Source organism: Neofelis nebulosa, chromosome 6 (genome assembly GCF_028018385.1).
Source record: "Neofelis nebulosa isolate mNeoNeb1 chromosome 6, mNeoNeb1.pri, whole genome shotgun sequence".
Classification (NCBI taxonomy): Eukaryota; Metazoa; Chordata; class Mammalia; order Carnivora; family Felidae; genus Neofelis; species Neofelis nebulosa.
The window spans coordinates 142,316,813-142,438,708 of record NC_080787.1 but is presented as its reverse complement, the minus strand read 5'-3'; the positions used below and the strand labels follow the sequence as shown (position 1 = coordinate 142,438,708).

At 36.7% G+C, this 121,896-nt stretch overlaps 1 protein-coding gene across 1 annotated transcript; it reads right to left on the bottom strand.

Moving 5' to 3' along the window:
- Window positions 1-7,948: 7,948 nt before the first annotated feature.
- Window positions 7,949-64,268, bottom strand: OPRM1 (opioid receptor mu 1). Its single transcript, XM_058735740.1, has 4 exons — window positions 63,537-64,268; window positions 23,899-24,251; window positions 22,647-23,167; window positions 7,949-9,845 (listed from the first exon to the last, which is right to left on the bottom strand). The coding sequence occupies exons 1-4, from the start codon at window positions 63,827-63,829 to the stop codon at window positions 9,807-9,809; spliced, it is 1,206 nt and encodes a 401-aa protein (XP_058591723.1). The 5' UTR covers window positions 63,830-64,268; the 3' UTR covers window positions 7,949-9,806.
- Between the last annotated feature and the right edge of the window lie 57,628 nt (window positions 64,269-121,896).

Below are 121,896 nucleotides of genomic sequence, written 5' to 3'. Positions count from 1 at the left end.
CCATGTTGTTCAAGGTCAACTGTATTCATTTGCCTCTATTTTCCTGGCAAGGGCACACAGGTGAAATACAGACACCTAGGTAAATATTTTTGATTTATTGTGCTGCGGGCAGATTTGGGGAAGGTCTTAAACACAGGAAGCATGTTGTGCCCACCGTAAAATCTATGGACTTTGTACTATTTTTCTAATGCTGTGGTTATCATTTCATTTACTTGGGTAGAAAATCCGTAAAACATGAACTATTCTAGACCCTCTTTTTACGCTACTGGTTGGCATTTCTATAATCAGCTCTTTGGATATGTGCTGCATAGAAGCTGAATCCATATGTAGAGCAGCAGATCTGTTTCTTTCCTTTTGTCCCCAACATGTTCAAGGAAAATGATCAATTCAGCTTTTTTGTCAGACCTCTGAATGGGAGCTGTGAGAACAAAATCAATGCATAGACAGTTGATTACTTCTGGTAGGTTTGACTTCGAACTATAGAAAAAGGAAGCAACATTTCTGCTGCCATTTTTATTGCTGGGGGAAAAAGTAGTTTGTGGGCAGCATGTGAGAGAATCTGTACAAAAATATTTGTACCAAATCAACCACAGAGAATCTCATTTAACAAAACATATTTTTAAACAATATTTTGATTTTTCCCATGGAAACATGGGTATCTTTTTAAACTGTTTTTAGTTACTTGAATTTCAAATATAATTAAAAGCCTGCAGCACAGCTCCTCTCCTTCACTAATGGAAATTATCTTAATTATCTTTGGAAAACAAAAATGTGTCATTAGTGTTACAAAAAATTGAATGACAAGTGACAGAGCACCCAATGCTTAGATTCACACCTTTTAAAAGCTTGGCTGTTACATCTGATTAAACAGATTTTCCAATTTCTTTTTTTTTTAAAGCTCCACTTGCAATTTTTTTTTTCATTTAACAGAACAAAATAAAAGCAACAAGATCACTTGTTTTAAGTTTTCAGAATTATTATTAATTAAATGAAAAATTCGGAAAATGTATGGCCAAGAGAAGGATGTGTTAGTGGAAACTGGCACTTCTTTTTTAAAATTCTCATTAAATTAATAGGAATTTATATTCTTATATTCACAGAGCAGCAATTTTTATGGTGGGAGTATTAAATTATAAGTTGTAGCACTGAATTTTATGGAATCAGAATTTATGATCATTCAGACTTTATAGTGAAATTAATGGTTTGGGTGGAGATAAAAGCATAATTTGAAGTTCAAATGAAGATTTTAAGTAGAGAATGTATAGTTGAAAGCATTTTCTAAATTTCATTTTATTTCCCGAGTATAAATGTAAAAGAGCTTGCAATTAATTTATTGATGCTGGACTTCCAAATAAGGAGCTAAGTTCTTAGTAAATTTTATTTCGTTGATCGCTTTTTATTTTGATTACAATTTCCATACAATTTCCAAGGCTCCATTTTGTTAAGTGTGTGTGTGTCCATGATAATTATGTTCAAAAATGCCACATAATGTAAAGACTTTAATCGGTAACAGAAAGTTCAACCAAACCAGACATTTCAAGAATCACAGAGTCCTCTGATCTTCAAGAGGCTGCAAAGATATTCCTGACAGCTCGGGAAGTCACCTGTTCATCCAGCCAAGAACTAAATAAATATGCTTGAGAAAATGTATAGAAACTTTTTTCAAATGAATATAGATGTTCTTAGGAAACAAAATACATATCAAAAATATTATTGATGTTTTACTTTTCTCATTATGAATTTTCTCACACAGTGGGCACTTAACACTCAAATTGCTTTTGTATGTGGGAGTCTCCAGCATTATAAAGTGCTGACAAGAGCTTCTTAGACTTCAAAATATTACAAAATACAGCTAGAGGTCAAAACTATGCTCTTTTAACACAACAGAGTAAAAAAAAATGACTAGTTTATGATCCAATCTAAGATTAATTTCCTACTTTTTACAAAGATATCTGTGCACTATGCAAAACCAGAGCCAGAGGAAACACTTCTTGCTTTTAAATTTATGCCAGAAACAGTGTGGCTGTTACCTGGCAGTTAGCATTTAGTGGATTTCCCCTTTCCTCTCGTTCAATTCTGCATGAAGTATAGGGTGGCTTTTTCCCCATGGTGTCTTTAACTGCTCACCGTCCAGCTGTCTCTAAGTGGGAAACTAGCCTATTAGAGAACAACCAGCATGATCACTTCAATGGTCGTCTTCAGGATCAATAAGAAAACAACCAAACCGATCTCCCAATTTCCTACCAGAAGCTTCAGCATTGTTATAAGAAAATGATACTTTAAAAGAGATACTCATATTTTTATGTGCATATCCATGCTTATGGGCCAAGCTACATCCTGGTGCAAGTAACTTCAGTAACCTATTCCTGCTTTTGGATTTCACTGGAATTGTATCGTAGTGAACATTACTTAAAATAAAGGGATCACCAGTCATTATTAGGAATTGTATTATACAATTTGATTTATGAATTTCATTATGATGAGATTTAGTTCAAGGGTGCCTGGGTGGCTCAGTTGGTTAAATGTTAGACTCTTGATTTTGACTCAGGTCATGATATAATGGTTTGTGGGTTCGAGTCCTGCGTTGAGCTCTGTGCTCACAGTGCGAAGCCTGCTTGGGATTCTCTCTCACTTTTTCGCTGAACCTTCCCTGCTCTCTTTCAAAATAAATAAATATTAAAAAATGATTTAGTTCATTCTTAGAAAAGGAAGAATTTCATAATAAAAATGAAAAAGAAATCGTGTAATCAACATCCCTAATAAATGGATGAAATTTATCAAAACAAACAAAAATCACGCAGCAGTTGTTGATGTAAACATAAATTTTTCTTGTTGTTTCCTCCGCCCACTCCCCCCTCACTTAATCCATGTAGAAGTTATGCGACTGATTGACAGGCAGCAAGGGGATCCTAAGAGCTATTTGCCAGGTTCTACTATTTGCAATATTGAGTTTGTAAATCTCGAAAATGACCTGATGCTATTTGAACCTAATTTATATAGATGTAGTGGCTTGCATGGAAAGTGCCTAGCTGGGTAGGAGGCCTATTGTTTTTCTCTATCCTCTTGAGAAATAAGGGCCATGGATTTCATAAGGCAAATGAGTTTTGAGCTAATACAGCAATGATCAGTAGCAGTTTCCTACTGAGTAAGAACACTGGGTGAGCCTGGGGGCAGATGGGAACAAATTGTCTCACAGCCAAAGAGTAACAGGAAGGCCTTGTTATTTTTCTGTTTTTTGAATGGACTCCTGCAGAGGCAAGAGCAAGGAATAGGAATCAGGTTTACCACTTGCAGAGATGCAGGAAAACAATCAGCTGATAGGTTTCTTGTGCTAGTCAGGATATTAAGGGTTGAGTTCTGACTGACTCTAAAGTCAAAATGATATAGAGAAGGGGGACGTTATTGGATGAAATGGGAAATGTAGGTGGCCCACCATGATGTCAAACCATGAGCAAATGTATGTCTCGATTTTCTACTTTCTTCTGGCAATGATGGCCTCCCACCCTGGTCATTACAAAGGGAAATCCATTGAGCAGAGAAAATTGAAGAGCATGCATGTGTGTGATGACAAATATCCCAGGGAGAAGTAAAAAATTTTGAACAGCCACAAAAAATAAGCCAACAACAACAGCCCTCCCCAAATCAACCAGCTAAGCAAGCAACTAATAAACAAAAAAACCCTCAAAAAGCTGGCAAATAAGGAATAGGCAGTCTGAAACATCTGACTGATGTTTTATCCTAATTTACTTTATAAATGGGAAATCTCTTTTGGAAGTCTCTGGTAGTCAGACTCCTTAGGCAATAATATCCACTAATTTTAAAACATGATGTCTTGACCATGGCAAGAAAAAAAGTCATGTGTACAACTCTGTCAGGAAAACTGTAGAAATTAATACCACATCTTAATGTTATGCCATATAATGGAAACTTCATGCAAATTGCATTGTATTATTCTGGGAAAGTAAAAACCATGTCACTCAAAAACCAATGGAATCCACAGGTTAGCGTCTGATTAGAGATCTTTTGAGGGGATAATATAGACTATATGCCTGTAACTGGTCCTTTCTAACTCTGGGAATATCTGTGGAAGCCAAATCTACGTAGGCATTTGCAGACCCAAAGAAGCACCAATGGATCTCTAGGCTTCGTTGTTTTGATGCCCTAGCAGTGGGGGCAGTGACATTATGCCAGAACCAGATATGGGATGTGAAAATATCTCTGTGTCCCAGAAGCCCTTCTCTGAGGGAACCATAGAAAGGGGAGCCAATGAGACATATAAATGTTGCAAATATCATGTAGTGTTGGGACATTACTTCCCTTCTCAAAATGGGGGAAAATAATTTGCTGTTTTTCTCAGTGATTCATCTGCTGTGTCCTCCACGATGGATAGTAAAATCACAGTCATCGGGTCACACAAATGTGATCTCTCCCTTTTCTCCGGGGCTCAGTAATTGCAACTATTTTTGCTGTGTCTATATTAATGAAGCTCACCTATGCTTGTTCAGGGTATATGACCATGTTCAGTTTTATCCAGGCTCTCAGGAACATAGTGTCTTCTCTATTCCTTCCCTTTCTCTTCTCAAATCTTCCTCTGTTTGTACCCCTTTTTCTCTCATTTCCACTTGGCATTCTATAACCCTCTGTATTCAGTAGAGACTTTCTAACTTTAGTGGGTAATACTAATTAAATAAAACATTGATGTATTGGAAGCAAAACAATAGAAATATCTCTTAAGAGACTTAAATGTATATATTATAGCCTGTTCTCAAGATTTAGGTTCTTTAAGAAATCAAATAGCAAAATAAGAAGGAAGTTGTAGATAATGTTTAAACTACCTATTAAATGATAAATAATATTCTTATTAAATAATTCACCTATTAAATAACAAATAGGTAATCCACCTATTCCTGGAGGATTTTTGTTGCTAAACATTCCTATTACAAGGCATGTGACAATACAAAGATGTATTTTCCTCACTGTCTCCAGAAAGACCTCTATGTTCTTTCTCTGAAACCACAAATGAACAAATATACATTTATTCTTTTCAGGCAGTGCATACATCACTAAGAATGTGACACTATTAGTTGGAACTTAGGCAATAAGCCTTTTCTTGTTCTAGTTACACTGGTTTAGATTTCATACACATAATTGTAGGGGGAGAAGAAAACAATGTTTGACTCAGGAGATAGCTCCGAATGACAACAAATCATTGAGATGTGTGTGCAGTTATTGAGGTGTACAGAGGCAAATTCAGTTACTGCAAAAATTATGAGCATCTCCCCTTATGACATATATTTAAGACTACCATTCTTTCAAAATCAAAACCTAAGATACTCCGTCTGAAAAATAGAAACGTATCTATGCTTACATTGAGACATTTGGGGCTGTTAAAATTAATATTGGGCAATTTTCAGACTACAGAGGGCTGTTTTGTGTTCTTTCCGCAAGTGTATAGGGGTTTTATTGAAACACAGAGCTGTAAAACTTGCTTGTTTTATGTAGGTTCTGTTTCTGGTCTGATATATCCTAAAGAACCACCACAGCTTTGAGTAGATTACTACCTGCTCTGCAAAATGTTAGCACGATTTTTAAAGACAGTCTCTTAGTATAAAGGGTAGTAGTGCCAACCAGGTCCTCTGGGTGGTAGTGAAGTATGATGCCAAATAAGTCTGATGGGACAATGATAAAAATGAAGACACTCTCTCCTTCCCTGCTTACCCCTTATTGGTTCTACTTGATTCTTAACTAATTTCCCCCAAATAAATAATAAACATTTTGCACTGTCTTAGGGCTGGTAGTACACTCCAGGAACATCTTTTTCTATTGCATGGAGTTTTATTTTGTCTTCAAGCAGAAGGGGTACTTTTCTAGATGTGAATGGATCAGAGACTTTAAGTTTCTGGAGCTTGAGAGAGAAAGAAAGAGCTCATACCTTGTACCACATGAAATCACAGGGCTGTTTTTTCTAGGTGTGGGTTCTGTGACCTCGGGACTCAGAACTCTAAGCGTTAGTTTTCGAGTCAGTTGGTCACGAAATGCAAACCTGAACCTCATTCAAAGAGCAGATGAAGCAGTAGATGTCCCAATTTCCTCTGTAAATTTGTAAAGTTTAAGTGCAATTCCAAGTGCAGATTTCAATGGAATTCTCACTTCATACAAGGTTACAGACAACGCAAGCGAATTGAAAAAGTATAGTATTAAATTTGCATTAAATATGTAATGGGAAGAACCCCACCCCCAAACTAATCTTTCTCTGAATATGTGCCCAGGGTCTAGAATCATCTTTTCACATATTTGAATCAAGACACACTTTCAAAGATTTATATATTTAATTTTTTCTGAGTTTTAAAAATCCCTTTAAATGTACATGCAGCTAGTCAATGTTCTTTGAAAAGTACCTTGTTACAGGATGCATTTTCAGCCCACCCTCAACCCATTTTCTGTAATCCTAAAATCTCAGTGTCAATGTTCGTTATGTTTGTAACTTAAGTGTCTCGGACACAAAAATATTGTGTAAATTAAATTGAACTTACGTTCTGACTCCTTTAAAAAATGCCATGGCATTACATGGCAAGAGCTTGAATATTTATTTGCCACACACCACAGTGCACTAAACTTTTGCCATTTGGTTTTGCTTACTTTTGAACAGCTAGTAATGTACATACTTCCTTGTGGTTTTAGTTTGATCTCGGGGTTACCAATGACTAGGTTGAAATTCTTTCTAATTACATTTAACTGGCTCTTGACTGGATGTCACAAAGCAGACCCTTTAATTGACTCGTCACTCTTAGGCTCTAATGTCCTAATGGCAGTAGTCTTAAATATAACCTGGATACCATATTCTGTCACTGTGATCCTGAAGCATCTCACACGAGGGAAAATACAGTGGTTGGGACAAGGCACTGATGAAAGTTCATGTTTCTTTCCATCCCTTCCCTTCAGCCAAGCAGTATGGCTTGTGAGAAAAAGAATTTTGTTGAGAATCTCGGCAAAAATCTTGATGCTTTTACAATGGCAGTGAGGATTTCTGAAGACACCCATTTCCTATGGGTGGATATTTCTATGAAAAGGGTAGTGTTTGTGGCTGTATATGCACAGCCACAGCAGGGGCATGTGTGGCTCCTAGAGAGGGTGAGAATCTAAGGCTACTATGTCTTATCCTTAGTTCACATCTACGGTCTCCTTTACTGGAATGCCAAGCCAGAAGAAATCCTATCCATAAGGACAGGAAGGTAAAATGAGAAGGAAGAACAAAGCAGAACATTGCATTTTCTTTATATTCGGATTTCATAAGGAACTTAAGCTCATCAGACTGAGTCAGGGCTGGCACTTCCTTATTTGTCATGGAAAAGCAAGGTAGTTCTAGCAAATTTCTGATAAAAAATTGTTTTGAATGAAAACTACTGAAAAAACACACCTATTTGTTACTTACCTTAGAATGTCTTAACTAAAGCTGGTCCTTAGGCAGAAATGATTGTTGAGAAACATCCTATGGGCAGAAAGCAGTAATACTTCATCTCTTGAGAGAACCTCTGTTATTACAGCCCATTAAAGGGAAGAATTTTCCTCCCTAGTGACTTACATACAGATACTTTATTCTCCCTTATTGTGTTTTATTTGAATTATCCTTTTACTTGTGAAATATCTAATAGTGTATATATGCATCTGTGTATTTATACACAAATGCATTTATTTAACATTCTAAAAATTTTTTTTTTTTTTTTTTTTTAAATTTTTTTTTCAACGTTTTTTATTTATTTTTGGGACAGAGAGAGACAGAGCATGAACGGGGGAGGGGCAGAGAGAGAGAGGGAGACACAGAATCGGAAACAGGCTCCAGGCTCCGAGCCATCACCCCAGAGCCTGACGCGGGGCTCGAACTCACAGACGCGAGATCGTGACCTGGCTGAAGTCGGCCGCTTAACCGACTGCGCCACCCAGGCGCCCCAACATTCTAAAAATTTTTCAGGCTCCAGTTTTAATTACTCTGACCAGAAAAAAAATAAAAAATAATGCATATCCATTCTGGGACATGATACTTGAGAAATAGGTTTTTAGAGGCCAATATAAGACTTCAATATTCAAGATAAAATATTATCTTGGCTTTTGTTTTTTTCTCATCCAATGGATATATGTATTGGGTCCACATTAACTACAGCCAACTAGATCCGAGACAGTAAATTTAGTTATCTTGATCCAAGACAGCTGTCTTCCTGAAACATTGCCTCTGGATGTCCGGTGCGTATTTGTGCCTTATTGTATTGAGGGACAGACACAGATTTTAACATTGAATCTACTGGCAGCCTGTAGAGTCAGAAATATTCTGATAAGGGAAGCTGGCACCCTGTTTTTTGTGATGTTTTCATAGATAACTTCAGTGTGCTTGATTCATCTAATTAATAGAGACAAAAGTTCAGAGTGGAGGGCTTTTTGGCATGAGGCATCTAACTTGACTGTCTACATAGATAAAATAAAACAGGTGATTGCCTAATCTCTACTGTATGTTACAACAAAGAAAACCATAGAGTAGAATTGTCTTAGAGAAATTGATTATAAGACTGAAATTTTACAAAGAAAATCTTGACATAATTTAACAAAGATCAGAAAGACCAACATACTGGTGGTGACATCATATAAACACAATCTTCAGGAAAATATTCTTGGGTCATTGTTAATACTTCATGTCCAAGGAACTACACAGGAGTGAAAAGATTAGCCATGTTTATCTACGGTCATTTGAGTCTTTCTGTTTTGAGATTAAGCTTATTGGATCCATATTTTTCCAAAGGCTTAAAGTGTTCTGAAAATCAACCAAAAAAACCTGTCATTTTATCACATTGATTCAAAAGGCATAAGTATTCTGAGCAGAGTTAAAAAAAAAAAAAGAGAGAAAATAATATGCAAAGGGAGCATGCAGTATGGAGAAACTACAGAGAAATGAAAAGTAAGTACATTTTAATGCTTGACTTCCTGCACAGATGCAATGATGAGCTCACTGATCCACTGTTACCTTTTATGAATACTTAGATAGAAGAAGGAAACTGCACAGCTGAAACTAGGGAGTAAACCACTGAAAGCCTTAGAATGGACAATCGCCCACTAAGACTCTCAGGAAGTACTTTCAGTGTGCAAGAATCAACCTTTCTGCAGCTGACACATTTCTGGCTTTCAGATTACCTTTCATGTTAATTTCTTCTCTTGCAATTATGTGGAGATAGGTAAGGGATGTTATTCTTTTAAAGAATACAAAACCAAGACTTGAAGGTGGACATGATGTCTTAACCAGAAGATAATTTTAAGGTTAATATTAAAGGTAAAAAGTAGAAGAAAGTATTCCTTACAGAAGACTAGAAAGTCTTGGACTTTCCACACAAGGTCCTTTGATCAGAGGTAGCATTTACTTTTCATGTCGCTATGGTGAATTTAACAATTGATGGGCGTTTTCTTTGATGAGGCCATCAATGTTTGCTTGCAAACAAAATATTACACACAAAGGAGTCACCTTCTAGGATGACCTCAGTTCACATACCACGGTGTGTTTCTGTCCTATTGGGCATCTTCCTCGGATTATGTACACAAACCGGACTCTTCAGTGCGGTATAGTTCTCTCTTTCCCAGCACTTCACTTAGTTTAGATGTCCCTCTCCTGTGCAGAGTGGAGTGGCCACAGAGGATCAAGTTTTGATGACTCAGAAGCAGGCACTTTCCTAGGAAACTAGAGCCTCCCACATGTTCCTGCAACGACATACTTCCACAGAGATGGTGCCTTTTAAGCTCAGTGAGGGTCTGAATGGCATGAGACCCAGTTAGGGCAATGGAGCAGTTTCTGCTTCCAAATTTTCCAGCTGAAAGAAGAAAAAAGAGCAAAGACAATGAGCATTTCAAATTGCGTAGCAGTGCACATTTATGGGACGTCTCCTGTATGTGGGCATTTATGGGGCAGCAGCTCTGTATGTCAGAGCTGCACTGAGGGTCCTCAGTATACTTTCACCGGGGACCCTCAGAGCTTTTCTTAATTGTCAAGACATTACTTAATCTCTTGGGTCATCACAAATAATCTCTTGGATCATTATGAATATGGCTAATGAATAAGGCTAATGAATAAGAATTATACACTAGCCTTCAAAGAGATATTATTGATGGCTTCTTGGAAAAAATACATTTTAATCCAAACCCCCTTATCTCCTTCTGTTCTTGACCCTCTTCCTCCTTCTTTAGCCTCAAATTATTCACAACCTGACAAAATTTTCAAAAGAAAAACAGTGTCTCTCTTTGCGATACTTTTTCTATTCTTTATTTCTAAAGAAAGAAATCTTTATTTTTCACCCAATTCTCAAAATTAATGGATTTTTTTCTGAAGCAACTGACTTGAAATACAGGAATTTTTCCACCCCCCACCTCCACGGTAAAGCTGGCATACATATTGAGCAATACCAGGAAATATGTTCACACACGTAAAAATGTGGCTTGAGATTTTCAAATAAGGGGGGAGAATTGTGGAAGAGAAATAAATTTTGTAATTAACAAGTACTTATTGATGTTATTGTTACTATAGTTTTTGGTGAGAAGAAAAGAAGGTGTTTATATAGTAAGTGTAACTTACTGTAAGTATAACTTACCATAAACACTTTATTTTGGTAAATTTCAAACTTCAGGAAAAATGCAAGAATAAGAAAGGTACAAAGAACAGTTGTGTACACTTTACCCGGATTCACCTGCTATTAACTTTTTATCCCATTTGTTCATTATTTGCTTTCTATTCTTTTCTTCCCTCTCCTTCTACACACACACACACACACACACACACACACACACACTATCTTATTGAACTCTTTGATACTAACTTGACTTTTTATCACTAAATATTTCAACTTGTTTCCTAAGAATAAGGAATAGAAAGATCATGATCACCATTTGGAAAGGCAGTCTGCCAGGCGCTCTGGGTTTCCTGCACATCCTTGTTGACTGCCCAACTGCAAAGCTTACCTATTCTCTGACCTGGAACAGTTTCTGCAGATGGTCACACAGGCAAGTAGGTAGGCCAAGGTGACCACAGCGCTGATTGTCCTGTGAAGTGCTTTTTCCTAGGGAGGTCTGTTTATTGCTTGCCCCAAAAGGGGCTGAGACTTTAGCTCTGGGTTCCTTAACTGTGACCCATCGTGTGTGCAGATGGTTCCATCCCACTGCCCTGTGGGGTGGGGGCAGAGGAGGCACAGCTATTGTGAAGCGTCTGCTGTTTGCTGTGCTGTGAGTACTAAACCGTCTGACATTTGGCATGACTCTTTTGGCATCTAAAGAGTTGTGGCAAGACAACCTGTTTGCTTGCTCAGTCACCTTTCTTTGGAGTCTGGTTACTTCTTCCCAAAGGGGTACAGCGAACACTGATATTGTTTCCTCTGGTCCATTGAATCACATTGTCTATTTTGGTACCCATGGAACAGTGCCAAACCTGCTTGCTTGCTGAGATATCTCCTTTGGAAACTTGTAAGTCCCTGCCATTTTCTAAGACGGGGCTTCTTTCCTGACATAACCACAGTACTGTTACAGATTTCAGGATATTTGACATTTGACAGTGATACACTATTTTAATCTACCATCAGTTTTCCAATTTTGTCAACAGCTTTTTGAACTGTTATTTATTTATTTATTTATTTATTTACGTATGTATGTATGTATGTATGTATGTTTTCAGGAAGTCAACTAGCAAATCCCCTTGGGTTATTTTTTTAGCCTATTTTGAACAATAAAGTTTTGAAAAACTTTTAGATTCAAACTGAAGCTTACTTGAGGCACTTTTAATCTCTATTCATACAATGGCTGGAGTTTGTTTACTACCCCTGAAGGGAATTTAAGAAATTGTTATTTGTTTGTTTGTTTGTTTGTTTATTACTGATTTAATCAGCAACAAGGCAGTTCTTGAATCTCAAGGCTTAGAAAAGTCTTTCTTTGGTTGTACTGCAATGCCTTTCCCCATAGCTTCCACCTGTTGGCTTTAATTAGTGGAGTTGTGGTGAATAAATCTAATTCTCTCTTCATGTCCCTTCAAGTATATAAAGAGAACTACCTTGTCCTCTTAGAGTCTTCTATTTCTCAGGGAATCATGTGCAGTTACTTCAACCATTTGTCATATTGAGGAATTTTAACTTCTTTCACCTTTTTGGTTGTCCATCTCTGAACACATTATAATTTGCTTATTTCATTCCTAAAAAATGTGGTGTAGTAGAGAGAAGCTAACATTTCTTAGGCTCTGGACACTAGACTTCTGTTGATGTGATTATCTATAATTGCAATAGTTCAAATGGCCTCTATCATATTGTTGGTCCATGAAATAGGATCTGTAACTTTTTTTTTTCATATCTGCTATGACTCACATTCTGTGTGTCTGTAGTTGGATTTTCAGACTAAACTTTTTCTCTAGTAGATACTATAGTTGTAGGTTTTGCTTACTCTTCTAGTACATTGGTTCTTTATCCTATCATCTAAGACTGGGACTGCTAAGATGGGAATCCATTCAAATTCATAAACCTAACTCATTATACCGTTATATCCAGATCATAATTCAACATACTATAACATTACAAAAGCTAGCAAGAATTTGTCAAATCTCTTGTTAAAAACACCGTTGATGCTGTGCTTACCTGATTTCCTTGTCCTCTAAGAAAACAAGATTCCTTTTACCATAACTAATTCCTAGAGGTATTATCTTACCTCCTAGAGGTTATTGTTTCCTTTCTAAGTATTCTCAAAATATATATTAATAATATGATCTAGGTCCTAAAAATAATTAGTACAGAGCTCAATATTCAGTGTGCTTTTTAGTTGCTACAAAATAACCATTAAAACAGTGACTCTATTTCTTTCCACTAGTTTTCCAGGACTAATTCCCATTCTTCTTTGCTTCTGAGGTTATGATTTGGGTTTCACTGTGTTTCATTTACAAGTTCTCTTACTGGGTCACAACATCCAAGAGACTTGACCTCATTCTGAGCCTCCCAGGATCCTTGAACACTATCCTCACCTTTACTGACCTTTAATCCTTTCTTAATAATGTTTCAGGCTGAAAAATCTTTTCTCTGAGAGAGAAGCTTCAAATAAAAGAAAGATTGAAGAATTGTCCTTTCCTCTTGTCTTCCATTAATATTGAGTCTTAGTCTTTGCAACTGGTTAGCAGTGCAGAAGGAAGCTTTCTTTTGAGAAATCGGTGTGCTGTTTCACAGAACACCTGGGGTCTAGCTCCTAGTTTGGGCCCTCCTCTAAAGACATCACAACGAATTTCTTGATCAGTTACACACGGCTGTCAGTTTACAGCAGTGGTTCTCAATTCATTTCCGCCCCCTGCCCCATCCCAGGGGACATTTGGCAATGTCTGGCGACATTTTGGCTGTCATAACAGGGTAGGTGGGTGATACTGGCATCTAGTGGATAGAGGCCAGGGATGCTGCTGAACATTGAAGTGCACATTCCGCCACAACAAAGAATTAGCTGGCCCAAAATGTCACCAGTGCCAATGCTGAGAAGACTTAGCTAAGATCAACCTTATGATTCCTTTTGGCACCATTATTTAATTCCTTTTAAATTTTCTTTATAAAAGCTGTAATTTAGTTTCTTGGGGAAAAGAGAAGGAAGGAGATGATAAGTGTAAAGCTTCACTGAGTGGCTTGGAATAATAGTAATGCTAGCCAGTTGCCTGGCAGAGTGCATGGACTATGATCCAACACGTTCAAGTCAAAACTAAGTGCTAGCTATTACAAATACCACTATTCTCACAGAAGTAGCAGTTGAAACTGGAGAGTTCCAGAGGTTACTCAGAAGCATTCAGCTGATGGGTGGCAGAATCTGGATAAATCAATGAGCCACCTAAACTGTTGGATTTTATATTGTATCTGCTATCCTTATCTAATTATAAAGTGCTTCCTTACCTGTTGAAATGTTTAATTAAATTTGTATATACTTGAGTATATACAATACATAATAACCTGACTTTGTTTTAGTCATAAAAGTTTTCTTAAACTCTACTTGAAAGCCAGGTATTTGACAAGATTCTCACTATCATCTTTCATATTTGGAAAAAAAAAAGCATATAGTCAAAAAAGTATATTTCTGGCCTACACTTTCCCCGTTTGTAGAATAAGGAAGTTTGGACTGGACAATCGATCTTTAGTTTTTTGTTTTTTGTTTTCAGTTCCCATCACTTAAGAACTGTGAATATTTTGCATATGCTTGATAAATCCAATTGCATGAATGGGATTTAGATGTTGATCTTTACTTATAGTGTAGTCATTTGAGAGTCTCCTTGTCCCTCTGAATTTCTGAAATAGCCAGAAAACTTTTCAATAACACGTATGCTTGCCATATTGCAAGCTTCGGTCTGCAGCATTGCAAGGTTCTAAGAGTGACAGGTTCCTCTTCCATTTCCAAAGTGTAGCTGAAGAAAATCAATTTTTAAGTTGATGTTTTGAATTTGAATGAACCCCTATATAATTATATTTGGGGATTTTTGAATATAAAGACATTTTAGCTAACATGATGAAGAAGAAAGAACAGAAAGAGTGAACTATTCTTGCTGGGTTGGTAAATTATAGGATGGGTTAAATACGTGATTGTATTGTCAAATATATAATGACCACATTCCCTTCCACATCCACTATTCACTGCATTTTCTTGTTAAGGTTTTTTTTTTTTAAAATAATTTGGTTTTTCTTAAGTAAAATATTCTTATTTCTTAATGTCATTTTCTTTAGCCTTTACTTTTTTGCTTTTCTATCAAATGTCTTAGAGGTAAATATTTCACCACAATAAGAAAAAATTACTCATTTCCAATGTTTTAAGGGACTTAGGCATACCATTTGGGATTCTGGATCATCTCTATCTCTATTGACCTTTATGAAGATTTGATAATGTGGGTAGAAAAAAAGGGGAAAATTAGGTAGGGCTTAATAGATTTTCTAGATTTCTGGTATCCTTAGGATTTCTGGTGTCTGTGTGGAAAACAGAATAGTGGGAAGAATGTGGCTGATATACTCTTTTTCTCCTTCCCTCCCTCTCCTCTTCCTCCCCTCCCTTTCTCCCTCCTTTCCTTTCTTTCTACCTTCTTACTTTATAAATTCTGTGCATTATAGACAAATGACATGAATTATTTTTCTCCATATTCATTCTTGGACTGACAGAGCCATTATTCTAAATCACAATGAAACTTGCAGCTTATATTTATATTCATTCAATATTTGATAATTATATGTAGCTAATTTATCTGGCTAATTATTTGCATGTGTTCCTAATGAGTTCAGGTATTATGGAAAGAAAAAGTTCATTTCCTTTGATTCACAAGTAGTAAAGCAACAAACATTAAATTAAATGTAAAATAGACTCACACCCAGGTATGGTTAGTAAAGTAATATTTATGGGTATTCGTTCCTTCAGGATACATCACTGGTAATGCAGAAGATCAAACTCATATGGGGTCTTGAGAGTTGGCATTATAATCTTTTGCATATGTTGATCATGAAAACCATTCATGTTTTGAAAAAGTACTATTACAATGATTTAGCACTCAACATGAATCTTGTTTGTAGACTCCCCTTACCCTCACCATGTGTGTGTGTGTGTGTGTGTGTGTGTGTGTGTGTATGTATGTGCTTTTATTGCAGTATAGTGTTCTAATATTTCCTTTTGTCATGAAAGTTTCTACTCATGTCAAAACCAGAAACTCCATTATATAAGAAAGAAATTCCTTAGTGTAAAAGGAGAAGGGCAACAAAATTTGTGCTCTAGGTTCTTGACTTCCATGAAAATAATAATTAGAAAGGAAAAATTAAGACATGTTTTATTTTAGAAACTTATACTTCTCATAGTGTCATTCCCCAAATCCTTTTGCTATGTGAAAAACTAGCAATTTGCAAAGATTTATTGCAGCCTATCAAAAAATAGGTTGAATGACATTCAAAAATTAATGACTGGTTTGTGGTAGGTCCTTTATATTCAGGTGGTCAGTTTGTTTGGGATGAGGAAAAAATGCAAAAGCAAAATAATAATATGTCACTGCATTTCAAGTTCATATAGGTAGAATAATAAATGTGTTGTAGAAAGTTAAGAGAGCAAAATGTCCACCCTTCATATTTAGCTCCCAAGATATAAATACAGATAGAGAATAAAGACTGACATGTTCCAAAGCACTCAATCTCCATGTGAGGACTTTTCCATGATAAGTGATTATGAAATATCAACTCACCACTTAAGGTTAGCCAAATAATAACATCTCATTTAAAGTTAGTTTTTTTTAAAGCTAAATATGTTGCTTTATTTTATCAGTTAGTTACATCAATTGAAACAACAAGCACAGAAGAATGCTGCAGTAATTATATTAGTTAATCTAATCTTTAAAACGTAAAATGTAAAACGAGTACCCTCCCTGAAAGATGAGGGTATTCATTCAGGAAGACCACTAGCCAATTCATGATCCCTGTATGGCTCTGATATACAGAACAATCTTCTGGTTCAGTCCTCTTATGTGTGAGTTGAGAAAACTGAGTTTTTATAAGATGAAGGGGGCTTGCCCCATCACACGTTGGACAGACATAGCATGCCAACTCAAACTTTCACCTGACCCACTGTCCTGGTCTCCTCTGGCATCATCACCCACCAAGCTGCCTTGTCTAGTAGGATAAATATGATTTGTGAAAACACTAAATGAACCTCTCTGACATGAATGAAAAATTTTAACTTATGGAAAAGCAAATACTATCATATGGTGAGAATCAACATGGACTTAATGATGGCAAGAGTTCAGTTCAAATAATTTGAACTCATATAATGATAACCAAAATTCTCGTCATTGAATTTCTAATTCCCCATGATATTCATTAATCTATTTTGATGTTTATCTTTATGCACAGACACACAGATATCCTATGAATACATCTAAACAAGCCTACATAAAGACCTTTGTGCGTTTGAATTGTTAGTATGGAAATGCTAAAATTTAATTCTAAAAGTCACCATTGAGAAGAGTGTCAACCACACTGGAGGAGAAGTAGGACACATAGATAAAGATCAGATTCAGCTGGACTCATTCCTCAGTCACTACTTTTGTAACTATGACTTTGGGCAAGTTAATTCTGTAGACATTGGTTTCCTCAACTGTAGAGATAATAATCCATACCTCATATGACTAAGTGAGATATACTGGACACAAACTGGTCAGTAAGTTTTATTTCTAATAGCCTTAGAGCCAAATATTTTCTGCGAATAAACATATTTTCAATTAAACAATATTTTCTCCTCCCAGATTATGGCCAAGTTATAGAAGCATATGAAATTCTTCTGCTATTTATTAAAGATAATATTCACTTTAAATCTAAATAGACTCTAGTACTACAGATGCTTAACAAGGCACAACAAGATCATGCACATGAACACAAGCGCGCACACACACACACACACACACACACTTGTAACTGGAACGGTTTTCTTCTTAAACCCTAGAATTGAAAGAACAACCATTTTGGTTTAGCAAAATATGCATTAATGAGGTCAAGCTCTGTAGTTTTGTAGCTATTCACATTTGGGGCTTTTGTGATGGAATTGAAATGCTTTTTCTTCTCCAATGATCTTTCCACAGATGTTTTATTAAAAAAATCAAGATCTGGTATTTGAGAGTGACACAGTTGGTTTAAAAAATAGTCTTCTGCTTTTAGTTTACCTGGGGATAATAGAGCTTTGTAGTAAATACAAATGCAAAACATCTCTTAATTTCTTAACTTGCTACTTTGATTAAAACGTTAAGAAAATGCTTAAAAAATGGTAACCAGAGGGCTTAGGGCTCAACTTGTCATATTACTGAGAAGAAGCTGTCAGGAGGTACTGTAATGTTAGCTTTATCACTGTTACATTACTATGTCCTATGAGACTCACTGATAGATACATTAGAAAGTTAAGGATTTGTCCAACTATAGCTACGTTATCTTGCTTTAGCAAGATGCATTTAGTGAAAAAATTCTTACCCATCAGATTGACTGAAATGGTAGCTGGGTTAGACAAAACGGTAACCTTGGTAGTATTTGGATAAAGTTACAGTTTAAATCAGTTTTCAGTTTCATGTTGTATTCTAAAGGCAGATTCTTGGACCCCACCTTGGTCTTGAGGCAGTGAACCAGAATTTCTTAGAGAAGTTCCTCAGAACTTATACTCACAGTAAGGTTTGAGAGCCTCTGGGTGAGACCACGTAATATTTGAGTACAATGTGGCGTTGTGTAAGAAAGCAGAGGAAAGCTTTGGATTAATATTAGAGGCCCCGATATTTGTCTGGGTTCTGCCTCTTACTGGTGGTTTGATCTCTGATAATCACTTAGCCTCCCTGAGCATTTATTTTTTTTTATATTTACCCATCAGGGTTGTTATATGAAGCCAATATGATAGTGCACGCGAAAGCACTTTTTAATTTGTTTGCTGTGATACAAATGTAAGACAGCATTATTATTGTAGCTGTGGTTAATACAAGCTCCTTAAATAACAGTCCAGCTTGTCTAATAGAGTTGCTTCTTTTCCTGTATAATGTTAAATAGTAAAGGACGTAGTCTAGGTGTCAAAACAGAAAATGCATTATAGAATGCAGTCGGGATGGAAATCAAGCAGTGTAGGCAAGCCAGCATCTCAGGTCCAAGGTGACCTGGATTGATCTGAGCAAATGGGGGAAGTGTTCTGAAGCAAGGTGGAGTCCAGTAGCAATGGCAGGGTGGTACATGCGCAGAGAAATTAAATTGCACTGAGAGCAGATGGAAAGTGAATGTCTATGCCTGACTCTCCCTAATAAAAATCCAGAAGCTATAAAGACAACGAGCTGAACATAAATCAGGCATGGAATCCTGCAGCTGGAGTGGGAGGCTGAACCCTGGAATGGACAAAAGGACATGAGACATCTTTTCTTTTCTTGTTTATTTATTTTTTTATGCTTCTCCAGGGCCAAGTCCTCTTTAGGGCATGAAATCCTGTTCTTGGCTTCCTCATCAATAGCACTTGTTAGAAATACAATTAGAAGACAAGTACGAGTGTGACGATTTTTTTTTGAAAAGTAGAACTTTTGGTCAGAGGACTAGAGAGTAGAAAATGAAGAATGCTGCTGTGAATAGCTTCCAGTTACTGAAGGGAGAGCTGGGAATAACGTCAGAGTGTTATATAAGCATTGACGTTGTCAATCGGTTGTGTAAGAAAGGGGTCATCCTTACTACCCTCTGTATCTCCTGAAATATCATGAGGCCTCTGATCATCATTCATTCCACAGATATTTTTGGAGTACTTTTTAATGTGTCAGACACTGTTTTAGGTAGATGCTGGAGGAACTAGAAGGAGGAAGGCAGACGTGTTCCGTGCTCTCAGGAAGCTATGCCTACCCAATGCAGCACGTGTCTACGATAGAGATAGTTGGCAAAAAGGGCCACGATGATTTCCCTGCCTATATCCACATCCCTTTGCAATGTAACTTCAGCTCCTACCATCAAGAGGTGAGGTCTGTTTGGCCACCCCTTGAACCTAGAACCTGTGATTGCCATGAGAACAGCAAGGAAGATGAGGACCCATGTACAGTCTGCAATTGTTGCAGGGGTCATCCCAGACTAGCTAGCTGACAGCAGTTCTGACACCTGCTGCTGTCCCTAGTGTGAGCCCAGCTGAGACCGGAAGAACTGTCTGGAAGCCCAGCCCAGGTCCAACCGCTGATCTATGGAAGTGCAAACTAAATAAATGGTTGCTCAAGGGTGCTGTGTTCCGGAATGATTTGTTATGTAGCAAAAGCTGACTGAGCAGCCCTTCACTATGTAACCATGATTCAAACTTTATTTGGGGCACAGAATTTTCTCAGATGGTTTATCAAATTACCTTGATAATTGGCAACTCTTCGCTTTGCGCTGTATGGACATGGTCTCAGTGTACAGTTGTCAGAATACAGACACCCTGGGAAGGTTTGATATCGGATCTCTGATCTGCAGGATATGAAGTTGACTAATGTGCTTGAAACATGACATAGATAGTATATTTCTTGGAGAAAATACACATACATCTACAAGTACCAACTCCAGACAAGCAGTTAAAAAAGCTCATGCAAATCCAATTAGCTTTGTTTCCCAACATAGTGGCTCATGGTTTAAGAACAGAAAAAGACAAACAAACAAACAACCCCACCCCCCAACCTGTCCTTCAGATTCTGAATTTGTATGACTAATCAACTATGCAGTATAGATATAACCATAAAGTCTCTGGTTTTCCTTCAAATGGTTTTATTATTTTGATATATTATTGCAACTATCACCAAAGGCTTATGTACTGTTCCAGATGTCTGCGCGTAACTGCCTTGATTCTAATGATGACACATCAGTGGAGATTAGTGAAGAGATCTTTGATTTGTCTTAATTTCCAAATATGTCAGAGTGTCTTTTCCTCTTTTCCTGGCAGCCGCTCTTCTCTGTCCAGCCCTCCCAGCTGGGCATTTTGGGAAAGCAGCCAATTCCAGGGCTAATGTGTTTCTGCTGTTATCTGACACTGATGCTGCTTCATAGAGGCAGCGATGAAGATAAGCCCTAATTGGATGTATTTTTAAAGCAAACCTTTTAGTTACTTAGAACAGAGCTTCCTCAATTAGCTTCCTTTCTCCTCTCTCTGGCTGTGCAGGAACCACACTAATGTGGAAATGCTGGATATGGATGGAAGTCAAGGGCAGGGTCTGGGCAACTAAAGGACAATCATGGTGAACTCAGGAGAAGTGCTTCACCAGACAGGCTAGGAGCTGAGCTGTTTCCAGGACAGCAGGTGAGGGAAGAGCGCTGAGAGGATCAGATGGGACTGGAGGCCTCATCAGTGGCCTGGGTCACACTACCCACAGCCACACCCCAGAGTGTCTGCAAGGGAGAGAAGGTAGGGCAGGCCCTGACTGAGAAAGACTCAGCACTTACAATGGGCTCCATCACTGTGCTCCCGTGCAAGTACTTTGTTCCAATGCAAAATATGTTAACCTGGGTTTAGGACTGAGGGTTTTAAATTGCTTTCCACAACATATTATCCTCAGGTCAGAGAAAATCTATTTAAATCCCTACCCTTTTTTAAATTACTCACAAGCTTTTGCTAGCTCCTGAGAGGGACCTAGAAGAAGCAGGTGTAGAGGTCTTGATGTGGAAAAAATATAGAGAAAGGAAGCAGAATAGAAACACATTTCTTTCTGGCTTTTATTTCTGAAATGAAATTGGAGGTGACACTTAGTAAGTTAGTAATTTCCCGTTGGCTGGAAGAGGAGCTGCCATCATACCCTCTAGGGGGCCCAATGGCCCCTGCTCCTTTTGGCGTTATTCAGTATCAGCGATGTGAGGATCAGCGCCCCCTAACGCAGACCCTCTGCACCACGTTACCTTGGGTCTGTGGTCAACTGGAAGGGCTGAACCTGGGCGGGGCGGGGTTGCGGGGGGAGCGGGGGGGGGTAAGAGGAGACAGAGTGGGGCTCAGGGAAGAGAAAACGGAGAGGAAGCCGCTGCTCTGTGCTGTACAGCTCTCCCTTCTCCCTCGCCAGTTCGACTTCCTTGTCATTTTTATGGAGTCATCTGTTCAGACAGTCCTGCCCCCAGACCTTAACAAGTTTTAAGGTTCTGACTGAAGGATTTACTTCACAAAATGTTAGAATTTGAGTTCTGTGTTATAAAATTACAGAGGCTGCGATTTTTGGATGCTGGCACTATCATTTGAAAATTTACTTATCTCAATTAATGTTAATAGTTAGGCGGTATGTTTGAATTACCTTACAGGTCAGATTCCAAATTTTGCACATCAGTGGCTTATCAAGGTCATAGTAAGTTAGAGACAAATTTTTCTCTTTTCTTTTTTTTTTTGGTTCTCATGTGATTATAATAGTGTGTATAAATCTTGACTCTTCTGTGCAGCCCCGCATCTGTACTCTGTGCCTAGGAATACATCTTCCAAAAAATAGTCACTCCTCACCATATTAACCCTGACTGGTATAAGGGCAGTTATAAAACTAAGTTAGTTCTAGTAATTAAGTAGTATGATTGCTGTGTCCTCTAGAGTTCAGGTATAAAAATGGACAAACTAATGGCTGAACAGGTTAGGGCTGGCTTTTTTTTTTTTTTTTCCTTCTCTTTTCTCCTTTGCTGTGACCCTGATTTGCTGGGAACATCTGACACTCATCACCACGGTCAGCAAGTGATAACCCTTCCCATTTAACCACAGAGCCAGAGCAAGACTGGCTTTTGAGAAGTGACAGAGATATTGGAGTGATGTGCATGAAACATAGAACACTGGGGGAAATGAGAAGAATTTCAGAACAGGATCACTTCCACCATGTGCTAACGTCATAAATTTTGCATAGAAATAACAGCTGTGAGGATAGTGATTTTTAGTGGCTTTATGGATTTCTGGTAGGCATATCTCTGTATCTAAATAAATACATACCGGCACCTAGAGTTGTTTATATAATGAAGTACCCCTCTGTCTCAATGACCATAATTTACTCCTCTCCTCCCTCATTCCTCACGGGAGGAACCTCTATCCCTTAGTTACCAATCCACTTCTAATGGATTAAAACTGGATTGGTACAAACTCTGTAATTTTTATGTCACCTCCAGTAGGTATACCCAATTCCAGAAGCTGCATACCTGATGGTTAGTCCTATCCACTGTATTGGCCGTGGAGGGGTGGTCTCTAGTGTTCTGACGAATTCGAGTGGAGTTTTGTTGCTCAATGGTGGAGGAAGTTGGGATACAGAACTCTCTGAAGCATCGTTTGAAGTTTTCATCCAGAAATGCGTACAGGACTGGGTTCAGGCAGCTGTTTGTGTAACCTAGAGCAATGCAGAAGTGCCAGGAAACGGTCTGGAATGTAGTTTCTGGGATTGTAATCAAGGCTTTAATGATGACGTAAATGTGAATGGGAGTCCAGCAGACAATGAACACAGCCACAACCACCAGCACCATCCTGGTGATTCTTCGCAGGTTCCTGTCCTTTTCTTTGGAGCCAGAGAGCATACGGACACTCTTGAGGCGTAAGATCATCAGTCCATAACATACTGTAATGATGAGGACTGGCATGATGAAGGCAAAGATGAAAACACAGATTTTCAGCAGGTTTTCCCAGTACCAGGTTGGGTGAGAGAAGGTGAGTGTACAGTCTATGGAACCTAGGAAACAATGGTTATAAGGGAGAATTAGCAGCAATGTCTAATTGCAGCCTTGACCAGAGCTAACTTAAAGCCATGAAGAGAAGCCAATAAGGGAAGATTTAAAGCAATTGAGGGAGAAACTCAGCTCTCTGTTGATTTTTAGGGAGAGTTTATTTTTAGTTTTTTTTTTCCCACTACACATCTCATTTTTTGTCCATTTTGATTGCTTTAATTCAGTCAACAGTTGCAGACCTTTCACTGTGAGCTAGATCCTCTATGGGTCTACGTTGCCATAAAAATATAATCACTGTCCAAAGTCTATAGGAGTTTCCAGCTAATGGATATTTTCATTCCAGCTTTTGATGGGTGGTTGATTCATCATTTTAGAAAGATAAATTTGTCATGGAGACAGCCACTCAAAGTTTTAAAACAAGCTTCCACTTAGTGTTTTTTTTTTGGGGGGTTTAAGTTCTAATTACTCTTGGTAGAGCTATCTTCTTGTTTTCCCATCATTTTGATGAAGTAAATGTAGAGAAATCAGGAAGCAATAGGTTATATTCTCTTTAAAATGCTTAGGGGGCTTACAATTTAGGGAAAACTTCCTTTAACAAAAACTTTAAAGGCATTCTGCTAGAAAAAAATCATTAAAATGACAATTTGACTAAGATGTTAGACCATTCCCTACTGGACACATGACTTCACCAGCATGTCTGTCTATAAACCCTTCATCCCGCAGGCCTGCAACTTACCATGCCTGTACTTCGTTGTTGCCATGAACATCACAGGCAAACCAATGGCTGAAGAGAGGATCCAGTTGCACACATTGACAATTTTGGCATTGCGGGGTGTACGGAAGTCCAGGGCCTTGACGGGATGGCAGACTGCGATGTAGCGATCGACGCTCATGGTGCAGAGGGTAAAGATGCTTGTGAACATATTATAGTAATCGATGGAGATCACAATCTTGCAGAGGATGGTTCCAAACGGCCATGTTCCCATTAGGTAATTGACACTCTGGAAGGGCAGGGTGCTGGTTGCTAAGGCATCTGCTAGAGCAAGGTTGAAAATATAGATGTTGGTGGCAGTCTTCATTTTGGTGTATCTAGGAGATGAAGGAGGAACAGTGGCAGAGTCAGAAAACGATCAACATGAAATACAGATGAGCTTCCAGTAATAAAATACATCACAAGGATTAGTGGAAAGCATTTGAGATGAGATATGCGAGCTCTCTTTCTAATACTAATACTATTTATAACTATGTGCCTATGAGCTAAATACATAGTTTCTTTGCCTATCAGTTTTATAATCTGTAAAATGGTTATAATAGCTGCATGCTGATTTATTAGCTTTTTTTTAACGTGTGCCAGGCACTGTGATAGATGTAATAGACACAGGGAGGTCTCAGTCACGTATCCAAGTATATTGATACTCATGAAATGGATATAAAATGAATAATAATTCATTTTAACTCTATGAGAAAAATTTCAGTATATATAGTTAAAATTATGGAAAAATTTAATCATGCAGGAATGTGTATGTATATATGTCAGTGTATTAGTGCAAGTGTGTTTATACGTATGTATGTCCATATGTCCATACACACACACACACACACACACACACACACACACACACAAGACCATTATGGTGGCACAAAAAAGAAACAAAGGGAATAGAAGGGTTAAGGTAAGGGAAGAAGGAAGACATCCTGGAATTGTAAGTGTGCAAGTATAATCTTACAGTTGGTAAGAGTAGGTCATTCTAGATAGGTAGAACACCTAAACAAAGGCATGACATGTGAGTTTTAGCACTGCCAAAGGATAAAATCCTACCAGAGAATGAATGGCAATACATTTGATAGGTTGGGCATATAGAGGCCAGTTCATGGAGGGATTTTTGTGCCATGGTGGGGAGGTAGGATTTTATCCAATCCATGATGAGAAAGGTAAAGCTGTTTGTTTTTATTTTTTAATAGCTTTATTGAGGCATCATTGACATACAATAAATAGCATATAATTAAAGTGTACAATTTGATAAGTTTTGACATATGTACACACTTGTGAAACAGTCATCTTAATCAAGATCAGGAATTGGTGAACTACAGCCTACAGACTGGGTCTGGCTGCTGCCTGTTTTGCTGGAACACACTCCCATTCATTTAATTACTTGTTATCTATAGCTGTTTTGATAATGCAATGGCAGAGTTGAGTAGTTGTGACAGAGACCATATGGCCTGCAAAGTCTAAAATATTTACTATCTTGCCTTTTACAGCAAAAAATGCCAACTCTTGATCAAGATAATAAACCTGTAAATCACCCTCAGAAGTTTCCTTGTGCAGCTCTTAATCTTTCCATCTTAGTTTCCTCCCTTGAACACCAGCCCTAGGCAATCATTGATCTTGATCTGCTTTCCGTTATTCTAGATTAGTTTTCATTTTCTAGAATTTTATGTAAATAGAATCATTCAGTAGGTACCCTTTTTTTGTTTAGCTTCTTCTGCTCTGCACTATTATTTTGAGATGCATCCACATTTTGTTGCATGGATCAATAATGCATTCTTTTTTTATTACTGAGTATGGTTATTATTATTAGTATTGAGTATGGACGTGGATATTATAGTATGGCTATGCCAAACTTGTTTATCATTCATCTATTAGTGGGAATTGAGTTGCATCTCGTTTTTGGATACTGAGAATTAGCTGTTATGAACATTAGGACTTTGTATGGACATAGGTTTTTCTTTCCCTTTGTAAGTACTCTAGGAGTTTTATATGTCTTCAAGGTCACAGAAATTAGAAGAGATAAGTAGCTATATTGACAGCACTAATAAATTATATCTGATGGTAGAAGGATATCCTGCAAATGTATTGTCAAATTGCCAGATGTATTTGACATTCCACATCTATTTACCTTAACCTTAGGAACAGTACCTCAGTTTCACTCGGGGAAACTGCTCCTTTTCCACTCTTAGTCTGTGTGCTTTGCAATTTGCTCTATTACTAGTTCAGGGCACCATGATGTAAAGTGATCGGGGCCATGGTGAATGTTCAGATATAGTCTCATGTTTCAGCCAGAGCCAATAAGATTTTGGGGGGACTTCTGGAGAAATAATACAATATTTTAAAATAATTAAACCTGAGAGAATGTAGGGTGTGTAGTTGTTGGAAGAACCTACTTGAAAGTGGATCCAACACAGAGGATGTGAATTTGGGAGAGTAAGACAGGAACCTATACCTGAAGCCTTGTACTTTTTGTTTACTTGGTGCAATACATTCTCTTTGAACTTCAGCCTGTGTACATTTTTCAGTCACATGATTAAGAAGCTAACTCAGACCAAGATGATTGTTGGTTGGAGGCTAGAGTATTATGGACTCATTTCTTAGGGCCTTAATTCAGTGTTCAGGAAAGGTTTTTTTTTTTTGGTTTTCAATAAGCACCAGGAAGCTGTAGTTATAATGGAGGATTTCATGAACCTCTTATGGTCAACAGGACTGAATTGTTTCTTTGAGCTCTAAAATTCTGATTCTCGATCTTGTCTGTTATAATCGCAGATGTTGCATTAATGCAGGAGAGTCAAACTTGGGGCCTTTTGAGTTGCTTTAGAAGTTTTATTCCTTTAAAAGATTTCAAAAGGAAAAGGTAGAGAAAGCCATTTAACTTGAAGAAGTAAACCAATTTGATTTTAGTGAGGACTCTAAATGTGGCAAACATAAAAAAGGTAATTTAGACAAGCTCCTCCAAACTCCAACAGCAAACAAATAAAATCAAAACTACAACTTAGGATTTCAGAATAAGTCACTTAGATGCTCAAGAGGTTTAAAGATTTTTTGATACTTATAAGGGGCACCTGAGTGACACAGTTGGTTAAGCGTCCAATTCTTGGTTTCAGCTCAGGTCATGATCTCATGGTCACATGGGTTCGAGACCCGTGTTGGGGTCTGAGCTGAGGGTGTGGAGCCTGCTGGGGATTCTCACTCTCCCCCCGCCTCCCCCCTCACGCTGTCTCTGTCCTTCTCAAATAAAAAATTTTAAAAAATTAAAAAAAATTTTTTGATGTTTATAAAAAGAAATTTCTCCCACAAAGCAGACAAAACCCTTGCTAGCTCCATCACTGATTCCAGACGTGCACGATACAAAGGCACACGCTGCTGCATTAGTCACTTCCCACCCAGCCGACCTTCCATTTCACATCTTATCTTTAAGAGTGTATCATGTTGAATAATCAGGTTCTTTACTGTCAGTTTTATGACTCAACATACCTCTAACCTTTCCTTCAGGCTCATCATAGCACTAGGTACTTATTAATGTGTGTTTATTTCAGTTAAAAAGATGTTCCTCCCCCAGAAAGAGATGTTTGTGTAACAAAATTAGGTTAGGGTCCTACATCACAAAAGAAAAAGTGGATGTCTACAAAAGCTGTTTCAAATGGCATTTTACAGGAACAATGCTGTTTGAATTTTCTCAATTTATCCAGAGTCTTCCTCTAAAGATAGCCAGTGTTCTTACCCCAGTTACTCACACTTTGAGTCACAGCAAATATAAATGAGGGTTTTGCAATTTCCTAAACATATGTAAGAGAATTATACAAGACCAAAGGTTTCAGAATTCCAGTTTGCCTCCAATGTATCTCTAAAGGCTTTACTCTAAAGGGACAGTCTGATCAGAAAAGGGGTCCTTCAGTCCAGCAAACACGAGCTGATCATTCTGTTCTGCTCTGATGCAGTGGTATGAATGTTGCCCCAGAAAAGTTACACGAACAATCAGAGTCACCCCACGAATTATAGGAGTATACAAACCAGAGTTTGCAAAACTACCAAAGAGGTGAGCTGAAGGAAGGACCATCTCTGCTGCTTGGTTCACCTGAGTGGATCTGAGTAGAGCTCCTGGATATTAACACGCAAGCCTCTTTCCATCCTTTGTACCTGTTCCTTCTTACTGTGCCATAAACGAGTTTGGTGACAAAATGGGCAACGACTGGAGGGATACATGGCATGTCCTTGGAGTGTCTCACCTGGATTATAGGGCCTTTGTGACCTTGACCAGCCTTACTCTGCCCACTGAACTGGGGCTTTTTCTCTAGGCAGAGGCTCAAGCTTTTTTTTTTTTTTTTTTTTTAGAATTATCCCACTAAATCTTTCCTGGTATGTATTTCTTTAAAACTGTTCTAGGTGATTGAGTAGCTTATTAAAATCCAAATGTATTACCATGCAATTATTATTTTTTTAAGAAACTGTATTCTCAGGACCTTCAATGTTTGACCCATATTTAGATGCTATGTTGGGGAAGAGGCATTATGAAGCCCATTTCATTGGCAGCTCAAATATTCTCCCATATTTCGTACACACTTTTTGTTTGTCAATGCCCTTCCTTTCTTTGTGGTTATAAAATAATATTTACTCGTCTTCAGACCCATTCTTGATGTCATTTTTGCAACTATTACTACTTGCCAAAACACCATTGATTGTGACCAACAGGTGTTAAATGAAGCCACGCTGAATAAATTGCTTGTATATAATCAATGGGTTTTGCAAACCTTTTGTTATTCTTTTATTTAGAGTTAATTCTTGAATCATGATGGCCTTGTCTCTAGCCAGAAAAAGAATGACCAAGGAAGCTTGAAAAGAGGAAGAACATATTTTAGAATCCAGTTTGTCAGCTAACATGTCACCCTTCATATTGCTCTACTACCTTTTCTCGGGGTTCACAACAGAGCCTTCACCTCTTTTTGGGCCAATTTGCTGCTCTTTCATGTTTTTACCAAATGGAGTTTTTCTCACTCTTTTTCCCGTTTGCTAATACCAGTGAAGTAGAAAGATCTCTAACCCAGTAAAGACTCAATGAGCCCTTTCTAGCACTGTGCTTGGAAAGATACTTCTCTAGCATCTGCCATGACTTTTCTGTCTACCTCACATAAAGAAATTCATGCTTTTGGAGCACCTGGGTGGCTTAGTCGGTTAAGCCTCTGCCTTGTGGTTTTGGCTCAGGTCGTGGTCTCACCACTTTGTGGGTTTGAGCCATGCTGGCAGCATGGAGCCTACTGGGATTCTCTCTCTCTCTCCCTATCTCTCTGCCCCTCCCCTACTCATGCTGTGTCTGTGTCTCTCAAAATGAATAAATAATAATTTAAAAAAAGAAATTAACACTTTTAGGGGCACCTGGGTGCTCTGTCGGTTAAGCCTCTGACTTCGGCTCAGGTCATGTTCTCCAGTTTGTGAATTTGAGCCCTGCATAGGGCTCTGTGCTGACAGCTCAGAGCCTGGAGCCTGCTTTGGATTCTGTGTCTCCCTCTCTCTGCTACTCCCCTGCTCACACTCTGTGTCTCTCTCAAAAATAAACATTAAAAAATTAAAAAAAAAGAAATTCACACTTTTAATAGAGAAAATGAATTATTACGTACATGAACAAAAATGGTCATATGACTACCTACTTAAAATTCTCATTTATTGTCCATTTCATTCTTATATTTCTGGCAAGCGTGTGTGTGTGTGTGTGTGTGTGTGTGTGTGAGAGAGAGACAGAGAGGCAGGAAGGGAGAGAGAGAGAGAGATGTAAAACAAGAACCAAAACCAAAGCCAGTGATAATACTCTCATTAGGTATTAACATAGAAAGAAACTGTATACTCATTTGTTATTTTCTGTTATATTCTCCACTAGGTTAGGGAAAGAGGGAACAGGGGGTTTCCTCACTTTGTTATAGAATGTTTTAAAATATTTCACTTATATTTATTTCAAAGTGGTTTTGTGTGGTCAATGACCAAATTTCCAATAAGCTTATACTAGAAAAAGGAGAGAGTAGTAACCTCAGACCTCTGAGTCCTGTGGACAAGAACGTGAGTATTGCCTGCCAGTCTGACTCACAAGACAAGACAGAGAGAGGCTTACAGGAAATAAACACAGAGGCACCTCCTTCCAGAGGTTAATTGGCTCTTTCCGTCTCCTTGTCACCAGAATGTGAGGACAATCAGAATCTTTTTGGCTGAGTGTTGTTCTCTCTTTATCCACACCCCCCTTCGTTTTTTGTTCTCTCTTTTTATTCTTACTTTATTCCTCCTCCATCTCCCATTAATGACAATTCATGAGAAAAATATCTTTCACACACAGAGAGGGAAAAATCTGCTCTCTTGAAGTAGATTGAGTTGATGAATCTTTTAAATAGAAAATGTGAAATGAATAAGTGATTATATATTCTTTTTGCATTTGTGGCTTGGAAAAATCAAGTAAAATCTGCATTTCCTATTAATAATTGCGTAGAATCCTAATGACATTAAAATCGCATACCTTTCTATTTTATCACTTTACTGATGGTCTCATCACTTCATTCTCTTTCGGTTTCCTCTTTGCCTATTTTCATCTTTATTTCTCTTATTTTATTGTATGCATTTTGTAAGGCTTTTCAAATTCTCCTTTCAGAAATGGAACTGAGGTGGACGATGGAGTGAGAACATGGCCTCTGATTAGAGGAAAAAAAAATGAGAGGCTTCCATTCTGGCTAAGAGACTTTGGTTAATCATTTTTTTGGATTATGCCTTTTGGAAGGGCTTACTTACTGCTTTATTTCATTCCTGAAAATTTTACTTCAGGACATGGATAACATTTATTTCATCCAAAGCTTATATGAAAAAAATATATTTTGCCTACTTAATACCTATATTCTGTGATAAATAATATTTATGTATCATAGAAAAATTTTACTATGCTAAATCTTCTGATGTGTTTAACCACCATTGCTGGTTGAAATATTCTTGTCTATAACTTTATATTTTTGTTTACAAGAAAATCTCATCTCTATAGACTAACGGACTTCAAATATACCATGAGAATATCTACCTCAGAGCTAAAGCCTTTTGGTTCATAGAAACAATGTTTCACTTTTATTTTAGAGACCTGGTTTTGAGAACTTAGAAATATATTAGATTTCAAATTTGGAAGTTCTAAGAGAAAAAGAAATTTCTTCTATTTTAGAATCTGACAGTTTTGTACACAAAAAATAATCGAGTTGTACATTATCACTAACTTCAAATAATAATATATCCCTAGGCATTTATTTAATAATGAAGGAACAAAAAAAGGATACAACTTCAAAATATGATAAAACAATTCTACCACCATCAATATTAGAAAATTGCTTTCTGAAGAAGCTCAAGCATATGCTAAAGATTATATATTTTTAGGAGGCATTGTCTGCCTATGAAATTATTACCTATTGTACTTAATGAAAGAATGAATATAAGGCTTCCTTTACACTTTTGGTGTTGATGTGCATACAATCATTCAATATAAGTAAAATATGAAAGATAACACCAATGGAAAAGATAAAAGAAAAAAAAATAGAGAAAATTATCCATTTAGCACAGAACTCAGCACAAAATGGGGACCGGTAAATGCCTGTTGAATGGAATTAAATATGGAAAGAAGGGCTTGGGTTATTTTATTTATTGTAGTAAAATAAGCCAAACGTTTTTTGGGAACCAGAAGGTTTTAAAGTAAAAATGAAGAGGGAATATTCTTTTTTCCTTGTCAAATCACTGTCATATTAAAGAGAACTTTGGTCAAAAAGTCATGTAATGATAAGTAGGAACTGAGAGGGGCTTTCAAAACCACGCTGTCCGATCACCTTGTTTTATGATAAGAGACCCTGAAACAGAGAGATGTACAAATTTTGAGATTTTTTTCCCCTCCATTTCTTTAGGCTCCACCTAAAATTATAATGTGCTTTCTGTACTGTGATGTGGGTCATGTACGTTTCTGGGAGTGCATTGCTGATAACATTGCAAAGTAGTTTGCCCCAGCAATATTTGACTCACTATCTAGCTAAAATATGGTAGGTATGCAAAGCTTCTTAATCTTCCTCTCAAAAATGGCCATGCTGGGAACCTCTTGGAAATCTTGAGACATTTTCTCATTATATTGAATGTTGTAGCAGAATCATATTTTTATTTTTTTTTTTATTTTTTGTTTTAAAAAATTTTTTTTCAACGTTTTTTATTTATTTTTGGGACAGAGAGAGACAGAGCATGAACAGGGGAGGTGCAGAGAGAGGGAGACACAGAATCGGAAACAGGCTCCAGGCTCCGAGCCATCAGCCCAGAGCCCGACACGGGGCTCGAACTCACGGACCGCGAGATCGTGACCTGGCTGAAGTCGGACGCTTAACCGACTGCGCCACCCAGGCGCCCCGAGAATCATATTTTTAAAAGAAGAGCTGAGTTCATGTCTTTTGCTTTACTTTCTCATAATCCTAGCTGATCCACAACCTCTCTCTCACGTTCTATGACTGCCTTTGCAGCTCTCTTTTGGACATCTCCACCTGCTATTGGCTTCTCAAATGCAATATATCCCCCAAAGTATTTATTCTTTCTTACCCCTAACCACCACTACCACCACCATCACCACAATCAACAACAGCAAAATAATTAGTAACATCATTTAAAAAGATGTAACAAACGGTGAATTGAGATAATTGGGAAGAAGGATCAATAAGACTTAATTACTAAGGTATATAATATATAAAGCTTAAGAAGAAAGTCCGTATAGGGAAGAAAAAAGGGCCCAGGTTAAAGTCCTGATAAAGATGGCAGGTAATGAATAGCCACAGTTTAAAAATTTTTTTTAACATTTTCATTTATTTTTGAGACAGAGACAAAGCATGAGCAGGGGAGGGGCAGAGAGAGGGGAGACACAGAATCTGAAGCAGGCTCCAGGCTCTGAGCTGTCAGCACAGAGCCCGATACGGGGCTCGAACTCATGGACTGTGAGATCATGACCTGAGCTGAAGTTGGACGCTTAACCAACTGAGCCACCCAGGTGCTCTTGAATAGCCACAGTTTAAAGAAGAAACCCAGAGCTGGGGTTAAGGAAACCAAGAAAATAAAGAGTGTCATGAAGTCTGTAGTGGTCAAAGTCATGGAATGCTGCAGAGATTAAGTAAGATGAGGACAGGGATATGTTTATGGGCTTTAGCAAAATACACATTATTAACGGTCTTGACCAGTGCCGTGGAGTGGTGGGGTTGGGAGATATTTAGTTAAGAGTTAAAAAGCAAGGGGGAGCAAGGGGGAAGGAGGGTATAGAATGCTTTTGAGATGTTGTGTTATGCAGAACAGAGGGAATGTGAGTCAAGAAAGGGTTTTTTAATTTTTATTTAAAAAATTTGTTTTAAACATTTATTTATTATTGAGAGAGTGTGGGCAGGGAAGGGGCAGAAAGAGAGGGAGACACAGAATCTGAAGCAAGTTCCAGGCTCTGGACTGTCAACACAGAGCCTGATGTGGGGCTCAAACTCATGAACTGTGAGATCATGACCTGAGCTGAAGTCAGACACTTAACCGACTGATCCACCCAGGTGCCCCAAGAAAGGTTTTTTTTTAAAAACCCTGATCTGGTATATATTAGTGAGCGTGTATGCGCCGATAGAAACACTAGCACTGGGTATCTGATGAATCAGAGGAAATAGAGGGCACTGGTGGCAGCAATGTCCTTGAGAAACTGAAAGGAGATGGGATTCATAGCACACATGGTCTCTTCTTGATTATTACTAGCAGCAAGACTAAAAGTAGGGGGACAGATACAGAAAAGGTCTGCAGACTCATTGAAGACCTTTTTTGCTTGCTTATATTTTTTCCAGTGAAATCCTTCTCTTGACCTCATTTTTCATTTCCTGGTGTCCATTTCTGTTTTTTGTTTCAGCAAAGCTGTTGGAAAAAAGACAATCCATGTTCACTGCCTTCAATTCTACCGTGTAGGCACACAATAAATATTTGTTAAATGAGTGAACGAAGTAAAAGTGTGGGCATCAATGAATGAAGGTGATGGAGCAAGGAAGGTGGGGGATCCGCCAGGGAGGAGAGCAGGAGAGCAAATTCAGCAAAGAAACATTTGGTTGGCGGTGTTGGGTGCTCACTTGAGATTTGTAGTTTTCAAAACAAGTGGTTAGAATGATGGATGGGGATGGTCAGTTTTGAGGAAGCACCAGATTCAGGGTCTAGAGAGTGAGGAGGTATTATTAGTCTGAAAGGAGTAGGGGGTCCTTAAAGGGGAAATTTCAGAGTTCTTGATGGAGAATAGCTCTAGGGTGTGACTAGGGAAACTGAGGCTAAAATCGAGCTACAGTGAATTATCACCAGTGAGTCCAATTCAAACGCTGTCCTTCATGATGGAACAGGCACTTTATCTTTCCCTTTTTGCAGATGAGCAAACTAAGGCTCAGTGATAAGCAGGCTAACGCAAGGTTGTAAAACCAGTGAGGGACAGAACTGGGATGACCCCATGTCTGTTTACTACTCTGTGTTCCTTCCCCCTTAACAAACAAAAAGTCCCTCAGAGTCAGAGTTTGAGTCTTGGTACTCTTCGCTCCAGCCCACACAGTAGGCAATCAAAAATGCTTATTTTATTTGGTTACTTAAAAAAATACACTTAATCTTTGTCAAAGAAATCCCTGAACATAATTTCATCCTGGTGATGAAAGATGCCAATTTCTCTTAAATTTCATAAATTGCTTAGTGCAATAACAAGAATGTAGCAGTGTTAATAAATGCTACTCTTCTCATGTATGAGCTGTTTGGAAGGATATCGGCCAAAATGCTATCTCCAGGAAGTTGGGTTCCAATTTATTTTTTATTTTCTTCTTTGTACTTCCCTGTATTATTTATTTTTACATTAAGATGCATCATTGTTTTCTTTAATTTAAAAATACATTCTGGGGTGCCCGGATGGCTCAGTTGGTTGAGCATTCAACTCTTGATTTCAGCTCAGGTCATGATACTAAGGTGTGGGATCGAGCCCCACATCAGGCTCTGTGCTGAGCATGGAGCCTGCTTAGGATTCTCTCTCTCTTTCTCTGCCCCTCTCCGGCTCACACTCTCTCTCTAAAAATAATGATAATTAAAAAATAATAATAATACATTCTAAAAAACATTTTTAAACTATTGAAGGGAAATTTCAGAGACAATTTTTAATAGTGTCTGAAATAGAGTAAAAGAGGCCTTTGTGAAAAACATGCATGTGTGTGTGCGTGCACACACACACACACACACACACACCATAAGGGAAGTTAAAAGTTGGCATTCCTGTTCATGTCATATCCAGCTACTTCACATTCTAAATATTAAAGAGGTTGATTTCCTCATAGGGAGGTCACTGGTGGTCCAGGACTACAAATAGGTGGGTTAGTGTATTTCATTCTGGGGTTAGAATTAGGAAGCTGTTAATACTACATATCTAAGGCATACCTACCAGCAAAGTACTTATCCTAATCATGCTGATGTATTTTCTCCATTCACGGAATCATGACATCTTCTCTCTCGGTTGGCTCAAACATTCTCATGGAAAGTAGGCATGGCATTTAATGGGTCCCTTTAAACATCCACATGGCCTATCAAGAACTCCTCTCTAATTTTCACAGATTTATATCAGGCTATTCATTGATTTATTGCTCAAAATTATGTTAGTTAAAAAATAATTTCTGAAAGTTGGTCTAGAGTTTGGGGGATGAGAGTGGAATGCTGTGCTTGTTCTCAAATCTGGAAATGAAACATTGTATAATATTTACTCTCAACAAGTATTTGAGTAGTCAATAAAGGGAATTCTCATGCTATTAATGAATTTGAGAGTACATTTCAACCTTGCTCATGCTCGTGCATGAAATCTTAGTGCTGTGTAACATATGTGGTGATTATGCTAGAATTAGCTGTGTTGTTTCTTGGTCTGCAAGCTTCTGGAGTCCAGAGACCATGCTCCTTGTCTACCCTACTGTCTGCTCGCCCAAGCAACGTGATGAATTCTCCTGACCCAAATGCCCACATCTATATATCTCTTTAAATATGACATTCCTGTTCATTTCGTATTCTTAAGGGATTCTCATCATCCCCAACAGAAACAAATCATATCTTCTCCTCCTATGTGCTCTTACCACGCTGTATTGATCCCCATTTTTATCCTTCCCCTATTGCCAGAGGAGAGCAGGGGGTGGTGCCTAATGGTAGTGAGGCTGAGGAATCTGAGGGAAAAAGCCCCAGGGAGCTTTCAGGGAGTTAGCCAAGTTGCTGACAGCCAGGCTGTGGTATTTTTTTGTGGAACATAGCTCTATAGAATATCAACATAGGAGAACTCTTCATGGCTGTGATGCAACAAGACAAAAACAATCCACTCTACGCCTGAACAGAGATAAAATCCAAATCACCCACAGCCATAAAAATGCTAACCATTTCCCTCTCCTGGTTAACATTAAGTGATGGCTGCCTCTTATTCAGTGATGACTCTAGCCCTACTTTGTGAATTCTGTGTCCTAGATAAAAAATCACTGATGCTCACGCATCAAATTACTCTTGCTTTGAGATAGCACCCTATGCAAATAGACCTCTGCTTCCTTGAAGCCTATCCTAAATCACCAGACACTAAAATTCCTGTGGTGTTCTCATTGCAGCGAGCTTAATAAGTTTAATTGTCTTTGGCTCCAGGTGTATTCCCTGTGGCTATCAGCTGGTGAGCATTGATAGCAGAGTGTACTTGGCTCAGGAGATTGTACCAGCACCAGCGGGCCAACAGCAATCAGCAATTGGAAGGAGCATTAGGAATTTTCCAGTGATGTCCACAGATGGGCACAGGCCACTTAGAGGGCATTGCAGCCACAACAGCTGCCTGCACCACTGGAATCGTGGCAAATGTATTCACTCATTGTCTGCCTGTAGCAGATGCTACTGGGGGGGTTCACCTTTTTTCAGGGCTGTTCCCTTCTTTCAGAGCCCACGACCATGCATTGAGCCATTGACTGGATCCTCACCAGGCCCTTGGTAACTCATTCACCTATAATGCATTCCATTCCTTCAAGTAGTGTTCCTTAGGTCTAGGAGTCACTGAAGCAAAAAAACCTTCTTGTTCGATTACAGCCCTATGTTTTATATTTATAGTGTTCCTTTACAATATCTTCTAGAGATATTTTAGATTTTAAAATCCAGTATTTCCTTAATTAAAATGTTAAGTGTTGGGAGATTAAGTAACCAAAAATCTTACCTTTTAAGGTAGGAACATTCCTGGCAATTCTCAAGTCATAGAAACTGTTTACTTTGAGGAGCAAGGCCAGTCCTGTTAAAGTGTTATGAACCCACAGAGCAGTGAATAACCAAAACTACCTTGATTTTTTTAATTTCCTCCCAATTTACCTTCGTGATCAAGATAAGAGTAAAACAGTCCTGCATAGCCTAGTAGGAAGATATGGTTTAGAATTAGGATACACAGGTCTGAGTACTGTGTCTTGTGATCTTGGCCAAGTGGTTGAATTTCAATTTTTACAATTGTAAAGAGGTGATTACATTACCTCTAAAAATTACTATGAGAACACATTAAATGATGATGGTAATGGGTGCTATTTTAAATTATTTTAACCCTAGCCAATATTTATTGAATCTTTTATGTTGGGTATTGCTATATAGTAGTCCCCCTTATCTTCAAGAGATACATCCCCAAGGATGCCTGAAACCATAGATGGTACCAAACCCTGTGTATACTGATTTTTCTTATACATACATGCCTATGATAAAGTTTAGTTTCTAAATTAGGCACAATAAGAGATTAATAGTAACTAATAATAAAATAGAGCAATTATAACAATATACTTTAATAAAAGTTATGTGAGTGTGGTCTCCATAAACATCAATATTTTCTATTGTACTATGCTCTCCCTCCTTCTTATGATGATATGAGATGATAAAATGCCCCTGTGATAAGGCGACGTGAGATGAATGATGATAGACATTGCGATGTAGCATTAGCCTATTGACCTTCTGATGTTATTTTCACAAGAAGGGTCGTTTTCAGTTAAGGGACTGGTAACCAAAACTCTGTAAAGTGCAACTGCAGATGAGGGGGCACTACCAGGAGCAGTTTACTTGGATTTTCTAACTCAATCTTTGTAACAGGCTTATGGATGGCATATCCATTTTCTTTGGTAGATCATTGAAAAGAGCTTCATGGAGATTAAATAACCCACTGAAGAATGACAGTGACAGAAGCAGGATGTAAATCCGTATCTGTTACAGTTTATATTCTTCACTATTACGTGGCACTGCTATAACACACACCATGCAATACAAGCTATCTATATAATAAATACTTTATATTATAAAGTGCAATAAGGTTGCTGCATACATTTGTGTAAACTGATGCTCACAAAAATCCTACTGATAGCTGAAACAACTATGGTTATTGTCCCCATTTTATTAAATTTATTTATTTTTTTATTTGAGAGAGAGACCGAGAGCAAGTGGGGGAGAGGGGCAGAGGGAGAGAGAGAGAATCCTCAGAAGACTCCATATTCAGTGTGAAGCCTGAATTGGGGCTCAATCCCATGACCCTGGGATCATGACCTGAGCTAAAATCAAGAGTCAGATGCTCAACTCACTGAGCCACCTAGGAGCCCCTGTCCCTGTTTCAGAGAGAACTTTGAAAAGGTTTGGAGCAGTGTCAAAGACAGACACGCTTAGCACTATACATTTGAGATACCTGGGTGTTTTGTTGCTATGCAAGCAAAATGCCTATATAATTTAGATGTTTTGTGTGTGGTTTTGTGTGTGTATCCTATGGAAATAAACATTACCAGTGTTTAACAATAGTCTAGCATGTTGGAAAGAATCATTTATCATGTAGGGAGTTGAAATAGGAATGTTCTCATTGCTCCTGAGTGGGGTTTTTTTTTTTAGGCTTCATGCCCAGTGTGGAACCCAAATTGGGGCTTGAACTCATGACCCTGAGATCAAGATCTGAACTGAGATCAAGAGTCGGCTGCTTACCTGACAAAGCACCCAGGTGCCCCACTCCTGAGTTTTGCAATTGAGAGATTTAATTAAGATACACGAAGACCTAATTTCAAATTCCGTTTGTCAAAACTGTTGATGAGCATTCCCTACCTATCTCTTTTAATGTGTCATAGAACCTGCTAATATCTAAATATTTTGGCATTCAATTAATTCCAGTGACAGTAGCTGTCCAAAATCTTTCAAGACCAATTGAAGGAGAAATAAAGGTAATACAATTAGTTCCTCTCAATCTTCACTTATGTAAAGTAGTGTATTTATGATGACTGTTTTCCATCCAAGCATTATAAATTTTTTATAACTTAGTGATCATACTGACCTGGGATTTTTCTAAGAAAAAGAAGGCAGTTTATTGAGATTTTTTTTTTTTCTAAGTATTTTCATGCAGAGAGATTTTTTGGAAGGTATTTCTTTCCCCTGTGGGGAATTCAATAGCACTTGTTAGTAGGAAAAAAAAAAAAAGATTCATGAATAAACCAGTAATTTGGCAAAGCAAAAAAGTCCCATTAGTCTTTAAAATTTGAAATTTTCGTCTTATGGTGTGAAAAGAGTTGTTAAGTCGACATGGAGTTGTCTTCCAACTTGGAATAGACTTATTTGGCACTATCAACATTTTTAGTCACAAATTAATGTATGTAACTGTATTTTTAATGGGAGAACTTCAAACATGTCTCAACTTATATTTTAGTGAAAAAGCCATCTGATGAATATTTTATTGCTTTTCAAGATCATCTATTACATTAAAAATTTTTCCTCTTTTATTTTCATATTATTGTGTTTTTCTTCATTATACCATTGCATATCCATTGTAAAAAATCTGGAGAATATATGAAAAGTAAAATACAAAACTTCATAAGCTTAACATGTAGAGACAAACTCTGATAATATTTTGTTGTATTTAATACTCTAACTTTGTGATCAAAGTTAAACACTTCACATTTCTTATATCTTAAGAGAAGAGTTACATGAGACTTTATATTATGAAAAAGAACATCTGAAGAATTATAAGCATGTCTTTAATTGTCATAGAATATATTTATATTTTCTTTTTTAAAAGACATTTTAATTTTTTTGTATATGTATTTTTTATTTTAAATTTTATTTAAATTCCAGTTAGTTAACATATAGAATAATATTATTTTTAGTAGTAGAATTTTGTGATTCATCACTTATATACAACACTCAAGCCTGATCATAACAAGTGCGCTCCTTAATCCCCATCACCCATTTAACCTATCCCCCACCCATTTCCCCTCCAGCAATCCTTGGTTTGTTCTCTATAGCTAAGACTCTGCTTTATGTTTTACCTCTCTTTTTCTCCCCCTATGTTCGTCTGTTTTGTTTCTTAAATTCCACATATAAGTTAAATCATATGATATTTGTCTTTCTCTGACTGACTGATTTCACTTAACATAATACACTCTAGCTCCATCCACATTGTTGCAAATGGCAGGATTTCATTCTTGTTGGTGGCTGAGTCATATTCCACTGTAAATATACATCTTCTTTATCCATTCTTCAGTTGATGGACATTTGGGTTCCTTCCATAATTTGGCTATTGTTGATAGTGCTCCTGTAAACATTGGGGTGCAAGTGCCCCTTGGAATCTGTGTTTTTGTATCCTTTGGATAAATACCTAGTAGTGCAATTGTTGGGTCTTAGGGTAGTTTTACTCTGTAACTTTTTGAGGAACCTCCATACTGTTTTCCAGAGCGGCTGCCCCAGTTTGCATTCGCACCAACAGTGTCAGGGTATTCCCCTTTCTCCCCATCCTACCCAACATCTGTTTCCTGATATGTTGATTTTAGTCACTCTGACAGGTGTGAGGTGATATCTCATTGTAGTTTTGATTCATATTTCTCTGATGATGAGTGATGTTGAGCATCTTTTTATGTGTCTGTTAGCCATCTGCATGTCTTCTTTGGAAAAATGGGTCTTAACTGGGTTGTTTGTTTTTTTTTGGGGGGTGTTGAGCTTGATAAGTTCTTTATAGATTTTAGATACTAACCCTTTATCTTATATGTCATTTGCAAATATCTTTTTCCATTCCAAAGGTTGCCTTTTAGTGTTGTTGATTGTTTCCTTTGCTGTGCAGAAGCTTTTTATCTTGATGAAGTCCCAATAGTTTATTTCTGCTTTTGTTTCCCTTGTCTCTGGAGACATATCTAGTAAGAAGTTTCTGTGACTGATGTCAAAGAGGTTGCTGCCTGCTTTCTCATCTAGGATTTTGATGGTTTCCTGTATTACATTTAGGTCTTTCATCCATTTTGAATTTACTTTTGTGTATGGTATAAGAAATTGGTCCAGTTTTCATTCTTTTGTATGTTGTTGTCCAGTTTTCCCAACACTATTTGTTGAAGAGACTGTTTTTTTCCATTGAATATTCTTTCCTGCTTTGTCAAAGATCAGTTGACCATATAGTCCCATATGTTTCATAAGTGGCTCCATAAGCCATTTGAGAAGCAAAAACAAGTGTCACAGGTAAGAGTCATGAGTGACAAGGGAAGGTTTCTGTTTACTTTATTTAGGCTCTCTGGAGTAACACTGACATACCTTGCTACTTTCATCGGCAGTAATTCCAGCTAACTTGCCTTCCATCTGGTGTTTTGCTCACCAGGGAGATAAGGGCATGGTATAAGATGTTTTTCTTTGAATTTAATTAGGTGAATTTTTAGCAAAATCCTGAATAAAAGCTTATCTTTTCTTCCAGATGGGTTCTTCTCAGATTCTTCTAGAGTTAATTCTCCCAGATTCAATGTTTCTCATTCATTATTACCTCCTTCTAGCCCATATCCCATTTGGATTCCTTGGGACAGTGAGTTGGCAGAAGGAAAAAGCAGATTCCATGGACTCAGGTTCTTTTCTTGAATGTGGAAAATAACCTTAGAAAATATCTTTGCTCCCAAATTAAACAATGGCAATGATATTTATAAGAATTTTACTTTTAGGAATTCTAAGTTTATACCAACCATTAACTCTCATAGGAGCAATGATACAAAAGTTATATTTTCACAAACCAGAATCAGGACATTTAAACACAGAGGGCTGAAATGAATCTAGCATTAATATACAGTATAATCAAATAAGTGGACTGAAACATTTCAGCAATGTCCTATGTCCTGTGAATGTTTCTTACTCTTTTGGTTTCAAGATAAAAGAGTGGAAAAAAAAAGTATACAGTCACATCCTCAAGGAGCTTACCTTCTCCAAATTGGAAACTTCCTTTTTCCAAAAATGTAGAAAGGGATTGCTGATGTAAATGGAAATCTGAAAATGGCATGGTGCTTGGCTAGATAATAGATCCAAAACCAAGCTTGACCTATAACTGTCGGCACTGAGTCTGGCATACAAACCTTCCCCTGATCAGTGTGTTGTAGTCATCAGATATGAAGTATTAGCATCCACTTGTCAGCAGATCAAGTTATGCTATTGGGGATCTATCCCCTATATGACTGCACTTTTAGATGACGGCTGAGCTTTTGTAATTAACAGTTTCACAAATAATTGATGGATCCTATTAATCAGAACCAATCAGTCTACCTTTCAGCTGAAAGACAGAGACCTAGATCCAGTTAGTTCAAAGACATAAGTTCAGTTCAAAATGTCACAGTCCAATTTAAGGAAAAACTCTAGATTTAGACCTATAAGGAGACAAGTGTTCTGTTTAATTCATTTTCATTTCAGTGGGAGTATAGCCAATCAATAAAGGAAAAGTCATGAACAGATTTTCAATTAGAGAATATTCTTAGAAGTATGCTGTAGAAGAGAAGATAGAAGCCTTGCAAACTGGCTTGAAAATCTTGCCTTGATGCAATTACACATAACAGTTTTGAAAGTTAAGTTTCAGGGTTACATAGATCTTGATTCAAATCTTAGCTCTCTAATTTTTAGTTGGACAAATTGGGCTTATTACTTAAATTTTCTGAGTTCTATTTTTCTCTTCTGTAAAACTTGGAATATAACTAGTACCTTCCTCAGATGGTTTGTGTAATGATGAAATGTAAAAAAAAAAACCCGGTTTATTTAAGGATTTTTACACGGAGTCTAACACGTATTAACTTTCAACAAATGTTAGCTAAAATGATGGCTATGCTTCTCATGGGCTTCAGATTTAATGAGGCTGAGACTATTCTCCAAAAGACCCTGGTAAATGTTAATATTTATAAAAGTGTTACTTTTGTTTTGCTTATACTAATAATATTTGTAACATTTTTTCAAGTGTGCTAAAGATGCATCCAGACCAATGATTGTTCTAAAAAACACAACTATTTTCTTTGACCAATTATCTCTCCACAAAATGTTTTGGTTTGTTAAGTTCCATAACATCATCTATTTTATTTAGAATGCCGACTGCTATATTATATTTTACATCAGTTTAACTTCAAACAACTGTGTGAACAAAACATCTCAGCCACACCAAAGCATGGTTTCTGTCACTGTACTAGACTTAATTTTTTTGATAGTGCAGAAGACCTATAACTTTATATAAAATGTATTTTAAAAGGCAATTAAAGCAAGTCTGTGTAGATGGGCATGCTACTTCATTTGTTCATGTACTATTATTTTGAGTTTCTAAATTCTTGAGAAAATAATACTCTTGTGGAAATGATCGTTGGTGTGGTTTATGTGTTTTAATATACGCTTTGTGGCATTGACTCATGGAACAATGTCTTTTGTGGAAATGTGACATATTTATTTGTATGCAGGAAACATCTCTTATGTTCAGAGAAATAATCTTTTCAAAAGATGGTATCAGTTTTTCCTTTGATATTTATATCCTAAATTCCACACAAAGGATAGTAATTTTAAAGAATACGAGTTTCCTGTCTGACTTCCAGCTTGAGTTTTCTGTCGCCTGTGTGTGTGCATGTTACAAAGTGTTCAGAAGAAGATGGCCATGGTTACAGTATAGTGACACTAATGAATCTCTTAGCAATGATTCTTGAGATTTTTCTTCCCCTATATCCCATCCATTCAGGACTCTACTATTCTGCTGCAATATCCTTATTTTTTGTAAAATGTTTATAATAACTGCTTTGAGAAAGTTGTAAATTATGGTTGATAAGATTCTCTTTCATTGTTTTATTAAATTAACCAGGGCTCTGTCCACTCACTTTTCTGTATCTTGTCTCTGAAACATAAATAATACCTTTAAAAAATTTGGAAAGTGAATAAACACAAAGGAGTTATCCCATTGCTGGGCTTGGTGATAGAGAAAGAAAAACTATACTGATTGATTGTTAAAAAGCTTGGGAATAGTGTTTGCCTGATAGTGTGGTTAAAGATCATAGGTTAGTTGTTATGGTCCTATCCTAGGCATTTATCAACTGGCTAAATCTTTTGATTTTCTTCTCCACCAGACGGCACATTTGGGGACAGGGAACACTGTATCAGTTTTCTCACTGGTATATCTATAACCCCCAAGGGGAGTGTTTTGTACATGGTGAGTGGCCAATAAGCATAGCAAATAAATGCTCAGGGCCTCCGTTTCATCCTCTTCAATATTAGTCGAGTTAACAAATTTTTCCCTGTCTATGATCACAAAAATTTTTTTTTTTTTAAATTTTTTTTTTCCAACGTTTTTTTTTATTTATTTTTGGGACAGAGAGAGACAGACAGAGCATGAACGGGGGAGGTGCAGAGAGAGGGAGACACAGAATCGGAAACAGGCTCCAGGCTCCGAGCCATCAGCCCTGAGCCCGACGCGGGGCTCGAACTCACGGAGTGCGAGATCGTGACCTGGCTGAGGTCGGACGCTCAACCGACTGCGCCACCCAGGCGCCCCCACAAAAATTTTTTGAAACTCAAATTACTCAATGTAACGAAAAATTTAAAGTCCTTTAAAATTGTAAGGTATAATCTTTATTATTTAGATATGTGTATCGTTTATTTTGCAATGAAGTTAAATAAGCTTTTTTGTTGTTGTTGTTGCTGTTCTCAGAAGAACAGACTGCAGGATCTCAATTTACACTGTCTGATTTTAATAGGACCTCTTATTTCTTTGGCCTTGGATCACCAGCAGCATCAGAAGCACACTCATCCTTAATTTCATTCAACTCATGTGGTTGCCTTTTCATAGCCAATGGGGGCTGAATAAGTATGAAATGACAATGTCTGTAATAATTTCCCCTGTTCTTCTTGGCAGGCACAATCATTTTCTGATGTTCAGGTCATACTGCTGGCAGAATTTTTCAATTAACATTTAATACTCCCCCAGAAAATGCTCAACCTCTCGTTGGCACTGAACTCACTGTTTCAGTGGAAAAATGTTCAGAAACAAAGAAGACCTTCCCTTTCATTGATCTTGTTTTCCACAGCTTTTGTACTTAGAATGATCTTCATTCTGGAAGACACTAAGCCCCATGGATGTTATTTCCTACCCTGTGGTTGCTTATTTATACCATTTACTATCCTTAGGACGTTTATGGGCATTGCTTTGCAAGTTCTAAAAAAAAATCCATCATGAAGGTGTTAGAAAAGATAGACACACAGACTCACTGTATCATCATTAAGGCATCCATTATGAAGAGCTCCACCTTTGTGACCAATTTTACTGTCTTTAGTGAGTGACACAGACTCATAAAAGAAGCTAGGAGTCTTCTCAGAGATGGAATCTAAATGACTAAATTTCCAAAGCTAGTGTTTGAGAACACCAGTATTATAAGTTAATAAACAATGCTGCTGGCTAAAAAGAGTTTCATCACGTGCAGTCAGCATTTAGACTTAAATTTTGCTTCAGATGCCCTGACTGTAACCTCAACTTAAATGTGAAACATTTAAGTAACAAAATAGCTATTTCCCTTCTCCCCCATAATTGGTTTGCATCTTTTTTACCCACTGAATTTATTCAGTGGACAGTATGAAAGACTTATCAATAAGGAACCAAGTAAGTTGCACTTCTCTGTCTTTAGAGTTCTCTTCACATCATCTTGGTAGTCAGCAAGATGATTTTGGAATGATCCAGTAGGGAAGGAACTGATTGGAACCAAGAGAATGACAACAGTGACACCCATGCAGTGCCTTGCCTTGCCTCTGCAGAAATTGTGATTCTAAAGAGATAAACTGCATTTCAAAATATTATATTGGGTAATATATCTGACCTGTGAGAAAGCAAAGCACTGGGTGAGTGCTGAGACACTACATGCTAATGGTGTGAGCCTAATGGGTGGGAAGATGAATTCTCAGTAGGAGGGGAACAAATAACAAAACTCCTTACTTTTATATAGCACTTTTAATGTTCATCGTACACTTCCATATATCTTATCTAATTTGGACCTAAAATCCATGTGAGATTGAATATGGTTATTATCTCTCTAGTAAAGTCTTACTAGTACGATTTAGGGAGGATGGGTGACAATGTTAACTAGCAAGGGGCAGAGATTCAAACATGAGTCTTCTTAGGACTCTACCCGCTCCACCATGCCTATTAGGAAGAGAGCCAATTGGTCAATTTTAGGGAAATTTTGAAAACACCCTGAGCTTTAGCTTTTCTGAGAGGTGGTTTGATTTACTACTTTTACTATAAACAACTTAAAGTTCAGAGAAGCAAGGCATATGAACAGACCTCGTAAACCTCCTGGACAGATAAGACTCCATTTCCTCTTCCATGAAGTGAATAGGTTGAACCAGATCTGTGCCTCTAAATCTTGGCTGCACATTAAGAGGCCTTCTTGCCTACGTCTAAAAACTAACCCCAGAGATTCTGATTTAATCAACCATAGCCTTAGGTGGAGCTAGGCTTTTATTTTTGTTTTAAGGCTTCCCGGGTGATTCTGATATGCAATGAAGATAGAGCACCACTGGAATAGATGATCTGGGAGGCCTTCTTCTATGTGTCTAAGCATATTTCAAGGACTTATGCAATAGTTATGATGTTCCATGAGTTAATAAGTTAATTGGAAAAAATAATGATTTATTTTAACCTGTCTGGATTCCTTGATAAAATATAGATCTCATTCTCATTTAAGAGATTCTGGGAACCTTAGAATTTTTGGCTGGACTATATAGAGTCCAGTTAAATCTCTCCTCAACTTTGCTCTCCTTGCAAACTTAGACCCAGCAGCTATCTGGCTAATCTAAAGAATTCCTGTACATGCCAGAAAGTTTTATCTGAGCACAACTATTCAAAGATTCAGTCATTTGGAGACAGATGGGAACCAAATTAAAGACGTGGAGTTAGGCAGAAAAGAGACTTCAGAGAGTCCTTAGAAAAACCATTGAGTAAAACCATGGACAAGAAACCAAGGGGTTACAAACACCACAGAATGCTTTGGCATAACTAGTGCTCCTTTTTATCGAGCTAGCCAGCTCCTTTTTCAAAGGAAACTTGGAGAACTGCCGAAAACAATTTTTTTTTAAAAATGAGCAAGTTACATAAATCAGAAAGAAAAGAAAAAAAAATCCAACCAGTGAGCTTTTGTGCCTGAAAGGGCATAATGAGAGGTTGAGTGAAATGAAGCTGCCAGTCACCATCTGGGTGCATATGGGGGTGGGTGCAGAGTGGCTGGTGTGCAGACATAGGTGTCTTTGAGGACAGATTTTGTATTTGCTAAGAAGTTAATACAAATTTGCAGATGACAGTTTCAATTTTTCCTAAAAGCTTCAAATAGTTGAAGATGAAAATACTGTGAGAGAGCCTAAAAAATCGCACTGATTTAAGATAACCACAAAGCATGTCCAATTGAGGGAAATTTTTCAGCATGCTATTTTCTAAGCACTTGCTCCCTAATCACTGGCTAAGGATGGTAATGAATATTGCTGATTTTCTGGGGGGATGAGGGTTAAAGGTAGTGGTATAGGAGGATCCTGAACTCACCTCCTCCCACAAACACAACAAACCCACAGCTATATGTGGAACATTTCCTTCTGAAAAGGAACTGAAAGCTAGCTGAATGGTGTTTACACAAAAAAGGATAAAAAGGCTACATCAATATGGGTAGAAGAGGCAGAGACATGGCCTTGCAAGAAACCCCACCCCAGGTGTAATGACCATAGTCAGGAGGGTTCTTATAATACAGAACTTGTCCCTTGATGAGTGAGGGTTTTCTTGTCACATATCAGGCACCCCACCCCTTGGGAACTGCATCAGACAAATGAGCCACCAAAGAGTTAGAGTTTGGCCTTAAAAACAAACAGGACTGGGGGCGACAAGGTGGCTCAGTTGGTCAAGCGTCAGACTCTTGACTTCAGCTCAGGTCATGATCTCATGGTTTTTGAGTTTAAGCCCCATGCCTGCTTGGGATTCTCTCTCTGTCCCCTCTCTTTGCCCCTCCCCTACTTGTGTGCACTCCCCCCCTCTCAAAATAAATAAATAAACTTTAAAAAACATAAACAGGGCTTACTTCCAGGAGAACAATAGGGCTATGAGGAACAGAAATCCACTCAAAAGGTTCAGCATAGACCCACTACAAGGGGACCCATAAAAAGAGCAACAATTTGAAAGGCTAATCCATATCAGGGGACTCATTATGTTAACCTTAAAGCATCTGCCAGAAAGGCAAGAACCTGTTGAGACTCACTCTGCAGGTGGAGGTGCTGGCAGGTGCCATATTTGCATTCACCTTCTGCCTTATTGGTGCTGGGGCTGGTGGGTACCATTTTTTGCACCCATCTTCTGGCCTGTTAGTTCTAGTGGGAGCCTCACTTCCTCACACTGCAGCTATTGTCGCTGAGTGTCTTGCCCCTCATGCACCATAGCTAGACATACAAGTACCTCACATTGCATCTCAGCTGGGGGTTGTCCTGTCCCAGTCCTGGTATGTCACAACCACAGCCAGCCTCGCCACAGATGATAGACATGTGTAGCCCACACAAGGCAGGCCTCTTGAGTGCCTGGCTCTGTTGGGCAGTGGGAATTGTGTTTCTGAGCCTTATGAGTCTGAGGTAGTCAGAGAGACAGTTCTTAGCAGCCTACCATCCCTAGGTACTGAACAAACAGCTGACTAAAACATGTCCCCAGTCTTCATGAGACAAATGCCTATTTTCTTGTCCTGGAGCTTCAGCCTGAGGGTCAGGCTTCAGGTTTGCCACATATCCAGATGCTACAGCAGTGCTCCCAGGGAGTGTGGGCATGGAGATACCATATTAGAGCCCTCCCTTGACCTTGCTACAGCTCCCTGATGCATCCAAGAAATGAGATTTTATATATATGACTAATGCATTTTTTTGCCAGTGTTGCTGAGGGGATACCTCCAAATTTCCTGGTCTAGAAATCAGCAGGGTTTATGATTGCAGACCCATCTATATACATAAGATTATCTCTATCTCTATCCCTATCTATCTATCTATCTATCTACCTATCTATCATCTATCTATCTATCTATTTATCTATCATCTTAAAAGCTGGTGCCAGAGGATCTGGCTTACAATTAGCCTAAAACCAGGCCCTGTCTGAGATCCAAACCTTTGGAACTCTGACAGGTCTTGGCATACTCTCAACAACTAGGACCCATCAAAAACCAATCATGCTACTTAGACAATCAAAGAAGTCTGAGAAACAACCAAAATCCAGGGCAAGGTTGAATGATAAGGTTCATGTCCTACACAAGGCCACTCTTTCAAGACTTGAAGAGAGAGTTGTTTCATCTAATAAGGAGAAAAAGAGAGCTGCCCAAAATGAGAACACAAAAGAATGTATTCCAAATGAAAGAACAAGACAAAACCAGCTGAAAATGGATCAGCAACCTGGAATATAGGGCAGCGGAAATTACCCAATCAGAGGAACAAAAGAAATAAGAATTAAACAAAATGAAGATAGTTTAAAGGACCCTTGGGACAATATCAAAAGAAAAAGCATCTACATATAGAGGCCCCAGATGTAGAAGGGAGAGAAAGAGGTAGAAAAGTTATTTAAATAAATAATGGCTGAAAAGTTCCCTGGTGAACTTCCCTGAACTTCCCTGGTGAAGGAAAGAGACATCTAGGCTCAGGAAGCAAACAGAGTTACAAATAGGATGAACCCAAAGAGATTACACTAAGACACATTATAATTAAAATGTCAAAAGTTAAATATAAAGAGAAAAATTTTAAAAGCAACAAGAGAAAACAACTTGCTACATACAAAGGAAATTGATAAGACTATCAGTTAATTTTTCAGTAGAAACTTTGCAGGCCAGAAGGGAGTAGCATGATATAGTCAAAGTGCTGACAGGGAAAAAAACCTTCCAAATGAGAATATTCTACCCAGCAAGGTTATTATTCAGACTGAAAAGGAGATAATGTTTTCCAAACAAACAAATACTAAAGGAGTTTGTCAACACTAAACTGACTTACAAGAAATATTAAAGGGATTTTTTTAGCTGAAGAGAAAATGCATTAATTAGTAACAGGAAAACATATGGGAGTAAAAATCTCACTAATAAATGCAAATATATAGTAAACAGTAGATTAACCGCTTACAAGGTTAATATGAAAGTTAATAGACAAAAGTAGTAAAATTAACTATAAGTATCATAATTAGTTAAGGGATAGGCAAAAGAAAAGATGCAAAATATGGTATCAAAAACAGAACACATGGGGGCTGGAGTAAAAATATAGAACTTTTAGAACATGTTCAAACTTAAGATGCTATTAACTTGATATAGACTGTTAAATATATAATGAAACTAGAAATCAATCACAGGAAGAAAATTAGAAAAATCAAATGTGTGGATATTAGATGACATGATATTGAAATCAATGAGTAAAAAAAAAATCAAAGGAGAAATAAAAAAAATACCTGGAGACAAATTAAAATGGAAATACAACAGTCCAAAATCTACGGGATGAAGCAAAAGCAATTTTAAAAGGGAGTTTACAGTAGTACAGTCCTATTTCAGGGAACAAGGAAAGCCCAAATAAACAATTTAACTCTGCATCCAGAGAAGCTAGAAAAAAAAAAAAAAGAATAAACAAACCCCAAAGGTAGTGTAAAGAAAGGAAACAGCAAAGATAACATGGAAATAATTGAAATAGAGACTAAAAAAACAATAGAAAAAATTAATAAAAGTAAGAGCTGAAAAGATAAACAAAATTCACAAACCTTTGGCTAGACTCACTAAGAGAAAGATAAATAGACATACAGACAGATAGATATAGAATCAGAAGTGAAAAAGAGAAGTTAGAGCTCATATCACAGAAATAAAAAAGATCATAATAGACTACTCTGAACAATTTTAGTCAACAAACTGGACAACCTAGAAGAAATAGATAAATCCATAAAGACATTCAACCTAACAAAACTGACTCATGATGAAATAGAAGACCTGAGAAGAATGATTACTAGCAAGGAGATAAAATCGTTGATCAAAAAGCTCCCAACAAAAAAAGCCCAGGATCAAAAGTCTTTCCTGGTGAATTCTACCCAACATTCAAAGAATAATTAATACCTGTCCTTCTCAAAATTTTCCAAAAAATTGAAAAGAAGGGAATGTTTCCAAATTTATTTTATAAGGCCAGCATTACCCTGATACGAAAATCAGATAAAGACACCACAGAAAAATAAAATTATAGGCCAATATTCCCGATGAACATATGCAAAAATCCCCAACAAAATATTAGCAAGCCAAATTCAACAATACTTTAAAAGGATGATGCACCATGATCAAGTGGGATTTATTTTAGGAATGCAAGGATGGTACAATATCTGCAAATAATCAACGTGACACATACATCACATTAACAAAATGAAGGATAATATCATGTGATCATTTCAATAAATACATATAAAACATTTAACAAAATCCAACACGCATTTATGATAAAAAATCTCAATAAAGTGGGTATAGAGGGAATGTGCCTCAATGTAATAAAGGCCACATATGACAGGCCCAAAGCTAACATAGTACTCAACAATGAAAAACTGAAAATTTTTCTCAGGAATAAAGATTAGAAAAGGATGCCCATTCTTGCCATTTTATTCAACATAGTATTGGAAGTCATAGCCATAGCAATTAGGAAAAAAGAAAAGAAAAGGAAATAGAAATATAAAAATCCAAATTATAAAGAAAGAATAAAACTGTCACTATTTGCAGACATGATACTATATATATGCATGATCCTAAAAACTCCACCAAAAAACTGTTAGAATTAACAAATAAATTCAATAAAGTTGCATGATACAAAATAAATATCCAGAAAAATTTGCTGCACTTCTATACATTAATATCAAACTATCAGAAAGAGAAATTAAGAAAATAATTTCATATATAATTGCATCAAAACAATGAAATACTTAGGAATAAATTTAACTAAGGAGATAAAAAATATCTCTGAAAACTATAAGATGTTGATGAAAGAAATCAAAGGGGACACAAATAAATGGAAAAGTATCTCATACTATGGGTTGGAAGAACCCAACCCATTTTAATATTGTTAAAATGTCAATATTACCAAAAACTGTCTATAGATTCAATGCAACCCCTATCAAGATCCCAATGGAATTTTTACAGAAGTAGAAAAAACACTTCTAATTTGTAGGAAACCAAAAAAGATCCTGAATGGCCAAAGAAATCTTGACAAGGAAGAACAAAACAGGAGACATCACATATCCTGATTGCAAGCTATATTATAAAACTATTGTCATCAAAACAGTATGGTACTGGCATAATAACAGGCAAATAGACCAAAGGAACAGAATTAAGAGCCCAGAAACAGACCCAAACATATACGGTTAACTAATATTTGACAATGGAGTCAAGAATACTCAATGGTGAAAAGACAGTCTCTTCCATATGTGGTGCTGGGATAATCAGATATTCACATGTAAAAGAATGAAACTGGACCCATATCTTACACCACTCTCAAAAATTAACTCAAAATAGACTAAAGACTTATATGTAAGACCTGAAACCATGAAACTCCTATAAGAAAACATAGGAACAAGTTTCCTTGACATGGGTCTTGGTAATGATTTTTTATAGATGACAACCCAAACACAGGCAACAAAATAAAAAATAAACAAATAGCACTATATCAAACTGAAAAGCTTCTAGACACACAAAATAAATCATTTACAAAGTGAAAAGATGATCCATGGAATGGGAAAAATATTTGCAAGCCATATATCTGATAAGGGGTTAAGATCCAAAATATATAAAGAATTCATATAACTCAGTAACAAAAAACCCAATTAAAAAATGGGCAAAGGACCTGAATAGACATTTATCCAAAGAAGATATACAAAAGGCCAATGTGTACATGGAAAAATGTTCAACATCTTTAGGCATTTGGGAAATGTAAATTGAAACCACAGTGAGATATCACTTCATGAATGTCAGTATGACAAGAAATAACAAATACTGGCATGGATATGGAGAAAAAGGGACTCTTGTGCATCATGCATGTTCTTAAATTTGTGTGCCAATATAGGTATCTAGTGATATACTGATTCATATGGGAACCCGTTTTGTCTTCAAGCTATTCCCTTTGATTATGATAAATGATGATTAAAAATACAAAACGTGACTTCATGACATGAAATTGTAATCATATTTAATATAGAACATACTTTCTGATTTTTTTCTTCAGCTCTGTTTTTAAAATATTTTCTGGGAAAACATTTGTATATGCAGTCGATCCTCATTATTAATGGATTCTGTATTTGCAAACAACCTTGCTTGTTAAATTTTATTTTAACCCTAAACTCTATACTGATGTGTTTTTATGGTCATTTGCAGTTATGTACAGAGTGACAGAAACTTTGAGTTGCTTTGATGGGCAAGTTTTCAGCGGAGGTCAAACAAAGCAACACTCTGCCTTCCCATTTCAACTCTCAGACTACAAATGTCTCCTTTCTGTGACACATTTATAGCATTTTTGTGTTGTCGGTAATCTTACTATTTAAAATTGACCTCAAACAGAGTGCTGAAGTGCTGTCTGGTGTTCCTAAGTATAAGATGGCAGTGATGTGTCTAATATCTTAGATGAGTTTCATGCAGACATTGGTTACAATGCTGTTGACTGTGCATTCAATGTTAATGAATCGACAATAAAGATTAAATGGATGCCTTTATACAGAACCACAAATAACAGAAAGTTATGTTTTGATTAATTGATGCAAATGTGACTGTGGCTCACAGGAACATAACCCTAAATCTTCCCTAGAAGCAAAGCTTCAGTCTTGTCTAATTTATTAGTCACAATGACTTCATAAAACATAACTATCATGAATATTGAGAACTGATTGTATTAACTTTTTAGTAATTTCACTCTTTAAAATCTTTCTGTATTTCAATCATAAGAGCACAATCAATTTCCAATTTAATGTTTTTGGACTTACACATATATGCACATATAGATATATGTGTGTGTATGTGAATTTATGATTTTCTGATATTAATCCAGTGATACAGATCGGTTTTCATGATTCAAGTTATAAAAGCTAAATACCCATGAATAAAGCAGTGAATTGAGAGAATTGTCTGAATCAGAATTTACATCTGAATACTTTGAGGTGAATCTGAAATGCTGAAAACTTTGAATTACAAAATATTTCAAAGATGCATGCTTCTGTTGTTCAACTTTGAGATGTTTTCATTTCTTAACTGTCACAGAGAGAAAGTTGTATATCAAGTCTTCAAGGATTATCAAGTGACATTTTGTAAAAGCATGAGAAAGTGTCCAGACTTTTCACAATCAGAGCCTTTATCATGGGTTACAGTGCAGGGAACTTGGTCGTAGAAGTACTTTGGGGAGGCTGCAAAGAGAAATGGCTTTAAGTTGAGACTTGAAGAATAAGGATTTTATTAGAAAAAGTAGATGACAGGGGAAAATAAAAATTTATAGAAGAAATTAGTATGTAGCATATTTGGAGACTGAATGTATCATGTTGGTTTAATATATTTAAACCTTAAATTACAAAGAATAATTTTTACTAAGTGTGAATGATTACATTTGAATCTCTTTAGGACACCTACTTATATGCAACTAATAAGATAACACATGCTTGAATTTAAAAAACATACTCGACAATATTCTTGCCTGGGCAGAAACTTATATCCAGAACAGAATGATCTCTCTCTCATTTGAACCCATCCAGGGTTCCCTCATGTGTAACAGTCCTATCTGCCCTACTTTAGAATGCAACATCCTGAATATAATTAATTTCTGAAAGCAAATATTAAAATAATCTTTACATGAATTAAAAAGAATGAGAGAGAGGGAGGGAGGGGGAAGGAGGAGAGGGGGAGTTAGAGAGGGAGGAGAGGAGAAGAGGAGTGGAGGGGGAGAGAACAGGAGAGGAAAGAGAAGTGTCAGGGTTTAAGCTGAATCTGAGAAGTCTGAGTCCAGGCCATATACTGTGTGTGACCTTTGAGGCTCAACCGTAGGCAACTACAAAGGCTCTACCTGGTAGACTTCATGGGGAGAAGCTGTCCTCCCCACAAGAGACTTGGTATATAATCTGGAGGAATTTGTGTTCAAGGACTCATGCCCCTCTTCCACCTCAACAGCAATGCTCTAAGATGTATATGCATCACTAGTCCAACTGCCTCCATTTGGAGCCTTCTTATTGAGTAGGCCTTGACAAAGCTATTTCCAGGTGTCTCTGCTGAGACCTCCTTATCAGGAGTCCTTGAAGAAACTCTTCTCTCTGACTCAATGCTTTCCCGCTCCTAGCTCTTCTTGTGACCTGGTGCCTTAAAGTGGGGAAAAACAGAACCCCGGGGAGCGGACACTTTTATCTTGTTTTGTGTCTTGCTTATACTCTCACAGTAAGTGAATGAAGCCTTGACTGTTGCCTTCAGTCTGGCTCATTATATTAATTGACTACCACCAAACTGGCATCTCAGCAATTTCTCTCTCTGACAGAATCCATTTGAGCTTATCTAAAATGCAAGAGGGTGAGATGGAATTGAAAACAACATTATTTAATTTGGTAAATCATTACTCTTTTTTCTCTAGATAGTATAGCTGCAAAATTATGGAGAAGTAGTCCTTGAAGTTGCCATAGGAATTCTTAGTACTAGAAGGGACTTCAAGAGTTTTTCAGTTCAATTCTTACATTTTACAGATGAGGAGAATGAGGCACAGAACAGTTTGAAATTGAGCCACAAGTGGCACTTGGGGTCCTGAGCCAAAGCAAAAAAACATTTTTTTCTATGTGACCTTTATATTCTACAATGTATATCTTGAATTCAAAGACCCTTAGCCTGAAGAATTTGTGGGGAAATAAAATGGCCTGAAGCAAGAATGGATGCCTAGGGAAAGGAGATGCGAAGACAAACTCATTACATGATGTTTATTGTATACGACATTTCTTGTATCTGCTGTTTCAGCTCATTTTGAGGACACTGAAATTTTCTTGAATTTAGTTATCATGAGAACTTTTATGGTTATTATATAACTTGGAACCAGTGGAGAAGGGGGTGGTAGTTTTTGTCCTCAGATAATTTATTAGAAGGCACAGGAGGCTTTATTTATTTCTTTTACATATCTGAGAGCATATTGCTACCATCACCCTGAACTCAAGAAGGAATCCGAACACTACACATGACTGTTACCTCCTTCCTGTCCATCAAGGGAAAATCTACTAAAGCCTTTCCTGAATCCTGAAACAGGAAAACTAATAAAAGGAAAAGCTTCGCTCATGAATTCTCTTGATTGTTCTAATATGGGATACTGGTTAGAATTTTTTTTAAGAACTTTTAATTATTCAGGAAAACCTATATTTAATGAATTGGCAAAGGTCTATTTATTAATTGGATTTTACTGTGCCAACACATTGTAACCAATCATAAAAACAACAGGAATGATGAGCTTTACAGAGTGAGACAGAAATTGGTGTGAAGGTAAATCATTTTGGAAAGCGTTTGCAGGGAATAGAAGGGGGAGTAGAAGGTAAAAAGGAAAGAAGGAAAAGCATGTTCTTGAAATGGTCACAATGAAGACCAGAGTTTCTAATGTGCCTTGTGGTCTGCTCCTCAGAACTGTGTACCTAAGGGTAGAGGGAAGCAGAGGGGACCATTTGTCCACAGCTTCCCATTTCCCCGGTCAAGGTGTCTTTCGTGGGTGGCAACTTCCTCACACATTCTCACCTGTGAATACCAGACTGATTTCTGTGGAGGGTGGTAGAGTCAGAGAAGTTCCAGGGATGAAAACAAGGGCTATAGCTGCAGCTAGGGTAGAAAGTTACCAAGGTATATCCGGGCAAAACTAACTGCCATACTAATCACTGAAGTCAAAGGTGAACAGCAGGATGAGAGGTGAGGTACAACAAAGGTCTGAAACGATATGAAAATCACTATTTTAAAATATTACCTGAGAGAGCTCTGGAAATTCCATGAAAGTGCTCTAAGGACACCAGTGGAGGGTAGGATGGGGCTAGCAGTTGAACAGTGCTCTGTGGCCCCAGCATGTGATTCATCCTGAATAGCTCCTTTGATTTCCTTTATATATTGGCTTATGGGTTTGTTTTTTTAGATAGAGTTCACTTATTTTGAGACAGAGAGAGATCACAGTGCATAGGAGCAAGGGAGGGGCAGAGAGAGAGGGAGAGATTGATCCCTCTGCAAGCTCTGTGTTCTCATCACGGAGCCCAATACAGGGCTTGATCCCATGAACTATGAGATCATGACCTGAGCTGAATGCCCATGGAAGAGTCAATTGCCCAAGCTACTGAGCCACCCAGGCACTCCAATATATTGACTTAGGAGTTCTTGAAGTAAGTGTCTACATCTAAACACAAGGTTGGAGACTATAGTCATAAATCATTGTTTTAGTTAATTAATATGCATTAATCTTTATGAAGATTAAAAATATGAAATTCACATATTTTAAAAACTTCACACAACATTTAGCCTTAGTATTTATCGTTAATATATTTTAAGATGTCACACTGTTTTACATTATTTATCAAAACCAGTTTATCTGCTCCTGCTAACCAGAATAATTTTATTTCAATTAATACCTAAAGTGGAATTCTAGAAGAAATAACATTTTAAACTTTTATGTGTAAAGAGTTCTCTAAGACATTCAAAATCCAAAAGTAAGGATTGTTAGCGTTTAGCATGAATGACATTTTGAAGTAGTCAGAAACCAATTATTTTTATTTCCTCCTTAGAAGTAGAGAAATTATACCTAGGTTTTATTCACAAGATTTACTTATTGTAGCAGTTGCCAGAAGTTTTCCCCCAAATACTGCATGTAAGTATTAATGAAAATATTTGTTCAGGAAAACACTTGTGAAGAAATCTTCACAATAATTCTTAACACAGATTTAGAGATAAGTTAACAGTATTAAGGAGAGTTAATTCTTCAACATCTCGTTTCTATGATCTGCTGGAACTAGAACAACTCTGGGAAAATAGTGAAATTATGTCTATTCACATTAATATAAAATATAAACATTTAATATATAAAGTTCAAAGAACATGTTTCAAAGATTATACTTTATGGAAGCACAGCAAAAATAAAAGTTTAAAATATGCCTATGAATAATAACCACCAAATTTACAATAATAATAGTCTCTGGGGAGTCAGTATAATAGGAGAAATGAGGCCGCTTCTTTTTTTTTTTCTTTTTTCTTTATTTTTGGGACAGAGAGAGACAGAGCATGAACGGGGGAGGGGCAGAGAGAGAGGGAGACACAGAATCGGAAACAGGCTCCAGGCTCCGAGCCGTCAGCCCAGAGCCCGACGCGGGGCTCGAACTCAGGGACCGCGAGATCGTGACCTGGCTGAAGTCGGACGCTTAACCGACTGCGCCACCCAGGCGCCCCGGCCGTTTCTTATATATATGTAGCATATGTATAATATAATTTACATATTATATGTTATTATGTATATATAATTGTTATATATTATGGATTACTTATAATATATAATGCTTATTTTTGAGACAGAGGGAGACAGAGCGCGAGTGGGGGAGGGGCAGAGAGAGAGAGAGAGATCGACAGAATCTGAAACAGGCCTGTCAGCACAGAGCCTGATGTGAGGCTTGAACCCACGAACCATGAGATCATGACCTGAGCCTAAGTCGGATGCTTAACCGACTGAGCCACCCAGGCACCCCAACTTATAATATATAAAACATACAATCATGTATTGTATATTATATAAAGTATATAATATATATCATTATGTGTAATATATAATATATATTACTAGTATATATAATTATTATAATTATACATATAATTTTTGAAGGTGAAGAATCTTATTACTCTCTATACATTCCTTTGTGCTGGAAACATTTAATAAAATATGAGATAGCTCATTCTTTCAAGAAAGAAAGGAGAGAAAGAAAAGAAACTCAGTGATAACTCTATGTAGATGACAGAAACACAACCTACCACAGAGGAAATGAAAAGCAACTTAGTGTTTTTAGGACACACTGAAGAACAGTGTTATGGTAGAATTAGCACCTATATGTGAAGTAAAGTTGACACTGTAAGAAATACTACGAGGAGCTCTGTATTGCAAGTAAAAGGAATACAATTAAATTCTTATATTTTCATGTAAACCATTATGTTAAGGACAGATTTTTATTTAGTAGGATTTTTTTTCCTTTAAATCCATCCTCAAAAAAAATCATCCTCTAACTAGGATATTTTACAGTTTTAAAAAAGAAAGCAAGCTTTGTTAGTATTTGAGCTTTCTAAATAAACAATTATCTTTTTTTATTTTATTAAAATTACTAGTGACCATATTCAGGGACTTATGCATTAAAATTAACTCATATGTATATACGTATTTGTGTGTGTGTGTGTGTGTGTGTTAGATAAAATATATATATATTAGATATATAAAATATATATCTTATATATATATTAGATAAAACATTGTTATTCCTTATTTTTTCAGCTAATTATATCTGAAGTGAGGAAAAAAGCTTATACTTCTGTTCTAATCAGTCATGCCTGTTCATTTTGTAGTTTAAATCTGAATCAAATATTTAGTATATAAAACAAGTATAAGCTCATAGGACTTGTTTTAAAGTCAGAAATACTTTTTAGTGAAAGAAAAATGACAATAACATCTTGCATATATATACATTCTCTGCTCTGGTAACTGGTCATATTGAGAATTTATCTAGTCAAATTAAGAAGTAATCTGAAAAATGGAGGCAATATCATTCATTTGGCACTCTTCATTGGAACTTTATTGGTCAGGATGATTTACACAACTCATAGAGATCTAACAGTTTCCAACCCTCTACTTTTTCTTTTTTCTTTCTTTCTTCTTTCTTTCTTTCTTTCTTTCTTTCTTTCTTTCTTTCTTTCTTTCTTTCTTTCTTTCTTTCTTTCTTTCTTTCCTTCCTTCCTTCCTTCCTTCCTTCCTTCCTTCCTTCCTTCCTTCCTTCCTTCCTTCTGTTCTTTCTTTCTTTTTGTTCTTTCTTTCTTTCTGTTCTTTCTTTTCTTTCTTTCTTTCTTTCTTTCTTTCTTTCTTTCTTTCTTTCTTTCTTTCTTAACAGTGTCTGCATAGACAATGTTCACGACTACAGGGAGAAATCTTTTTGGAAAAAAAACTTACAAAAATAAATCCATGTGGGACAATATCAACTTTTATATTTATGATTAATTCTATGCTTTGGATAAGTGCTCTCAAAAAATGAAAAATTCCTGGTGGCTATAACTCTGTGTACTATTCTGGTTGATTTTTTAAAAAAAATATTCTTGACAATAATACATTTTGTAATATTTTATCACCACAGTTTTTAGAATTTGTGTGGTAAATTTAATAATATTATCTTGCAAGTAATTTTTTTCTTTAAAACCAAAAAAAGTTTTTGTGTGATGAATAGCTATAACATTTCTATCATTTGACATCTGGATTTTAAATCTTTAGATCATACGATGGTGATGGTATCTCTTTTCCTCCCTCATGTTTTTCAGAACAGCACTGTGTAAGAATCCTACTTAAGTTATACTATTTAATAATGTTGTTGATGAAGGTATGATGATGATGGAGTTGGGACAGAACAGAGCAGTATTAATCATGGTATCTGCGTTAGCAGTTATCTTTGTTGTTGTTTTGGTTGCCATAGTCACCTGAGCCTCATGATTCACTTGGTGTATTAAAACATACTAATAAATATTACCTTAATCTGGTTAGGAAACTGCAACTTGACCATTAATTGTACTTGACCTTTCAAAAGTATTTGTTGAACTTTAAATAATAGCAGGACGTGAGCATTTTACCTCAATACTCTAATGGGGGTAGCATTTTACTCACCTTTTTAACAGGGGCAATAATATCTCTGAACTATCACTTTTGTAGTAAAAACACCACAGCCTGGAGACAGTCCAATTAAATATTCTAAGCTAAATAAACATATTTTCTTCAACCCCAGATGCTTTCTTCATCACTTCATCAGTCACTAAACTGTCTATTTTTCTGTTTTGCAGTCATATTCCCAGAGGGTTACCTGACTGTGGAATTAAACACCCAACTTGCCACAGGTGGGTGTTGGGGATGAGTTTTCAAATCACACTGCATTTTGTTAGAACAGAGAAGTAAAGCATAATATCATGTTCTCACTAAGATGCAATGTCACTATCTGTCTCCAAGCCATCAAGAGGTCAGATGCCTTTAAAACAAACTCACCTAACCAGCAATCTCTTAAACACTGAAATAATACCAGCCTTCTTATTTCACAGCCAAATTGCTGCTTTACTGGCTCTCTCTTTATAGAAAAGTGTAAACTAGAGGGGAGAAAAATAAGGAAAAATTCAGACAGCAGGGTTTCTAGACACTTTAGTAATTTCTCTTCATTGTGTCCATGATTCCAGACATAAATTTGGGGTACTTTATTATTTCCGCATTATTACGGCTAACTAAATCTATTCTGTCAGTCTTTTAGTTGAATTAACTCAAATCATAATTTGCCACTCTAATAAAAAGAAAATTATATTGGCTAATATAGATATTATATTGAACTAACAGTATTATAGAACTAATGAACTATCTGTCCTTGAAGAAATCACTGATATTTTCTGTGCCTCAGTTTACTCATCTAGCATAGGTAATCTCTAGGGTCCCTTCCAGTCTTATCAGCTTGTGATTCTATGAATTTTCTTAGGACAAATGAGAATCATATTCTCTCTTTATAAAGCAGTCCTTTAATTATGCTTTATTTATTTATTTTTATTATCATAACTGCAAATTAGACTTGGTTTTTTATCTTTGAATCTTTGTATTGGATTATTACAAGGTAAATGTTTTCAAAAATAAATTCTTCCATTGATTTCCTTCCTGCATTTTCCCTTCTGTTGTTAGCCTTCTTCTCAATAGATGGTGCTCTTTTCTCAGAGACACTACTTATCTTATACCTCAGCAAAAGATTAGAGAAATTAGTTTTATTCTTTAACAATCATTAATTAAAGAGATCAGGCATATAAGAAAGAATCGATTACAAGCAACTTGCAGCACCTTGATCATGAAAGTATAACAGGGAACATGATTGTTTAATGATTGAGGAGCTCCATTAAGCCCTGCAATACTTGCTGAATAGATGGAGTGAATATTGTAACTAAATATGAAAATACCATGTTCACTACATACAAATAACCCCTAGTAGGAAGAAAACCCCATTTTAAGGTGTTAAAATATTTATTTACTTTAACAAAAATGAATATATCATATTCCATATTAGCATGTAGGATTTGAATATACACACCAGCACTAATGCAATCTACATTAATCTCAATTAATATTGAAAACTCGTACACTCTTTGCCAAACAAACCTGGAGCATATGAGTAAACAGAATATGGCCCACAAATTCTTTTGAAATAATTTCACTGAGTAAAGACACTTTTTTCCCCATGAGCAACCACTGTAACTTCTTTATATTATAGTTTATAATCCAGAATTATGTCGCTTTTGGTCACTTTTAACTGGGTCTCATTATCAGAGGATTTGAAAAACAGTCATACCCTGCATTTCTCCTGAACCGCACTCTATTCCCAATTCGGTTTGTGACTCCCATAGCAGATCTACAGCTGCCAACTGCAAAGTGGTCTAGGCAACCCAACTGTCATATTTATTACAACAAAACAACATTATTTACTGTGGAGAGACACAAGAAAAACTTTCTCACTGAGTGTCGCCTCAGGATGGCCACAAGGGAAGTGAGACAAATGTGACAAGGAAAGAGGAGGGCAGGGGGTGCAGCAAAGTACATGGAAACCAGCAGGGGTAGGAGAGTTGCCAAGGTTCTTCTCTGAAAAGAACTCAAAAGGAGATCGGCCCCCAAATTAGGAAATCTTACTAGAATTCCTCTTTCATTATTCACAAATTACTGTGTCCACAGTTCCTGTGGAAGGGACTGAGGGTTCCTGTGTCCAAGAGCCCCCTTGGCTCAGTGTAAGTGAGCTCTAAGACAGAGCTTATTATTATTATTATTTTTTCCCCGGAGCTTTACAGCTTCTACCAAAGCAACTTCTCTGTTTCTGAAATTTTTGATTCTTTAACAGTGGAGAGAAAAACAGAAAAGTAGATTTTTGCACTCACAACAACCACTCTATCCACTGTCGCTCCCATAATACCCCCCTGTTTACCTCTCTTCTCTCATCCTCCCGCCAAACACTACCCAGGGGTCAGGTGTCCCTTTATGCCCCTATTAGCTGCTGAAATCTCTGCTGGGAGCCCTGGCGCCTTCCTTACCTGATAATCACATACATGACCAGGAAGTTTCCGAAGAGACCCACGACGCACACGATGGAGTAGAGGGCCATGATGGTGATGGCTGTGATCATGGAAGGACTGCCGGTCGAAAGGCACGAGCTGTCGCTCCCGCCCAGCTCCGTGCGGTTAGGACCGCATGGGTCGGACAGGTTCCCATCTAGGTGGGAGAAGTTGACCCAGGAACCCGGGCTAGGTGCTGGGGAGCAACTTGAAGAGTGCAAATAGGGATCAGTGCAATTGCTGGCGTTCGTGGGGACGGTGCTGCTGTCCATGGTGCTGACGCCTGGCTGGGACCTCGTTGTGAGGTAACAGCGAGCACCCAGACTTTTCCAGGTTCCACGCGTCTCAGCTGCTTCCTCTCGCCGCCGCTACCACAGTTCCTGCTATTTCTTACAGAGACCAATCCTGGTGCAGCCAGAGAGGAGCTTCAGGCAGAAGGGGAGAGCTGGGCATCTGACATTATCCACTGTTTGTAGCCCCCTTTCGCCTTAGTAGTAGAGACACATCCTCAACCCAACACCACTGTAGGGAGGGGAGGGAGGGCTGTGCGGGATCCAGAGGCTGGAGGGGAGGGAGAAGAGAGAAGGGGGGTGGATTTTGCGCAAAGCGATCTAACGAGTTGGTCTGTCTCCCCATTCGGCACTCGTCCCTGCAAACACATCTAAGGAGGAGCAGAATGGGGAAGGGAGTTGGAGGGAAGGGTTGGGGGGAGAGAGAGTTAGTTCTTGGCAGCAGTAAAGCATAAGAAAGGGGGCTGACATCACTCTATTTTCCTAGCGCCGTTTTCTCTGTATAATACAATACGACAGGAAACACATTGGCCTGGTGCAACCTGAGTAATCCTTACCCCCCAACCCTTTTCCAGCCCTCTAGTCTGATGAAATCTTTTGGCATAGGGCACACAAATTCCTCGTCTTTAGTCTCCTTGTCTCAGTCCTGCGTGTCTACACATAGCGAAGGTGTTTTTACATCACTGAACGAGAATTTTCAACCCTACAAACCTGTCTGAAACAAATGTCCTTTTTCTGAAAAAGAAGTGAGAAACAAACTTTTGTGTAGGAAACATTCCATTCAGTCCATATTCCTTTAATTTCTGCTAGAGCAGAAGCTTTAGTTGCAACTGATTTTTATCCTGGTGGGGAAAAGGCACAAGAACTGGTTACAGCAATGAGGGGATTGTGGCATTCAGGAAAGTCAACGAAAGATAAAGGTGATCCTCCACACTTAAATCTCACAGATCTGTTTAGAATTATTTATTACCTCTTTTATTGCTAGGCACATGAACATGTGCTTTTCAGTAGAAGCGTGTCAACATCAAGCATTCGCATTATTTCAGTCTGTTTCCTCCTATAGAGATTCCTAGATGAATTTCATAGATATCTGGAACTGGTTGATATCCACACAAAGTTGAAGAATATTGATACACTTAAAAATTTGATACCTCACTTCCAAGACCCCAAATATTTTTATTTTAGAAATAAAATTTAAATCAACCAGGGGTAAGATGTTTTTGTTGTTGTTGTTTGTTTCTTTGTTTTTTGGTAAGTTAATACTAATTCTGAAGTAATTCTCATATCTGTACATGTGTGTATTTGTGTATGTATATGTCTTTTAACAATAAGCATTCGGATTAGGTATCCCCAGTTGGCTGTAAAAAGCAACCTTCTTGGGGAACAGAGAGAGGAGTAGGTTAAGGTGCTTGGAAAGAACATTTAATTCCAATTTTTTTTTTATCATTTTCTTGAAAACAGATAACTCATTAGTAAACTCCACTAACCATAAGTTACTTGGCCAATGTTCAATATTATTTTTATCCTTTTATACTGAAGAGTGTAATTTCAGCAATAAAAGTTTACAGAGATTTCCCAAAGACTAATAAAAATGCCTTACCACATATTCTTGTATGAACTTGTATATCAATTCACTCACAATGAACTGAAATCTCTCTGGCATTATTTAGTCTCTTGAGGACACATAGAAGCAGTCTAAGCTTTACTTGATGTGAAAGACAAATAGGCACAATGGAATAAGCCCTGGCCTTTGACTCAAATCATTTTGTGAATTTTAGATTTATAGCTTTTAATTGTGTGAATCTGAATATGTTACTTTCTCACACTGAGTGACAGTTTTTTTATCAGTAAAAAAAATGTTAATAATACCTCATAGGTCTGTTAGCAGGATTAAATGAGATATATAATACAATAGTAGTTAATAAATAACTTATTATTCCACTTCATATATTTGACAAAAATTAAGTAGTCTCTTCTACAATTTAAATATTACTTTCTTTTGGCTGTTCCTTATAAAATGTAGTTTTGGTTTTTTTCTGTAACCTTGCCTTTTTTCTAGTCACATTATAGTTTGTATGTCCTTATTTCCTTTTTCCTTCCTTCCTCCCTTTCACTCTTTCTTTCTTTCTTTCTTTCTTTCTTTCTTTCTTTCTTTCTTTCTTTCTTTCTTTCTTTCTTTCTTCCCTTCCCTTCCCTTCCCTTCCCTTCCCTTCCCTTCCCTTCCCTTCCCTTCCCTTCCCTTCCCTTCCCTTCCCTTTTTTCCCTCCCCCCCCCCCCCCCCCCGTTCTTAAGGTACAGCTCCAGAGCTAAAAACAGTGCCTTAAGTTTGGCTTGACCAATAAAAACTTAGCAATATTACAAACTTTTCTTTCTACCAATATAGTTATTGGAAGGCCCCATTGACTTTTTTTTTTTTTGAAGTCACATTACTTTCTTGACTTTCCTTATGTCCTTATGTTTAGTATTGATGACATTCCCTAAACATGAGCCAAATGAGTTCAATAGATATTTATTAAAGGTCTACTTTGGGTCAAGTTCTGCAGTTTTAAAAGTTAGATACAATTGGAGCTTACTTCTTATGCCTTATAAGTCATGTTTCTCCTGTCCTATAAATTTATAGTTGTTTAGAGGGATCTGAGCACAACACAATAGATTTTTAATTTTAAAACGACATCTTGTTAGATCTAGTTCATGATTCAAATCTAAGAAAATCTTTTGGAATATGATTTTGTCATCTTTTGTATGCCTACTTCCTACTTTATATATTTTATTTACTCTCTCAGCTTTATACACTGTGCAAGAAGATTCCTGAGGGTAGGCCCGTTCACTACATGGTATTTAATACATAGTGGACTTTTTCCTCTGCATGTATTAAATGTATAATATATTTCCATCTATAATATGCTAATTTAATTGAGACATAATTAGTATATGTTTTTTTTGTTGTTGTTATTTTTATTGAGAGAGCAAGTGAGCAGGAGAGAGGGGCAGAGAGAAAGAGAGAGAGAGAGAGAGAGAGAGAGAGAGAGAGAGAGAGTCCCAAGCAGTCTCTATGCTCAGCGCAGAGCCTGATGCAGGGCTCAATCCCATGACCTGAGCCTAAATCAAGAGTCGTGGCTCAACTGACTGAGCCACCTAGGTGCCCAGCATATGTTTCATAAATGTTATGGATGGAATGTTTGTGTCCCCCCCCCCCAAATTCATATGTTAAAATCCTAACACTCAGTGTGGTGGTATTATGACGTAGGGTCTTTGAGAGGCAATTAGGTAATGAGGGTTGAGCCTTTAAGAATTAGATTGTTGGAGTGCCTGAATGGCTCAATGGGTTAAGTATCAGATTCTCATGGTTCATGGGATTGAGTCCTGTGTCGGGTTCATGCTCACAGCTTGGAGCCTGCTTGGCATTCTCTCCCTCTCTCTCTGCCTCTTGCCTGGTCTCTCTCTCTCAAAACAAACAAATAAACATTAAAAAAATAAAAGGAATGGGATTATTGCCCTTATAAAAGAAACTCCAGAGAACTCTCTAGCTCTTTTTTCACCATATGAGGATACAATGAGAAAAGATCAGTTTGACAATCTGCAACCTGGAAGAAGACCCTTACCAGAATCTGACCATGCTGTCACCCTGATCTTGGGCTTTCAGCTTCCAGAACTGTGAGAAATAAATTTCTTTTGCCTGTAAGCCACTTAGTTTCTGGATTTTATTATAGCAGCCCAAACTGAGTAAGACAATACTTCATCTAAAATAATCTGGGTGATTTTTAAATGGCACAGCTTGAAAACAAAACACCTTTATGAGTATAATAATAACATTTATTTTTTTAGAGTCAGTATATTCTGTTAACTAACCAGGACTCAGTGTATAGACGTATGGACTAACCATGTGACTTTTCTCTTAGAATTACTGTCACAGAGTACAAATTCCCACTGTCTTTCTCTAGAAACATTATTTGTTTTTCATTCTATGGAGTAGGAATTTGAACTCTGGGCTTCAACTATATATTTTTAACTGAAATCTGATGTTTTCCTTTTCTGCTACTCTTTCTCAAGTTTCATTGAGAAAATTATCATTTCTGTTTTGAATGTGGGATATTCTGGACATCATGATAAGTCTTTCCTTAAATTATGTTAATATCTATATCTCAGTATCTCCCATGTATTCACTGTACAGTTTGAGAAAATGCAGGACAAACTTAATTTCTCTTTCAAATAAATATCTTAGGAAAGCCTTGATAAAACCGGGGAAGAGCTGTTATGGGAATAAAAATTAGTATCACTTAGCATATAGTATAAAAGGACCTCATGTTCCAGCTTCTGTTATATTTTAGTTGCTTTATGGGGTGTTCTCCCTTTTCTCCATAATTGCATGTTTCATACCAGAGTGGTCTTAAGTCTGCTGTGAAACCTCAGGTCTCTTGTAAAAGGAGGTGAAGTGTAAATACATAAGTCAATTTATTACATGCTTATTATTTTATATAACATGGATTCTAGCCATATAATATTTAGTTTCCTTAAGCCTTTAATTTCCTCAATCTGTATATTAGGAATATGTGCTTTTTTGTTAACATTTCTTGTTTAGCCTAGATTTTTCTATCTGAAGAGGGAAAAACTTATCCACCAGTCAAGATTTAACATTGATATCAAACCTTATCATAAAACACTTTTTTCACAAAAATATTTGCTTCAAAGCAATGCATTTAGTAATGGAATAGATTCTAAACAAGTGCTAAAAGCCCCTCTTCTTTGAATTTCAAAATACATTGGCTTTATTCATATAAATGCCTTTACCCCACACATATTTTAATAGCTTAGTCCTGATTTTTTTGAGACTGTTAATGGAACACAAGATTAACAGCTATTAGTGAAGAATACATAAATACAATGCGTAAAAGTATTACAGTGGTTTGATATTCCGGAAAAAAGGGGGCATCTAAGGTTTCATTAGAAGAACACTTTATGTGTTTATTTACTGATATTTTCTACGTCATATAATATCTAAATGTGTATACTAAAGGACTTGATTGCATTATGATACAATATTATCCTTGATTACTGTATTGTTGCTTTTACATTCAGTAAAATGGAACAGGTACACTTAGTTACATGGTAAAAATAGAACAAAAAATAAAAAATAATTTCACAGTACCTCAACTTGATAAACCTAAGAGAGAGACGTCTGAGATAGGGTGGACAAAAGCCTTGGACTTTATTTATTTAAAACATTACAAAATTTACTTATTGAATTATAATTGACATATAATGTATTAGTTTTAGGTGTACTACATAGTGATTCACATTTTGAGGGGGTTGGATAATTCTTTATTTGGGTTGTACAGGTGCTGTCCTGTTTTTTTTTTTAAATCGAAATATAGTTGACACACAAGTTATGTTAGTTCCAGATGCACAACAGAACAATTCGAGAACTCTATATGCTGTGCTCACAAGTGTAGCTACCATCTGTCATCAAACAATGCTCTTACAATGCCGTTGACCATAAACCTTGTGTTGTACATTACATCCTTGTGACTTATTTATTTTATAACCGGAAGCCTGTACTTCCTACTCCCCTTCACCCATTTGGCTTGTCCCCCCACCTTCCTCCCCTCTGGCAACTATCAGTTTGTTTCTATTTTATTTTGCTTGTTCACTTGTTTGTTTTTTAGATACGACATATAAATGAAATCATACAGTATTCGTCTTTCTTTGACTTATTTCACATAGCGTAAAACTCTCCAGGTCCATCCATGTTGCCAAAAATGACAAGGTTTTATTCTTCTTAATGGCTGAGTAATATTCCATTGTATGTGAAAGTATTTATAATTTGCCTTTTGGCCTTTTATATCTTGTTGTGTGTGGCTTGAATATTAGCAAGACGAATTAGTGGAAACATTACACTATATTTAATAGTATAAAATTGACCTTAAAAAGCTGATTGCTTTAAGGACCTGAAGGTAGTATTTATGGGTCCAGTTAACTCTTTTGAGCCAGTTTCAGCAGCTAGTTTAAGTGATTCATTGGTCTAAATATCTTTCTTAAAATCTGGATTCTCATTTCTATTTGAGTCTTTCTCTTCAATTTCCAGTTATAGAGGTCTGCCATTACTCTATTTCTTTTTTAGCTTTATGTTTGGACAAAAAGTTCTCAGATATTTTTGGTCTCAGGACTCTACACATTTAAAAAATATCGAGGATTCCAAACAAACTTTGTTTTATGTAGGCTATCATTATTACAACTTATCATATTAAAAAGTAAAACAAAAAAAACTTTAGAAACATCCATTCATTTTGGGGCACCTGAGTGGCTCAGTCAGTTAAGCGTCCAACTTCGGCTCAGGTCGTGATCTTGCTGTTCTGGGTTCGAGCCCCAAGTCGGGCTCTGTGCTGATAGCTCAGAGCTTGGTGCCTGCTTCAGATTCTGTGTCTCTCCCTCTCTCTGCCCCTCCCTCACTCACACTTTCTCAAAAATAAACATTAAAAGCTTAAAAAAATAACTGTGAACTTATTATAGGTAAACATAAGTTTTTGGAAAAATACTATATTTTCCAAAGTAAAATATTTAGTGAAAGAGTGGCATTGTTTTATATTATGCAATTATTTTTAAATGTCTGGTTTAGAAGAGGACATTTCTTTATGCAGTCAGTTGCAATATGTTGTTTGGTTGAGGATATGAAGAAAATACAGTCTTACACAAACATGCGGTTGGAAAGGGGAAGAGTATTTTAGTGGCCTTTGCAGATAATTGTGGATATTTTTCTTTGATACTAAACCTGAATTTAGCAAATGCTAGTTACTTAAAGGTTAGGTGGAATGTGGAAATTGAAATAGTGATTTGTGTGTGTGTGTGTGTGTGTGTGTGTTCTGTTATATTAAAAGCCATTGGTTTATCTTCCACTTTGCGTGAATCTGCTACTCATGCATGATTTTGTAACATCATGCACTGATGATTTGGAAAATGTTGGTTTACTGGATTATGACAGTTTTCTGAATGCTGAAACAGTCTACTGTATGATATCAAAAAATGCCACCACTGGTATTCTAGGAAATTTATTCAGATATTGGGATGTTGTCAAACTACAATGGAAGACAAAAGTTTTCTAATTTCCAATTTTGCTTGAAAGCCTGAATTTTATCATTGGTAAGAAATATATTCAGTTTTCCTTAAAGTGATAGAAAAAGTTTAGTTTGCACTAAATCACAGAAATGCTTTTTCTGGGGAAAACCGTTCTACCCTGGGATGTGGCAAAAGTGCTTCACTTCCCACTTCATCATCTGAAATGTCAAAAAGACACATACTCAAGGGTCAAGATTTAATGAAACCGATTATTTTTACTGATCTGTCAACGACATGTTAAAAGTGAATTTTTTTTCTTCTCTGTGAATGTGTATTCGTGAAAAATACAGCAACACAGTTTTGAGCTCCTGCCTCGATTCCTACCAAGGTGCTAGCAGTTTTACCCATCATTTTTTTTGCACTATTGACGCAAATTTCAACATGGTGAGAAAGCTGTATAACTTTCTAGAGTTATTGTAATAATAGTGTTGACTTCATGGATCCCTTGAAAGAGTTAGAGACCTCCAGGAATCCATAAGCCACACTTTCAGAACCACTGATTTAGACGTTTATAAATATTTCTTGTTTTCTGTTTCCTGTCAATCTACTGACCATATGTGTCAGTGCCATGTCATTCCTTGAGCAAATCATTCGTTTGCACCATAGCCTTTAATGACTCACCCAAACCAACTTCATTAACCTGCATTCTTATCTACATACTACTTTGTGTTTCCTTTTTCTTGATTCATTGCCCCATTTCCCCCCTCCTTGAACTTCCATGCTTCATAGATCACATAGAAAGTGATGGTGGCAGGGGCGCCTGGGTGGCTCAGTCAGTTAAGCGTCTGACTTCAGCTCAGGTCACGATCTCATGGTCCTTGAGTTTGAGCCCCGCGTCGGGCTCTGGGCTGATGGCTCAGAGCCTGGAGCCTGCTTCCAATTCTGTGTCTCCCTCTCTCTCTGCCCCTCCCCCGTTCATGCTCTGTTTCTCTCTGTCTCAAAAATAAAATAACATTAAAAAAAAAAAAGAAAGTGATGGTGGCAGCTTTTTTCCAGCATGTTATTTCTGTATTCAAACCATAAAGACCCTTTTACTTTGGTGCTAGTAAAAGGATGCCATTCCATTCTCATTAAAATGGCACTTTATTCATGTTTTTATCTCTAACCCAGGCTCTGCCCTTAATCTTTCCCCTCTTTTCTCACAGCCTCATATTCCTCAACACTTTAAAATCTGACCTTCATTTCTAAGGGCATTAGGGACTTTCATAATGCTAACCTCTTGGCATTTTCAGTCTTACAGGATTTGTCTTCTTGAGTCTCTTCACTGTCTCTCTCCTCAACTCCATTTCTTGATTATCCTATCACTCTGATCACACCTTTTAATTTATTTTAATAGTTCTTTCTTCCTGTACTTGCTCTGTAGATGCTGATGTTTCTCAGCATCCGGTCTACTAACCTTCTCAACACGCTTTTCCAAAGTAATATCAAATCATTCTTGGTTTTTACCTATAGGATGATGGACCCAGTCAATTTATATCTCCAGCTCTGACCTTTATCTAAAGCTTCAGATTCTAATACCCATGGGTTTGGTGGACTTTTCCACTTGAACAACTCACGGGTACTAGAAATACCATCCTTTGAATGTATTTTTCCCATCTTGTCCAAACATACTTCTCTTCATGGTGTCATTATCCCTGGAGTCTCCCAACTGAGAAACTGGGTAGCCACCCTCAGCACTTCTAGGTGGGCAGAATCCTGTAGTGGTTAGGCGCATGAACTCTGGTGCCCCGTTTGTTGGTAAAATCCCATGTTAATCGCAAACAAGCAATGCAACTGTGGACAATTTACTTAACCTGCTAGTGGCCAGCTTTTTCATCTATAAAATTGAGTTCTCACTAGAGCTTTAATGGGTATTACATGTGTTGCTGTTAATAGAAGCACTTACAAGAGTCCTTCGTGCATTAAACATGGTATAAATATTTGTTAAATAAATTCATAGACTGCTCCCACTCCCCTTTTATCCCCAGATTCAATTACTGTGATTGCTGATTCTACCTTTTAAATTTCATCTCATTCTTGCTATCAGTCTTCTAGTTCAGGCTTTTATTACTCCTGTAGAGTTGAATAGTAATCTCAACGATTCTCTTTTTCTCTCTATGCATTCACCTTACACAGTGCTGCCAAAGGAGATGTTACAAATGGAAATCTGACTGTGCCACTATTGGTCATGTCTGTTAGCTCCTTATTATTGTAGGATAAAGTTGAATTTCCTGTTATATATAGTCCTTCAGCATAAACCCTTTTAGCTTCATCTCCGGGATACTCACTGTTTGCACTTTGCTCCCTGTGAATACTAAACAACTTATAGTTTTCTGCACTTGCCATACTCTTTCTTGTCTCTGTATTTTGATCATTTTCTTCTCTGGCACACAGGAAGTATTTAATAAGTGTTTGTTGACTGACTGTGAGGCACTGTTTTGGCCCCATTGGATGATATAGACTGGTCAGTGATAGAATATAGAAAATCTTCAATGAACATTCTGTAACAACTGATTGGCAGGAACATGGTGAAGACCCGATGGTGAGAGGCATTCTGGACATAGGGAGCAGAGTATCTCAGAACTTAATGCACTTGTGCCAAACAACTGATTGGTCATTTTCCCCGTAAACACTTTTAGCAAAATAATAATGTAAAATTGTCTAAATGCCAATATCTGTATATTAACATTCAGAGACTGTGTTTTTGGAATAGGATTTCAAGAGATATAGACCCTCATGGAGATTTTGATGGTATTAAACTATTATAGATTTTTCTTTTCTTATTGCTTTTTTTAAAAAAAATATTTTATTTATTTTAGAGAAAGAGAGTGCAAGTGAGGAAAGGGTGGAGAGAGAGGAGGAGAGAGGATCAGAAGCAGGGTCTGTGCTGACAGCAGCAAGCCTAATATGGGGCTGGAACTCATAAACAGTGAAATCACGACCTGAGCTGAAGTGGGACATTCAACCAACTGAGCCACCTTGGTGCCTCTTTTATTATTTTTAATATAAAATTAAAACAAATGTCTATAAAAACCCTAGCATTAGGTATCACTTGGATTCTTTGTGACTGTAATTTCTGGCCATTATCTTGGATTACATATTCTAGCCTTTGTCTGTATCCATTTGCAGGTTCAGAGAGATAAGTTAATACAACTTTGCCCTATTTTTTGGTCTTTTATGTGACCCCCTTTTTTAACAGGGACAATGAAAGCAATACATATATTTTTAAAGTTGTTTTTAACTCTGGATCCTTCTGACATTCATATAATTTTCCTCTTTTCAGTGAATAGATTGCACAAAATTTGATGTAGGACAACGTGCATCACCCAAACCTCTTGCTCAATCTCCCTGTACTTTCTAAATCCTGTGAGGAAAATATCCCCAAATTGTCTTTACCAGAAAAAATTTGTGAGAAGAAAGCTGAGCACATATCTTTGATTAACTATCTATTTTTCTTTCATTTTTAGCTTATAATTTTACTTTTCTCTGCATTTCTTTTGAAAGAATTCAGACATATAGTAAGACTTGATTCAAGAAAGCTAACACTTCCAAGCTTACACTTGATAATACACTCCTATTAAAATTTTTAATTCCTAAAGGCACCAGACATAGTCCTATTTTGAATTTTTACAGTATTTCTCAGCATAAGTGAAAATTTCTAAAATCCTAGTGTTTCCATAATACTTGTCAAGTTATTTCTTTAAACGAGTTTAAGAACTTCAAGATCAAAAACCAGAGCTTACACTTCCCTGTAAATATGTTAATATGTCTTCTTAAATGTAAATACATATCTGGGTAACATGAGGAGACTCTCAGAAGGGTAATGTCAGGTATACTCTGAATATTTAAGGGAATACTCCTGAATATAAAAATAAATGGGAATTTTTCTCATTTCGTGATAGAACATTTTCTGATAGAAGCCTTCAGAATTACCAATGATAGCCCATCTCATCTGGATAGAATAATCTCATCTGGAACTGTGCTTTTTTGTAATTATTAATGTATCCCTCAATATAGCTGCAAATGTTGGTCTTCTTTCTTTGATGTTAGGATTGATTTTCTCATGTAATAAAAAAATCATTTAGAGCCAAGTTTATGTATTGTGTTTATGTCATTTTACATGGGGTTTAAAATGAGATAGTCAGCCTTAGACTATGGAGCTGAATTTTTAAAAAATATTTGGTTTACACATTTTTTGAAGGCAATTTGAAGATTGGTCCTTGAAACAGGAAGTATTTCTAGAAATATAACCTCACAAAATAACCATATAAAAAAGTACTTTCATTTATGTTATAGAGGGCTTAACTTAAAAAAAATTAATTTGCTGTCGTGTTGCATATGTACTACCTTAAAAAATGTCAGTCTTATGTATATTAAAATGTTTTAAGGAAAGATCAAAGCATACAGGGGGAATTATTTTATGTATGAATTTTTATTTGAGTTCAGTGAAGCCCCATGGAAGGGATCTAGAGACCAGTACAAAGAGAATAGGAACCTATAAACTGGGCCAAATAAGATGGTCATATTGTCAGAAATATATAATGAAAAAAAATTCTGTGAGGGAGAAATTCCAAGTTCAAAAAGAGAGGAGAGAGATATTAATGGGGTGCGAGTAGGGTGCCTGGGAGAAGAGCTTAATGATGGATTTAAGGAGGGTGGATCTTACATCTAAATAGAAGACGCTCTCTTTTTTCCAAGATGTATGAACCACAAAGAGAAAGGTTATCATAGGTCTGGGCATAGTAGTTTTTTCAGGACTTGAGTATTCATTCCTGGGCTTGAAGTGTGGGTAAGACAATGGCACTATGCTTCAAAGAGAAATCTAATGCTTTGTCCTTGGGCAATAAGTAACCTTAGTTTATTTTTATTATTTCCCAGAGCTATAATAGCTTTTGGACTCCCATATTTTTGATGAGCATGACTAGAAAAGACAAGAAAGGGAGTTTCTGGGGGAAAATGGAAAATGAGAAAGAACTTTGAACCTAGGGATGTGTTGTGAAGAAAATCTCTTCCATGTTTACATGTGGGTGCCCGCAGCCAAATGCTAAACTAAAGTCAGAAGACACTGTTGGATCCATTTATGGTTTCCCTGGGCAGTGCCATGAACAGCTAAATCATTGCACATGGTGAAGAATTCAGTGCTTTTCACATGGTGTGTGAAATATGTACTATTTGATAGAGCAGTAGACTTATTTGAGCAGTAGACTTATTTGACTAAATGGTTTGAATGGGTAGATGGCATATGACACAGCACAGTTGTATAGTGACATGGTTTGAAGTGTTGAGGTTTGGAGCTGACAGCCAAGAAAGAATTCTTGAGACATCTTTGGTGCAAAAAGATGGTGTTCTTAAAGCATGGGGACAGGACCCATGGGCAGAAAGAGCTGCACTGCAGTTGTGAGGGGTGATTGATGATATACCTTCAAACTTGGAGGAAGTTAGGGAGAACATATGCCTCTAAGGTATTTTGGAAGTAAAGTTTCCAGGACCTTGAGGCGCTAGCTGCTGCTAGGAAAAGGTCATTTATTACTATTTAGGAAAACTCAGTCATGAGACCCTTCAGATGTATATCAGGGGGCCATAAGCTTGGAGGATGATTGCCAACCTATATCTTGGAGGATAGAGATACAATAAGTTTCCACAGACATTTTTATATGTTAAAGTTGACTCACAGGATCCTGGGTGGGTCAGGATAATGTTAAGCTAAGATTGCCTTTGGCCTTTAACAAAGTGTCATCACGGAGGCAGCTGAGTTCCCAGAAGATCACTCTGTCTGTCTCAAGGACTTGTCAGTGGGTTGTAAGTTGTAAGGAAATTTAATTTTTCATTTGCCTTTGTTTTCCACATCATATAGTAGCATAGCAATTCCATTTAGTTGTCTGATTTGATTTTTGGAAGAACCTGGGTATGGTAGCTGATTAGGAATCATTTCATTTCCATTTTACTAACTCAGAAACTGAAACTGAGAATAGTTCCACAACTTAACAATGATCACCTGTATGGAACATAGTAGAACAGAGACTTCGGGAAATTAGATGTTAGGGGGCCAATTCCCTTTCTTTTCTCAATCTCTTCTCACAACATATGAATATGAGTAAGACATTTTCTGGGAGCCTATTGTATGCCAGGCACTGTGGTAGGTGCTTTACCTGGAATAGCCTCATGAGGCAGGTACTATCTTGAATTTTTCTATACAGGTGAGTAAAGTAGGCTCTGTGAGAGGGTGGAATGAATTGAAAGCCTAGAGGTTAAGCTGTCCATCATAAATACCTGGGTTTATACACATCGTCAAACACACTAGGACCATATCACTTCTTAGGTAGATATGTGGCCATAACATTCACACATTCATTTATTTAAAAATATTTATTGGGCAATTTGTATGTGTCAGGCACTGGAACCAGGTACTAAGATAAAAGAATGGCCAAGTTCCTGCATTAATGGAGTTTGCATTCTACAGGGAGGGAGGGAAGAGGGGGTGGGGAGCAGTTGGAGAGGGAGAAAGGAGGAATAAATTAGTTTATGACTAATTTATGATTAGTCAGAAGATAATAAGTGCTAGTAAAAAACCAAGTCAATTTTGTGTTAAAATCAGATTGGCAGTCCAATGAAGAACCAGATTGAGAGGTATATCGGGATATTTGCTCTCAATCATATAAATGAGATCATAGCCCTTAAGAGAATGAAGCCCAACCATATTTTTATTTCCTTATACAATTATTTACTATTGAGGTTATTATTTCTAAAGAACTCTTTTTTAGTTTTGGTGATAACCTGGTTTTCAACTGAGAAAACTTTCTATCAGTCTCAATTTCCTTCTTCCCTGTATAATGATGGAACACCTATCACAGTGAAGATAGGTCCGTACATACTGTGCTTTCACACATACCAAGGCATCTGTTTATGTATGACTAGCTGTAGAAAATAACTTAATGTTATGTTAACAAAAGTTGAATTAGAATTTCAAGACTTGAGGGGCACCTGGGTGGCTCAGTCGGTTAAGTGTCAGGCTTTGGATCAGGTCATGATCTCACGGTTCGTGAATTTGGGCCCCGCATTGGGCTTGCTGCTGTCAGCACAGAGTCTGCTTCAGATCCCCTATGTCCCCCGCTCTCCCCTGCTCACACACTCTCTCTCTCTCTCTCTCTCAAAAACAAATATTTAAAAAAATTAAAAAAAAGAATTTCCAAATTTGAAAATGACTTTCAATATAAATTCTTTAAATTCAGTTCTAAAACTTATTAAAAGATGTTTTATAAGCAATTTAAACTCTTTTTGAAACAATTTTTTTAGGTTTGTTTATTTTTGAGAGAGAGAGAGAGAGAGTGAGTGCGAGCAGTGGGAGGGACAGAGAGAGAGGCGGAGATACAGAATCCAAAGCAGGCTCCGGGCTCTGAGCTGTCAGCACAGAGTCTGAAGCGGGGCTCAAACCCACGAACCATGAGATCATGACCTGAGCTGAAGTCGGATGCTTGTGTGTGTGTGTGTGTGTGTGTGTGTGTGTATACATGGTATAGCTTTCTGTATGTTAATTTTTTATACCTGTTACTTTATTAAGTTTCATTATTGTCTATGGTAAAGTTTTTTACTTTAGGGGATTTCAATTCATTTTTGCATGAGGTTACATGTTTTAAATTATAGCACTGGGAAATTACTTCAGTTTAAAATTCAAAGTCCCAGAAAACTTTTCAGAAATGCATACACTACATAACATAGAGAATATCTGTGCTCAGTGAGCCTCTCAGTAATAAATCCAAGGCCACAGTTCATACTGAAGTCTGAAGTCTCTGTTTAGTTGGGCTATTTTCTAAATTCAGCACAAGAATGTTGTAAATAACCTTACTTTGAATATTCCTTTAAGGTCCTATATATAGTAGTCACCCCTTACGTGCAGTTTTGCTTTCCATGGTCACTCGTGGTCAACCAAAGTCTGGAAGCAGATGATCCTCCTTCTGAGATAGTCAGAAGGTCAAGAAGCTCCTAATGCTATGTCACAATGCCTATGCCATTTCTTTCACTTTATCTCATCACATGGGCATTTTATCGTCTCAAATCATTACATGAAGAAGAAGAAAAGTGAGGACAGTACAGTCAGACATTTTAAGCGAGAGAGTATATTCACATAACTTTTATTACAGTATATTAATATAGTTGTTCTATTTTATTATTAATTGCTGTTGTTAATCTCTTACTGTGCCTAGTTTATAAAATAAACTATCATAGGTATGTTTGTGTAGGAAAAAATACAGTACATATAGGATTCAGTACTATCTGGGGTTTCAGGCATCCACTAGGGGCCTTAGAACACAATTTCTGTGAGTAATGGGGGACTACTGTATGTACTTTTGTATATATGATTCCACATGTAGAATTTACCCATTCTTCTTATTGTCTGTAGGCAATATTTCTCGATGGCTCTCAATTTTTCAATTTTCATGACAATTTTTAGCCTGCCCTGCATTTTGTGAGATGTAGTCCCCTTAAATATAAAGTTTGTTTCTCCTTATCTAATAATCTTTAAATGGCTTTCATCTTACAAAAAAAAATGAACATTCTTTCAAAGGCTTACAAGGCCCTATAATACCTACTCCTCAAACCACATCCTTCTATCATCTTTGTAACCTCATTTTCTACCTCTTTCTCCTCATATCCTCCTTACTGCCTCAAGGCCTTTGCACTTGAACTATTTCTCCCATTTATCACAGTGCCTCACTCCTTTGGCTCTTTAAGGTGTCTGATCAATTGGATCAAATAGATCAATAACCCCTTTCCTGACCAATCTTTTCAAGTAGCCTACACACTGTGGTTCATGTATCCCTGGCTCCATTTTTTTTTTTTTACCCCTCCCTGTGTCCATACCCTTACTATTAATTCCAGTTCGTTCTTGAAGCCAGTGGGTAGGATGACCTATACTCTTCTTTGAGTCTTAAGTTCAGTAATATGACTTTTTGTGGCCAGTAGAATGAACTAGAAGTGACACTGTGCCCATTTCAAGTCCAGGTCTCAGGAAGCCTTGGCTGTTTCTATATGTTCTCCCACTCTCCTTACAAGGCCCTGAGAACCTGCTCAGACTGGCCTGCTGGACTTCTGAGAAACATGGATTAGAGCTAAATTGCCCCAATCCCTTGGCCAAGATTGACCTTGACCACTCTATAGTCAGCCAACCCCAGTCAGATCAGCATAGTTGACACATGTGCAATAAACGCTTATTGCTGAATGTCACAACTTGGTAGTAATAGTTAACTATAGACACACCATTGCCACTTGATTTTACTTCATAGTGCTAAGCCTTATTTAACACTTACCACTATCCACCAATTACAGTTGACCCTTTAACAATGCTGGAGTTAGGGGTGCTGACACCCACATAGTTGAAAATCCATGTATAACTTTGATTCACCCCAAACTTAACTGCAAGTAGCCAATTGTATCATGGAAGCCTTCCTGATAATATGAACAGTTGATTAACCCATATTTTGTATGCTGTATTATTATTCATTGTTGCAATAAAGTATTGGATTCTTACAATAAAGTAAGCCATAGCAAAGAAAATGTTATTAAGAAAATTTCAAGGAAAATCTCAACACTATGCTGTACTTATTGAAAAAAAAAATCTACCTATAAGTGGACCCGTGAAGTTCAAATCCATGCTTTCAGGGGTCAACTGATTATATGTTACTTTTATGTTTATTGTGTTCTACCATTCAGTACTAATTCCATGAAAGCAGGGAGTTTTTCTGACAAGAGTAGTTTCTCAATAAACATTTGTTAGATGAATAAATTCCCAAATTGTTTCCACATATTTTGTTAACATGCATTGATTATTTGACACTTGAACGGCATCATTAATAGATTTTCTCAAACTACTCTCTCACACACATTTACACTGTGATTTAAATTAAATGCACATAGCTGTCTTTAACTCTTCTTAGAATTCCATACATCATTCTTTGAAAATATCCTGGCTGGAACTGGTTGGTACTCTACACATAACCATCTTCATTATTCTTATTTTCTCTGTATTATCGGCTGACTTAAAAAGGCAGGAATCAAAATATTTGGGGCTCAAGGTTAACACACACTTGAAACTCTCCTCTCCTCTTGCACAAGCCTAACTGATTAAGGATAGTGAGCAATATATATTACTAAAAAAATTATCTCATATTTTTTTTTATTTTTGGAAAACATTTAATTTAGCCTCTGTTATTTTTGAACATTATTGAGGATGAATAGTTTAAAGATAGAGAAAATGTCTTTAATTGCCTGAGCTGTAATCAAAACCTGAAGCCAGTATTGACCCAAATCCTGCTTTTAAATGTGAGACGCTGGGCTAGGCTCACAGGTGTTAGAGTATGGCATTATTTGCCACATTAACCCTTTAAAGGCATGATACCCAGGAAGGGTTCTGGAAATCAGACGTCATCATAAATGCCACTGTTTTGCCAATAGTGGGAGCTCCACAAATTTGTATTTTCGGCTTAAGTTTACCCAGCACCTCGTGGAGGAAGAAAGAGATGTAGCCATTGATAATCTAGGCCAGAAGCTGATGGATCTGCCTGCTGCTCCTCTTTGAGTAGTATAATTCAATAATGTATGTTATGGAAAATTTCCATCATGACAGCAATTAGAAGACAAATGTTTATTTCTGTTGAGTTTTACTTGCTTGGGATTATTTTAGACCTTTGTCAGATATTCAAACCCACCTTTATGAAAAGTTAGCATGTTATATTTTTATTATTTAGCCCATATTAAATCACTTGTTGAAGCAATGATTATAAATTGTCAGTTCCATTGGTATTATTGAATTGGTCCCAACACAGAAGTGTTAAAGATGCAATTATTTGTCTCTTTCAGCTGTGTCCTCAAGACAGAGACTTCCTGGTATCAGGAGAGAATTAAGTTTTTACATTTGGAAATGGAAGTTCAATAACTTAAATTATTTTGTTGATAGTTACAGTATGGTCTAAGTTACTTAAAAGGTTGTCTCAACTTGACTCTTAAAAAAACTTTTTTTTAACTTTTATTTATTTTTGAGAGACAGAGAGAGACAGAGCATGAGCGGGGCAGGGGCAGAGAGAGAAGGAGATGCAGAATCTGAAGCAGGCTCCAGGCTCTGAGCCATCAGCCCAGAGCCCGACGCGGGCTCCAACTCACGGACCTTGAGATCGTGACCTGAGCCGAAGTCAGAGGCTTAACTGACTGAGCCACCCAGGTGTCCCTCATCTTGAGTCTTAAAGTGCAGTTCTTTTTTGTTCTGAATGAACGTTTTCCCCCCATGTTTGCATTTAAATCCCATCTCTGTGCAAACATTGCTGGAACATAATTTTAGTAGCACCATTTGTATTAGAAGTCCATCTGTGAAAGAAATAAACCAATGGGCCTATTTTAGTCTCCATTCCAACAGCTGCCAAAGATTTATTTTAAATAAAAAATGTCCTAAACATTTTAAAGTGGTCTATGCATGATTGAAATGAAAAATTATTATGGTCAGAATATTTTTTTATTTTTTCTTGTAGCATCCAGATAATTGAGACGTATGTATTACTTCAATTCAAATTGCTTGCCCTTGAGTTCTATGTGTGTATAACCACGTGTGAGTGCACAATACGTGTGTATAACCATGTGTGAGGGCACGAAGACACGCACACAGATAAGCATACAGTCAGGATGCAGTTTATATTTGTATTGAAAAAAAACTTGCATGAAACTTTTCATCTGTTGAAACTTTTCTTTCTTGCCTTTTCTCTTAAGCTGATTTTTCTAAATATTTAATTCCTAGAGCTAGGAAATCCAGATTTCCCTATGTTTTCCAAGGTTCCAAATGTATAATAAAATCAATAAGTAACCACAGGAACTCTAAAATGATTTCTATAAAACCATACTTCGGCATAGATATTACTTATTCCATAGCCACTCTGGAGAAACACAGGTATGCGTACATACATGTCTTTTCATTTAACTCTCAAAGCTGTTAATTACTCCTTTTGTGCTTGCTGTCCCTCATTTGTCAGCTCTTCCATCACAGGGACAAGACAGAATGCACGATATTCAAAAGATGAGTCTTCAGTAGTCCTTACACCTGCTTTTGCAGCAAATTCAGTGGAAAAGGTTTCTGCCACAAAACAAATCAGCTCTGTCTCCCCTGTGCTATGTTATTTCGGTAACGTGCCTTGTACTGTTGCTTTTCTGCCATAATATGAGAGGGTATGTATGCCCCAGGTTTTTCGGGGAAGATTTTGATGGGATGCAAGCGCTGGTCCTTCTCATAGAATGACATTTATTGCATGTAACAAACACAGGAACAAGGGGCTGCAATTACATAAAAGATAGGCGTCTTCTTCTGTCTTCTCAGAACAACATAGTTCTGCCACATCTACTTGACTGAATTCTCTTGTTCATAAAAGAAAGGGGCAATTAATGCAGGTAAAATCGTTACCGCGCACGGCATGGAGAAGCCCTTCCGGACCCAGCTGCTCTGTCTTGTTCGCTTTTGCTTTTTCCGGTGAGTTTTTAGAACGCAGACGTAGTGAAAGCTTACAATATTGTGACAGATCACACTTCCCTAAGCTTTGTGGGTACTCTCCAAATGATCTTGGAAGACTTCCCAGCTTTGGTGCTGATTGATTTAGTTGCGATCCTTCTCTTTACAGGCAGACAAAGACTTATTGGGGGCTGGGGAGGGGAGAGCCTGAACAACAAGCAAACATGTAAGCAATGATGAGAGAAAGACAATTTTGTCCGTATTTTGAAATTAAAATTCTAGTTGTCTGTGTTCAGATATCAGATCAAAAGCGGCTTAGGGTGATTTGACCGGAAAGCATGTTTGCTTCATGATGTCACTAGGAACGCTCTCTTACAAGGGTGACTTTACTAAAGATAGAATTATTCCTATACGAATGACCGCCATTTATTGAAATCCATGGCCCAAGTCCTGTTTAAATTCATTTAATTTACATAACAATCCTATGAAGTAAATATTATCTTCCTTTTATATATGAGAAAACTGACCTAGAGTAGAAGAAACAACTTGCCCGAGTTTACAGAGTTAATTTGGGGTTGAGTTAGGGGTCAGACTCAGGCAGTCTGGTTTCCAGCCTACAGTCCTAACCCCTTCCCTCTACTGCTAATCACTATGCCACATCTCTGGGAGCATGGGCTTTGGAGTTGGACAAGCTGGGTTTAGACCCTGGCTCTGGTACCCACCAGTTGTGTGTCCTTGGGTAAGATGTTTAACTTCCATAAACCTTAGTGTCCTCATATGTAAAATTAAAATAATAAGGTCAACCTCATTGTGTTCAGTAAGAATGAATGGAATAGGCTCTGTGTCCTTACTTGGGTGGAAACTTCTAAATTAAAAAATAGTCCCTTCACTTAAACTTTGTATGTTTTCATAGTAAATAATAAGACTAGTTTCTTGATTGCTCCCTTGCAACAACATGCTCTGCTCAGCCATTCACCTTCGCTTATTTATGGACTTTTCACCTCTCTGTATCTCACCCATATTGGGAGACATAACGAATTCTCTTATTTGCTCAAAATATCCTGTGAATTTGGCTCTTTTTGAAGTAAAATTATGGGAAAATCACACCTAGAAGTGAAACCTGAGGTCTATTTTGTTCTGGTTGTAAGTAGTATTTTTGTTTGTTTGTTTGTTTGTTTTAATGGTAGTGCTTAGTTTTATACAGTCAGAGAAAGAAAGCTTTCATAGTGGCAAAGGTCACATGCCTTACTGCAATTTTTAAGAATCTGTGTCAAAAAACATTTCTTCTTATTAAATAGAAAGAATATCTTTGGCTAGATAGGTGTTTTGTGACATTGTGCTGATACTAATGAATTTTTACAATAGGTTGGTTTGCGCAAACATTGATAGACTGAATGGATTTCCACATATCTTTCAAGACTATGGACTGCTAGGCATATTTCCTTCCTTGATGATGCTTGGAAACTTTTCTTTCTTTCCCTAACTTATTTATATGCTTCAGGTTGGTACCATGGCAAATATTCAGGGTCTATTTTAGTGAGGAAATATATCTTTATTTGCACACTCACACACACACATATTTCTTTCAAGATCATTTTTCCAAGTTTGTCACACGTGCAGTCTCTACTTCCTCACTTCTTACTTCTTTTCACCCTATTCAACCTGGCTGTCACTTCTAATGCTTCGCAAAAACTGTTCTTCACAAGAGTCCGATTGGGCTTTAGGACCGATCAGCACAGGTCTTTCCACAACCTACTCACATTACCTTTCTCAAAATACTTTTCTCTTTTGGCTTTTCTGTCACACTGTTCTCTCCCTTCTTCTCTGATTCTTCTCTTACTCTGTGTGGAATCCAGGTGTTGGAGTTCCTTGGTGTATGTTGGTCAAGGTTCCCCAGAGAAATCGAATCTGTCTACCTACCTACCTGCCTATCTGGTGTTGTATCTATTGATTGTGGAGACTGAGAAGCCTCATGATCTTCCATCTACAATCTGGAAACCCAGGAAGACCAGTAGCATAGTTTGAAGGCTTGAGAGCCAGAGAGCCAGTGGTGTAGATTCTAGTCTGAGTCTGAAGTCCTGGGAACTAGAGGTGCTGAAGACAGGAGAAGGTCAATGCTCCCATTCAATATTCAGAGAGAGAGAGAGAGAGAGAGAGAGAGTTCTTTTTTCCTTTTTCTTCTATTCAGGTCCCCAGTGGATTGGATGATGCCTACCCATACTGGGGAGGGCAATGTATTTTACGCAGTCTACCAATACAAATGCCAATATCTTCTAGAAATATCCTCACAGTCCCACTCAGAAATAATGTTTAAGCAGATAACCTGGGCATTCTGTGATCTAGTCAAGTTGACACATAATATTAACTATCACACTTGAGGTAAGTCCTAGGTTCCTCTGATTACATTCTCTCCTTAGATGAGTTTATTAAATCCCATGCCTTTAAGTATAATTGAAAATTTTACAGCTACCAAAATAATAGTTCCATTTCAAACTCCTCCCCCAAATCATTTTATTCAGCTGGCTACTTGACATCCCTATTTTGATAACCCACGAACATTCCAAACTTACCGTGCCCCAAACTGAATTGATTTCACTTCCAAAGCTTTTTCTCACTTCGTCTTTTACCATCTCAGTAAATGGTGATATCATTTCTAACTTAGTTGTTGAAACCAGAAACTTGTCCCCCCCCTCCATCCCCATCCAGACACAAACTCTCTGTCCAAACATATAGTCATCTACCCCATGCATCTCCGCCACCTCAGTGTATTTCACCATTGTTCTTATCTGGACTCCTGCATTAGTCTCCCACTTGACATCTTTGCTTCTACTGTTGCCTTCCTCTGATCTATTATACATATGGAAGTTAGAGTGGTCTTCTAGGAACATAAGGTTGGTCCTGCTGTCCCCATGCTTTAAACTCTTCAGTGACTGTAGCATTTAGGACCTGTACAATATGGCTTCTGCTTCTCTTTCAACCTCATCTGCTTCTACTGTCCCCTTTGCTATATACTTCAACCACAGTGGCTTTATTTCATATCTTTGAACACATCAAGTTAATCTTTTTTAATATTTCATCACAAACACATCCCCATGCCCATTCTCTTTTGTGCTATTCATGTGATTGATTCTTTTCATTCAGTGGGTCATTTTACAACTAACTCACTGTCTTATATAAGACTGTTATATATTATAAAAATTGATTTTTTAAAAATTTTGTAGCATAGCCCTAGTTGATTTCCTTCACAGCACCTAATACACCTTGTATTTAAATACCTATTTGCTTACTTGTGCTATCCATTTCTTCACTAGATTATATACTTCACTAATAAAAAGACTATTTTTTGTTTCATATATTACAACCTTGGTGTCTCACACAGTGTTTTGACATAGTAGTCATTCAATAAATATTTCCTAAATAAACACATAAGTTAAATAGAGTGGGAAATTTTTTTTGATATGGGTGTGTGTCAGAATTCCTTAGAGCAGAGCAAAATAAAGAACAATTACAGTTGTGGAGTTTCGGATATGGTTTATGAGTTCCCGGGGTATACATTTATTAAAACTTCTATGAACTTCAACCCAAGTACAATATAAAGTCCATAAAGCAGTAGTAAAAAAGGGAAACACAACAGAACACTATTCACAGTCTTCCCCAAATTATTCCCAGAGTGATTGTCTGTGTTGTTCTCAATGCAAAAAAACAGTGTCCATACAGAATGACAGCTGGCCAGTCACTCTATTTGGTGAAATGTTCTTCCTTTGAAGTAGCTGATGGGAAAATTAATAGACCATGGAGGTTGAAAGAATAAAAGTAGGGGAAGATTCAGATATCTTTAATGTGAGAAGTCTTTCTTCTTCCCTTTACTGTGTATGAAATGAAAAAATATTAAGATAATGTCAATCCTTACCATTCTTAGTAATCATCCATTTTCTTGTACCAATAATTATATCCTTGGGAAGAATCAGGGTATATTACATGAAAGTTGGAGTCTATTTCTATCTGGGATCAGTCCTTTGTAAATTTAAATCTTCAAGTCTGGGACTTCTGCTTTCAGTGGAAATGCAATTAACCTCTTAAATAACTTAACCTCCTAAATAACTGAGGAAATGTGAAATATATATGAAAGTGGTTTTTAAGGGTAACAAAGGATAGTGATGCTTCAAAAATAGGAAACAAACAAGGTGAACTTCAACATTGTCCCAACTCCTTGCCTGAAAAAAATTTCATATAATACAAGGAGGTAAGAACCCAGAAAGAACTTGCTGGTCTCCTTCAGCTGAGAAGAGAGGGCTGGGGAGTCCATGGAGGTCAACATGGTTTTATTTGTATGGCAGATTACCAGATAAGAGACAGCTGTATTTAGAGAGACCTGTAGAGTTCCTTCTCAAGTCTTTTTATGTAGGTGTATGCTGGTAAGTACATGCATGTGAGGCCACCAAGACTAGAGGAGAAAAACACCTAAAAGATTAGAGAAAATAGTACTTGAACTAGGACTGAGAATAGTTTCACCAGCCAGTGTAAAAAACCTCTTAATTCATCAGATATCAAGACTTTTATTACAATAGTGGAGAAAATTCACCATAGATAAATACTGCTTTGGTCTTGCCTAGCAAAGGTGAAAATCAAGACCTGAAAGAATCATATAAAATAACTTATCTCTGTCCAAGAATAAAGGTAAAGAATATTTATAGAAATACAAAAATATCCAACATGTAAAGTGAAATTTATAATGTTGACAAACAATAGAAAATTACCAGGTGTACCAATGAGAAGAAAAATATGATCCTTAATGAGAAGTAAAACTAAAAATTGACTAAAACAACTCCCAAATGATGCACATGACAGAATTAGTAGATGAGGATGTTAAAACAGTTATTGTAATCATAATCCACATGTTCAAGAAGCTGGGGAAAGATTAGGTATATTAGATAGAGAAATGGAAAAAAATGTATATATCCCCATATTAAACTTCTCAAGATGAAAGATACAATGTCTTAGAGAATAAATACACTGGATAAGATTAACAGTAGGTTAGATATTGCAGAAGAAAGAAATCAGTGAACAGGCATATATAGTGATAATACTTATAATGAAATAGAGGTAAACAATGAAAAAAATGAAGATAATATCAGATAGCTGTAGAAAAAATTCAAGCAATGGAATCTTCACATAAAGGGACTAAGGAAAAGTATAAAGAAATATTGTAAAAGAAGACAAAGTAAAACTATGGGAAAATATACCATGATAACAGTAATCGAAAGAAATCTGGAGTGGCTACATTAATATCAGAAAGAGTAGATTTCAGAATAAATATTACCAGCAATAAAGAGAGCCATTTCATGATAATAAAGAGGTCAATTCATGAAGAGAGCTTAACAATCCTAATTAAATGCAATTTATGCATTTAATAGTAGATCCTCAAGTAAAAACTGAAAAACTCGAAAGAACTGTAAAGAAAAATAAACAAACCCACAATTATAGTTAGTTAATCATCTACTCTTAATATTAAATGAACAAGTAGACAGAAAACCAGTAAAGATGTAGAGAACTTAATACTTTCAACAAGTTTGAACTAATTGACATTTATAGAACAGCCCCCCACACCAAGACTAATTGAATAATCTGTTAATTGCACATGGAACATTTAACAATGTAGACCATGTTCTAGAATATAAAATGACTCTCAATAAATTTTCAAAGATTCAAGTCATAGGATGTTCTCTGAGCACAGTGGAATTGAATTAGAAAGAAATATTAAAAGTAATATTTTTAGAATCTTAGAGATCTTCTAAGTAACCCATAGGACAAAAAATTCAAAAGGAAAATGAAAAAGTATCTTGAAGTGAATAAAAATGAAAACACATCTTGTTAAATTTGTGCAATGCAGACAAAGCAGTACTTAAAGGGAAACTAATAGCACTAGTCTTAAAAGGGTCTCAAATCAATGACCTCAGCTTCCACTTCAGAATATTAGAAAGGATGAATAATCCCAAAGCAAGCAAAAGAAAGGAAATAATACAAATCAGAGAAGAAATCAATGAAACAGATGATAGCAAAATGATAGAGAAAATTAGTAAAAACAAAGGCTGATTTTTGAGCAGATGACTAAAATTATAGGAAGATCCCTTCTTGTCCCAAACCATGTACTTTGTGGTTTTTTGACTGGTAGATTAGAGGGCCTTGTGAATATTTTACTCAATGCTGCATGAAATACGATGTTTTTCCATTTGGCTGGTAGGAACGGGCACTGTATTCAGCTAGGTGTGAGTATCAGGTACTGGTCCCTCTAATTCTTTTGGGTGGTTCTTTCCCCAGCCTTCCAATACCTTCTTCACACACACGCACTGTTCAGTACTCTGTTGAATACTCAAGAGTGATCTTCTGCAGGTTTCAGGGTCCTTTTCCTGGGCAGCCCTCTCGTCTCCAGGACTCTGCTTGGTACATCTAACTGTTTGGACTATTAGTTCCATGTCACAACTCTGATTCTCTGCCTATGTTGCCCCTTCCTGTGGCAGTTGACTGGGAACTATTTCAAAGCAGTAAGCTCGAGCAATTGTAGGGTTTACCTCAATTTAGATTTCTCAGGAATCCCTGCCCTTTGTTGCCATGGTCCAATGTCTTGAAAGTTTTTGTTTTATACATCTCATCCTGTTTTTGATTGTTTCAATGGGAGAATTAATTAAGTCTCTACTGCTCCATTTTGCCTAGTAGGAGATATTTTCATCTTTTTTTCAATGCATTTGGATGTATGTTTGTCATTTTCTTTTCTGTGCCTCAATATGTTTGGCTTTTCTCTGTCTCTTTTTTGTTCATCATTTGAGTTTTTAACTGTGTTGTTCCATTATCTCCTAAATTGAATTTAAATTTATACATTCTACATTTTTTTGATGGATGCATTAACAGTGGCAGTTAATAAGTGTTTGATTGCTGCAGAATACTCTCAGGACCTAGAATTATAATGATTACAAGCCTACAGTTTTCTTCAGGAAAAGGAAACAATATAGCTACTTGGGATTAATTTAATAACTTCCAGACAGCAATTTGCTGAGTGCTTTTGATATTCAATATTGATTTTAAACCATAGAAACTAAAATAAACATTGAAGGCAATCAGTGTATCATTGAGAATTATTTAGGCTACAAAACTTTTATTGGTCTTTTAAAATTTCACATTTTATGCTGCTGTTGTTTAAGCATTGCATGGCACCTTGATTTGATCCAGATATCATTTAAGGCCACTGATAATGTATATAACAAGTTAAGATTGCAAATACTGTCTAGCCAGACTATCAGAAATATAACTATAATTGAACAACTTGGGTTTATTGCTCGTTTCAACAAGGGGAAATCTGCACCATCAAGAACTGTGAGTCATCTAAGTAAGAGAGTTTTAGAAACAACTTTTCAAAATAAGATTTGGGCTTGGTTTATCAATTTTGAAGAAGACTGAGGAAGCAGACTTTGTTCTGGATTGGATACTGTCAGAGAGTGGAGGTAATTCTATCTTAATAAATCTTATCAAAAAGGAAAGAAGACTAGATTAAGGTTAAAATTGTAGTCATTTGTATCAGCCAGGATAGGGGGACGTTCAGACATTTTTGCAGTTTGGAGAATGTTAATGTTTTTGTCTGTACTCAGACATGGTTATGGTCTTGTCTTTGTGTTGATCCACAAGAGTCACAGATTGGCCTTTTCTGATGTTGATGTTCTCTGAAATTAAGTTCCACAGGAGAACACCAAGACCTAGCTATGAGTGCCAGGCTGCCTCCTGGCTGTCAAAAACTGCTTTTCTTTTTCCAAAGACATATTGAACTGAAACCAGATAAGAGAATTCAAAGAGACATTAATAATAGGAAAGTCTATTTAAGCTAAAAGGATGCATGGTATGCAAAATGTGCATCATTGTATCAGTCAGGGTTCTCTAGAGAAGCAGAACAAATAGTATATCTATCTATCTATCTATCTATCTATCTAATGAAGTAGATATAACCATGTAAGACGTATGGTTACTGTACTGGAGAGATCACATGGAGAGGACAAGCCCTGAGACTACAAAGGAGAGAGAGAGACCCAGGTTTTCAAGATCTTAATCACTATACAGCAGCTACTGTGTTAATGACATCAACTGAGACCAACCAGATAATTGCTCAGCTAACCCCAGTCAACAAATAGAAAGATGAAAATAAAAAATAACCTTATTTTTATAAGTCACTATGCTTTGAGAAAGTTTGTCATACAACAATAGATAATCAGAACGGGGATGCGGAAAGGCAAAAAAAAGGAAGCAGCGAAAGCAGTTAGAGGGCTAGTCAGTTGTCCAGGTGAGAGATGATGTGACCTTGAACTAAAATTTCAGGAGATAAGAAGAGACTGAAGTCAGAGATAACAGGATTTGTTGAGAGGTTGCTGGATGTGAGATAAAGAGAAGAGTCAAGGTATTTTATGTTACTGGTTGGAACAACTGGGATCACAACAATACTACCTAGAGGTGAAAAAGTTTTTAAAGAAAAGTTTATTTACATAGGGTAAATAGAAGTTTAGCTTTTAGATATCACTATCAGTATGACTACTGGACATCTAGTAGAACTGCCTTGTGAGTAGTTGGATCCATACTAGGGAGCCTGTTGGAGGCACTAATGTGCGGATGACAAAGGAAATCAAGAAGAAATGATTAGTGAGATAAGAGGAAAATCAGAAAAATATGATGTCCTTAAATCCAAGTGAAGAGGTGTTTGAAAGAAGAAAGTGTGTTGGGTCAAATGCTCCTGAGAGGGCATGTACGAAGAGGGTCAGTCATGACCCTTGGATGTGACAACACGAATGTATTTATTGACGAAGAGCAAGATTGATTTCAGTGGAGTAGTAAAGACGAAGGCCTAAAATTATGAGTTTAAGAGAGAGTGGATGATGAAAACATGAAGGCAATGAGGACAAAACAGTTTTTGTTAATTTTGCTAGTAAAGGGGGCAAAATTCCTCAAAATTGGAGGTAGGTAGGATTGTAAGGGGATTTCTTTTCTTCCCTTTCTTTTTTCTTCTTTTCTTTTCTTTTCTTTTCTTTTCTTTTCTTTTCTTTTCTTTTCTTTTTCTTTTCTTTTCTTTTCTTTTCTTTTCTTTTCTTTTCTTTTCTTTTCTTTTCTTTTCTTTTCTTTTCTTTTCTTTCTTTTTTCTTTTTTTAAGTAGGCTTCACACCCAACGTGGAGCCTAACGTGGGGCTTGAACTCATGACCATGAGAGTCAGACACGGGATGCCTGGGTGGCTCAACCAGTTGAAAGTCTGACTCTTGGTTTTGGCTCGGGTCATGATCTCACAGTTCATCAGTTTGGGCCCTGCATTGGCCTCTGCGCTTGGGATTCTCTCTCTCTCTCTCTCTCTCTCTCTCTCTCTCTCTCGGTACATCTAACTGTACTCCCCTTCTTGCACATGTGTACTGTCTCTCTCTCAAAATAAACATTCAAAAAAAAAAAAACAAAAACAAAAACACAGACACCCAAACAAGGGACTCTTAAAAGGAAAAAGATGTCCCATGTTTATTTTGTCATGAGAAAATCCAGTGAAGAGGGAAATCCTGACAAGGGATATAAGTAAGTAATTTCAGGAGCTGGGATCCAGAACACAGGGAGAGGCATTGACGTGCTCTGGAAGAAAGGCCATTCACCAAAGGAAGCAGTGTGTAAAAGAACAGATGTTTGATCTTGGTGGATTTGGTGGAATAGGATGAGGAAGTTATCTGTTGAGCATTTCTAATTTTGCTGCTTGAGTGATGTTTTGGGGAGGAGATGTTGTCATTTTGGGGAGAAATAAAATTTTGTGAAACAGTCATCTGAAGAGAGTAAATGCTTTAGACATCTGGAAGCAATTAGGAAGTTCTGCTTTTCTGTTTCTCCACTGAAGAGGGATCGGATCCTGACCCTCTGCCCTGTTGTTACATATTCTGATGTTTTGCCCAAAAGTTATTGTAGAAATTGTTCTGAATTAAGGTTGCCATAGAGCTTGGGTATGCAGGCTTAGTGAATCACCACAGATTTTCGTATCTGTTGTGGATAGATTCAGGATAGGTGTGATCTCAGTCAGGACTCCTTACTGGACTCTGCACAGGCAAACTGCTGAATTGTCTTGATCATTGTAAAAGTTTTAGCAACACCACCATATGGCAGAGTTATTTCAAAGGATAGGATTCCATTTTAGAATTAGAAAATGTGTTTGCTCTGCATCTGCTGAGTTGTTGAAGCCATTCAGCTGGCCTCAGGGTGGTTCCTTGTTTTTTGGCTAACTGTGAATTACTGTCAGTGTGATATCATTCTGTTTTGCTGTCCCAGAATTCTCTGCCAACACATTTTCCTCCATCAACAATGGTAGTTTTTTTGTTTTTTTTTTTTTTTTTTTTTGTGGCATAATCCTTATTTATCAGCAAGGAATCACAGAGCTACAGGAGGATTTCAAACTCTTGAATTTCATACATTAGTGGTGTCCAGAAAAACCTGGAGATAGATATATAGTATATATTATATGAATTCTCTCTTGTATATAATATATATATATATATACATATATATATATAATCTCACTGATTTTTCAAAAACAATCATTCAATTATTCAAGTGGTAAGTAAAAAAAAATGCTAGCAGCCTAAATTTTAAAAAGAGATCAGTTACTGCACTAAAAATAAGTAAATAGAATTATCCAATGTTATAGAGGAAGCAAGGTGGGGTGGGGGGATGGTATTAGTGATGGAGCCCATGGAGAAGTAAGAGGAAAATGTGATTTATCTTCCTCAGCACCAAAAAAGAAGTACCATGACAATCTATTTTTGAGCCATAACTTAAGTAAAACCAGACCTGTATGAAAACGAAATCTTACTGGTCAGGCAATAAATATTGATATGTCATGAAGCATGTACTGATATGGAGAATGTATTTGTGAAAGATAAAATTTTGGTGAAAGTTCAGAAACGCTCTAAGTGCTCTGATGTTAAACAAAACTCTTTGGCCAATTTCAGAATGTCATTTTCTGCACTGCAGTGTATTTGTCATTTTAGACTAAATGTAGGACTTTTCACTTGGGGATAAAAACATCTGGCTTTGAGTCACTGAATTGTCTAATGGAATAAGCACTGGAAGTGATAATAGGCAGACGATTGAAACATGCTCTTCAGCTTCCCTAGCTCCCCTAGGGGATAAATATTTCATTCGATGGAATGAGAATTAGCTTTTGAAGTAACAGTGAGAGCACCCAGAATTTTCCCAGTTCTATGTCTCTAGAGAAACTGCTTAGTCCAAGTAATTGAACTTTTGGAAATGAGACTGGTGCATGCTCATAGGCTGAGGTGAAACTCAGACCAAAGTATGGCCAAGTTATTTGGGGATGTGATAAGTTAGGGTAACAGGCTTGGCCATAAAAGCCTAGGGGGTGCTTGAGGATGCCTGCCTTTGCAAGTGGAACAGAATAGAAGTGATATATTCTGGGCTCTCAACATAAATACTGGGAATTAGAATTATAACTATTGCTAAATTAACCAATGTTAAAGACTCCTAGTCTGCATTTCCTTATCTGCATGAAACAGACACATGCTATTAACTTGCATTGAATTGTCACAGAATGTTTCACATTTCCCATAAATGATGTACAGGATTGGTGTACTTTTGGGTATTTTTCTTTTTTCCACCCCTATTCCCCTTTTGTGTATGTTTCTGATCTATGGATATTGGACTTGGATGAGGAACTCAGGCACGATGTGACAGTAATAGGGAAGCTTTCAGTGTGCAGGGAGAGGTATTCCAGGATTCTTAGAGCTCCGAAAGAGACAGGCCAAAGCCTCTGAGAACACACAACTGCTACCGTAGATCAAAGATGATGTGTGTAGCAAAGGAAAATATTTTTTCTCTCCCTTGTATGTATGTTTTTTTTTCCCAGAAGACATGGGGATTATGGTTCTAATTCTATTCTGTCTGCCACAGGAAATAAATAAAAAATCTCCTAAGAGATTTGAAAAATTAAAATGATTTAATTTAAATGAAACCATAAGGGCCAGGACTACTAAATGCTGGCAATTGTAATAACCCTGGCTTGAGGTGCGTAGAGAAGCAGTATGCAGAGGACAGAGACTTTAAAATAATTTGAAACCTGGGCCATGAGAAAACTTTTATAGAGCAAGGGCTATGACAATAACAATAACAACTGACCTGCTTTTGGAAAAAAAAGTACCATTTAGGTGGTTGAATAAGTACAGCTCTCAAAATATTCCTCTCTTTCTCATAAAAGCTAAATGAGGAACAAAGTAGTTGAAAATAAAGCAAAAACACGGCAGCAATAGGCCCATAGGAAATTAGGTGCAAGTGAAGCCTTGGGCTCTCTTGAGGTCCATGCAGATAGAACTGTGCAGAGCTTCTGAATTTTGCCTGGAATTCTGGGATAAGCTTTGGAAAGCAACAGATGGAGCAACACTTAACCATCAAGGATATTAGGTTCCCTATCACCCGGAGGGGCAGAAGGGACAAGGGGAGGAATAAGTCATTTCTGTCCTTGAGGCCAGTGAAGTTCAAGATTCTGAGGAGAGGAGAGGTTCTTCCAGGTCCATTGGCAGGAAGCATGCCTAGTTCTAGATTACAGCCACTTTGCTTTCCACTGTCTGTGACAACTGGACAAAGAATAATACATCTCATCTAAGGGAATCCAATAGGATAAAAATGATTATCAGTGAAGACAAATAAGATTATTTGGTATAATAGAATTGATTTTATAGGCAGGAAACAATTTTGGGGGGACTCCCCTGCCCCATCTTTTAAGGAGATATAAATGCAGCACACAAATGATTTTTTTCCCTTTTTGGTATTAGAAACTACATTTTTACCCAAATACATCCATTTAGTAGGAACATATTGTCACTGTGGAAACTGAATTAAAGACTTTGAGTTTAAAGGGCATAAATTGTCTCAAAATTCAGAGTAAGGACACGGAGATAACAATGATGAGGGAAAAGATGAAATATTTGGTTGGTAGATCCAGGAATCTAACATGTAGATAATTTAAAAAAGAAATAACAGATTAAGGATTCTTTAAAAAAAGAAAAGGATCTCTGAGCCAAGGATAGAGTTGAATCTATAGGTTGAAAGGACTAATCAGGGGTGCCTTGGGTGGCTCAGTTGGATAAGTATCCAACTCTTGATTTCAGCCCAGGTCATGATCTCTCAGTTCATGGGATCGAGCTCCACATCGGGCTCTATGTATGGAGCCTGCTTGGGATTCTCTCTCTCCCTCTCCTTCTGACCCTTCCTCTCTCACATCAGCATGTGATGTGAGTCACAAAATAAATAAATAAACTTAGAAAAAAAGAGAAAAGGACTAATCAAATTCCTGGTAGGAATGATGGAAAAAAAAGAAAGCTCTGAACATATTCTGATAACATTGGCTTCTAAAGTTACAAAAATCTGACAAAAGTCTATAGGGAGAGAAAAAAATTATAGTCTGACAATTGACCATTTATTTGCCAGTCAGCTATAAACAATCTCCTGACCACTGACAGAAAAAATCGTGATTCCAGAAATCACTGCTGTCAGCGCAGAAGAATTCAGACAGGCTTTCCTGGAGTAAGTAACCCTGACACAGAAGAGAGAACATAGCTATGGATGAAATGCTTAAAGAAATAGATGGTGACATGAAAGTAAGCAAAAAAACACTAGAAAATAACAGATTGATCTGAAAGATAAGCAAATAACACTTCTAGAAATAGAAAATGTTGAAGTAACTCTAATAATGCAGGTTAGACATAGCACAGGATGAAGGTGCTTGCAGCCACTACTTGAAGGAATTAACTAGACTGCATCCCAGGGAGACAAAGAGACAAAAAATATGAGAAAAGGTAGGATATAGGGAGGAAAGAATGAGAAGGCTCAACATATTTTAAGTGGACTTCCAGAAAAAGGAAGATAGAAAAAAGTGGGGAAAAGAAACTACTTGAAGAAATAATGTCTGAAAATTTTATAAATTAAAAAACAAAAAACAAAAACAAACCTATAGGTTTTTAAGAAAGTGAAATATTCACCAATCTGGATAGACACTAAGAAATTTACACTTAAATTAATTGTGGTGAAATGGCAGAAAACAAAGGTAAAGAAAAATCTTAAAAGCTATCAGAGAAAAAGCAAGTCATATACAGGTTAAAAATGGGTGAGCTAAGTAGCCAATCTAAGAGGCCAGAATAAGAACAGAACAACTTTCCACTATAAAATGAGTAATGTCTGAGGATTGAATACAGAACATAGTAAGAATAGTTGATAGTACTGTATTGTATTATTAAAATTTGCTGCGGGGCACCTGGGTGGCTCAGTTGGTTAAGCAGCCAACTTCGGCTCAGGTCATGATCTCGCAGTCCGTGAGTTCGAGCCCCGTGTCGGGCTCTGTGCTGACAGCTCAGAGCCTGGAGCCTGTTTCAGATTCTGTGTCTCCCTCTCTCTGACCCTCCCCTGTTCATGCTCTGTCTCTCCCTGTCTCAAAAATAAATAAAACGTTAAAAAAAATTTGCTGAGAGTAGAACTTAAATGTGTATTTATATGTAATACATATAAAATTTTCCTATCTATATATCAGAACAATAAGTTTTAGAGGTTGCAGAAGGATATAAAAAGTTTATGGTAGAAATTAATAAAATAGAAACTAAAGATGACATAAGAAATCTCAACAAACCTAAAGTTAATTCTTTGAAAAAAAAATAGAAAATATTTGTAAAATTTTAGCAAGAAAAATATTAGGCAAATAAAATAAGATTAGATGGATAAAATGGGAAGAAATGTAATTTACTATAATTTATTAAAAATTAATAGAAATCCTGGGGCGTCTGGGTGGCTCAGTTGGTTAAGCGTCCGACTTCGGCTCAGGTCATGATCTCGCGGTCCGTGGGTTTGAGCCCCGCCTCAGGCTCTGTGCTGACAGCTCGGAGCCCGGAGCCTGTTTCAGATTCTGTGTCTCCCTCTCTCTCTGACCCTCTCCCATTCAAGCTCTGTCTCTCTCTGTCTCAAAAATAAATAAATGTTAAAAAAAATTAAAAAAAAATAAATAGAAATCCTAAATTCCCCTCTAATCATTCATGAAATTAACTCTTCCATTAAAAAAATTTTCCCCAAGGATGACACTTGAGCCTGATAGCTTTACAGGCTGATTCTAATAAATTCTTAAGAAATAGAGTATTGCAATCTTATACAAACTATTGTAAGAATGGAAGAAGAGAATACTCCCAGTTCATACTTCAAATTTGATAGAAACTTGATTTCCATATCAGACAATTTTAGGCCTATCTCAATAAAGATTCAAAATTCCAAAGCAAAATCTACAAGAGAAAAAAGAACGTATTGTAAACAAGTTGAATTTATCCCAGGAAGGCATAAGTGTCCAGAAATATCTTTTACCAATTAACATATTAAAAAGAAAAAGACGTGTGACCATACTAACACATGGATGAAAAAGCGTTGATGAAATTCAACTTCCACACATGATAAAAATTCTTATTAAACTAGAAAATAAGGTTTCCCTTTACCTGACAAAAGATGCCTAACATAAACCAAAAGCAAACCATTCTGAATGGTAGAATATTTTAATAATTGTTTTGTTTCAGGAATAAGACAAGATTACTCCTACTACTATAAGAAAATAAAATAAAGGATCGGAAGATTAAAAAGAAAGAAACTGTAATTATTTTCAGATTTTATGTTATTTACATATAAAACTCAAAGATTATACTTTGAAATCATTAGAAGAAATAAGAGATTCAATAACATAGCTGAATATAACATCAATATATAAAAATTCATTGGATTCTATATACCAGAAATTAAGTTGGTAAAATGTAATTTCTTTCTTTTTTTCTCTTTCCTTTCATTCCTTTTCTTTTCTTTTCTTTTCTTTTCTTTTCTTTTCTCTTCATTCCTTTTCTTTTCTTTCCTCTTTTTCCTTTTCTTTTCCTTTCATTCCTTTTCTTTTCCTTTCATTCCTTTTCTTTTCTTTTCTTTTCTTTTCTTTTCTTTTCTTTTCTTTTCTTTTCTTTTCTTTTCTTTTCTTTTCTTTTCTTTTCTTTTCTTTTCTTTTTAGAAAGAGGGAGGAGAAAGTCCAAGTGGGAGAGGGACTAAAAGAGAAAGGAGAATCCCAAGCAGTCTCCGTGCTCAGTACAGAGCCCAATGTGGGGCTCTGTCTCAAGAGCTGTGAAATTATGACTTGGGCCAAAATCAAGAGTTGGATGCTTAACCTACTGAGCCACTCAGGCACCCCAATAAAATGCTATTTTAGACTAATATATAAATTACCTAGATTTAATGCTAGCAAAGAATATGCAAGTACTGTATGGGAAAAAATGTAAATATTTTCTGTAAAGCAGTCAAGAAAATAAATGAAGAAATATATTGTGGTTTAGGTTATAAAAATGTTGATTCTTCCCAAATTGATCTGTCAGTTGAATTCAATTCAAATCAAAATTTCAATGGGGTTAAAATTTCTGTAGGATATGTGAGTGAAATTTGACAGGGTATTTCTAAAGATGATGGTAGGAAAATGCCCTACTGGTCACCAAACCTTTAGAAAGATATGGTAGTTAGGTATTTTTGGCATTGGACTTCATGAAAAGAGAGACAAACTGACAAATCAATATGGACACAATGGATATGAGAAGTGGAATTAAAGAGGGGAAATTGAATAGACAGTATTGTGAAAATGAACCTTATTTATACAAAAATTGATTTCAGTAGATTAAATCATTTAATGTAAAAAGCAAAACGAAAACTTTAGAAAAGATGTAGGCTGAACCTATATGAACTCTGGGTAGTAAAAATAAAAAAATAATACTTATAAAGTGACAATAATAAGTAAATCATTTGACAGATTTCCCTAAGTTAAATCTAAGAACCCCGTTCATTAAAAGGCATCACTAGAAAAAGTAAAAACAAGTCACAGAGTGGGAGATGTCATTTGAACATTTTCTGATAAAAATTCAATAAAAATTAATTTATTCACAAAAGACCTGGAGAATAAGGCAAATATTTATTAAAATAAAATTGAAAGAGCAGAAAAACAAAATGAATAGATAAAAACCTCTCCTAAAGAATCATTTGGTAAAAGAGGAACTTTACACCAAAATTGCAAAATATCTGGAACTTAAACATAATGAAAAGACTACATTTCTGAACCTTTGACATACAGATGGAATAAAATAACTGTGACTAAATACTCAAAAAAAATGAAAGGAAAATGTTAGGTATTCAGCATAATGACTTTGAAAAACTAAAATTAACCTGAGGAAACAAAAGGGAGAAGCAAATAAAAATAAAAGCAGGAAATAATAAATGAGAAAATGAAAATCATTGGAAATAATGAATAAATCTTGTGCCAGTTATTTGGAAGGGTAAAAAGCAAGACCATAAACTTGTTTGCAAAATCAATCAAGGAAAAAAGAGGAATAGATCAATAAAGTATAAAAAATGATAACGGGGAAATGATAAAAGATACAAAGGAAATGTATAGATGTAAAAGAAATATTTCCATCCATGTTATACATTTTATTGTGATGAAATACGTTTTCTACCAGAATGTAAATTGTCTTAATTGCCCCCAGAAGTGTTGAAATAATAGTTCTAATAGTTCTGTGCCACATACTCTTCTGAGGGTTTTACATAATAATTCTTTTAATCTTCGCAACAATCTTGTGAGGTAGGACCCTGCGTGTGTGTGTGTGTGTGTGTGATATATACATATATATGTGTATGTATATGTATATATGTGTGTGTATATGTGTGTGTGTGTGTATATATATGTATATATATATTATCATTCCTATTCTCCAATGAAGACATGGAGGCACAGAAGGACAAGTGATTTGCCTAAGGTCACACAGCTAGTAAGGAGTAGAACCAAAATTCTAACCATGGGCTTCCAGCACCAGAGTCCGTGCTTCCAGCCAGTTTACTGCCTTTTCTTTAAGAAAACACAAGTCAAATGCCATAGAAGAAAGGGGGATTGCTGTTACTTCCTGAAAAAAGCACCAGGCTAGAGAGAGGCAAAAAGAATTCTACCTTGCTTGGAATGAGATCTAATCAATATTATTTGAAAGCTCCAGAGGAGAGAAACAGAAGACATTTCCAATTTTTTCTAGGAAGCAACTATAGCCTTCATATGAATGCTCCCCAAATACAGCACATTAAAGTAGGTCAACCAAGATCACATATGGATACCGATAGAAACATTCTGAGTAAACAGAATTCTAAGCAAAAAGAATGACCAACACATTAACAGAATAATAAACAGCGTTTGATTCTAGTTATATAACACAGATTCAGCACTGGGAAATCTGGTAATCTAATTCATCAACTAATACATTAAAATGAAGCAATTTTACATACACAGAAATGCTGAAAATAAAGTTGACGAAGGTTATTATATGTGATTAGAAAATTTTCTTAAATAATGTCTTGGAGCAGTAAATTGACTCATCCACACTGATAGTCTATATACAATAACTTTAGTACTGTGGTATTCCAGGCACTGATCTCCTCTAAACAACTGAGAAGCCAGAGAAATGAAGTTAAATATTGAGAAAAAAAAGAAGAAACACAAATGCAATTCTGCCACACACTCATGAGAATGCCGGTAATTAAGCACATCAACAATACAAACTCTTGGCAAAAATGTAGTACAATTAGAGTCGTGCAATTTGGATGTAAATTGGGACAATCACTTTGGAAACTAAGTTTGCAATAATTACTAATACTAAATATATACACAACTCTGGGTCACCCAGAAATTTTATATACACTTACGTATGTGTTATATAAATACATTCAAGAGAAATGAGTACATATATCCACTCAAAGACATATGTATAAAATTTGTTTGTACAATATGTAGTAGCTTATTCATTGTAGTCCCAAGGTGGAAACAACCCAAACACCCATCAGTAGTAGAATGGGTAGATACAATATGGTGTATTTATTCAATGAAGAACCATACAGCTACGAAATAAAAGTACCGCTACCTGCCAACAACAGAGATAAATCTCACTGTCATAACAATGAGTGGATAAAACTAGACAAGAGTACAGAAGCTAGGATTCCATTTACATGTAGTTGAAGAGGAAACAAAACTCATGTCTGGCTATAGAATGGTTGCAGTCTAGCTATGGGCATAGGGTGGGGAATGGGTTTTGGCTGGGAAAAGGCACAGGGAAGTTTCTAGGATTATAGAAATTTTATATATATATTTTAAAAAAATGTTTATTTATTTTTGAGAGAGAGAGAGAGAGACAGAGACAGAGACAGAGACAGAGACAGAGAGACAGACAGAAAGTGGGGCAGGGGCAGAGAGAGAGGGAGACACAGAATCTGAAGCAGGCTCTGGGCTCTGAGCTGTCAGCGCAGAGCCCGATGTGGAGCTGAACCCACTGACCGTGAGATCATGACCTGAGCTGAAGTCAGACGCTTAACCGACTGAGTCACCCAGGCTCCCCAAGAAATTTTTATATCTTTATCTGAGTGGCAATTACAAGGGTTTATACATATATAAACATTTTTAAACGTTGGTCGAACTGCCCGCTCAAAATTTGTGCCCTTTATACATCCTTGACCTGAACAAAACATTAAAAAATAAAATGTGCAAGAAATATAAAAAGGCAATATTTGTGGGTTTGAATACCACACAAGTAAAGATTTCTGTTATACAAATAGCATGGACAAAATTGACAGACACAGACTTGGAGATGATTCTGATATAGTCTGCAACTAAAAAGCGTTCTTAATATTTGCACGAAATCTTAAATGTGTAAGTAATTCAGTTTAGATGGAAGACAGGAAAATCTCTAATTAGCCAAGAAAAGATGTAACAGATGAATTACATGCTTGGAAAGAAACATGAATACCTAAACAGTAAAGATTATTCAATCACAGTAGTGAGGAAAAATTTCAAATTAAAAAAGCAATGAAATGCAATTTTTTTTTTTTGCCATCGAAATTAGGGTCAGAAAATTAGGTATTAGGTATTAGGCCAGAAATTAGGTATCATAGTGGAAAATCTCTTCCTGCTTCTGAACTATAAATAGGTTTGACAGTTCTGCAGAGTCATTTGTAGTGGATTTGTGCATGTACATATGTCATCACTGACTCTGTTCCTCGAGATGTTCTTCTGAGAAAAACCATTCTACATATCCATGAAGAAATGGTCCAGCTTTGCTGGTAAAATCAGAATGGGAAACCATCTAAATGACCATCAATAGGGACTGGGAAGGTAAAATGTTGTACCACAAGTGATGGAATACTATGCCACGGTGAAAACGAAAACTACTCTATCTGTAGGAAGCAGGATGAATGAGTCAGAAGTATTTTGCATGAAAATTATAAAGTAGCATAAAGAGGTGAATAGCCCCAAACCATTTTATAAATTGTAGTCCATAATTTATGGTGACACAATGGGCTGGTGACGTTAGGGATGATACACAAAGCCATTAAAGGAGGGAAAAATAAAGCAGATGAAAAGAAATTTAAAAAGAAAACTGCAAGAAGCAGGCATTATAGCCACAAACTGGCCGGTAGCTCCAATTCTATGTGCCTGAAGCCCAAAAGAATAAAATAACCTCCCACAAAACAGAACCAAATAACCTAAACTATTTTCTATTTCCTTCAAATTGCAATTCATGCAGTTAAATCATATGAAAAATGAACAAATTGGACAAAGCAAGAACCACATCAGAATAATATCGTTTGTGACATATTCTGCTGCTGGAATTTATCAAGGCTCCGTCTATGCTTAGCTTACGTCCTATTTTCTTCATTTTGGGTTTTTGATTAAAATTAAAATATTAAATCTGCTCCAGTTCGAAGGGCAAATCCATGTAAATCTTTTGATTTCTAAAGATCAGGGTGTCAGAAAAGTTAACCAGATTTATTTTTACTGACGTAAAGCTTTTGGTATAGCTACTGTAATTTATTTATATTCTTTTTTTGTAATTACATTCTTTATATATTACTCTTTATACTCTTTATATATTACTCTTATTGACTACTCACATTTTATATAAGATGATAAACTGAGAGTATGCTTGAATAATAATCTTCATAGTGGTAATTACTTTAAGTACTTTGTGATTTCCCGAGTGTAGTTGTGACTTTTTGTGTTGTTACAAGAGAATAGGGAAATTGTGTTGCTAAACAACGTTCTACTTAAGCTCTAATTTAACGAATGACCAGTTTTGGCAACTAAATTCTACTTGTTTTATCTGAAAGAAGCCACAATGTTATTGATATAATTAATACCATATTAAAACGCTGAAGCATTTAAAAGTACTGTACAAACTACAACTATAATTGTCAGGGTTTTGTCTTACCATCTAACACTGAGCTTGTAGACAAACTAGTTCTGAGTGTATTTTAAGCAAGGAAAAGGCAGAGTCACGATGAATTGTGAAAGGCCATTATTTTCTTTCAGTGCACATCTGCAGACGTCTTTGCTCTGTAGATCAACAGGTCACACGCTGGAGATTGTTCATATCAACACAACATATCCATGGTTCTCAATTGTGCCACTTTTGTTTCACCTTGAGAAAATCAGTGACCATCCCCAGTGTGTGGAGCCACATTCCCTTGTTTCAAATCCTAACTGCCCACTTAGCAATCTGTGTCGCTGTGCATAAGACATTTGATCTCTCTGTGCCCCAGTTTTCTCTTGTGTTAAATTGGGCAAATGTCATTATGACCTCCTATTTGGGTCTAGTTAATTAGTGCCCAGAAAATTGTGAAAAGAGCCAGAGAGTCCAGCCATATAGAGCTTAGCCAAACACGTCTCCCTGCTAGTTGCCCCTGCCTTGGCACAAAGCTCCCCCAGAGCTCCTCAGAGCAGGATTGTGATACACCCACGTTTTCTGCAGATGATGGGCAAAATCTGCCACTAATGACGTCACTGCCACACACCAGTCAGTGTCAACCACCCTGGCAACTTCTTCGGCGGTCAGCTGTGGGATATGTTGCTGCCCATCAGGAAGAAGGGGTTTGTATGCTTCAAGGAGAGGTGGTGTCTCAGGCATACAGGGGTTCATGCAGGCAGTCCTAGGTTGGTGTATGGGGGGGAGACAAGGGCTTTTGGGGGTGCACTTGCCCGGTCTCTGAATTTCTGTTTTTATTTTATTTTATTTTATTTTATTTTATTTTATTTTATTTTATTTTTACTTATTTATTTTGAGAGAGAGAGAGAGAGAGTATGAGCAGGGGAAGGGCAGAGAAAGAGGGAGAGAGAGAGAGAGAAACCCAAATCGGTTCTGCACTGTCAGTGCAGAGCCTGATGTGGGGCTTAAAGTCACAAACTGTGAGATCATGGCCTCTGCTGAAATCAAGAGTCAGACGCTTAACAGACTGAGCCACCCAGGTGGCTCTGAATTTCTGTTTTGTTTTGTTTTTTTACATATAACAAATACTTTTATCTTTTTGTGGCTGGTATACCCATTTTATGATGTTCATGCTGGCTATAGAATATTGTTCTAAAAATGCATTGCATGTGTGTTCTACAAATGAAAACTTCATCAGTAAGTTGAAATACTTGAGTTGACAATGGATTTCAAAATCCATTCCCATTTCCATAAGCAATTTCAAAATTAATTTTACTTTGAAAGAAAAAAAGGAGCTGTTGGAATCTTCAAATATAATTTCCACTGTAGTAATTTTATTTTTTCTGCAAACTTGTTGTGGACAAAGTTTTATTGATGATCACATAAAAACTTGAATATATAAAGCTTAAATATATATCATTTAAAAGCCTTGACCAGGAACTTAATCTTACCATTTCAAGTATAAGATCTGATATTAAAAAGACATGTTTACAGAAGCAGTTCAAGTTTTTCATTTAAATTTTCAACAAGTTATAGTTTGAATGTTTTATAGAAATTTGGCATGCAATATATGACTGAAAATATTGTTTTTCTAATAATGAAGTAGTAGAAAAAAGTAACATTTTTTCCCACCAAAAACTATACAGATGTCACAAGTATGACTAAATCTCCGATATTCATTCCATTTTACCACTGAAATATTATTTTTCTTGTGTGCCACGCTGTGAATAATTTTGGGAAGTACTTACTAAATATAAGCCCAAACCGGGATGTACTGCAAACATTCAAAAAGAAAAATCAGACTTACATTAATGATAAGGGAAAATGTCTAGGTATTTCCCTAGTTCTCATCACTAGTTCTCACCAATATTGCACTCTTTCCTTCCTGGGTGTTTGGTTGAGCACATTTCCCATCTTTCTCAAGGTTAGGTATGTACAAGTGACTAGAACTACGTATTGTCATGTGAACAAAAATGACATGTATCATTTCTGGTGTGAGCTTTTCTCTTTTCTTTCTTTTTTCCTGCCATGGTAATAAACAGCATTTCAAATGGTGGACCATTGGTCACTGTGGGCTTTTGAGGAACTCTGTGGGGTAAAATAGCTGTCCCCACGTCCAATGACCTAATCTTAACATGCATGTGTGAATCCACTGCTCATTGAAGGTTATTTGTTCTCTTAGGATGAGCTTAACTTACTCTGAAAAACTCACCAAAATACTAAATAAAAAAAATAGATTGAAAAATGAATGGGGCTGATATTCAGACCATAGTAAGAATTATTAAAGGAAAATAATAGGGGCGCCTGGGTGGCGCAGTCGGTTAAGCGTCCGACTTCAGCCAGGTCACGATCTCGCGGTCCGTGAGTTCGAGCCCCGCGTCAGGCTCTGGGCTGACGGCTCGGAGCCTGGAGCCTGTTTCCGATTCTGCGTCTCCCTCTCTCTCTGCCCCTCCCCCGTTCATGCTCTGTCTCTCTCTGTCCCAAAAATAAATAAAAAATGTTGAAAAAAAAAAAAATTTAAAGGAAAATAATCAAGATGGATGATCCCGTAAAATTAATAGGCAAGTGTCTTGAACAGGAAAGAGGATACCCAATGTTCAATGAATATACAGAAAGGTGATTACTGAAATGTAAATGAAAACATAATCACACACACACACACACACACACACACACACACACACACACCCCAGAATGGCTAAATTCTACAAGCTGGCAGTACCAAGTCTGAATAAAGATGCGAAGCAATGGAAATGCTAATAGAAATGTGAATGGGAATAACCTATTTGCAAAACTGTGACTTATCTACTAAAGTGGAATATACTTAGTCCCAGTGACTCAGCTATTGCACTGCTAAGTATCATCAGAAATCCATGTGAAAGAGCCAAAACCTGAACACAAAGGTAGACTAGATAATTAAATGGTGGCACATTCATATAGTAGTGTGCTTTTCATCAATAAAGGAAAACCAATTACAGCAAGGCAGAATTACATGGATAAATATCATAAACATAGTATTTCCTAAAAAAGCCATATCTAGAAGAAGATGTAGCATATTTTCCCTTTTCATAAATTTTAAAATCTCATAAAAGTAGCCATTATGTTAGAAGTTGGGATCATGTTGTATGTGGGGACAGGTATGGTCACCAGAGTGTTCACTTTGTGATAATTCACTGGGATGAATATTTGTTCTATACATGTTTTCTATGTTTGTTATACTTAAATAGAAAGAGATAAATGGAATATTTTTAAGACAAAATCTCTTTCTGATAAATACGTGTGCAGACAAAAATAGTCTGGGAATATATATTTCAAAACTTTCCTTTATAATTTTTAAAACTGTTATATCTGCTTTCACTTATTTTTTCAGAAGCATCAAATTTAGTATACTATTTTAAAAATCTTTACATTTTTGTTTTATTTAATGACAGATTTTAACAATGATTTTTAAAAAAGGTTTACTGTATCATCAGTAATTTTATTTCAACTTTATCTAAAAAATTAGTAAACTTGGCTGGGAAACTAAGCTATCATTTTTATTAATTTCTATTAGTAAGTACATCCTGAGTTACTAAGAGTATAAACTTTTAGAATGTGAAATATGTTTGGTAGTTTGAAGTCTTTGCTTTTAAGAAAGTGTTTATGTGAGTATCTCCCACAATTTGTGCAACAGGAAGGCATTTTGGTTAAATGCATGAAAGTGTGCATAAATTTATATTTTGTTATTTTAATTTCAAAGAAATCTCTTGACCCAACGTGGGGCTCAAACTTAAGACCTCAAAATCAAGAGTCCCACACTCTCCTGACTGAGCTAGCCAGGCACCCCCTAAAATGCATATTTTAAATTTTGTTTCTCTTCCTACATTATATAGTTTGTGTGTGCCTATTGACTTTTATTGTCTTAGGGCAAATTTTGTCATAGAAGATTATAACTGAAGTAGTATTTTCCAAAATATGTTTTGTGGGAGCTAATCCTGAGATTTCTCTCTCTCTCTCTCTCTCTCTCTCTCACACACACACACACACACACACACACACACACACATCTTGTTTTCAAATATATCTGGGAAAGAAGATACAGTCTAGCTCCCTGTAGAGGTTAACAAAGCATATGAGAATATTTAGGACTTTAACTAGTCTTACAAAAAATGAGCCTTCTTTATTAACATTAACACATTCTTCCTTAAGTTTATTTGCAGTTCTCCAACATTCCTACTTTATGAAATCCTGGTTTACCTCTCTAAGTCATAACCCACTGCCCCATATTCTCAAATGTATGATGCATTGGTTTGTCCTCTGACTGAAAGGCATCTGAGTAATTCCTTGCCATAAATTTGAATAAACATGGAAATGATTCTTGCCTTTTATCTTTCCTCCTTCAAATGCCTTTGTTTTATTCAGTTTTAATCTTAGTGGTAAACTCAGGATGCGGTCTGGGGCCAACAGTTCAATATGTTGTTTTATGTTTTATATTGTTTTTGCTTCTACAGCCAAGGGACCACACCACCTCTCTTGTCCTATACCTCACTCCCTGTCTCTCCTTGGCCACTCCGCACCCACCCTACAGCCCACACAGCCTTTCTCAGTGGTGATCTATTATCTAAAATGGGGGCGTCTCTTCTCCCTTCTAACCCATTACAACTTCCATTTTCTGGGTATAGTTGTTAGGAGAAAGTCATTTTCACAATTCCACACAATGAGAGATAGCATAGCCTAATGCATTTCTGTCTCTTAGAATTTTAGCTTTTTTTTCCCCTGGCAAACAATGAGACTAAGTATAGAATTAGAGCAGATAAAATAATCAAGTGCATTTCATCCAGAAAGAACATGGGGAGATATTTTTCAGAATCCACATATCAAATCACATTGTATAAGTTCTGTACCAGCTCCTCTGCATCCCAAAGGCAGTGGCTTGGACAATAGGACCCAATTCCAGTAGGTATATTTCTGCTTCCACTTGAACTCCCTAGTACAAGGTTGGAAACTATGATCCAAAGCTCATTTAGGGGCAGCCTATGAGCTAAGGCATCCCAAGCCTAGGATGACCTTTACATTTTTAAATAGTTGAAAAAATATCAAAAGAAGAATATTTTGTGGCCCACAAAAATTACATGAAATTTAGCTTTCAGTGTCCACAAATAAAGTGCACAGCCACAGTCATTTGTTTACTTAGTGCTTCTGGCTGCTTTCAGACCATAGAGTTGAGTAGTTATGACAGATTCCATATGACCTGCCAAGGCTAACTGGTTGACAGTCTGATTCTTGCCACACAAAGTTTACCTATCCTAACCTTTTAGTAGAAAAACACCCACATGAAACTGTGGCATCAAATGACCGCTTCCTCATCTATAACAACACTATGCGTCTCTATGTTCACACTAATACATAGGTCCTTCAGGGAGTAGGGTTTTATTTTGATTTGCTTTTTGAGATCTTAAGACTTTGTGTTTTAAATTGCCAGGCAATACTTGCTTTATACAACAAATCAAAGGATTAAGAGATTCTTTCCGAACAAAATAAAATCTTTTTACCACGCCTGTAAAATCTCCCTCCCAGAAATAAGCGATATGAACAGTTTGATGTATATATTCCACAAGTTGCTCTGTGATCAATCAAACAGAAACAAGCATGTATAGAATATGGGTATTGTGTTGTGTGTGTGTTTAAGAATTATCCGTTACAGGGGCACCGGTGGCAGGGGGGGGCTCAGTTGGTTAAGTGTCTGACTTTGGCTGAGGTCATGATCTCAGGGTTCGTGAGTTGGAGCCCTATGTCGGGATCTGTGTGGACAGCTCGGAGCTCAGAGCTTGGATCCTGGAGCCTGCTTAGGATTCTGTGTCTCCCTCTCTCTCCGCCCTCCCCCACTTGTGCTCTGTCTCTCTCTCTCCCAAAAATAAATAAACATTAAAAAAATAATAAAAAAGAAGTATCCATTATGTATAAATCTGCAGCTTAGAGGGCAGCCCCTGGTAGATTTTATACAACTCATTGTTTTTAGTAGTTCCTTGTAGCTTATAGTTGGATATACCATAATTTAGGCAGCTACCCACTTGCAGACGCACGTGCATTTGACTTTCAATCTTCTAACCCAGCCAAGATAGACAACATTACATACAAATCCTCACATAACGGAGATTTACTTCTGTAAGACAGAGTCTAATGTTAGATTGATGTAGCAAAAGATTTATTTAATTTTAAAAATCTAATTTTCTTATTAATACAAGAAAGGCAAACACTCTTTTAAGAATGCTAAAGGAAATTTAAATACATTTTATAGCATCTTTCTTTTTAAGAAAGAATATTGTAGAAAGGTCAAATCTCCCTATCTGTATTAATTGACAAATGTACTGTCCCTCTTTGATTTATTTAACAATATCTGTTGTGAATTCAACCTTATTATTACAATTTCAAAATTCTTTTTGTTATTCTTTGCTTGATTTAACATTTTTACCCTTTTACCTGCAATCTGTCTGAGACACTTGGTTTTCATTGTGTCATTTGTACAAAACACATCGCTTGTTTTAGTTTATTGGTTCAGGTATGAATCTTTATGTTCCAATAGAGTTTATCTTCTATTTCAGATTCCTCATAAAACTGGGATGACTACTCTTAAGTTTTAAGTCTCACTTGTTTTGTTTTTTGAATCTTTTTTTTTTTTTTAACATTTTTATTTATTTTTGAGATACAGAGACAGAGTGCAAACAGAGCAGGGGCAGAGAGAGAGAGGGAGACACAGTATCCAAAGCAGGTTCCAGGCTCTGAGTTGTCATCACAGAGCCTGACGCAGGGCTTGAACTCATCAACTATGAGATCATGACCTGAGCTGAAGTCGGATGCTTAACCGACTGAGCTTCCCAGGTGCCCCAAAATCTCATTTTATTTTCTGTTTAGAATGTTTCCTAAACATTTATTTTTGCTAGTTGGATTTCCTTTCTTTTTTTCTCTTTTGTTTTCTGTGTGGCAGGCAGAGTGAATGTGTGAGTTCATGTGTGACTCCAGTTTTAAGGTTCATTGTTTTTACTCTTGTACTAGATATCTTTGTATCCATGACACCTAACCCTTGATCTTTTCATACAACCACTGTAGATGCATCTATTAATGTTCTATCTCAAAGATGAGAAAATCAACACAATTGTACTTCTGCCTGCTTCCTTTCATAGATTTTATTTCTCCTGTTTTAGTAAGTTTATCGCATTGGTTTACACCATTCATCCTTGATTTATCCATTACAGGAGGTGACTGCTGAATTTCCTTTAAGAAATATGAGGAAATTACACGTATCCTTCAACTTATTTTCTGTTACTATTTCACAGTAACACAAACGTGTCTCACAGTTTTTACTTATCAAAGTGTGATTTTAGTTTCTCCCAATGTATTGCTTTTATCTTCTGTGACCATATCTCCCATGGCTGCTTAGATTTATTCCTTATCATTAGAAAACAGTCAATAATCATAAGGCACCAGACTTGACTATGACATGTCCTCCTGTTGCTTGGTCACCTGCATTCTATTCCTGAGTTCTGTTTTTATTAAGAATGACTCAAGTTATTTAAGAATTACCCCCTAGGTTTCTTTTTTTTTTTTAGATTGTATGCCATCCTCCTAGAGTGATCTTAGTCATACCTTCCCTCTGGACTTTGTTATTCTAGCTCAGTAGTTCTAAACTAGAGGGCAGTTTTAACCCCACCTCTGATCACATGGATTAGTACATTTGAGCTTCTGTAACAAAATATTATCAACTGGGTAGCTTCATGGCACTGGTTCTCAACCTCAGTTCTGGAAGCTGGGAAGTATAGGATCAAGATGCTGACAGATTTGGAATCTGAGGAGGGCCCACTTTCTGGTTCTTAGAGGGCACTCTCTCGCTGTGTCTTCACATGTGGAAGGGGGCAAGGGAGTTTTTTGGGGCTTCTTTTATGAAGGCATTAATCCCAATCATGAGGGCTCCAACCCCATGACTTAATCACCTCCTGATGTCATCACCTTGGGGGTTAGGATTTAAATACATGAATTGTGGAAGGACATCAACATTCAGACCATAGCAAAAACCTCAGGCATCTGGAGTCTTTTTTGGGTGGAGGTCAGTAAACTATGGAGCTCATAGGTAAAGGCACAGGGCAGCTCTCCTACAACAAAGAAATATCTGACCCACAATATCAGTAGTGCTGAGGTTGAGAAATCTTTGTTTCATTGCTTCCAGAATTGAATAAACCTGGGAAGAAATATAAAGCCAGCCTGGTTTTTATAATCTCATTGTAACAATTACTTGATATTTTTGCACGGATACCCAAAGAATTCATTTTTCAGCTTTGAGATTTCGGTATTAAATGATCTACATCATTTTTTTTTCCTCTCCAAATTAGCCCTACTTTTAAGAAGAGGCTTTTTTTGAAGTCTCATATAAAAAGCCAAGGTGTTCAGTGCTTTCTCCTCACTTTGGATGGTCAGGGCTACAACCTGTGCCAACACAATGTGATCGCCCGAATCTCATTCAGCCAACGACCCTCAGGATCTGTTCCTTACCTGCCGCCTTGCAGTCTTGTCTTTGGGATGAACAGCTTGGTCTGTGGCCAAAATTGCAAATAGGGATATTTCTTAATCAGCCCTTCTGAGAAGTTTCTACCCGAGTTCTAGTCACCCCAGGTCCTTGGAACCTGATTTCTGTTTCTTTTCCTCTGTGAGGCTGATCCTGCCTCTTGGGACTCTGCTTCCCTGGGCCACAGCGTACCAGTTGCCATCACACTTGTAGTGAAGATGAATGTTGAGATCATTTTGTGTGTTTCCCTTCTCTCAAGCATCACAGACCTTCAGTGTCAGCTGTTCAAGGCCTGAAAATGGGTGCTTTATGTATTTTGTCTTGAAGGGTGCTGGGTTTACTCCATCATGGCTGGAACTGGAAGTAGGTTTTACCCTTGAAACTGTCCTCTACTTCAGTCATGGAAATGTATTCTCTTATATTTTAACTTTATTAAAATAATATCACACTTTTTAAATGGTCTCTATGTTTATAGATTGTATTTTTAATACATAAGCTATCAGAAGAAATAGGTAAATCTCAAAAAGTACAAGATATGGAAGATTTAAAAAATGATTTATAGAACTGATCTAAAAGATATAGAGAGAATCTGCATTGAAGAAAGAGAATATAAATTCATCTTTACCACAAGCACAACACTCCTGAGAAAATCAATCAAGTACTAGGTCTCAAAGGAAGCCTTAGTATATTCTAGAGCACTCGCAGTATACATAAGGTTTTTTGTTGCAATGCAATAAATTTAGGAATCAATACCATTGATTTAGCATAAGAAATGCCAATTGTCCAAAACCTAATCAATTACTTCTGAATAACCTCCATTTCTTTCTGTGATTGTTCTTTATATATGGAATTGCAACCTCTTTCGGTTATTATATAATAATAATAGTTTTTAATTAAACCTTTTAAATTAAATTTTAAATTTAATTTCAATTTTTAATGAAATTTACCCTTTTTAATTTTTTAAAATTAAATTTACCCTTTACATTGTAAAAACAAGATCTTTTGCATTAGAGAAGATACATCAACTTAAGGTCTGTAAAAGAAATTTTAGTAATATTCATTTACTTTGACCAGTTTCCAGTTGTTTCTACATTAGCAGTGAGATATAATGAGTGATTTTTCATTTTTCCTTTCAGTTAAGCTTGGGAGGAAAAGCCAGCCTAGAATGTTTGTGATAGGAGATATATGTGAATGCATATTTTCTATAATGCAAACAGTTTGTATGTTTAAAAAAATAAGGATAAAAAGCATCTGTCACTTAAAAAATGCTGGAATGGATTATTTCAATGATTTTTAAGTTACTGAAATTAATAAACATTTTAATGTATTTTTATGTTTATGGATTGTGTTTGTTATAAAATAATTGTCATTCAGTATATGTTGAGCTTGACCTTTACTATGATGGAGATTTGACAATTTCTTTTCTCTAGTTTTTCCCAATGTGTCATTAGGGAACTTCGTGATGTCTGTCAACATAGAGATATTTACATCTGTCTGTTTGTGGATATCTATCTCTACCTTTAAAAGTATTTTTTTGTTTTTGAGAGAGAGAGAGAGAGAGAGAGAGAGAGAGAGAGAGAGAGAACAAGTGGGAGAGGGGCAGAGGGAGAGGGAGAGAGAGAAAATCTTAAGCAGGGGCTCAATCTCAGGACCGTGAGATCATGATGTGGGCCAAAATCAAGAGTCTGATGCTTAACTGACTGGGCCACCCAGGTGCCCTGATATCTTTTATGTATCATAATAGTCAAATCCCTTATTTCCTGAGTGTGGTTAATGAGACTCTGAATAGTAACCTCCGATATAAAAGGGATATGCTGATATTCAAATCCATTTGGATACTGGATTTCAGAGAATGAGTAAGGAAATTTTGAATAGTGAAGCATTTATCAAACATTTGTCCAAAATTATTTAGTTCCAAAGTTGGGACAGTAAAATTTCCAGTTGCCGGGGATAATAATATGTGAGTATTTTACATAATACTAAGCGACATCAGAGGTTTCAGTATAGTTATGACAAAAGTTGACATACAGTATTAAATCTAAAGGAAATGTCAGTGATTTATTTTATTAACCGATTTCTGCAGTAGGAAAACTCACACCATGTCAGGATTCACAGTGAAATTAAGTTGACAAAGCATTTAAGGAAAGCCAAGTCTCACGGGCAAAGGAGGCACGGTTCCCAGGAATACATGAAATTCTAATTCACAGTTTCTTTTAGTGTTACCCACTTTAAAAATGGATAAAAATCTCTGACTGAGGAAACACCTCCACCAGATTTCAATTATTACTTTTACCCATTGTATGGATTAAATAAGAGCCTTAAGAGTTTGTTCTATCTATCTGCCTATCTATCATATCTATCTATCTATCTATCTATCTATCTATCTATCTATCTATCTATCATCTATCTCTCTGTCCGTCCATCCATCCATCCATCCATCCATCCATCCATCCATCCATCCATTAGTGGTGGGCAGCTTGAAGTGCAGTCCTAGTTGAAGCTAAGGATGCTACAAACTTTCTGCTATTTGTTCGTCAGTGGTGAATTATTTTTAAGCCCCTCTCCAGTTCTTCTGAAGAACTCATAATATGACAATTTCTAAAGACCTACAAACACATATTTTTATGTGAATCTGTGGCATAAGATTATTTTGACTCCTTTGCCAACCTTTATTTGAGGAGGAATAAGTATCACTTGCTTAGGAAAAATGCCATCTATAAGCCCTTTACATCAGCAAAACTTCAGGCAAGACAGTTGTCAAATTATCTATATAAATGTAAGTCACCTCTATATTTATGGAACTATTTATACAGTAAAATTTCTTAGAAAATAAATAAAATTGGGGAATTATAGAGCTCTAAATTACACAGTTTTAAACAGAAGTGTAAGTTTATGTGGCTTCTTATAGATGGTACCAGAACTAGAACCTAATTTGTTTCTGCTAGTTAATGATCTCTTAGAAATAAAGTTAATAGATTTAAAAAATGAAAAACAAACTGGAATGGGTATAGAAAAAATATGTTTATTTTTTATATCCACATGGATCTTGCTAATATAGGCTTAAGTGTTTTCACAGAGTTTACCTTCTTAAGTTGGTTTGCATTTCTTTTGCTCATAATTTAGTTTACTCTGTATTTGGTATATCATTCATTGTTTTCATAACGTAATGAAAAGTGTACAATAATAGATTCTAAAGTACTGCAGTTAAAATTAAGAATGCTTTAGGCTTTAATGCATATATAAAGTGACTGAACAAATTTAGAATATATCATGAATAGATGGTACTGTTATATTTTCTAGTTTATCTGAGGGAAGCTATATTATATTATTATTAATATTATAATATAATATCATATCATTCAGAAAGTCCTTTAGAACTGACTTAGTAATATGTTCAGAAAATGTAACAGAATGTGGCACATAATTAGGGCTGCCAGATAAATTATAAGATGCCAAATATAATAATATATATTATATCACATATAATATATATAAAACATATAATAATAACTATGGAACCCAGTCAAACCTATATGCAAAGCCAGCCAACTAAATTACTTTAAGCGGTTTCATTTCTTTATGCACATTAGGAGAAAGTTAGAGAGAGTGCTTTAGAAATGCAATTTAAGGACTTAATGCAGACAACTTTTGCTTGCATATATGTTATAATTTTTTAAAGTAATAGTTAAATATTGCAAACTTGAGCTTACCATTGTGTTTCCAAGTTGCCCTTTTAGAGTGGAAGCACATAAACTTAAAAGAGTAAAATGAAAATACTCCTTTATAAGACAATTTTTCTCCACGTAAGATGAAACCAGCTCTCATAAAAATCGTACATCTTCAGCAATGTCATACAGCTGGTTAACAGAACTGTAGGGACTCAGACCCAGGTTACCTGATCCCAATCCTTGTGCCTTTTCCATAATAGAATGGTATATAAGAGACAGAAAATTTTGTAATTTCAGGAATAAGTCAGTGCTTGAGAGTTAATTAAAAATTATTTGATGTTTCAGATCTATGCTATTACTATATACTCCTGCCCATCCGAAAGCTCTAACTAGAAGTTGTGTCAGGGAATTAACCTTAGCCAAGCTGATGCCAATGAATTATTCTAGTATTTTCTTGAGAGATGGGTGGAAACTAATATTTATTAGGAGTCAGTCCCTAGTTCAGGAAGAATGAGATTGTAATGTCATTTACCAGAAGCTAGCAGGGGACTACTTAGAAATTAAATTTCATTCCAGCTTTCATCTTTATTTGCCCACTTACTCGATGAACATCAAGTCCATTTTCACTTGTCCCTGGCTTCAGTGCACAGCTTTGACAGACCTGTTGTTCCCATGATGAAATGATCATATTTTGGTGTCCTGTCTTGTTATTTTTTCATTCTTTATATGGCACCTCTATTTTTTGCAGCCTGACCCTTCATGTTTGAGGCTTTCAGTCACTGAAAAATATTGGATGATTTTCCATTTGCTGCCACGCTGCAGCATAAAAACACACTACAGAGAAACCTTACAGTATTTCTCAGTAGTAGCTCTTCTGAGTGGGCAAGAGAACTTGAAGGAGGATGATCCCTAATCTTGGTGAGATCTAATATAGGGGACAGCTGAGATAGAGACTTCTTAGAAGCTCACTTAGAAAATTATGCTGTATGAGCTTTACATTAGCTTTGCAAGGAAAGTTGCTCTAAGATTATCTGTTTAAATCATTCAAATGGTGCTCCTAGTCCTGTAGTGTACATCATGTGGTCCTTTGTCAGGGATGTGGGCATCATCAGTGACAGGAAACCCTCATCTCCCCAGGATCAGTTGGGTCTGACTGGACACCTCTGACTGTTTACATTCCCACTTTAACTTGGGCCCTAATCTCTCCTTCTGTGACTTATTCTTTTGTGATAATTCATGGGGATGACTTTCATGATAATTCCTCTATGATTGAAGACAGTGAGCAATCATGTCTTCTAGACTCTTCTCTCTGGGTTAAATACATCTCAGAATTCTGTATGACATGGTTTCTGGGGCCATGTTCTTGCTGGGCCCATGTCCCCTCTGTTCTTGGTTTCCAGGTTTCTATAACTCTTTTAAGAACTGAATATTCAGGGTATTCTTACCAGTACATAGTAAGTATGATATCATTTTTCCTGTTGTATAAATTATCTCTTTATTGTAGGATTACATCCAATATTGGATCATTCACATCATGTTTTTGGCATGTATTCATTTTAATGTAGAAAAAACCCAACTAAATTGGCTTTATGCAAGTCACTGCCAAATCAAAATTACTCGGAACTGGAATTTGTACAATTGTTCTATCTGGATATGAATATAGTCCTATAATGTCATACCAGTTAGATTCCAGTGTGTTAGATTTACCCCAATTATTGCAGTCTAAAAGATTATTTTTTGTTATTAAACCTTTTTAAAGTTGATTAATTTGAGAGAGATAGAGACAGCATGAGAAGGGGAGGGAGAAAGAGAGAAAGAGAGAGAGAGAATCCCAAGCAGGCTCTACATTGTCAGCACAGAGCTCGATGTGAGGCTTGAACTCACGAAACTATGAGATCATGATCTGAAGGGAAACCAAGAGTTGGATGTTTAACGGACTGAGTCACCCAGGCGCTTGCCACCCCTCCCCCCCAATTTTTTTTTGATACAGATTCTGTTTTCCAAATTATTCACACTCACCTCAAGTTTCTCTTCATTTACATATTTGGTAAATATTTTATTTCTACTTCCAAATCAATTGAGATAAAGTAGACGAAATAAGAGTTTTGAATAAAATTCCTGAAACATATTAGTTACATCTAAAAATTTATTTTCCACTCTGATTGCCATTTTATGTCACCTTTTTGTTCTATTATACTTGGGACTGCTTTTTTTCCCCCTGGAGGAAAATGTCTTAAATAAAATTAAGGATGAAAACAATAATTACTTATAATCTCTGCACTCAGAGAACCTACGAATAAAACAGCAGTTTTAGGCAGTGTGCTTTAAGTAGCCCATGAAAAATACTAGCACAATGTTAGAGATATTTGGAGGTAGGCAAAAATGCTTTTGACTGAAGTGAAAGCCATATGGAATTAACATTTCAATTACTAATTCCTTTATCAAATATTTATTTATTCTGTACTATGTACTAGATTTGTTTCATGCTTGGGAGAATAATAGAAATGAATACAACGAGAATTGAGCTTTAAAGAACAGAGAGATTATCTCCAGGCAAAATTTGGAGGGAGATCATTTCTAGCAAAACAAATAGTAAGAACAAAATCCCAGAGGCAAGAAACCCTGCTCTATATCTTGGGAGTGGAGATCTAGGCCATTCTCAAATGAAATAATAAGGATGTTTTGTGATAAGAGTTCTCATGGAGCAATTTTTTAAGACAAATCACCCAGAGAAATGCAATTTTAATATTTAATTGGATTACCATTCATAACGTTTCATTCCTGTGAACTAAGACATTGCTGTGTCCTTGCAATATATATACACACACACAACCCCATCTTGACTTCCATATGTGGTTTGTTTTTATTTTATTTTTTTAATTTTATTATTTTTTTACACTTCTAAGCACTTTTATTTTTGCTTAGTAACAAACATGACTGGAAGGTGATATGATTATTAATCATATTTCATACATAAGGACACCAAGGCCGAGATGTGTTAAAATTTTTTTTCCCACATAAAGTTGAGATTCAAACCAGTATCCAGCCTGACTCCATGGCATTCCTAAACTCTATACCATATACCCTCCTAATAATAGTGGAAAGGGCACAGGATTTAGAATCCAGGGGCCACTACTTACTAGTTGTGTAACCTTGGTCACATTACTTTAACTCTTGGATCCTTAGTATTTTTGTATTTTTTTTAAATATGAAATTTATTGTCAAATTGGTTTCCATACAACACCCAGTGCTCATCCCAACAGGTGCCCTCCTCAATACCCATTACCCACCCTCCTCTCCCTCCCACCCCCCATCAGCCCTTAGTTTGTTCTCAGTTTTTAAGAGTCTCTTATGGTTTGGGTCCCTCCCTCTCTAACCTCTTTTTTTTTTCCTTCCCCTCCCCCATGGTCTTCTGAGACCCACACAAGGATCCACATAAGAGTGAAAACATATGGTATCTGTCTTTCTCTGTGTGACTTATTTCACTTAACATAACGCTCTCCAGTTCCATCCACGTGGCTACAAAAGGCCATATTTCATTCTTTCTCATTGCCACGTAGTATTCCATTGTGTATATAAACCACAATTCCTTTATCCATTCATCAGTTGATGGACATTTAGGTTCTTTCCGTAGTTTGGCTATTGTTGAAAGTGCTGCTATAAACATTGGGGTACAAGTGCCCCTATGCATCAGCACTCCTGTATCTCTTGGGTAAATTCCTAGCAGTGCTATTGTTGGGTCATAGGGTAGATCTATTTTTAATTTTTTGAAGAACCTCCACACTGTTTTCCAGAGCAGCTGCACCAGTTTGCATTCCCACCAACAGTGAAAGAGGGTTCCCGTTTCTCAACATCCTTGCCAGCATCTATAGTCTCCTGATTTGTTCATTTTAGCCACTCTGACCAGTGTGAGGTGGTACCTGAGTGTGGTTTTGATTTGTATTTCCCTGATGAGGAGTGACGTTGAGCATCTTTTCATGTGCCTGTTGGCCATCTGGATGTCTTCTTTAGAGAAGTGTCTATTCATGTCTTCTGCCCATTTCTTCACTGGATTATTTGTTTTTTGGGTGTGGAGTTTGGTGAGCTCTTTAGAGATTTTGGATATTAGCCCTTTGTCTGATATGTCGTTTGCAAATATCTTTTCCCATTCTGTCGGTTGCCTTTTAGTTTTGTTGATGGTTTCCTTTGCAGTGCAGAAGCATTTTATCTTCATGAGGTCCCAATAGTTCATTTGCAGCAACGTGGATGGAACTGGAAAGTATTATGCTAAGTGAAATAAGTCAGGCAGAGAAAGACAGATACCATATGTTTTCACTCTTATGTGAATCCTTGTATTTCTGCAGGATTGATTGTAATAAATACATTTTCATTCATTATTTTATCGACTTGGATCCTCTCTCTTTTCTTTTTGAGAAGCCTGGCTAGAGGCTTATCAATTTTGTTTATTTTTTCAAAAAAACAACTCTTGGTTTCGTTGATCTGCTCTACAGTTTTTTAAGATTCTATATTGTTTATTTCTTCTCTTATCCTTATTATTTCTCTTCTTCTGCTGGGTTTGGGGTGTCTTTGCTGTTCTGCTTCTATTTCCTTTAGGTGTGCTGTTAGATTTTGTATTTGGGATTTTTCTTGTTTCTTGAGATAGGCCTGGATTGCAATGTATTTTCTTCTCAGGACTGCCTTTGCTGCATCCCAAAGCATTTGGATTGTTGTATTTTCATTTTCATTTGTTTCCATATATTTTTAAATTCCTTCCCTAATTGCCTGGTTGGCCGATTCATTCTTTAGTAGGGTGTTCTTTAACCTCCATGCTTTTGGAGGTTTTCCAGACTTTTTCCTGTGGTTGATTTCAAGCTTCATAGCATTGTGGTCTGAAAGTATGCATGGTATGATCCCAATTCTTGTATATTTAGGAAGGGCTGTTTTGTGACCC

What these genes read in the sequence shown, in the direction of transcription:
- OPRM1 (XM_058735740.1), bottom strand. Translation starts at nt 63,829, where the DNA reads ATGGACAGCAGCACCGTCCCCACGAACGCCAGCAATTGCACTGATCCC. An exon ending in GTCATGTATGTGATTATCAG is followed by an intron (nt 24,252 to 63,536) that starts GTAAGGAAGGCG and finishes TTCATCTCCTAG; the next exon opens with ATACACCAAAATGAAGACTG. An exon ending in AACAACGAAGTACAGGCATG is followed by an intron (nt 23,168 to 23,898) that starts GTAAGTTGCAGG and finishes ATTGTTTCCTAG; the next exon opens with GTTCCATAGACTGTACACTC.